At 30.1% G+C, this 144,179-nt stretch overlaps 3 protein-coding genes across 4 annotated transcripts; 1 reads left to right on the top strand and 2 right to left on the bottom strand.

The window, feature by feature from the left end:
* Positions 1–29,521: 29,521 nt before the first annotated feature.
* Positions 29,522–98,087, bottom strand: LOC111030962 (protein tipE). Of its 2 annotated transcripts, XR_002604151.1 has the most exons (3): positions 96,850–98,087; positions 30,191–30,347; positions 29,522–30,067 (listed from the first exon to the last, which is right to left on the bottom strand). XR_002604151.1 is itself a non-coding variant. In XM_022310714.1 (2 exons), exons 1-2 carry the CDS (start codon positions 97,650–97,652, stop codon positions 30,257–30,259), a joined length of 894 nt encoding a protein of 297 aa, XP_022166406.1. In that variant the 5' UTR covers positions 97,653–98,087; the 3' UTR covers positions 29,522–30,256. The 2 variants fall into 2 exon arrangements, 1 of the variants encoding a protein (XP_022166406.1); XM_022310714.1 differs by having other exon boundaries at positions 29,522–30,347.
* A 13,512-nt stretch (positions 98,088–111,599) lies between these two features.
* LOC111030961 lies at positions 111,600–118,224 on the bottom strand. The gene is made up of 7 exons (XM_022310713.1): positions 118,180–118,224; positions 117,341–117,505; positions 117,160–117,267; positions 114,874–115,129; positions 113,496–113,690; positions 113,177–113,386; positions 111,600–111,781 (listed from the first exon to the last, which is right to left on the bottom strand). Exons 1-7 carry the CDS (start codon positions 118,222–118,224, stop codon positions 111,600–111,602), a joined length of 1,161 nt encoding a protein of 386 aa, XP_022166405.1.
* Positions 118,225–127,332: 9,108 nt separating this feature from the next.
* Positions 127,333–135,394, top strand: LOC111030959 (retinaldehyde-binding protein 1-like). Its single transcript, XM_022310712.1, has 6 exons — positions 127,333–127,838; positions 131,752–131,911; positions 132,134–132,386; positions 133,144–133,254; positions 134,004–134,106; positions 134,929–135,394. Exons 1-6 carry the CDS (start codon positions 127,688–127,690, stop codon positions 135,087–135,089), a joined length of 939 nt encoding a protein of 312 aa, XP_022166404.1. The 5' UTR covers positions 127,333–127,687; the 3' UTR covers positions 135,090–135,394.
* The last annotated feature ends 8,785 nt before the right edge of the window (positions 135,395–144,179 follow it).

Genomic DNA, 144,179 nt, shown 5'->3' with positions numbered 1-144,179 from the left:
AGCTGAAGCATTTTTTCTTTATTATACTATTAGGTGTTAAAATCTAACCGGAAATAGAACCGGATGGCGAAGACAGTGGCGGCAACCACCACGACGATGATTTAAATTATTGAGATACCGTGGATACTATAACGGTATTTATAGCATCATTATTATTATTATTATTCAAACGGTAAATATTATGTACCTATATATATATATACACATATATATTATGCACATTTTTCGACGAAATTAGACGATTGACCACTTCGTGTAATGCATCCTCTCTCGACGATCGCACGCTCCGCCCCCCACGCCTGACAGACGCCTCGGGGTCGTCTGGTCTAAAATGAATGCCTGGCTGGAAAAGGGGGTCACACCAGCCACAAACGTCCTTGAGTCAATTGATCGAATCCCTTTTTTCCTCACCTTAGCGACAGTGCTTTTTTTCTACCCTCACTGCACCCTCTCCACCACTCCACTCGGTAAGACTGTTGTAACGCTCTTTCGCTCTTGCTCTTTTTCACCTCGTGGTGCTTCCACACTCGTAGAAGACAATGTACAAAAATAGCGGATCGCCAATCATATTTTCAACTGTACCTAATTAATTTATGATACAGGCATTAGTGCATTACCATCAGCTGGGTACGTTTTGAAGAGCTACGATTATGGTAATACAGGAATAAGCATGGGATGAAATCTAATAAATTATGCGGGTGGTGATGGAGAGGGGCTAATTTTTTAAAATACCTAAATATAAAGTACGATTTTTTCTCGCTTCATGGGAATAAATTTGTATTGCAATACATTATTTCTAATTCTAACCATATAATATTACAAAAATACATAGTTTTTTTAATGTCTGTGTCTTATAGTTTAGTTTTAGTATCCTTGATGGATTATTCTGCTTTTAAAAAAATGACGGCAGGCAGTGACTATTCATGGAAATTGAGGAATTTTTGTTAAGAAAATATCTTGGCTAATATTTTATGGACTATTTATATTTTATTATTATAAATATTATAATATTATCATGTGTCATGTGTGAATCACTGGTAAGTAGTAAGTGCCTACCTATAATATTTGGAATAATTATATAAAACTACAGTTTATAATATTATGTAAACACTTGTATAGTCTATAATATACGTGATCGAACCACAGTCTCGATTATTATTATTTATTGGTTTACTGTATTATTATTAATTATACGGTTACGTAAAATGTGGATTATTTATGATCGCAATTATACTGTCATAAAATTAGTTACCTGTACTAATTACTAATTAATTCAATCTTCTGTGTAAAAAGTACATGATATCGTATGACTACATACCGTATAAAAACATAAATTAAATTTAACTTAAGGTAGTCACTGTATCGTGGAACAACATGTTATGAAATAATATATTATTGGAAAATGTTGATTTTTTATTATTAGATGCCTCAACTTCACCGCGATAGGAGGATATCGTCTGCAGTCGTGGGCTGGGCCATTATAATATTGTATAATATTTCGCTAATGCGATTATCTGAAAGGACAATTAATTATTATTATTATTATTACTTATTATTACTAAATTTTCAGAGTTCGCCTCGTCTAACTGACTGTTCTCGGATACAATTTTTCCGATATTTTCTCTGATAGCTTCCAACGGGGGGTTCTCATAACGTAACATTATTTTATGTATAGGTAGGCTATCAGGCTACAGTTAACGTTTGGCAACAGTTTCGTGACTACAGTAGAATTACTATATTCTGATAAGCCGTACATTTATATTTTTTATTTTTGTGCTGAAACAAATAATATTTTTAAAAACTAATACTTACCTATCTATATACAGATGGTTGATGGATGTTATAATAATACTACCTATTTCATATTTGACACGATATAATATAGAAATCGTAAATTAAATTAGGTACCTATTGTCTAACATATTAAACACAATTGCCGTTTAGAAAACATATTCATGTATTAATATTTAATAATAATACCCAGACCAGTGCGCGATACAATATGAATATTGTTTGCCAGTAAGTTGCCTGCATAATAATTATTACTAATTATTATCGTCTGTCGATCTTCTACGTACCCAAATATTTTATTATACTATATTATATCTGTTGATTGTGTGCACCTTACACGCGTTGCATTGTATTATAATAATGTTGTTTGAACGATAATTAATATAATTATTGTGTAAATGTGTATAAACGGATCATTACATCATATTATCTTCTCTTCAAGTGTCGCCCGGCGTATAATAATACAGAGTGCGGCATTGTAATGGACTCCCATATTTCAAATAATCATTAGCGCGTAATCAAACTGATTAGACTAATGAGGTTTATTTCTCATGATTATGTTATTAATAAGGTTTTTAGTCGTCACCATGCCATGGTTCGGTGAACAACGTGGTTTCGTTATCTAGGCATTTTTTTAAAACGCCGAATATGTGACTGCAACAGACAGCATTTCGATATTTCGCACTCAGTTTGGTTTGAATCCAAACGAAAGTGTTCCTGATCGGAAAACGATTTTTAATTTGGTATGAAACTTAAAATATACCCAGAACAATTGAAGAACTAAATGAGGATATTCGTCAAGAAATTTAGTAAATTCCATTCGATCGATATACTGACAAGAGTGATAGAAAATTTTCGAGAACGGCTCCATATGTGCGTCGGTTGTCAAGGCGATCATTTAGGTGATAAAATTTTTAAAAAATAATTTGAAAAAAACCTAATATAATATAGTTTTTAAAAATAAAATGTTTTTTTTCTATATCTTGTATAGTTTTTTTTTAATTCACCTCAGAAATGTGGGAGTCCATTATGCCACACCCTGTACAATACGTAGTATATTGTGTGGCAAAGGCAGGAAGTGAGCAATTTCAGTCGTGGCTGAGGTTTGCGTCACCAGTGCTGTAGTCGTAATATGTATCTACTATCTAGATACATGTGTACCATGTCGGTATGTCACAATTATAATTTTCATTAGACTTTTTTAAACACAGAGAATTCAACTAAAGAAAACATCTGCAAGTATATATACATTATACATACTAATAATAACTAATAATACGTTCTATGAAAGGGGGGGTTTACTTTAGAATTATGACACTGTAGTATCTAGATAATTTTTCGTATCTTGTATTTATTTATATAATTTTATTTATTCTTCAAGAAGATAATGGTATCCACTGAACATGTTCGTGTGGAGACCAATAAATTCACAATTTAAAATATAAATATAATTACTTTATATAAAATAATTTAAATAAATAATAACTACAATTTACAATACTCATTTTTCACAAAACTAAAATATCTGTAGATAGGTTCTTAAAAAAAAGAAAACTGTATTAGACGCAAGATAAAAGTATTTGAAATAATTTTTAAGATATAATTATTACTGTATTTCTTACCACTTTTCCGCCCCATTACATATTTTGGGATTTCAATTTGACCACCCATCGCGTAGGTAACGAGATTCCCACTTTGTACGAAAAGAGGTAATTTTGAACCCTACAACCAGCATCAAAAATTAGACTTTCATGTAGGTATGATATCACCAACTTCCCACATTCATTAGGTAATGATTTACAATCAATACTTTCATCTCACTGCTCACCAACTCAATGGTACCTGTATATGATTTCCGAGTTGGGTACAATAATGAAGTATAGGAACGTATACTTACCTAAACAAGTATAAGTGTGTGTATACTTAAGTGTTATCTCTAACAAAACAAAAATAATGGCTCAGCCCAAAGGGCTGATTTAAGGGCTATTTCAAGTGCCCCAATAGTATGTATAATACACTTAAGATGGCGATATCTTATAAATAGAAAAATTAATGTACATATAATTATGTACATTAAAAATAACTAAATATAAATTACAAGTTTATTGATATTATAGTGGTGGATTTATATACATTTGAAGCCGCTATTAGGAACACTTTTGGACCAAGGCGAAGGGTGTCAATTAACAAATTCATTCTAATAAGTGATTGGTTTTATTTGTTATGAAGAAAGTACTTATGAAAAAAAAAATTATGTCATGTAAAGTAATATGTATCTGTTGATATCATTTTTCCCCGCCCATACTGGCATAACATGAAATTGTGATAAGGTAGCTCTCTGCTTGTCTTTGTCACTTTAGCATAGCATTTAAACACGTCAAGACTTCTTGTGTCTGTATAACTGTATCATTCGAGCCTCGTCTACAGTTATACCTGTAGCCTGTAAACTGTAGTACATTTTTTTAAATGCATGGATAAAATAATATTTTAATCACGATACATTAAATTTCTAAACACTTGATTTTAAGGCCATTGTACAACTTAATGTCTGATATCCTGATGTCCGTTCTAAGACGTTATACGAACATAATTTTATAATACACCTAATTGTGTTGTTGTTTTTTTTTTGCGGGTAATTGGGATGCACCGATCTAATTTGTTCCCACATATAAAAATATCATTTTAAATTAGTTTAAGATATTTTATGTAGCCACAGATTTCATTAGGTTAGTAAAATACATTTTAAGCTTCACATAGTTATAAAAGAAAAACACGATACGTTATAATTCGGCTACGAATCAGTTATCTAATGATAATAATATTTCCTGTAATTTATGGGTTATAAATAATACAAAAATAAAAATAATTATAATAAAAATGTATGAGTACTTACTTTTAACCCACACACTCAAAAAATACAATAAACTTACCTTGATTAGATCAAAATTATACTAATTTTTTACTAATTTAACATTATTTTTTCATAAATGAAATTATCATTTTTTCAGAGTACACTAACCATATAAGTCTTTATTATGGTTTATAAAAAATGTTAAAGAAAACTGAAATTGATTTTAAAATATAGGAACCATATCGGAATAATACATTTTATAACAACAATCCTTGTAAATACCTACTAGTATAGGGTACTATAGTTTAGGATATACTCTTTATAACAACCCGGCAGAAACCGGTTAGGAAAATATAATATACTTAGGCCCGGGGCTACACGAGACGTTTTCCGTTGAATTCAAAATGCATTGTTCTATATCGGATTAGCTATACACGACAGATGTAATACGCCGCGTTTCCATCCGCGGCGGAGAACGCTGGTCGGCTTGCGTTTTTCGAACGAACGCCGAAGTAATAAAAACGAAAACTCCTTATTTTACATTGTTTTAAATTAGGATGGGCTATACTGGTTGGAAAACGCCGTGTGTAGCCCCAGCCTTATTTACAACGTAGGAACTAATGATTCGGATATTCCACCGCAAATAGTTCTCATTATTATCGTCATAATTCATAATCACGCTATTATTATCGGTGGATCGAAAAAAATAAAAACGTTGCCCATACGACTGTACAATAATAATAATAATAATAATTTGCAATAGCCAATAATATACCGTGTCAACCTAACAATAATGATATGAATACATTATATTATAATATAGTGAAGGTCGTCGATTGACCGCAATATATACCTAGCTGCTATTCGCACATATTATTGAACTATACATAGGCGATGTACTTACTCGAGCATTAATATTATATTGACAATACTTCGGAGAAGTCGAACTAACGCAATCGTATAAATAATGAAGCACACATCGTGTACACACTCCACAAATACGAGTAGGTACCTATATTGTATATATTATCTATATAGGTACAATATATTATGTATATTATAACACGCACGCACCTACTCGTGCGTTTCAATCGACTGGTGGAGGGAGGATGGCCAATTACACATATTATATATTTTATATTACACATATATAGGTAGGTACCTATGTTGTATGTGTGCGCAGTCACCTCGCGTTGTTTAAATGAATTCAAAAATCGTTAAAAAAAACTTCAACGCTCGCGCTGCCGTATATTGCGTACATGCCTGTCGTCTAAATTATTACATACGACTTGTGTATAGCGCCATTGACGCTTCAGTATAGGACGTTCTGTGAAATATATTATGATTTATAATACTTTATTAGCGCGTATGTATATGTATATATACAGTGAAAATCAGTTATAACAAAAGTAGCTTTTAACAAAATGACTCTCAAATAGCAATTAAAATGTGAAGTCCAAGCCATATTTTTGATTTTTACACGTTATAATTTATTTTTCATGCCAAGATTGGTTAGGATTAAAATAGTATACATTACTTTGTATGATTTAGGTTCAAGGTCCCGCGATTAATAATAATATTCTTTCGGTTTAAACAATTTTGTATAAATAAATATTCTAAACAGTCAAGTGTTACTGATTAATTTTTTTTTTAAATGTAGTATCATAAATTATTTGTTTTTTATGTCATTTTGATCAAGCCTTTCAGCATTCTTTACATACATACATTACCATACAGTACATATCTATAGTATCGTTAAATGTTTGTTTTTAAAATTCCTTTACGATAACGAGTTTGTAATAATTATAAATTATAATAACCAATTTCCACTGTAGTATGTCAATGCACATATTTCATAGTCACCTTCAAATTGCTTCAATAATGATAAAATGCTAACCTCTTCAAACATAAGTAATACAATTATTAGTCATGAGCATATAAAATGGATATTTTATAATCAAACGACAAAAGAAGTTTTGATAATATTGTGTAGTTTAAGGTTGAACCAATTTGTAATTTAAATTTATTTAAATTATAAAATATTATTGTAACACGGCGTTTTGGTTAGGCATTTTAGGTACACCACTGTCGTGAGTTTAGATAACAAAGTTTGTCATAATATTTATAATAAACAATGCAAATTATTATTACATGAGTTCCTATGAGCCAGGTGAAGTATACATATTTTATATCCTTCTTTTGTAATATCAAGTATTAGATAACCAAGACTAGAACAATAACAAGCAATGTAGTTTTAATGTTCAAAGGCACAATCGTTTTATATATTTTACGTAAATGGTAAATCATTGCTATTTATACGATTATAAGTGTACAGCCAACAGGCTAATTTGTATATATATACAGAGTGATTTGCCAAGCATACGACGCCCCATTTTTCTTTAATAATGCAGTTATTCAAAATCTGATTTTGAATATACTCCCTAACCTCCATACTTCAAAATTCTGGAGGTATGATGTTGTACAGTAAAAAAGCGGGGTACCCATTTGAAAAATAAACATTTGTATCACCACAGGACACTCCTTAAGTGGTACAAAAAATCTCAAGAATATGAAATAATATGGTCTTTGAGTATATTTGAAGATTCAAAAAATCATATTTTGAAAAATTTCATTATTCAAGAAAAAAAGGGGGTGAGCATACTTGTTGGATCACTCTGTATATTATGTATCAGTGATAAATACTTTTGACATAATAGGATTTGTTATAAGTTAATATTAGACAACAGCCACGCCCACATCTACTGCCATCTTTATGATTTCGGCCGAATTGAACCAGTTGATATTATATATATATTGATATTCACTAAGTGGAAATATCCAGTTTTTAGTTTTTGTTCTATAAACGTCTCTTGCTGGACTGAATTTAGTAGTATCGTTCCAACTATATTATATCGTTTGGAGGTAGGTCTTTTTATGTAATATTAATAGGCCATAAAGTACCCAACACTAAATAGTTTTGTAGTAGAACGATATTCGATTTTAATCGAGTTTTCTACGTGATGTAAATTATTTATTATTTCGGTGCAAGGTTAGAAGTTAATCTTTAAACAAAATTAACAATTCATAACCTACCCTTACAAGTATGAAAATTAGGGTGAAAAGTAATAAAAATATTGTTATTAATTTTGTCACTTTACAGTGTTTCTGAATGCAAATTGAGATTGTATACAATTTACATGTATCTGTATAATGAGCTGTTATTATCAAGATTTTGCGTTTAAAATGTAACTGCAGTTATATTATACTATCTAAAGTCTTTGAATATTTAATACTGAAGTTAAAAATTTAAATACTTAAATTTTTGCAATTGGAAGACATAGAAGGCCAAGTGTGTTTCAAGTTTCAACAACTCGCCAACATGTTTGAGTTGTTTTTACAAGACATTTTTGGATTTTTAGGCAACCAAAATGTTGTTACAGTAGTAATATAGAAGTATAGTAGTAGAAGAAGTAATAGTTTACTATTTTGGTCATAGTAATATCATACTAGTATTGTATTGATGGTGATAGTTGTATTTATATATGTATATTATACAGTTAAACCTTGTAGACTGTATATACTATTTATAGTGGATCGCAATTACGTTCAGCTTCGTGTCCCCCCTCACCCAGACTACGGACCATCCGTAACAGCCCATCCGACCACCTGTCGTGAAAAATCATAAACTACGCCCGAGGGATGCTCTTAAAATTACTTTTTCGACTTCATCTCGAGTGCAATATATATATATACACGTAGGTAAACGTATATAGCGAACTGAATTGTATTACACTCACGCACACTTGTGTTCCTCAACATGAATGTTGTTTCTAATATACAGCTTCGTAAAAAAAACTCAGCTCAATCGTCGTACATGCCACCTGCCAGGGATATCGCGATACTAGTTACTTGGATTCCATTTTAAATATTTAGATACTCGATGCATTTGAAAAAATTAGTCATAGCCTACGACGCATAGGATTTCTTTTAAATTTCATTTATACACAATTAGGTAGGTTGTGAATCTAGGCAATTGCATTTAACTTTAAATTTCCAAATATTAGTTAAGTGTAAATTTATTATGATAAGTCAATTACTGTTAAATTACATGAATAAATAAAAATAAAAATAAAATATAGATAGGTATCATATCATATTCTTATTTCCTTTTAAAAATACTAATTTTTCAAAAGTATTGACGGATAATTTATTTTATTTATTCCTGGTAGGATTATGATAAAGTTAATTTTTTAAAGTATCAAGTATTTTTTGACCACATTATTTTGTGAAATACTAGATGCATTGTCTTAAAAATGTATCGCGATAATCGATACTCCATATAATTGCATCGAGATACAAGATACAAGATACAATTGTATCGAAGATCCTGCTCAACCCTGCTACCTGCACTTATAATACCATTATCAAATAGACATGGTAGTCGGGCAGTTGTTATCACGTGTTATTATTGGTAAAAGTTTATAATACGACTTATAAATATGAAAAAAACAAAACTCAGAACACACAAATGAACAATGCAAAAAAATAAAAAATAAAAATCTTTAAAATGTACAAAAAATAAGTAATCTGCGGAGTAACGCTACTAAGGTGATTACGTGTGAAGGAACGTTTAATATTAATATATACCTATCATGTGATATAATATTTCGTCGGCCTAAGCCGTAAAGGTCGTAAGTAAAAAATGGTAAATTTGACAAGAGAGTAAAAAAACGTTTCAAACATTTCGTCGGTCTATTCCCTGATCGCAAAGGTCCTAGCTTTATCATTTTTTAAAATGATAAAGTGGAGCTACGATTATTTATATCCCTTAAAATCATAACATCGGAAATATAATGATTTCTAATCATCAGTTTCATGGAAGATAAAATTATAAAATATATTTTATGACTTTATTATACGATGTTTTTTTTCTTCATTGTAATCACAAATAATCCCAAAATTTAAAAAAATGGACTTTTACGATTTAGGCCGACGATATCAAATTTGTGTACATACAAAAAGCACCGGGCATTCGCCGTGAGACCGTATCATTCAATTGCTGCTTTTCATTGGCCATGGGAGATTTCCAGACACTCAAATTCGACTTTAGACTCCACCGGAATCCACTCTCAGCGAATCTTACTACTCAACAAATTAAATATATGTTTTGGACTACTGCATGTGTAACGAATCATTTGTCGTTAGATCTTAAAATAGAGAAGAAAGTAAATAAGTAAGTATTCTATTCTAAACTACAAGTGCTAAGCCCCGGGTCATAATCGGTCATAATCGGTTTAGCTTATTCACATTGAACTTTACATTTTAAGTAAAATAAATACAAGATTGATCGACTATCTAATTAAAATAATCGAATAAAATCCGATTATTGTAGCTGGTATTATTGGTTAATTGCATTATAGTTGGTTTACTATAGCCTTATCACTTCTAGTTCGTTTATTGTTTAGGATGTCTGTTGACTTTAATAAATAAGAACCAATAGTTCAGAACTGGCTGACAAGTCGGTTATTGAGAAAATCAGTTATTGAAAATATTTTTCATTAATTTAAACAATCGAGTAAAACGTGAAAGTAATAAGTTGGTAAATAAAGTAATCCAACAGCCCTAGTGTATCGACGATGTGCAATTCAAGAACTTAATGATTTCAAAACTTACGCTTATTTTAGACAGAATGTAAGAAGTTTTTAAAAAGTTTCATTTATATCGCCTCTAAAGTCCGGATGTTTAGTGTAGGTTATTCCACGCTAGAGATTTAAAGAGGTTATCTTTGATTTTCTTAATAGTTTCTCCAAAGAGCAAGGAAAAAATACTGGCAAGACTGACGACAGCAATAGTGTTGAAATATTTCAACAAACCTTGTTCCAACAGAGTTTCTTCTCTTTGACGATTTTTCGAATCCGGCGTCTCATACTCTCTTATTACCATTTTTATAACACTATATCACAGGAATAAACTTATGCTGCATTGTTGTCTATCTCATTATCTGTCTGTTTTTAAAATTTAAAACGATGCAACTGAAAGTAGTCTTATCAACGTTTTCAAACTCGAACATACGAGTTGTGAAATTTTTTTGAGACGAGTTATACAGTAATATGATTTTATTTTCAATCAAATAGATTTTTAATGAATCATAAATTAGAGAGTGTTAGATTTTTTGTGAGTAGGTATAGATGCTTTTTACTTTTATTTTCTTAGTCAAATAAACAAAACCGTTAGACTGCCAAACGGAGTGCCACAGATTAACAAAAATTAACAATATTGTATTGGTAACGTTGAGCACAGTCTATCGTTTTTTTACATTTTTCAATAAAAATCCGAGGGAGTAGCTTCTAGTAGATCACATCATCAATAGAAGATCATAAACGTAAGGTCCTTTGTCACCTATGTTAGGAGATGAATTAAACGGAATCTTGCAGTTAGCGCAATCAGTATAATATTAGATTACTGCCCATTTATAGAAGACTTGTAATTTACAACCTTACAGGATTTGGGACTTGCAGGCTTACAGCAGACGATTTTCTTTTAGTTTGAAATAAAATCTTGCTGAGTAACATCTATGGATGCGTTTATGTCATATTCCGATTTCAATTTTCAAATATTAAATTTTAAAGTGATTATTTTTGTTCATAACGATGATTTTAGTGCTTTTTTACTAGTAATTTTTATCTTTCGCATTTTTTTCAATAGGTATCTCGATTAAGTTTTTGTTGTCACAGACGCTATTGCCTTGTATTTTATAATAAAAGGTTCAAAACCTAGAATTCTATTTTATTTGTTTGTGGTTGATTTAATCGCTTATTTTAATGTTATTTTGGTGCTTATAATACATTTTTAAAGCGCTTTTTCTGATGACTTTAGGTGTACCAAATTATCAATCATTTAGTATCTTATATTATTCTATAGGCCGTTGGTGGTTAATCGCTATTATCTAACAACGCTCATCCTTCCCTACATCTTATAATACGATTAATCACCATCGTATATATTTTCAATCTGTCTTCTTGGAGTTTTTTTTGCCTAAATCGTTGGTCTTGTCTCAACGATGTGAACTATGTGTATATAAGGAAAAAGATAAAATATTGTTATTAAACTTTTGTGGTTTAATCGCTACACAAAACAGTAAAATAAGTGACGTTTTATGTTGCGCGATGCACTTTTACGGAATTTTTGTGCGAAAAACAAAAACGCGTATATTATGCCGCTCCCCGCTGCAGATTGCATACCAAAACGACAAAGCGTACTCTATAATATTGTGTAGCGGATCTCAGAAGTACGGACATTTTTTTCTCTTGTCTCGCGTTTATTGTATTTTGTATATTATTATATGCGAAAATCGTTCGGGCTTGTCGAGCTTACAAAACCACCCGAGCTTTATATTATACTCTCGAAATCGTTTTTTCTGCCGTTTTTAATCCTGCAATTTCGCCCAACTGGATTTTTAATCGAACCGAGTGTATTCTATTATATACACCCGCAGCAACCCTAATAGCTTATTATAATAATAATATCATGTTATAAAGGTATGTTGATTTCCTTGATGAGTTACTCGTGTCATATAGCACCTGTATACGAGCTGCAGATGTCCGTCAAGTTGGCACCGGCGATATATACTAGGCGTATAATTCTAATATCAAAATGTTGCTAGATTATTTTTGAAATTTGTTATATTTTGGTTTTTTTTTTTAATTGAGAATGGAAAATAGCTCAGCACCGCCACATTGTCCGGCCTTAGAAGTGCAAAAAGGCTTCGGAAGTGGCGAAAGAACTGTTACACTTGTTTTTGCCACTTCACAGTTCTTTCGCCATTTCCCAAGTATTTTTGGGACTGGAAAAACTAAAATTCAGTCAAATGTTCTTTGTGATGAAGTAAACAGTGGGCAACGTTTCTCACAAAGCCAAAGACCTATAGAAAGAGGTAATTGTACACTAAATGATTTACTGGTGGCGTGGATGCCGGACAACAAAACTGCTTCCATAAGATGACTCTATATAAACCAGTCTTTGGTTAAAAATAAAAAAATAAAACAGGAAATCAGGAACGCTGGAAGATGATTATATGTTGAACATGCTTTTGGATCTATCTATTACATCTTCTCCTTACTCTTATCATTAATGCAAATTGGAACGATGAGGACATGAAAACTGAAATACTGAAGGAAGTGAAATTAAGAGTATAAGGGATTGCATATAAACACCGATGTTTATACAATTTACAATTTACTAATTTAAGTGACAATCACCAAGTTCATTAAAAACCCAGAGTATAATATTACAAATTTCAGGTTAAACTATGAGATTGTGTGTGGAGTGACTCATAACAATTTATCACAGATCTGGTGTTGATTGTTGAAACCAACCAATGTATTTCTTCTAATATTTCGTTAAATTATAAATTATAATTTTACCTTTTAAAATGTTAAAAATAAAAAGCACATCATTAAACTATTAGGTCTAAATACTATTTACCTGTTATAAAATATGTAATATTGTGCGTATCATGGTTGTTAGAACGCTGCCGCAGCCACGATGTGCAAAATGTCGATTAAGAATAATTAGTTTTTCGACGTTCACCTAATTTACCAGACACCTTTCCCACCGTCATCCTCTTCTCCACTCTTCCCTAAAATATCACACCATGACGATAAAATATATTAAGCGAATTATTCGAGTACGGCACAAGAGTGCGAAGTTTGTGTATGAGGCGCATAATATAATATGGAGGCTAATGAAGGCAACGGCAGCCATCACGGGTAAAAAACCTTTTAAATAGATTAACAATTATACGTAGTGCGTATGTATACATACAGTAAATACATTATAGCGTTAACAATATGTTTGTTCCCGTCTGTAACGAGGTTTGTATTCGTTTTTGCCGAAATATACGTATCTGATGGTTTTGGGGTGCTGCAGGGTCAAACGACGGGTGTTTACAATTTCGACACTTTTTCGAATGGTTTTGGTTTCGATAATGCATAAAACATATAATATGCTTAAGTAAGCCTATAATGTATTCATGTGGTATATATTATGTATAGTATTATATGTGATTAAAATGAACTAATTCGATGATAATTATTTTTCGATGGATACAAACTGAAACAGTGTTTATACTTTTTACTGTTTATGGAAATAAATAGATTGGTGCATGTAAGAATGGTTTTGATGTGTGTATATATAATATTATGTAAGTATGTAATAACTATGCGTGAATGATAAAATATTATGATCGAATTTGCCATGATTTTTGACCGTTTTTCTTTATCGCTTTTATATGGCTCATAATGGATATGGTCGTAGCTGCCCACCCTTCCAAAACTGTAGAAACGCCTATGCCTATGGCAACCTTACCCTAAGGGCTACGATTCTTGTGTTTATAGATAAAAATATGTTTTGACGTTGTTTTGAATCTATAATTCACAAAACAATTTTGGAAAAAAACCTTCTTCAATGAAAATTCAAAATTTTAATTTCATGATTTTGAACAGAATAATTTTCTAAAGACTTTGATTTATATAATTAATTTAATGTATTTTATATTAAACAAAAATGGTTTATATTAAGCATTTAAGATTTTGATGGATAATAATATAGCTCTCCACACTATTATTTGTCCATGCATTTCGAAACATTGATTTCACTGGTAAGTCATTATCTAAATTGTAATGCTTCTATAGGATGAAAGCTTTTGTTTAATATCAGGAATTTCTTTTTGGACATTTCAATAAAAATATTTTGTTGAACACGTAATAATTAATAGGTTTGAAGAAATCAAAATGTCATAATGATAAATAAATTGTAAAACTTCTGATTTTATCAACTATAATTCATCAATACAACGAATTTAGTACGATGGTTATTTAAATAAATTCACATGTTAATATTTTTTTACTCGAATAGAAGGTTTAAGTACTCGGGTTGGGCCACAAGGGGTTTCATTTTAACGAAGGCGAATGGAATCGAATTCTATTTAATATTTTATAATAAATTGACGTGCAACAAGGTGTAAATTATATATTAAGTTAAAAAGAAACGGCAACTACGTCATATAATATAATATGTTTTCGAATAGCACACGTAGGTGTAATATTATCGCATTATCGTACGACTTGTGTGTATTTTAATATGCACACGTGATAATGACAATTTCTGTACAAAAACTGTTCTATAACACATTCTTTTAAGTCAATAAATAATATGTTATTTTTTCCTGCAGGAAATGATTCACAAAACATGCTCACCCCTATTTTCTGCATTACTATTTGCAATAAATTTAATCAACAATAGATTCATATTACATATATTTTATATTTTTGAAAAACCATTTTTAAGGGCTATTATTCGATTAGTATAAACATATAAATTACTGAACATCTATCAACTAATTCAAAATCCTGGGCAATCCTTAAGTAGTACAATAACTCTCTAAACAGTTTTCAAACATACTTAAAAAATATAAAAATCGAATAAATTCATAATTAAAAAAGAAATGGACTTAAGTATGTTTGATGAATCATTCTGAATGCTTGTATACAATATGTATCTACTATTTACAAGTCAACTTGTTGACCTTGACGAATGTACAATATAATTTCACTCAAATCACTCTCTGTATTGTTAACTAAGAAAAAAAGTTAAATTCTAAAAATATGTTTACAACTCTAAGGGGCGTTACGAAATTATTCTTTTCACAACACGACTCTAATCGTATATAAACAAACAAGTAAAAGTTGTTTTTTTTAATCGCGCTACAGTAATTGTGCATAGTTCGAAAAAGTATGAAAAATAAAAATAAAATATTCAATTACCATAAAGAGCAAAAATTGATATCTGATTTGCAGAATATTATATTGTTATATTGTTATCGTTCGAACAAAACCCTGCAGTTGCTTTACGTGGGTATTATTTTCACTCGAGTATAACGTTTATCTTGGAAGGTACTCCTCTTAAACAAAAATATCAAAATAAATAATTATATGCGTACGAATATATTCCAAAGGCGATGTATGCGTATCAGGAATCCTGATTCAGGATAGAAGTTTATACTATTAAAGAAAACTCACAATCAATATTTAGTTGTACAAAATATTATGTATAATAGGTAATATTTTAAGACTGCGTTGGGCTACGACCCTTAAAAAAAATTAAATTAAAAATGCCTGTGGTAACCCACCGTAACAATATTGTTTTGGCACTGGTATTAAATAATTAATTAATAATTTCATATTTCAGTTACAGCAGGGTTGGGAATGTTACAGTATAATATAATGTAACTGGATCCAAGTTACCAGCTAGTTAGGTAGGTAATTTAATTGTTGGTTGTTGGTACCAATCTATAATAATATTATGTATGCCATTATTATATCATAGAATTGAATATTATTTATTGACTGTTCTTCACTGCATACATATATTTATATTTATTTGTTAGTAACATATAACTTATAATGTAACTTTATCACATAACTCAGTTACACTGAATAGATGTAATTAATAACTATAGTTACTTTTATTAGATAAGCACTAAAACTTAAAGTACCTACCTAACTATAGGTGCTGTAGCTTGGATTCAGTTCTATTTTATACGGTACCTATTATTACAATAACCTAAACAATAATTAGGTCATTCAAGACAAAATTGAATTTGTATTAAAATATTAAACTATAATTTATAAATTATAATAAATCAGTCATCATTCGTCGGGTTGATTCAATTTTCTATGTGCATATTTATACTAGCTGTGTTATAAAATGTTTAAGTAAAAATATTAACGTACATTAAATTGCATCTGATACTTTCTTAAATACTATTAATTTTACTTATGGTTTTTAAATAATTAAATGTGTGTAATGTATTTAATTTATTAAAACACAATATTATACAACACAACTCAAATATGTTCATTCTCTAAAAAAAAGATGGCTGAATGTTTGTACAATAATATATTGTATTATCTTTTGTCAAGTATACTAAACATTTTATACATTGTGGACAATTTAAATATCGTTATAAGACATAGGTAAATATTTTTAAATAACATCACAAATTGTTTGATTGTAACTTTTGTAACATTATATTATGAATATATTTTAAGGAAACTAAAAAATTGAGACACAAATTGTTGTGATTTGCATTTTGAAGTAATTTGAAAATTATGTAACTGATATATTGCTGAAAATAAACACATTTATCGAAGTACAGTAACTTTTATAATATGTTGTTACTGATTCCTGCTAAGTATACTTTATAATATTACTCGTGAGTCCAAAACAGACTTTCATAATGTATTAAATGTGACCGTAGTACCTACCTACTTTGAATATTATAATACAATCAATAAGTGTGATGAATGTAATCCGTTTGGATTTTTTCGGTAAAATGTCCTAGGTGTTTTATATAATATTATAATTGTATTATGTTATATGCTTGTTAGTCGTTTAGGACTTCATAATTTTAGGTACTGAGCTGAGCGATATGAATGTATTGATTTTAGAATGGTGTTTTTTTTCTGTCTGTCGTCACATTTTGGAGCAGTAAAAATGATTATAGATTTTCAACTTTAATTTTCTCACCGATATATGCAACTGATTCTTGTTGGTACTTTTTTGAGGGGTCAAAAGTAAAAATTCCAATTAATTTTCTTAATGTCTTAAATAAAAATGTGGAATTTTCTCATCATCGCTTGATGATTTTAGGTACTAAACTTGCAAAATGGTTAGCGGTAGTTTTTTTACCAATGTAATAACGCTAGTTGTAGTTATATCGTGTATACCTGACCTTACGCTCACGCAAACAAACGAATTTATGCGTATAATATAATATGATGTATCATGTATTTTGGCATCGATGTTCGGGCCTTTAATAAATGTTCGCATACCCATTCCCCGGCCGTAAACCCTAACGAACCCTCCACCCATCATCCCCCACCTCACCACCCGAGTGCCCGACTCTATAATCATCTTCTATTGTACATGGAATAAGCGTATACAACACGTCGTATACAGAGTGCTACTGACCCAACTGATAAACACGAAGTACCTAGACACAACCACAACCACGTGTTATAACTTACAGTACATTTTGTTTTTTTTTAGCATAATATAATATTATAAACAAAAACGAAACGTAAACGTAATGATAACAATGAAAATATACCAATTAGGTATTAAATATGTCAGTAATTTCTGTTGCTCCCCGATGATCCTGGTGTATACCACGTGTGGTTGTACAATAATTTTACTCGGTATACCAGCAGTGGTTAATCTGGTGGACGAGTCGTAGTTATATTATATTTTAAGCGGTCACTTGTATACACAACATTATAATATTATAATATATTATGTGTACGTGTTGTATAGTAATATAATAGTTTATATCGTATACACGCGAGCCGTTTTAAATTGCATTTCGGTGTTTTGGAGTCGAACGATAATCTCGGTACGATTTTGTGTGTTTTCGAAACATTAGTGTTTTAAGTTTATGTAGGTAAAAATCGTAATGAGTAATGAAGTCCAATTTTCCTGAGCTAAACATTTTCCGCTGTGGCTTTTATTGCGACTGTTGCCGCTTTCGGTCAACTGTAAGTAATTAAACTCAAAACATTTTTTTTTATAAATACATATGAATTTGACACAGCTATAAATCAAAACCTGGGAATATTCTCTGCTATGTTTTGGATTTAGAAAGCATACCTTATACATTGACGAGTTGTAGGCGGCTGTAATGGACGTGTTATATTATAATTCGTTGATTAATATTTTTGAATATAAATATGAAAACCATTTTAAACGTATACCATGGACGACACCCAGGTATTGTATTTTGAATTCATTATAACAAGTATATTAATACATATTTTGTATAAATCGATACTGGCATTTATATTGGCACCTTAGAATGTTGTGAATAGGTTCACTGTCAAAAAGGGGTTATAATGAATATAACAATAATATTTATTTATTGAATATCTTTCGACAAGTGTAAAAAAGAAAAAAAATAGAAGGAAAAACGCGATCAAGTTTATTATCAAACTTGATTAAGAACGTCTGGGGAAACGTCGAATTTCCTGCCCCCTTTAAAATCGCCGTCGGGCGGAACACGGTGGTACCACGCGTTGCCTCGCTTAAATAAATTCAGCCTGCGACACGACTTATAAACCTACAATATTGTATAATATATTATTATTATTATTATTATTTATATCGTATCGAACCGTCACCCGTTCGGATTTGACGTTGACACGGTGTTGGTAGGGGGGGGGGGGGAGCGTAAAACGAATTATCGCGCGTTTACTTCTATACGACCGACTTTGTTCGCTTTTGGCGCACGCCCCAACAACGGTTGGTACTATTAGTGCGGGAGAGGTGTAATTTATGTTATATATATAATATATATATAGTTTAAATAGGAAAACAATTGTGATGGGGCCGACTTTTTAGCGCGCGTCCTCGTCGTTATTATATTGTTTGTTCGAAAAGTAACTTGTTTAATGTTGGCGCTGTTTTTGTGCGTTCGGCGATTAAATTAAACTCGCTGCTCGTCTTTCGAAACTATGTATTATGTATATACACGTGTAGTTTAAGTTTTTATACCTATATACAATATGTACAGGGTGAAGATTCACCGTGCACGCTCACTCCCATTGTTCATTATTTAATAATAAATTTGTTAAAATTCTCGTTTTAAACAATTACTGATTAGGTAAAGACGATGTTTTCAAGTTCTTGAGATTTTTCATATTTACACGTTTTCAGGAAAATTATCGGCTAAATAGTTTACAATATAAAATATAAGGCGTGGATCTAATTTTTTAAAAACACAAGTTTGTATTATCACCATACATATGACACTCCTTAGGTTGTACAACAAATTTCAAGAATTTGAATAACTACTGCAATATTGAAGAAAAATGGAGTGAGCATGCTCAGTGGATCACCCTGTACAATGTACATGATATGTCGACGGGCATTAAATGGAAATCGAATCGTAAATATTCGTATACGAGCACTGCAAGACGTCCAGTCCGTTTATGCGTTTTCGGCGACGACGTTGTTTATTTACATAATAATTAATATGTTACCGGCAATAATAATAATTCAGAGAACTAATAAATTTCCTAGAAAATATCTAAAATGCTAAGAGCTGATATTATGTTATTTTAAAACCATTCAATTGAAATTGAACATATTTTGTTATATTTTATTTTTTGTTGTCCCGAACTGGCAACATATTGTTCCATTTTTAAATTATTTACTTTTTATAGTATTTTTATAAAATTTTATTTTTTTTTGTTTTTTTGTATTTTTTTGTTCTTGTTCTATCTTCATTTTAATTACCTCTTTGCTTCGTATTGTTATGTGTGTATCTATTAATATGCCTTTAAATATATTAATACATTTGTAAATGTTTGGGTGAGAACATTAAAATATTCCATTTAATTTTCAATGAAATGCTTTACAAATATTAATTGCAAATCGTCGCCTTGAAAATAACCCAAGCATTAGAATAACAAACTAGAAATATCAATAAATATTTCGAAAATGTAATCTAAAATCTCCCGCATTTTATCTCCTGCAGGTTGAATTGTCATGATATCTTCAGCTATAAACTGAACAACTAGATTTAGGCTTAGAAAAGGCAAATCAAAAACTACTCTTAAACATATTTTACTCTGTTCTGATTTCTGATCTTGATATATATTAGTTAATCCAAGTCTTAATTTTTTTTCCACCAACTTTGTCGAAAATGGAATCAATATCCTTTTTTTCACCCAAAAGATTTGGATTTTAACCACTATGGGCTAATAATTAAATTATATGAGTTGGGGGGAATTTAAGCCATGTCTATTGTCTAGCCCCTTAAATACGCCAATATAGGGGGTACTTAAATTTATGGACATCGTCACGTCCATATCGCCACTGCAGGTTTCGCTTGTGCACCAAATGTGTTTTCATTAATATTTTGTTATATATTTCTAATACTGTTTATCAAGGCAAAAAAATCGCACTCGCCATTTGCAAAATTTTGTCATCTAGAAAAAGCAGAAAATACTATGGGAAAAAACCCTCACGAACATTAAACGGGGAAGAAAAATAGAAAACGAACACATTATGATTTATAATTGTGAAACAATTACGTCAGCGGTTCCGTTTAAAGCCACGCGCGTGTCGTAAATGTTTACGCATAAAGTATAATTTCCGACTTTTGTCGTTTCTACTATGTAATATATTGCATAAAACTCGGTCGTCGGACGCCACCACTGTCGACGAATCCGGATTATGAATAATTAATAGATTTTCGGTTTCGACCCAGGTTTTTTTTTTTCATTTCCATTTAAAAAGAATCCGCGATAATGATTCGTAACAAAAGAACCATCGCGGTCGTTGTATACATTATTATACTATCCTCTCGGCTCTCTCTTTACCCGCGACTCTTTAATATTATAAAATACGACGTACACTGGATGGCGATTTTCTATTTTATTTTTACTGTTATTATTATTTATTTATTTTTTTATGAATAATAATAAGCGCGTGAGCCGAATTTCTGTATAAAATAATAGCGTACGGCACGGTGGTCGGCGGGAAGGCGGCGGTGGCAGCGCTCACATAAAAGGAGGTCATAGCGAAATTCGATTTCTACTTTATGAAAGCGGCGACGACGGCGGCGGCGGCGGCGGTAGCAGGGCTGTCGAGGATTTAGTGTGCACGAGAACTTTTTGGACCGGAGCCCGACACAGAGGAGACTATTTTTCCCCCCTACCGTCACTGTTCATCTATATATGTACACACACACACACACACATGTAAAATATGTATATATATTTGTATAGTATCATCCCGAGTCCCGACCAACCACCGCCATTGATGCCGCCACTTATGCCACCCCTCGGGTATCGCAGTCCACGCCACCGTCTGCAGCTGCACACATCCACACAAATCAAACAGGTTTATTTATTTCAGAAAAAAATATCTGCTGACACTCGGAGAGTTTGCGTGGTATATTATTACAAGAAGAATCGAAGAAGATATCGTATTATTTATATATTATTGAATATATAATGTTATGATATTATTAGTGTCTCGAAACTCACCTAATTACTGCAATATTAGTGTAGGTAGATCATATATTATATCATAATAAAAATAATAACTTCGTTTTGATATTTTCACTATAAAATTCTCGCCATTATTGTTTTTTTAACGAGATTTTACTATAGTTTTATATTCACTCATCGTTACAATCGTACCAGACGTTTTACACTAACAGAAAATTGTCAACCGACGACGAGTCTGTTCCTCATCTTGCATCAATTGGATATAATATTGTTAAGTAAGTGTTGTAGTAGGCAAGGCTAGAATTATAAGTCACTTTTGATTCTGACAGGAGAATGTTGGTTTAATACGAAGTGTGCATGTGTGTTTTTGTTTTGCCCAATACTCTTTAGGGTTGTATGAAAAAAATAAAAATTTCACAGCACTTTCTAATGAAAGAAAATCGGACATAAATGGTACTATTTCAGCTTTCGAAAATTCTCTGCACTCGATAATGTAGTAGACGAATGAAGAAGATATGGAACAAAGTAGTTACGAGGAGTAAGTTAACTAGAAATTTGATTCTTACAAATATTCTAAGATTCTCCTAATAATATTCTACTTAGAAATATGAAATAAAAGATTAATAGCTGGAAGTCAAAATAATGATAATTTTAAAAGTTAATAATTTCAATGATATAAATAGTATAAAATACTAGAACATGAAGAACTAATTATCTGCTTGTTTATACTGTAGGTAATACAGTTTTTCTGCGGTATTTGAGTTGTAATATTTTATGTATTTACCTATATTATGTACCTAACTTGCATAAAAATAATTGAAATGTCGTAAATACACACATTTACTGTAAAGTTATCAACTCAAAGTTAAATAAGGGGTAAATTTACTCTAAATATTTGCTGCAGGCAACACGAGATTGGTTCTTCACAATGCAAATTGTCATCGTTCGGTATTAGCTTATACGTATAGGCCTGAGTGTTGGGAGGGGGGGAGAAAACAAATAGTTTGCTGCTGCAGACATCCTCTCGAGTACCTACGAATGTTTAGTTCAAAATTTAATAGCTATTTCCTGGTCGTAATATATTATATATTACGTTCTAAAACAAAGCGTAATATAATACTGCACAGACGTTTGTACATACTTGTCACGTTTGCATGTCGTATGCGTTGTATTATTTTTGGATTAAATACCGTTTATCCAGTCGTTCGCAGTACTCGAGTTTGATAGCTCGCAGGATATTCGTATATATAGGTCCTTAGTCGTGGATCCTATCCTATTATGTTAGCTGACGTTGAGGGTTTTTTTTGTCTCAGTTTTTGTCCTCAGCAGCAGTTGTCTTGCGTTATTGCGTTGGGTATAGGATACGACGTGACGAAACGGCAGAGCCCGTCACGTCACCGCCTGAAACGTTTCGAAATAGGTCGACCAACGCACGTGCTGAATACTAAAATGCCCAAAAGATTTATCGTGTGCGACAGGATTCCCGCAGCTATATCTTCGTCACCGACAGATCGTCACGGACTCACGATAGTCGGTGACCAATAGTAGGCGCAACCCGGACGTTGTGTCACAAGAATTCCCCGTCCAAAAAATATTATTGGTAGGTTTTTTTTTTACATGTATTATATTTTTAAGAGTATAATGTATTAAAAACCTAGTTGGGATTTAGTTTGGCAGTTTCTAGCCTAATACTCGGAAACTGTTTTCTCTGGAATATCGAATATCTAATAAAGCTTTGAATAAAATCTCTCAATTTTCGGCAAACGCCAATCCAATTTTTATTTTCTCGTCTAGTCGTCCCGACTAGTCGTAGAATATCGATTGGTAATTCGAACACGTGTATGACATTAGTTTGGCATTTATCGTCCTTAGCAAGGAGTTAATTTTTGAACTTCTCTCTATTTATTTTTGAATCACTTTATAGAAAAACGAGGATTACATCACCGACTATACCGACTGTTTTCCTTTCAACGGTAACAGCAGATGATTAATCGCAAAAGTTTAGATTTATATAGGGTATTATTTCCAACCCCGTATAGTATAATGATAAATAATAAAAATAACTACAGACTGCAGTCGGATATACGCCACGTAATGCAATTTTTAAGTAACGTGGCGATATCATATTTTTATTAAATTATAAGCCAAGCAGATATCATATTATATATATTGTGACTGCTATACTGTCCTTTTACTGGAGGGAGTGGATATTTCAACCGGTAATACAATGCCATCGACCGCACGGCCGTTTTACGAGACAAATCGTGACATGTCTAGACATGTATAAGGGCGGATCAGAGATATTTAGCAGATGCTATCCTTACATTTAGAGGCCAGAGACTCTTTTAAAATCAAGTGACATTTATTTAAAAATGATTCATCCCGACCACATTCCAAAAACTTGATCCATAACTTTAAATATAATTTAAATGTTCAATGTCAAAAACATTATTATAACTAATAAAGTTTAGTTATATTTTCAATATTGAACAATCGTTGAATGATAATTATTGAAAATTTTTTAATCAATCATAAAATGTTTAAAAAAAATTAATAAAACATGAAATAAGTATCAACCGCTGATAAAACCCTTTAATTTTATACAATCTACCAGGCACACATTCTTATTAAGTATACAGCTAAAATATTTATTTTTATTTTTTAAAACATTTCAATTTTATTGTTATGACTTATAATCAATACACCTATTAAGTACCTTCAGTTATATTTCTTTTTATAATTATGTTATTAGGTATTGCCTTTCTTTTTTTAGTTAAAAACAAATATACATTGCTTGTTGATTAAGTTTCATTGTTTTAAGTATTAATTTTGTATTATAATTTAGCACTTGTCGGTGAGGTGGTGTGACCTATTCAGTTTTCCGGGTAGACTCAATTATGTTATTTTGACTAGGTACCTAGTAATTATCACAGTTTAACACTGCGTTAAATACCTCGCCAAATTTTGTCCACTACTCTCCACTAATCAAAACTTTATATAAGTACTTATGAAGTTATAATTAATGAACTACTTTTCTCTGATATTTAATTTTTAAAAAATAATATATTTTTTTAAATACTTCAAATACAATATTCTGCTTTGGAATGTGAAATAAAAAATGTATCGTGTGGTTCAAAAACATAAAAACTTAAAAGTTGATAACTATAAAATATAGTAAAAAATATTTATTTATTTTCAGAAATGTTGTTTTGAAATCATATCAAATCGTACAGAAATAATATCTTCGAAAAACTTAAAGCTTTTCAAAACAATGAGTTCAAACATAATTGAATAGATCGCCAGCTGCAGGTATATTGTATATTTTATATATGGGTACCATAATAAGATACATTATAAGGTACAATATTTGTAGTCGGCGTGTTCGTTTTATATAATATTTGGCGCTCAACCTATTGGCAATATTATTTTTAGAGAACGTCGTTATTGTCGTCGTCTACCCGTGCACCGGTGCCTACGATATATGACGAATCGCGTCGTGTCGAGAACGGCAAAACGCCGACGGAAATTTTACGTAAAGGTTGCTACGGAGCTGTATACCTACTATATGATGTATAGTTGCTATTCAAACTATTGTATATTACTATATATATATATCATATATGTATATATTATGTTTCATTCTATATTATGCTGCGGGTACGTAAAGGTTAACGGGTTTTTTTTCACTCAATCACCAGCTACTCCCTTTCTCCACCGTAAAATACGTAAACGCCGTCCGGTCGCAGTAAAGGTCAATTGTTTTGCGTAACAACCGTACCCGATCCCCCCCCCCCACCGAAAAAGGCTCTTACTGCTTTCGTTCCTAATATCGTCGACCGAGATGAATTCGAGGGTTTTCGGACAGTAATAATATTATGGCAGTACATGGTATATTCAAACTGTACGTCGGGGCTCCATGCACGGATGTCGAGAGGGTTGTCGAAAGGAGCCGTGTCGAAGAACGGGGGGAAACAATGAATGTAGATGATGCGTATACAGTTAATATAAATATTATTTATAATAATTATAGAAATTGTGGAAACGATAACGAAAACCACTTAAATAAGTTTTATTTCTTGTACTAAAGTTATTATTGATACACCCTTATTGTATCCACGTGTTGTTTGAATTTTTTCTTAACAATATTTGAGAATCGTCAAAATATTGTGAACACACAAAGGGATGAAAAATTTTGAATACCTCTGCTGTATACAGTACGTATACCTGTACCATACTACACCCAGTGCCAGTCCAAGTCTCGGGACTCAGATGGCCGGGGTGAAACTACTAAATATATTGGAGACCGTCTGAATAATAATTGCTACCTATAAGTCATTTGATAATAATTATATTTTTATGGTATTTCATTTAAATGAAAATATATTAAAAAAAGTAAACATTTCAACTTGGTAGATATTTCAAGGGTCATATTGTATTCCTCTTTTGAATATCGAGTCGCAAGGACGAAACTAAGTTTGAAATAAACGAATGCGGGGTAACTTCTTTAAATAATTATTTTATCGACCGTTATTCAATATTTTTAATAATTTTTTTTAAAATTAATATTCTGCCTTAAAATATCAATAAAAGAATATTCGTCAATAAAAAGTCGAAATATGAATATATATAATATTGTCTATCAAAAACGTAGTATGTATCACAAAAGTTTTTCAAACCGAGTACACATTTTTATTTCACTAGAACTCACAGAGTTAATGACGACTATAACAACTGAATGTTAGCTGATAAATATTAGTTTATTATATTACTAGCTAACCCGGCAATGTTTCGCTATTGCAAGATTTCTCAGATATTAATTTGCTATTTATTTTCTGGATGTTAAATAATTATTTTTATTTTAGATGTAATGTAGCCATATAAATTTAGAGTCGCCACTGAGGATTCTTCATAATGTTCAAAACAAATTATATCGCTTGTGTCAATAGAAAAATTGATGCTTATTGCAACTTTTTTTTTTATGTAATAGATTTAAAGTACGAAGCGCTAAAATTAGAGTTCGTGTATGTACATTTTGTAAGTATAACTATGGATTTAACCAAAGATAAAATTGGTAGGATATTATGTCCTATTATATAATATAATATTACAATTATATTATATTATATTATATTATATTATATTATATTAGACTATTATTATTGTACCTCACCCGCAAATACTCCATAAAAATAATATTTTTTATTTTGACTGTGGATACGGCGATGAGCGGCTATAAGTGCAACTCAACCATCTTAGCAAGCAATTCGTGAAAATTCGATTAGTTATTAGTTATTTTTTACCAATAACTAATGTAACACCATTCATTATAAATACTAATAAATAATAATAGATATTCAGATGAAATAAATTGTTTTTTTTTTTTTTTTAAATAAATTGTTTTTAAACTAAAAAATTATAGTAATTGTTTTTAAACTAAAAAACTATAGTAATTGTTTTTAAACTAAAAAATTATAGTAATTTTTTATTATTCCAAGTAGATACCGAACAGCTTAGAAGTATCTGTGGTTGGCGAGTTTGATTGTTATTTATTTTCAGCCAACGACTATTTCTCACTAAAAAGGTATAGGTAGTCAATTCACACGTTTATTTGAATTAATAATAACTAATTATTTATTAACTTTATCGGACTAAATTTATGCCTAAAACCTTCTCTGTGACGTCTTTTTTAATTCAAAAAAAATGCACAACGATTGAATAAGTAGTTTGGGAGTTTATCTCGAACCAAAGAAACCCATTTTATATAGTAGTATAGATATAGATATCGTAACATTTAAATATTAACACCTAACAAGCTCAAGCGATTGCAATCAGATATATTTTGATAACCTTAATAATTTATGAAGAACGTGATCCAGTAAAAAAATATATTTTAGTTAGTCTTTTTAAAAGCATATTACATATATAATAGTTAACGGTCACACCTACGTATGTAATATTTTTATCTGAAACACTTACATAAGACTTAAGTCAGATCGATTTTATAAGACCATAAATAAAATATAGGCATGAAAAAATAATACACACTAAAACACCTAAAAAATGATTTGATACGCCCTAAAAATTCGAAATAACACATTTATAAAATTATCTTAAATTGTATTATTTAAAAATAGTTTAAAGTCAAAAAATATTTTTATTAAAAGAAAAAAAAGTTAACAGGACTGCACAATTTAAAGTTATATACTTGAACTTTTAATCTAAAATAATTATTTTCATACAATTATCGTCACTCGTGATCTTGATTCTAAAGTCAAATAGATTCGTTCGAAAAATTAAATTTGAAAAATAGTATTATTCAATTAGGTAAAACCATTGTTGTCACGTTACAAAGTGACGGTCAAAAGCATTGAAATACAATTCTTAAAAATTAATATTTGTTTTGTCATTTATTGTAGATGCCTTAAAGACATTAAAAGGATCTAAAAATGAATAATATGCAAAATAAAATGTTCTTGTTCTGTTTGAAAAGTAGGTACACGAAACGGTATAATATGTTATAAAACGAGCATCGCGTAGAAAACAATGCCAAGTACTTCAAAATCCCAGCCCTAATAATATATTATATATTTATATCTAACGCTTGGTCCATATATCCGGTCATTATATAAAATGTTTTCTAAATTGCTACATGTATGAAATAATACATTATATAAAAAACCCCCCCCCCCCCGGAACGTTGCCAAGTCCGAGTCATTATTATATTGATATTTGCAGTCTGCCAGCCATTTTAACGCGAATTCGTGTAGTTATTGTAGTATTTAGATACGGGTTTGATTTCAGTATTGACAATTTTTATTTTTCATAAGCGATACGTATCACATAGGTATTTTATGTTTGATGAGATTTTAAACAAATTTATAATAAATAGGAATAGTTTCTACTTTCTAGTTTCTACATTAGAGCTTTCGTCGTTTTATTTGAGTAATCATACACTGAGGTTTATTCGATATTGTATTATTATTTTATAACTTATAATGTGCCTGTTAATACGCTTCACAGTGTAGTATTATTGTTCCTCACAAACGAATAACAAGTATTGTATTTTATATTGTGAACGGATTATCGAGAAAATCAAATGGTTCATTACAATATTATTATTATATCGATCTCATGGCAAGTGTGTTTTTCGAGAATTATTTCAGTTATATTCAACGAATGTGATGGTACCTATGACCTATGTACCAACAATAATATGTTGTATGTATTATAATATATATTAGAGGTACTATATTATTATTCGACCTTTTTAAACATTTGAGTAATTATTAGTGTACATATTTTTAGCATTTGAAGTATGATTAGTACTTAAAAAATAACTATAAACAAAAAATTATCATTGCTCGGTTAATAAAAACTATCTTGAGCCCTCATATGTCACTGGTTGCCCTAGAAAGTTGCATTTTAAAAATATTTTCTATTTTATTAATTCGATAATATATACCAAATAATATTCTGTTTTTAATTAAATGAGCATTAAATTTGAAGTAATTGGAAGGTTGAAGGGTAGTGTTAGTCACTGATCAAGGCCTAAGTCTGTAAAACCAAAATTATTTTAGTATACCCTGGCAGTGCTTATGATTATATTATCATTATGCGTTTATGTAATAATATTACGAAACATACGTCTTGTACACAGTGCTCACCACGTGGCATCATAATATACTTATTACTAGTTACTAGTTACTACGAAGCGTATAATAAAATGGAAAATATTATAGTGATGATGTAATAAAACAACAATAAAGTAAAACAAATCGTTTATTTTATTTTTTATTATCAACGGCATTTCTATACTTTCTTTTTATTCGTTAAAATGTGCGTTATATATTATATATATGTATATATATACATATATAATATATAATATATATATATATATATATTATTAATAATATTATTGTACAAAATATGCAAGCTCAAATGTATTGTTCACATGTACAATTTTATGTTATTATTATATTATAATAGTTATAATAATAATAAAAATAATTATAAATTATAATAATAATAGTATTGCATTTGCATATAAATCTAAATCAATACTCAATAATTCTTATTGTATAATATTTTATAATTTTACTGCGTTTCAAAAAATGAAAACTTAACAACTCGTAATATAACTGTACACATTTTTTGCTAACGTACACTTTAAAACACATAGTATAATATTTTATAAATATATGTGTACACGTGTATTATAATAATATGTAATGTATAATAATGACTACTGCAGTGTCTCGATCCGAACTGAAGTAACTCGAGCAGTTTGTACGTGACATGACGTGTTCGTCGACACGTGGAAGTCTGCTCATCTGGTGACAGAGCCTCATCGCTGGACGACAATAATATTATAACAACAACAACAATTTCAATAGTAATAAATAATAATAATAATAATAATAATAATAAGTATACAATATTATGACATTATATGTTGTATTATAATAATCATTACGCGTTGTATATTATTATGCAGTTGGCGCCGAATTACACGTGTTCAGCAGCTCGTCTCCGAGTATTGTCATAATCCGCTCGGTTCGCCCTGCAGTGCTCTGGACGCTTCCATTATTGCTTCGTCCAGCCGTTCTACCCGGGTGCTTATCGAGTGATCGCTGTAACAAAAACAACAATGACGGATTAATGATTTTCGCATTTTTTGGGCCGGATTTTTGGTCTCGGGAATGGGGCCGGGGCAGTCATCATCGAAGTAAGGCATGTCTTATATTTTATAATTTTTACTGTTTTCTGCCGTTATAATTTTTGGGCAAAAATCGAATTCATAAAAAGTACAGTATAGTGAGTTAGTTACAATCAGTGTGACCAGTTTAAATCAAGATTTTTTATTTTTATGTGTTGGGGGGGGGGGGGNGTAAAACTAATTGTCGACAGATTTTATTTAAAAATGATTTTTGAATGTAAATGTTCTTATTATTTAACAACTTTCCGGGAGATGGAGGTTACAACAAGGGGATTTACTCTTTGTTAAACACCTTTAAACGTAAACTGCGCAGTTTTTTAATACTATTAATTGGGTATACAGAGTGTACAATTATATCCAATTATTATAACTATTTTATTTTTATAACCAATTTATAAATAAAAAATTATGGTTTTCCGTGAGTCAACTAAATTGAACATTTATGTATTCAAAAGAAAGTAATACAAAGTAGGCCATGTCACTACGAATATTGTTGAATCTATAGACGGACATTTTATGAAAGTCGGTCAAAAACTGTGAATTTACATAAGGGTTACCCGTTTAAACCTTTGATTTTATACAGTAGATGTAATTATTAATTGTAGCTGATCCTACACGGCATTGTCCTTGACAAATTAAATGATGCCAGTGGCTTTACCCTGTCTTAAACTCCGTTAAATGTAACCATCACGTCATATTTTTGACACATTCATCAGGTGGTTTTGACCAAATATAAAATACAGATCAAAGTTTATTATAATATACAATTATAAATAACTAATAACAAAATATTGAAAGACCCCCTCAAAATTATTAAACATTTTCCGTTGCCACAACTTTTTATTTTGTAAGAAAAGATTTAAGCCTCCCCCCTGAAATTCAATAAAATCTTAACCTATGGCCCTAAGTACAGAATTTCAGACGTTATTAGTACCATATAGACTTTGCCGTGGATCACCTACACTCATTACCACACAAAAATAAACGATTGCTGCGAACGTTAAGTGATATATGGGTAACACAATTTACCTGTAAGGCTGAATTAATATATAAAATACTTTAATTTAAACCTTAATATATTGCATAATATGCACGAATGATATAATTGGTACATGTCTTTGTCCCGCAGCGAAACCGAGTTCGAGAATCGCGAGTTTCGCACAAAACTTTATAGCACCCGGTTTATTTCATAGGAACGTTTTTAAATTTATGTTTCGCTTGAACAATTTATATATTATTACACTCAGACACACACACACACACACTTATATATATATATATACGATTCGCGCGGGGTAACTAATATATTTGACTCGAGAAAATAAAAACGTCTCTGCTGCACAGAATTCCTCCGGAGATGAAATATTAACGCGATAAATTGTTGTCAAAACATGTTCAACGCTTATAAGGACAGCTACAGTAGAATAATATAAGTAATAGAGTCGCTTTGCTAAAAACCGGCGAACCGAGTTCTCGCACTAGATAACATATTATTATATATTATTATATTGTTTTATTTACACAGCACCTATATCATAATTATTGATATCTTCGTATAATATTATAATATACTATACAGTATACACCTATTTGAGTCATATGATACAATTTATAAAAATGTATTCATTAATTTATTTTCAAAAAAATTATTCATTGGACATGAGTTTATTACCAACGAATTCTATTTTTTTTTTATATTAGTATTCTTTTTCCCTGAATCGTGCTTGACCCCTCGGAGATAGGTACATTAATTTGTTTAGTCAATTTCTTGTATTTTTACAGGTATAGCTTGTTAAGCCAGCATCGTCAATAACAAATCAATTTTTTTACATGTTTTCTCACAATAGTGGTTTCATTTTATTTTTTTAATAAGAATAAAATGTTTTTAATTTTATAATATTTTTAAAACCAATGTTAAATTGACACTGGACAGTCCGCAAAAGTCGTGATCTACTATGACTCACTAACACTCATCTATATCTACTTAAAATCTTCATTTATTCACTATAATGCATACCCAATATATTAAAACAACAATATTTCTGGTTTTGTTCTGCTTTCGATATTTAAACTTAATATTGTATGATTAAAACTAGACAAAAAAAGAACACTGTATAAATACTTAACACTTATGTGCAAGTATTTTTTTTTCAAAAGTTGAATTGGAAAATATTAGTATAATCAGTTAAAAGGAGCAGCAGTTGTATTATTTTTTTAAAGAGGACGTTGGCATAAAAATAAATCGTTATCGGAATACGACGAATAATCCGACATCTTGTTATTGGAGCATACGCTATCACTAAGTCATCCGCAAAAGGATCCACATAAAATATAATACAATGTACCTAGTACCTACCACATATTATAAAATATATATAGTGCACAAAACAAAATAAATGAAATTAATTTCTACCCAAATATATATATGAAGTTAAATCCTATACAAGTATTATAAATCACAATTACTTCGTTGGAAAAATAATAACAGTTCCGAGATAAAAAAATAAAATAATAAAAATAAAAATACGTATTTTATTTATGCGTGCGAGCAGAGTGTCGTTTTATGTATGTTCAGTATACACCCAAACACACATTAAATGTATGAACACACACACACACACACACACACACACACACACACACACACACACACACACACACACACACACACGCACACACACAACACATACACATACGAGAGTGGTAAAGATAAGAAACGTTTTTATTTATATGATGCGTTCAACGGAGATCGTATAAAAAAAAACCATCTCTTCCGTTTTTAAACTCTACACGGAATTCTAGTCGTCTGTCTGCGCTTCGTTACAATAACGTCGTCGTCGTCTTCGTATCGTTTCGCGTACACTTTACGAACTCTGACCGCTGAGTAATCCGTTTTCCCACTATAATCCTCGAAACACAACACTCGAGTCTGGGTGGGTGAACTAGACGTTCGATAGCTGCCACACTATTAAGATTGAATTATTATGACCTTTTGCGATTTCATCTATTAGATCATATTAATATATTATAGAAAACAGATGGTCGCTCATTGCATGTCCTAATCGTAATATATATGGGAAAAAGTTAAAGCCAACAAGACTATATTATATAGAAGTAATGATATCTGCTCATGTGTAAGAACATTTTTTCACCTTTAATTTGCTGTAGGGATATTATAATATTTATATTAAGTTATCTTTATAGATTTTTCGAATGATTCTGTCCACTACTGTATAATATTATGATCTAATCACGCATCGTCAAGATACGATTTAGAGCTGCACAATCCGACGATCGGAACATATTAATGTTATATTTATGTTACATTGTTTTACGATTTTAGCGGTGTGCGTGTTGTGTTGTCCAATTCGTTCGGTGGCAATCGACGAGATACTGCGTACCATCGCTGTATTTGGAAACGAATCGATTTCAATATATATATTGTGTGTGTGTGTGTGTGTGTGTGTGTGTGTGTGTGTGTGTGTGTGTGTGTGTGTGTATCGAGAATACATGCTAAAGTTTGTTACCTAATTCAACTTGTGCTCCCGAGCAGAGATATCTTAAATTGAAAACACAATCTCGAAAATAATAAATAATATTATTAAACAGCGAAAGTTAGGCAACTGACTTGTTTCTACGCGTACGTGCATCGGATTTGCATACTTAGTGCCCCGGCTTAAACGTACAAAGGAAAAACAGCATGGCTTTCGATATCATGCGCATGTAATATTATAATACTGAACCCACTGCAGACCTGTGGTGGGGTTCAGGGGTCTATAAATTGAAAAGTAGACAATTTTATCAGTAAACATAATGCCTACAGTATCAAGAATAATATATCGTGTGGGTAGTTTCGTTAAAATATTAAAACACATTTTGCGATCCCGGGTATCTTCTACCTAAAATTCATTTTTTGGTGACAACTATTGACTACTATTTTTTTTTTTTTTTTGTGACTATTAAATTAATTTCAAATTTTTATTAACTTAAATTGTGCGTCTAAACAATTTTTTAGCTACCTATACATTTTTAGGCTGTACCTACTGTATTGTATATTTTATATCTATACCAAAATATGTGCGGAGTCAACATTAGCTACTTGGAGAAAATTATTTTAAGTAAGTTTGACTAAGTTTATTTTAAAAATGTTAAGTTATAAGTTAATTAAGTTCAATAAAACTACGTATTTTACTATAAAAGTTAAAGTTTAGTATGGATATGGATACTATATCAATTTAACTTAAGCCGTTACTCAGCTTATCTTACACACTTTTAAAATAACAACTGAACATTTTTTTTAAAAAGCATCCTAGTGATTATTGCACACTGTCTAGTCTAGCTAAAATGTCTTAGGAAATTATACGTTTAAGATATAAATAAATTATGAAATCAAAGAATATTAATTAAGAAATATAATGAGATTAGTATAATACATACATATTGTGTCGCCCGGGAAGTAATTTAAAAAAATGTATTAAAAGACATTTTTTATTTTTTATGATTGAAATGTGTTCATAACTCGGAGACGAAAAATATAAAACATCGTGTTATCACTGTTCTTTTTATTAGAAAGTTGACAGTGTATAGCTGCAGATGAATATGTTTAAAGTATTAAATTGATGACCAAAATCTAAAAATTGACTCGATAAGTTGCTTTTTGCAGTCGACCATAATTCATTCAATTCACCAGCTGCCCGTCTATGCCTCGCAATCAATAGAAAACGTGTATGTTATTAACATCATAATATGATTATAATATTTTATTTTATTTATATTGTAGGTGCAAGGTATTACGTTTAATGTGGGTTGATGCTATCCGTCGGATCATAAGTCCAATGCAGCTCAACAACCGTTGCAGACGTTCTAGGGGGTAGTATTATATTATTATGAACTCGGTGGTAGGTACATATTCTATTTCCTTCCACTCTCGTTGTATTCCACAATAGCGTCAGGGTGTCCGCCACATTATATTCGAACCGGAAGTATATATTACAACGACCTATAATACTATCGTAGGTACGTCGTGTGCCCGTAACCACGTCTGAAGAATAAATTATTATTCTTTGGATCTAGGTTACGGGATTACCACGTGAGAGACCCCATTTTTCCGTTGAAATGTATCAAAGAATCTTCTTGCGCCACGTAGGCCATTTACGAAATACAAACCTAAATAATATAGAAAATACATATAGGTACTATCATACATAGGCAGACCTTTCGCACTGGAATACGAACCATGGATGTGGCATACTCTCCTACTCTACAATCTATATTTTTCTTTTGCGCGCTCTCTATTTTCGTCAGCACTACGCTAGCTAACGAATTGAAATGCCAAATCGAATTTTCCGTCGGTATAGTACGCAGTACGTGATGTGTTTACCGCTATTGGCTTATAAATAAAAATAAAACTCGCTACGACCTCGGACGAAGGACATCTCTTCCATTTTGTATAATATTATCATATTAGGTATGTTTGTGTACATAATATATATATATATATGGGTATATTTAGAAAATATACGATTCCGTGCGATATCACTTGTCTGCTGACTCCTTGCAAGCTACGAAAATTGTTTTAACAAAAAATTAAATCACACATTTTACAACCCATTACTATAATATTATTAAGAAGAGCGTTGCCCTGTAAGTAATAAATATAAACAAACATATTATAATGGAAGATATATGTCCACCAGAAAAAGGCGGTGTTTTGGGTATTAATATACCCCGACTTCGTGCGTATAATCCAAAAATATATTGGATGTGTGAAGAGCCCCCTCTATGGTTTTATTTAAATATTAAATTAAAACACCATCTTTAAAAAATCCTTGCCGAGCTTATATCTTTATACAATATAATGATTCATAAGACTTGTTGTATATTAAAAAACAACAAGTTCAACAATAGTAATAATATTATTAATCGGTCAATATAAATTTTAAAAAATGTGTCTTTTGAAGCTCGGTTTACTCTAAACCAGTGAAGATTTCTCATTAAAAACTAATTATCACTCACCTCTCCTTCGTTATTTTTAACTTGTGTTTTTAGTGAGATTTTCTTATGAACTACTTCAGTACAACTATGAAGAAGTCTTAAAAACTTCGAATTACATTCACAATGCATTATTTGATTGCAAATCCAATAGTTTATTGTACATTTTTAAACACCTATGAAATATCATGATTCGCAGTAGATTATTTTATTTTTGAGTACAAGTATTATTCCACTGCATTTTTAAAAATATATATTATGGTAATCTATTATATAAATTAATCCTACAGTCTAAATAAACTTCTACATGCAGCTTATCTAACCTAACCTTTATAAATACAATTGCAATTACCGGTACTTATTTTTTCGATTCCTTTTTGTAATAAAATATTCTAATCCAGGATATAAAATAAAAAATGTTGGACAACGAAATTGAAAACCTAAAAAATCACAATATCTAGTAAACATGTTGTTTATTATACCATATTTAATTCCATATAAAAAGGTAAATAACCCACTGGAAGTTTGCACTATGCAGTAGGTATATATTATTATTTAGTAGGTATGTATAGTGTATACCTATGTATAATATAAAACTCGTATTACTATAAAGCTGTCTCGTTACGGTCGTGATCTAAATTTAATATTTATTTAAAACACGAAATAATAAGGTGGTTCTACGAGTACAGACATTTAAATGCTGCGAGTCATTTAAAATTGTAGAGACTGAAAGATATTTTGAAAGAATGCCATCATTACAATCGATATTATAGATAAATTATCGATTTTACCAAAGCATCAATCCAGTAAGTAGGTAATTATAATTCTATGTTAAAATGGCGAAAATTATGATTATAATAAACTATTACTGCGATCTGTGTTTGTAGGTATTTTGTAATACAACAATAAAACAATAAAGATGTAGCAATTTTTTTAGCAATTATTAACATTATTTGTGAAAACAAGCTGAAAAAAATATTAAGCATTATTATAAATAAGAATTATATATTATTATTATTAGTGGCACGGTTGGCCGGGGGTCATTTGCTGAATATTCGAACTTAGGTTTTTCGCGAGTAAAATTTTTAATGGCTGAAACATTAACATATTGTATATTATTATAATAGGAAACTTTTTTGTCGTTTGCGAAGAAAAAACGGGCTGCAAGACGGAATTGTACGTTTGTCATTCGGCGACGCGCGACGCCATGAATTTTTAAAACAACGTTTCACATTCTCGTTTCAGTTTTTTTTCTCTTCTAATTTATGTTCATAATACAAACAGAATATTATCTCTTTCGCGTTACACAGTATGGTTCTTTTAACAGTGAAAATTCATGATCTCTAAAAGTATTAATGTTTTTAAAAATAATATATTTTTTCACAATTTGGAGTCACTACACAAAAATTAATCATATTTGTAGCTATATTTTTGTTTTTAGAATTTTACTTTTTGGGTGTCAACATACATTTTAATTTCACATTCAAAAGCAATAAATATTATATATGTAATATATTTTTTGATACATAAACATTAAATTGCATGTATGTACCTACTACCCATATTTAAAATTGTTCAAGTAATAAAATAAAGCTAAAACGGTGGCTCTAGGCTGATAGTACTTCTCGAAATGTGGGTTCACTAATCCGATCACCTTGAATTTAAATACTTTTAAATTACATATAATTAATTAATTACTCATCCAAAATTCAATTTTTATATTCTGATGTTCTCAGAAACATATTTCGGAGTATAAAATGTAAAATGAATATTGTCGAACAAAAAAGAAAAAAAACTCACAACTAAAGTTATAAGTATAAAATCTATCAAAAAAGTTGGTTTGTAATACATATTTTAAACCATGTAAGGACATGTTTTCAGAAACTTTTCGGGATAGGTAATGAGAGTTTACTGTCAAAATAATCACCCAGTATAGCCATATAGGCAAAATGTATTATAAATACCTTATAAGCAACATGACTGCTGATCATTTTAATATGATTATACGTCGTTTCCAACGGTTAACATGTAAAGCATATTATAGGTAAATGTAATATAATCCATCAATCCATAACCACAAGAATATTTCCGACCTTTTTTTTCAAGGTATACTTTTTTTCAACTCATGGAAAGCCCGTGGGTCATGTATGATCGATCTCAGGTCCATATTTAGTCATTAAAAGTAAGCCATACGATAGATTATTTTTTATTTTATTTTATTTAAAGTGACCCCAGTGATTATTACGAGGGTCATTGGGATTTATTCAATGTTATAATAATTGAATTTTTAATAACGAATTAGTTAATATTAGTAATAGATAGATAGAATAGGGATAAAAATAATGACATTGCTTGACTTTTGTTGTCTGTATTGTACACGGGAGAAAATTAATTAAAAGTTTGATTTTGGTTTTATTGTGGAGATTGATGTTCTGGGTAATCTTCTGTGGGTGTGCAGCTTGAAAGATAAGATTAGCTAATTCTGTCATTTTCGTTTTGATGTTACTATTAGAAAGCCAAGAGTGGACCTTTTATATATATTTCGACTAGTTTTGACTTTTGGTACATACTTCGGTTTTACTTAATAATAATGTAAATATCGTGAATATATATATTTTCGCTTTTTGAATTAAATTTATTACAACAAACAACTAACAAGAAATACAATATGGAAAAATATATTAAATAAACAAGTAACTAGCTCATCAAATAAGCATATCCTTGAATAAACAGTTGAGCTGAGTTAATATTAAAAGTGAACTAAAAATAAAAACAAAATTTGTGTAATTCGTAATAATCAAACATAGTAAAGTTGAAAAAAGAAGAAAATAAATAACAGGTTTATAACACAATTAAAGACAGGAGAAATTGTTATTAATACATTGTTAGTATCCATTACATGTTAGGTAGTCATCTAATTGCTTAAGTTAAAAAACTGGCTAAATTAATAATACGTGATAAAAATACTTATCTAAATAGTGGACTAAAATCGATTTGAATAACTAATGGATATATCTGGGTTATGTTATTAAACAGATAATTGCAATGTACTAATTTTCGTACATCAGATATTCGACGCTTTGGTTCGTAGTGACGTAGTTATACGAATTACAAGGATATCAAATTATTTTATGATTTTATTTGTTTTTGAATTTCCTATCAGTGTGGTTGTATAAGTGAAGTTTGTAATGATGGAGGTAACGGTGGAGAAGGACAGGTCGATACAAGTGTTGGACGTCTGTACACTTCACACAGTTTGGGCTCAATATGTTGGTGGCCCTCGAGTTGGGCTAAAGTACTTCCCTTGTATTGTTTGATTTGGTATTGTGCCAGGTTCTATGTCTTTATTAATTAATAATGTGTTATCTCGTTGTCGCCTTTCATACTATTGGTTGACGGATTGTTTGATGTGTTCTTATGTATGGGAACAAAAGATATGTTATTGTCAATGTTTTTTTCACGATGAAGTTGGATTACCAAAGGAAACAAGTGATTGGGTGGTCGTCCGTAATAAATATTTGATATGTAGCAGGCATAGTTTCGTATGATACCAATATCGATCCGAGGGAAGTTTAAAGCAGTCGTCGATGCTCAAACTATAATATAGTTGTCTTTGAAAGCTTGTCATGTGTGCCAACTCATCTAATGGAAATCCATCTATTAACGTGGTAATGGGAGAGGTTATTTTTACTTCAAGATTTTCTAGTGCTTTGAGGATAACATAGTTAGGCACAGCTAGAATACAAGCATTTAATAGGATATTGCTTTTTTATGTGTTTATTAATTTGAGTACCTATTGCGGTTTTTTTATTGTCGACATAATAAATATATAGCCGAGTGCTCATTAATTAGATTGTTGACGACTGTTGGTTGATGTTGTAAGAATATAAACTAATCCGTTATTAGAAAAGCGTAAGGTGGTCATTTTGTGGATACATATTTGATTTTTTTGTAATTTATTAATCCTTCAACAACAATAGACAACGCATTATTACAATATCTGGTTTTTAGCCTGTACAACTATTGGCATTAGAGAAGGAAATATAAACGAATATACATGAAATTTAAATAAAGTATATACAAATATTGACATGTCTTAGAGTTAGAGAAGTGGGTATTTTATGTTGGATGCTTCAGTTATATTCCCGAGTGAGATAATATTTTGTCGAATTTGTTAAATACCGTCAGTTGAATTAATGTGGACTATGGCTTGATTCATTTTGGGAAATTTTGAGTTAGCAATTATTTCAACTTTTTGCTCTGACGTCGTCCATTGGAGTGGCTTTAATAACTATGGGTATGCAATTTTTGTTTGCAAGAGAAGCTAGAATTTAAGGCTGTATAGAACTGGTTTTGATAATTTGAGTAGATTAGATGCTAACAGGTTTTCAGAGAGAAATGTTCAAATGTTGAAGTTTTTTTTGCTTATATTAAAAAATGTTGCAATATTGACTTTGTCGAATGATAAATAATTGTTATTTTATTGATAAATTTAATTTAAATTGACCATTTAATTCCATCAATGGATGGCCACCTCGCACATGTCCCTTGTCAAAAATATTCTAAATTTAATTTATATTAATTTTTTCTAATATTTCATGTAAATCTAAAACATCACTTGTGCTTATTGTAAAAAAAATAACTTTACAGATTGTACAAATACTGTTAAAAAAAATTGAGATATGATGTCTTGTGTATATATCTACTTACTATATATATTAGTCATATTACTGGATAATCTTATATGCTTTGTATTTCTATTGGAAGTGAAAATACGAGTGCGATAAATACACACTTCTGTTTCTAGGCCAAAAAAGTCAAACACATTTATGTTGTATGCTAATTTATGCTGTTAAATAACAACTAATATTATTATTATTATTCTTTTCCAAAATAAAAATTACTTCACTTCTCCGAAATACCGCCGGCTTATCTCTAATCTAAATGTTAGTTGCTTGTATAATTTAATTCTAACTATTTAATATCTTTATCTAATTATCGATGTTTATAATTTAAGTGTTGAAGTATTAATTTATCCGTTTAAATCAAGTGTTCAGGTTTTTTGTCAGAAACTGACAGAGGATACATTAAATATTATCTCCTGTTTGTAAAGACATTTTATTTTTATTATTGATAATAAATTTTTCCGAAGTTTTGCAAATTCCCACATCATACTTAAGTATACAGACATATCGGCGCTCGTTAGGTATATATACACACATATATATATATATTATAATTTATAATAATGTGATATAATATATTACATGTTGTTTATTTCGTTCGATTCTAAGTTCGAAAACTAATCGCACGGAAAGAGATATTTTGTTTTAACTCATTCAATATACATGATAATTTAATGTTTGTACTACCATAATATTTTCCAGCCATAGTTATTGCGATTTCTGAAGACAAATTCAAGCATTGCAATTGTATCGCGTGGAGCGAAACGTTAGCGATGACCAAATATCGATCACAATATTAAACCAGCAATACATACCTAATATTATTATGTATATTCTCACGTTTTTAAGTGTGAAAGTAAATTTATTCTACCGATTTTGTAGAGGTTTAGTCGGTTATTGATTCCACCCAGACTTAAGTTTAACATATAATATCTATATACCGGGTAAATTGATACTATCATAATTTTTAAACATTTCAACTTTTCCTCACATGATTTTAAGTAGTTGAAAACAAAAATATTCTTTTAAAAAATATTTTTTAAAGTACTTTGTTGCTTACAAATCAAATTTTGAACGAAGTTATCAAGGTTATCAGTTATAGGTAATAGTATGTAAATTATGAATGCGCTAAGTGGAGTGATACACATCTACTGCCCACAAATTTGATCCATCTCTCTGCTTTTAAACATTAAATAGGTACTTTAACTAATAAGCTAGTAAAGTAGTAAGCTACTATCCCAAAATTGTTTAGAAACCAGTTTTTTCTGAAATAATGAGTATATTACTTTAGATTGATGACGATGATGAAAAAATACAGTTGAGGCCGTAACGACGTCTTGAGGATCAAAATAAGATTTGTTCTCTATTTAAAATTTGTTCCTTTTCAAAAACACTGGAATTTTAATGAGAAAATGAAAACACTATTCTAATAGATCTTTGCATAAATATAATAATAGATAATGTACAGTATTCGACTTGCGGTTATAACAGCTTATTAACTGAACGAAGCAAATATACTGTACCTAGGTACTAACTATACACATACATAAGGCGAAATCGATCGAAAGCTAAAATGTAATTACTCGCACGCGTTTTACTTCATTATCTATACATATATATAATAGGGTATTGCGTTTATAAATTATAATATGTAATATAAATATGTTTGCATATGTAATATTTTGAAGTTTATCAGTGAATTTTTTCTTGGATATTTTTAGTATTTTCAATTTATTTCAATTGATTTACAGTAAAAAAAAAAAACTGTAAATTTAATAATTAATTATCAACATAATATAGTTCCTATATTGTATTAATCATCAATTATTTACTTTATATGTAACTTTAAATACGATTGGAATAACATTTTTTTGTCATCATACCTACTGTTTAAACTCGATCATCATGAAAACAAAAAAAAAAAAAAATCACGGATTACCATAAATTAATATTTATTGTATAAATACAGGATAATTCACCAAGCAGGCTTACCTAATTTTTTTCCTTTTATGATGAATATAATATTAATTAGATTCTGATTTTTGTAATTTTTTTTGCACAGGTTAGGTTAGGTCTATACTTTGTATAGGTACCTACTAAAACATTTTTTCAAATTTTTAGGTTTGTATATCATTTAAGAAGTGTTTTATATTATGGTGATACAACCTTCAAATGAGAATCAAGTTTTTTTCTTGAAGGAAATTACATTAAAACTGTTAATCAGTTGACTTTTTTTTATGTTTATGTTCGATGTCTTATACATTTACTAAAGTTCAAACTACAAAAGTATTATAATTAATAGTTTATTTTTATCCAATATAACATGTATTTTTCAAAGCCGTATTTTGTAAGGACGATTTTTCCACAGATTATACAAAAATATATTTATATTATATTATTATATATTTTATACAATCTGTCATTATTCTTAGAATATATATTTTAATAAGTCAGAAACTACTCTTTCAAATATTGATTTAAATTCATTAATATTTTAAAACAAAAATTATATAATTATCAACCAACTTAACAATTTACAATAAAATGATAAGTCAAATTGAAAAAAAAAATGAGTTTTTATCGACCCTTCCTCTTTCAGTCCCTAATTATTTTTTTTCGAGTAAAGCATTATTCTTTGCTTTCTTCTTGAATATTACTACTTGAATAAAAATCAGTAGATTTTCATTAATTTCAGATAATGTGGTAGTGTGGTACAGAGATTTTTGAATATGCATTGCGATGTGCTCTGAGTATAAACCTAAACTTTTTAGTTACATTAGAATGTGCACTGGGAATGAATTTATTTAATAAATTAGTCTCTAAAATATAAATATTATTGGGACATTTTATTTTATTGTGTATGATGAAAATCATAACGAATGTGTTAAATCCGGAATAAATGTAAAATAAATACTTACAAAATTTTATAATTATATCAAAACATAGAAAACAAAACTTAACATTCAACTTGAAATATTATTACAAAATCGTGATCAGTAAAACATAACTAGTTACGTACAAACTATACAAATTAAAAAATAATTAAGAGTTCAAAAACATTTAAAAATATTGTTATTCCATGAGATAAAAATTCAGGGCACATTTCAATGTGCATACTTTTGGCGTCTTATAGACAAATGTCTTTGTATCATATTGACCATATTGTTGATATGCTTATTGCCAAACACTCGTTATCATAACCTAAATAACGTGAAAAACTTGTATATTTATCTAACTAATCATAGAAAGATAAATTCCAAAATCTTTAAAAAATATTATCATATTTTATCACATTTCATAATTTTCCAAAGAGTATTATAATAAATAGAGGTTTGAACCATTTATGATACCATAAGATAGAAATTGTACTATCAGAATCAATCATTATCACCGACATTCATTTGATACAAATAAAATAAATGACATCAATTTTATGTACATTGCAAGGTGCAAGGGGATCTAAAGGGCTACATTTTTAATGATATCAACATTTAAATAATTGAAAATATGTTTCATTAAACGCTTAAAAATTCTAAAAATCTGAATTGACACAAATTATTTAGGGAAAAAAATTGAGGTGAGCACTCATAGCGAATCATAGTGTTTACATATTTTAAGGTTGACTGAATAATATGATAAGCTACAATGTGTGATCGGCTCAAAATGATTTTTTCAAAAATGTAATATCGCTTATTGCGTATTTCATGATATTATATTAAATTTAAATAAACAATAACGTTAGGTCCATATGTAACCCTATCCCCTCCTTGTTTTAAATTTACATTTCATCTTATTTTTTTAAGTTCGTTTCAACAGGATTTTCAATAAATCGGCGGCGTCACGTGCCGTTTGTAATTAATATTTATTTTATTATTAATTTAAGGCATCAACTGAGTGGCTATTACACTTATTAGCCAGCTTTTCAATACCAAAATTTATTATTCAGTTTTTACAACGTTTGATTTTATATTAAATTAACTGTCCGTATTCGCCTTCGTTAAGGAATCTCATTTAATTTTCTGATTGTATCTACAACAAAGTCGGTGCTAGTATTTCCTGTACGGTTTCCGTAAGTTAAATTTTGTGGAGTGTTATGAGTTATGACAGTATTTTCATAAGATGTGTCTTATTGTTACATAAGCAGTTGTACAAGTTGGACACGTAGGGTCCACGCGTGTGAGTATTGTATTTTGAAGACGTCTGTTATGCGAATTTTCTTTTCTTTGGATTTCTAATAGTTTTGGCAACCGTGCAATAGGGTTTCTCTTTAAATTCATCCAAGTTTAACATTATCGCTGATACCTATCATTGCCAGCTCAGCTACCATTGCAGACATTTTCGTCGGGATCGTGTACTTTTGCGTCTGCGTGATTGCATAATATAATATGCCGTTTTATCCTCAAGAGTATATGGCTTTGCCTATGAAAACTTTAGAATTTCCCTAGGTGGAAACAGTTTTACAACGTCACTGGCCAATTTAAAAACACCGTACACGCTTAATATAGTGGATTCGTCAGAGAAAACGAACGAACGCGTTTGATGAATTTTATATGGTCACTAAAAGCTCGAAATGCCAAACCGATACATTCCACGTGCGATCCGATGCGGTCCAATCGTAAATAATTCTATGTATTATGTACTCGACCTGGTCGGATTAAAACGATACTAAACAATCTCCATTATTTCATTAAACATTAATTCGAGGCTCTTATAAATATTGGATTGGCCTCGAAAATTTCCGTTGGTTAAATAATTTAAGAACGTTTTCGTGGAAAGAGGGTGGGGGCGGCGACACATGGACGTCGACTCAAGTATATGCAGCATAAAGGGTGGAATCTTCTAACCACTTGTTAGTTAAAAAAGTATTGGGCAACGATTTTGATAAAAATTTTCTTACATCATTAGAATTCATTAGCAAACCAACATTTAAAAACAAATAATATTTTAAAAATTTATATCGATATCATTTTTTGCTTTTTTTTAACAAAAATAATACTATACTTAATATCATGTTCCAAATCAGAATAATTTTTTTGGTATTCTTGTGATATCAAAATCGAATATTCCAATGAGTATTCAATAAGTTTTAAGTATTCAAAGTTTCGATGAGTAGTACAGCTATATACACCTTACAACATTTATATGTATGTTTACTACTCCGTTCATGTATTTTTTAAAAAATTATTATCTAAAAAGGACTCCCTCGTGTGTTGGTTTACAATCGTAAGTCAGTATTCTAAAATGTTAATTTTTTTTTAAATAGTAATAAAGGAATGTATCTTCATTTATACTTGTCGAGGTAATGAGTGTTCACGGTCAAAAGAATTAGCCACTTTTAATATTATTATAGTTTTGACTAGGGTGGTATGGCTGACGGCTATACCAAATAATATATTATGTATAATATAGTAGAGCAAAAAATTAATAACGAGAAAGAAAAAAAATATTCACGGGTGTGTTTATAAACTTATAATAAACGCAGGACACGCGAAACGACGCACTATTATCACTCTACTTTAATATTATTATTATTTATTATACGCATACAAAAAAAAAAAAGAAAAGAAAAAAAACGTAGTGTCCTGGAAGTTTATCTATTTCGATAGATAACGTGAAGATAACGTGCGACATAATATAATAATATAATATAATGACTTTGGATGACAGACGTAATATTATAATAATGTGCTCATTATCGTCGTATTATACATACCTAATGCGTGACTATAGATGTTATAAACACACTTCGTCATACGTATTTTAAAAAATGTTATATTATAATAGCAATTTTCACAATGTCGTCGATGAAAAGTTTTTCAAATTATAAAATACAAAATATGAATTATTTAACACAATCATTGTTGTCATTTATACTTTGAAAATTTATTTCTATATTTTATTTACGTAGGTACCTCTAGTATAAAGCATTATAATGCAACGTATATATTATAAAAGCACGTTTTCTATTTTTCTTACATGCAGGTTACAACGCATATTACGCATTTGCGCAGGATTGTTTGAAGGTCACATAATATCCCCCGCACCAAAACTCGATTACAATGTGACCTTGGTCACGATTTCTGCCCATTATTCTTATTTGTTTTGTTTCCATCAAAGTTTTAGTGACAAATAAAATAAAATGATATTAAATTGTATCGGTATAGATACAACGCTATACCTACGGTAATAATATTATAATATCTAATACGTTTTCGGTCGTATCAGATAATCATATTTGGATTTTCGAACGAACGTTTTTGGGACGTCGAATCAAAGTAAAACGATTTAGTAAAAAAAAAGAAAAAACTGAGAAAAAATTCACTGTCCCTGTCGCGTTCGGCTACAATTTCTTTTGCTTTTTAATAAGGTCTCCGTAGAACTATATCAAAGTTTAGTGTGTCGTGTAATCTGATTACACACTATATATAAACCTCGGGCGTGATGTAGAAGTGTAGATTAGACGCGTATATAGTGTCTGCCGCTTTACCGACTTGATTATATATATATTTATATATATTATGCCCAGTGACGTATTAAAACTTGTTTCCTCTTTATTTTTAATTTCGTCGTGCAAACAGGTCACAGGGAGCCGTTCGCTAATCTCCTCATGCCCGTTAAATCGCATTCGAACGTTAAATTCCGCGGAGCCGTTTCTTTCGCCTCTCTTAACAGCTATAATACGTGTATCTACATATATATATATATATATATTTTGGCTGTATGATATTACAGTAATATTTTTTTTCCTCTTCCCAGTCCGTTTTCATTTCATGCCACGGTAATCGCGAGCAGCCTCTAAACCGGCCATTTACTGTTCACTCGTAATTATATTTATCGTGCCACGACTTTGGGTCCTGTGATTTTCAACTATTATTGCAATATAACCTTCGCGAAAAACAAAACATTTGTTTTATTTTTTGGGAGAGCAAAATCAAAAATTACTGATTACGTCATTTATTATTTGTTTTTATCTTTTAAGTTCATAAAACCTTCACAGAGGAAAAATAAAATCGCTGATAATATTTAAGTATATTATAATACGTCTTTATTTTACATGATTAAAACACATTTATAAAAAAAAAAATTATACTTAATTGCTGTACGTATTATTAATATTCTTAGAACAACTTATACTAGTATAACGTGTTTTATATTATATTTAAAATAAAATTTTGTTTTTTCTTGAACAGATAACATTTGTGATAGCAAATATAGGTATTAGGTAGGTACACACACGAATGTTGTGTTATTGAATCTAAATTTCTAGCTATCATATTATGATGATTTTTTTTTTAAATTTATAAAACGATAAAGTTAAAAAAAAACTTCATTAAAATAGTTTGTAGATGTAAGACTAATATTTAAAAATGTTGAAGTTGTATTACTTAACAAATTAATTTGCGTTCTGCGATTTTACATTATAATTGCAATTGTTTTTCATCAATTATTATTTATCTAAAAAGAAAACAACTCTCAACCATTGAATACCATTCAAACGCGGATTAGAAAAACGACAAGGGAAAATAAATCGTTAAAATATAACATTATCTTGTTTATGGTCATTCGATATTGATATTTAAGTGTATATGTATTATTATATATAGCGTGACTTGGTCATAAACTGAACATTTCTATATTATACTTTAAATGTATCTATGGTACTAATAATAAAAATAACATAATGGTATAGCCACCGAGTGGTCAGCTACTCACCAATTTTTCCGTTGAGGCGACAGTAATCATAGTTTATTGTTACATGTATTATTAGCTTAGTCTAACTTTTAAGTACATAGCAATTATTGGTTTACCAAAGGTCCTGAACAGAAATTCACGTTCTAGTGGTGTTACTCAATATCAAAGGTGGGCAATAAGTTAATGTAAACATATTAACACGATTTAGTTAGGTAAGTTGTTCGAAATGTCAAGTATCGGTTACCAATAACGTCACTAAATAAGAAATCCAACACACGTTTGAAACGTTAATATGTAAAGCCAAAAATACTAATTTAATTTGGTCAAAAAAAGATAATTAATTTTAAAACTTCCCTCCGTTCAATAATTGCTGGCCACCGCTTTATGCCTATAAGGTTGCAGTTTTGACTTACGAGGAGCATCGTATTTAAATTTAATCTTCGCACAAATGTACGGTTCTTAAAGTTAAAATAAACCTCGCGGTTGTATTACAGTTGTAGTAATGGTTTATGAAAAAATGATCGTCGTATACCTGCGAAATTGTTCGCAGGTCTGTTCTACATTTCGAACGAATCTAGGACACAGTAGTTATTTACACATAGTAATTAGGAATTAGTCCTGGAGCGGGAGTGGATTTTTTTACACGTGAAATTCGAAATGTTCAAGTAGTTTTGAGTGGCGCCTATTGATATAATATATATTATAAAGGCTCTGGTGGAGGAGAAATCTATCCCCCTCGTCACCCCTTAATTACGCCACTGCTTGGACAACCGTGTAAATACGTGTTTTTTTCTGGTTAAATGCTCGAACAATATCATATACTATTGTGGTTGTAGTTTTGATTTTTCAGCAGAGATGTTTTTAAATTTAATCCTTGCGCAAAATTTACAGCTCGCAAGGTTAAAATAAAGCTCGGGGCCGTATATAAAGTCGTAGAGATATTATGTTTACTGAAAAACTTCATTACCTACGAAAGAATCTGGTGTGTAATTTTTTTTAATGTCTTATAGCGGGTAGTTAAACAATATGGTTTGATGAGACAATGGTAGAAGTTTTCAGTTTCGGCGCTGAAAATTGCTTGATTAATAAGTTAGAGTACTCGGCATAAGTTTTACGACATTCTTAATTTTACATTTGAAAAGTTTACAACTTAACAACGTACCTGCAGCAGCTATTAAAACGTCATAATTTTCCGGTTGTGTAATAATAATAGGTACTTTAATAATTTAAAGGTACCTGTCTAGGCATGTATAACGAGTATTTGAGTACTATAATATACGTGCTCGAAAATAGTTGTGTTTGGAGGAAAAGTGTTTTGGTGAAATAAACTTAAAATAGAGGGTTGATTATATCAATTCGAAATTTCTTCATACTCGAACACGGAGGTCGGGTTTGATAAGATTCAAAAAAGTATAAGAAACGGCTGAGAAATCGTTTCAAAAAAATCACATTATCCTGGACTATATTATATAGTTCCAGGAACTGCAGCATCGTTTGCTACATGTTCCTATTCTATATTATATTTATATAGCATGTGATTATGGATTATAATGCTTTTTAATAAAATAGCTCCGGGCAGGTATTGGCTATGGGGAGGGGGTCCCTGGGGGGACTTGGCTTTCCCAACCATTAAATTTGTCCCTCAAAACTCGCACTGCGCTTATTATGACTACCGCCTATATTATAATACGATGGGCACTCGTCATATATTTATTATTTTTCACAAAATATACGAATGGAAAATATTATATTTTCAAGCCAGTTAATTATTATTAATTTTAATATAAAAAGGTTTGTTTTATCAATGTAAACAATAAGGGTTAACAATAAAAGCAGACTCGGGGCTTCAGTCCCTTGTAAATAAATAAGTTTGTAACAAGTTCCGCTATATTATGGAGGGCGAGTTGTTTATTATATAACGTGCACGAGTTTTGGACAAATAATATATATATACAATTACTGTATTACCCGTGGTATATATCATCATTTTGAAAATACCGTTTTCGGCGTCTCCCAAACAGCAGCAGCAACTGTAGCTCGGCCAGCTTGGGGTATGGTTTTTTTTTTTTTTTTTTTTCGGTAAACCGAAAAAAATACCGATTATATTTTGACTGCTAAAGCGGCCGTATATAAATTCATGCGCTCCGGACGCGGCCGTCACGGCTTCAGATGTTATATATTATATTATTTTCCCCGTTTAAATCGTATTATTATTATTATTATTATTATTATTATTCCTTTTCGTGTCCGGCCGTGCAGTATAATACTCGTTATTGTTAGAAAATATCGCGTTCCGCCAGCGACTTTTGAGTTTTAATTTTGCGACCGAGCGCGTGCAGCGTTTGTCGTTCGGCTTTTCGCGTGTTTCCGCGGCGGCGGAATTATTGTCGACCAACCGTAATAATAACTTTAAGCACTACGGTATATAGGTATAGCAAAGGTAGATAATACGCAGTAGGTAGTGTACTGCAATATACAAGGTGTGACGCAATGACCTGACAAATGAAACCTAACTTTTTTTCTAATTTATATTGACATTCTTTTTTTTTTAGAGGTATGTATACATAATTTACAGACGTTTGAGTTACAAGTCTAGGGTACAATTTTTTATTTTTATTTTTTCAATTGGAAGGTACTGTAAACAAAAACCAATTTGTATTGAAAATACTTTTTTTTTAATTTACATATTTTTGTTGCATTTAAAAATAAAATGAATAAATAAAGACAGTGATCTGGTAAATTTTATTCTTAGAAAAATGTCAAAGGTAAAAACATTTGTTTAAAACAAGTAAGTGGTTTATTTTTTTAAATGACAATATTTTTTATAAGACCGTTTTCAAAATATTCTTTTGGGAAATTTTTAGTCTCAAGTAAATCTTAAATTATCTATTATTTATATTACAATTTTCATAATACTTTTAACTATAGTATCAATTTCCTCTTGTCACGTATTCGTATTTCTATTACACCTTGTATTACAGCCATTCTCAGGGTGATTTATTCATCACAAATACCAGATAATACCTCAGTAAATACAAAACAGGAACATGCCACCATTTCGTTTCCGTCCCTATTCTATAGACGAGATTATCGGTATGTAGGTATAAGTATACACAAGGAATACTTAAAATTGAAATTGGGAAATTATCACCCCCTTCCCAATTTCCAAATCCACCAGTACTTCAAGCTCCAGGTAAAATATTTGAATCCTCTATCTTATGTTTTCCTTCAAAATCGATATCATCATTACACAATATTGTCTCGCAATATCGTCGTTAGATCGATTATTATGTCATTATTACAAAAATATTACGTTTTATGAAGTATAATATTATACATATTATAACTTCACGTTTTTAGTTTCAATTTTGTTGGCGTCGTCTCCACCGTGTACCGCTCGGAAAACTGATAGTATTAAAAGTATAAATGTTGCAACTGCATAAACAGTGTTTAATATGGCTCAAAAAAATCGGAGTCATGCCTTTCATAAGTTATATAGTGCTCATATATCAGTTAAATGGTCGTTGAAAATAAGTGGTGGGATGGAAAATGTGAAGTATAAAAAGTGGAAGGATGCCGTCCCACCGTACACCCCCTCACTTCGACCACTGTGCATAAGGTCACGTTTATACGTGTGTATATAATTTAATATTATAATATATATTATTAATTTGCAGAGAGGGCGCGAGATATGCAAATGAGTTACCAAATTAATTACCACCACGGTAGCGATGCGTCGTTGTGATCCGAATAGCAATCAGCGTCGACCGTCGCCGCCACAGCATCGTATCGTATATTGTGAGTATTAAAATTAAAATTTTCAAATATTATTTTACGGTTTTGTCATAATATATAAATGTATATATATATACCGCAAGAGACAGAGAAGCCGTGCGAATAATGATAAGAGGATGAAAATAATGGGCGCACATGGCAGTGTGTGCATTCGAGAGCTGACAGGGGTTTTTGAGGTTAAAATGTTAAATACCAGGCGGTGGGAGCAGGGGGATGGAGATAATGTTGCGAGGCCACGGGCCGCGGGTGTTTCGTGACAAAATAATATAAAACATTGTGAAGAAACATCAATAAAATGGTTCGAATACAAATGGTCATATATGGGCGTGGTTTTTCGAGACTGCCGTCAACTCGTATTATACTCGCGGCTGTCGGCCTCGGCTTGTTATATTATTATTGTGATTGTGTATGCTTTGTGTTTTATAATAATAATATATTGTACTTCCTTCACCGGTGGCACCCTGCACACTGCATCATTACCCGCCAACACGTACGTATCACCCGACACGAATAATATTAATATTACATATTATTATACTATATCCGAAACGGCGATGGAATCGATCCGCGAGCGTACCGTATAATAGTAATAAAATAAACTTACGTGTAATGGTGTCTCGGTGGGCCGAGGAAGAAGCAAAAAAAAAAAATACGCTGTATTTACGACGACGGTAGACAATAAGGTCTACTTATAGGAAAAAATAATAACAACGCCGAAAGATGATATATTATCTTAAAGTAAAATATTATGCAGCAGTGACAACACATTTGAGATTCTTTTAATAGTAATAATCCTCAAAATGACCTCGACAAATATTACACAACATATTTGAAAATATTTTTTTTTACAAATTGTGAAGTCATTAAAAAAAAACTTTTTTTGGAAAAATTAATTATTTCTTAATTATTTTCTAACGTTTTTGAACGACAGCATACATATTTTTTATTTCACGTTCTGATTCGTGAATTTTAAAAAGTTTTTCACAAATCGAATATTGTTTGGTATAGTAGTTTAGTTGTGTACTTTTGTATATGTGTTATAATGGTAATTAGTATTTAAAGTTTTGATGAGCCAAGTAGTGGAAAATCATTTTACGTAATACCTTTGTACCTTTCCACTCGACTTATAAAAACTTTAAATACCTAGCTAAAACTAATTAAAGACTTGTTAGACATGCTTTCAACGTTTTCGGACAATGACCTTAACTATTAGGAATACGAAATAAAAAATGAACGCCGATTGGCGGTTCAAAAATGGGAAAAATTAAATCAATAAAATTAATTTTGTTTTCTGGTCATACAATATCGCGTAAGAATGTCAATAAACTTTTCGAACTAATGAGTGAGTTTACTATTAAAATAATCACCCCATGTACTGTATTGAAATCGAACAGGATTATTATACATTTATACCTATTCGATAGATTCTGGTGGTTTTATTTTATATTTTCCTCGTCACTGGTTACGTACTTTTTTTCGTTTTCCGCTTTTTCACCGACGCTGCCGTCGTCGCCTCTGACAGCTGACGTGGTTTCGTGAGAGACAAATATTCTATTATACTTTCGTTGTTATTATTATTTTCAAAAAAAAAACAAGACTTTATAATTAATTGAACTTGCCGTGACGATAAAATGCACGTCGATAATAATAATTGTCTACATTATACCTACATTGTTGTTGTTATAATATTATAATATTAATAATATCGCGTTGTGTTCGTGGCGCAGTAGGTTATTGCATATAATGTGTACACATCGCCAAATGACGAATATAAATTGAAATGGAAATATCATTGAGCGTAGTGTTCATAAAAGTGTCATCGTTGATTCATCTGTTATGGTTATGATAAAATCGATCGTTTTCAACAAGACCGTAAAGGTAAGGTCGGCATTGTTTGGACACCAACTCCAGTACTGCTATTTACTTTTTAATCAAATTACACGAAAATTCAATGTAGGTATTGCATTTTAAGTGAGACAAATAATTATTCTGAATTCTTTTTCTAAATGAGCATTTATTTTTTATAATATACCTTAATATCATATTATTATTGTTAATATTTACACATCTATATCAATCCTATATACTACTATATGAAATGAAATCGCCCTCTTTTGTTCGGGATAAACTCCCAAACTACTAATTCAATCGTTGTGCAGTTTTTTTAAATTAAAGAAGACATCACAGAGAAGGTTTTAGGCATAAATTCAGTCTGATGAAATTAATAAACAATTTGTTATTAATAATTCAAATAAACGTGTGAATTGTATACCTATACCTTTTTAGTAAGAAATAGTCGTTGGCTGAAAATAAATAACAATCAAACTCGCCAACCACAGATACTTCTAGGCTGTTCGGTATCGACGCACAAAAAAAAAAACAATTAATTTTATCTGAGTATCTATTATTAGTATATATATAATCATTGGTGTTACATTAGTTATTGGTAAAAAATAACTGATAACTAATCGAATTTTCACAAATTGCTTGCTAAGATTTTTGAGTTGCACTTACAGCCGCTCATCGGCGTATCTACAGTCAAAATAAAAAATAAAATAAAAATAAAAAATACTATTTATATAGAGTATTTACCTAGCATGGGGTACGATAATAATAGTATAATATAATATCCTGCCTGATAATATATTGCTTGCATTATAACAAGCGAGTCTCATGTATAGATTTGGCATTTTCGACAGGCAACGAAGTGCACGGCAGCAGCTAGTAAACTATAATTTTAATATTTGAGTTTTAAAAATACGCATCTTATGTTTACAAAAGTAGGATAGGTATAATATATTATTATATTTACTCTGAGTACTCATTCAAATAAGTTTTTTTGAGTTTCAAAAAATTGCATACCTATAAAATAATATCTGAATGATGGGTCTGAGTTTTAAAATAGGACAAGAGTGTTGAGATAAAGACTCTTAAAATAAACAAGAAAACTCTAGAGTAAACCTAATATATTATTATTACAACTAATGCAAGTATCAATAAGGATTATGTTTTATCGTTGAAACTAAGGTCATATAGTTGTATTGGGCGCAGGCAGGTGTGAAAACAGATAATAAACAATCCAGTGGACGAGCTGAACTATTAGGTTTCAATAAACCGAAAGAAAAAAAATCAAATTGAATAATATAATAAACATAAAATACAAAAGCAATGTGGCCAACAAAAACAGCTTCACGAGCCAACAAAATAGAATAAGCCTATAATAACGATATCATTATTAAATCACTATAATACATACGAGTATACCTATATTATATTAGACAGTTGTGTATGTACAAAAATAAATCGTTGGGAAGGGTGTATAAAATATAAATCATAACCAATTTTTAAATTAAAAACTATAATATTTAAAATCGTAATTTTCATAAAATGTCCGAAATAAATTCAATCACCAAACCCCACTTTTTACGTCCCCGTAGATTTTTCAAATTAAGTTACAGTGTATAATTTTAGCAATACATTATATTTCCACCGTAAAAATACCGTTAACTTTATGAATTTAAAAAGGTAAATAACTATCTGTTCTTTGTTTTTTATACAATCACTTATACTATTATGTTATTTGATAATATTATAGTAGGTAATTAATTATACTATTATAATTTTTTATTGAACCGATTTGGAAACACCCCCGCTTCTTCATAATTTGAATTTATTAAATTATGTATAGATACGTGGACGCCTTTTGATGCTTAATACTTTGATATCATTATATTTACGACATATTATAGATTTATAACTATTCATTTTACAGAAGAGTTATTAATCTATATTGTCGTGAGTCCAGACGAAAAATGCATTTCCGGTATCCAAGTATGATTACATAGTGTAGGGACCAAAAAGAATTTACTACGATTGCGCATGCCCTGAACAAAGCTGCTATTGTAAACGCGCGTATAATATTATGGTGCAACCTTTCCTTGATTTATTTAAATCGCCATCGTTCTCTAAAAATTCTTTTCGCATTAACTCAGAATAACCTTCTCATGTATACAATCATAATGTCATTTTATATCATGTCCGGGTAGTTGTGTATATTATGCGGGACGTAGGTAAGCACTGACGATATTATGACCTTTGGATGTTTAAAAGTCGAATACGCTCGCACACATCCGGTAGACTATGAAATAAAAAAAAATGTTATCGATTTTTTACTTTTAAACTATATTGTAATATATTACTATAAAAAACATTCCTATTAAAGATTTAGATTTCCTTTTATGTTCCTCGATTGGACTCTATCAATCGTTGATATTATAATATAATATACATACGGACAAAAGTGATTCCAGTTCTATAATTGCAGTGATGTGTTTTCAGAAACGATCATAAATATCAATTTTCTTTATATTATTATTCTCACATGATTATTTAATATTATGACAACAATGATTTATGGTCTATAACTTTCATACTACATATATTTTTTTTTTTAAATAGTTGAATAAAACACTGGAAAATTCAAGAGTATTTCTTGAGTTTTTAAAGTTAACCCATATTCAGTACAACGCTGCAGGTGACTGTTATCAATCAATGTTCAATATACATTATAATAATAATATAATGGATTTTTCTGTTAAAAAAAAAACACAACTCGCTTACGGCAAAAAACTAAAGCATCAATTCCATTATACGACGGAGCATTCTATGGTCGTATATTTTATGTAAGTAATTTGTATCAAGAAAATGTACGAATATTTCAAATGATACATTATTTATCAAGTTAATCATAATCTTATTATTTAGTCTAATGCTACTTAAGAATATTTGAATACTTAAGGAAAAGAAAACTAAGAACGTTTAGGTACACATTGTTTTCCACTACGAGTTATATAGTAGATAAATATTATAATGAAATTGACTATTATTTCGAATTCAAAATGTTGTATGCGTTATTATATAATATTATAGTTTCTAAATATTGTTGCCAAAATATGAAATATTTTAATAAAATGGAATTCATAATATTATACAGAGTGGTTCACCTACCATGTTCAGCAACATGTTTTCCTTGAATTAGGTATGTATTTATTAAATTTATAAATCTTGGGAATTATTAAGTATCTATGTCCTACACCTATACTTAAATCTTTTATTTTCAATGATATATATTATTATTATCATTCATAGATTATTCTTGTTCTAGTTCAGAAGTGTAGAGGTATAAACTCCTTTTTTTTAAACTGAAATCCCCCCTTTTTTATTTTATTTTACTAAGCATATGATATTTTTAAAATTGTCCATATACAATACCTATTTCTCAATCTTTTTTAGTTACCATCCCCTTCAGTAGCAATCAATTTTTTAAGGCAACCTTGAGAAATAATTCTATAATATTAAGGGTGTGTGAAGAAAATTAGGAAGGGAGTTGATGATGTGTAAAATTTAAAAAAAAATTTAAATGATCTAATAACTCATGTTTTAATTTATTTTTATAATTCAAATTTTTTTATTTATAGTAAGCACTAGTAAATTAATCAAATTATACATCCGAAAAAAAAACTCTATAACGTTATCGGTTCATAGTTATCGATACCTTATATCAATAAGTTAATTTGCAAAAATATTGCTAGGCCTTTGTGTTTTTGTAGACATAATTTTTGATTATCGAACAAAAAAAAATAATAGTATTGACTATTCACCCAAGGTATTTGCTTTTCCTGACTTAATCGGATTTAACCTACTGATAATTATTTAATTATATTGGAAATAGTACCAACATTAACGAAAACCAATACAACGAGATAATCAAGTATACCTATAATAAAATATAATGTGCCAAAATCATAAAGATAAGAGATTTGAAAACAATCAAAGATAAGTTGTTGTTCATTGCTCAACATAGTACCTATTAGTGACTGATATTTATTATAATATGAATTATCGAGTTCGCATTATTTTTAGGTCACACCATTTACAACGTTTTTATGGGAACACGATCGCCGCCCAAAACATATTCACCACTCCCACGGGGCGTCATTGCTTCCGTTGAGAACCATTGATGTTTAGGTATGAATTGAAACTAGTATTTCTAGATTATAAAATATTGTAGGTACCCATAATATTACAATTGCAGCAGTCCATGATAATAGATTTAAATATATGGGTGCTATAATAATTTGAAAGTTATAATGATTTATATTTATACAATTAAAATTTATAAAACTAAAGTACTATAGGATCAATATTGCATACTTATATTTTATATAAGAAATGAAACCATTTTTAAAGGAATACTATCCTCATCACACAACGTCTCATAACTCAGAAATTGGTTAAATTTTATTTAGCTATTATATTTACATAATTTTTCAAACAATGCATGATCAATATGTATATATTATGCTTAACAATTTAAAGTAAAAAAAAAAAATTGGTTCTTATTTTAAAAAGTAACTTTATGCACAAATAGATGGTCCTCTATCCAAACGGTATAAAAAACCTAAGTGTATATATTATTATGGTATTAATGATACTACAACATTTAAAAAATAAGAATTTGAATAAAAAATGCTTATTAAAAGATAAAGATGTTGGTGAGCATAGTCGGTGAATCGCTCTACATAATCCACGGACCTGCGATACAGAGTAATAAGTTATATGCCACACAATATTATAGTACTTATATAGTTATATCAAACACACGTGTATTTTTGTTGGAAACATAAATTTATAGGTACATCGTATGATTGTAAATTAAAAAACTGTAATAAAGTAGAGTTTTAGTTTCTTGTAAGTCTTGGTGCGGAAATCAATCACCATAATTATATTTAAATCGTAACCAATCAGCTGATAATGGTAAGAATATTTATTTTTACAAATATATGTCATCATGATCATAAAATAAAAGCTCATTTAATATTCGTAAATTCGTTAAAAAATAACAGTTTTTTACCTACCTATATAATGCACATTATACGCAATGTCGTTAGGAAAATATTTATAAATTAATTTTATGATAATTTTACGTCTTTGCAGTTTGCACAATTATTATTCGAAGTGGTATATTATGCAGTTGAGTGATTTTTTAATAATAGTTTTCTTTTTAAAATTTTTTTTGATTTTGTTTTCGAAGCTTTTATCCAAGGAGAAGAACAAAACGTGCGCTACCTACACAAAACAATAATATTACATTCAAAACGTAAATAAGTCAAACAATCAAGTCAAAAATATCTGTCACTGTATTTAATCGTATACGGAAACATTTTTTTACACATTATGGACGGTCGGGTGATGAGTTGAAATTTATACTATTACGAGTGAAATCAAAACGTACAATTTACTACAAATGTGTCATATTGATTTATATACTTTCAAAATTGTTTGTAAGTTGAGGGTCAATCAAGAAAATTTGTGAGATTTATTACGTATTGGGTCACATTTGTAATTATATTACAATGTTTTCATTGTACCTATTTATTTATAATTGATAACCTTCCACAGAATGAATTTCTATCTATAGTTGTTGGTCAAAAGCCAACAGTGACTACTGACTACACACTAATGTAGTAATTAAATAATATAAAAATAAGTTCACCGTGCCAAGGTATTCATACCTAAGTTTTCTACTGTAAAATACATACAATACATATTATAGGTTATTAATATTTTCTTACTCTTAATAAACAATAAGTGACATATTTATTAGACACAGTGTACTCAAATACATTTATGTTTTCAAGTTATAACTATAAAACTCTGATGCATATAAATCTCTATAATAAAGTATAAATGCTTCTAAATGATTTTAGCATTTTACATCGTAATTTATTGTTTATAAATGTGTAGACTGTATTAGACCTATCGCAATGACAATATTATTATTTATTAAGTATAATCACGTATTCAAGTGCTATAACAGCGGTCCGCTGTTTTAAATAATTAAAATTTAAACTTATAATCGATTAACATCAGCTGATATATAATTTCTGTGGCCAACATCTTATTATTAATACTGTGCCTGATTCCATCTCTACAATCTCTTCTACCACAATTATGACACTACTGCAATATTGTTATTTTCGTCGCTATTCGCGATGCTACCTATAAGAATTTATTATTCTTCCAAAGTCTAAATAATAACTACAGTAGATATATTCATCATCATAGTATTATAATATCACTGGACCTCACAAAACCCATATTTAGATCTTAGAGTGTAATTTTCGATTTTCACCGCACTGCGTGAAACACTCGTTCATAATCGATAAGTTAATAGAAAATAATACATTACTTATGTAATAGGTATACTTATAGACAATGTGATGATACGAATGTGATAAAATTACATTTCATACAAAACTGCAAAGTCCAAAAAATGTTGACAAGTATGCTTCTACATTTCTTGCTCTTGTTCAAAACGTCACGATTTTATTCAAACATCATTGTCGCCATGAAGTGCTCCAGTTTTTCTTCTGGTTTGATATTTTTTTATAGCGTCGGACGTTTTTTTTATATGTTTGAAGTGCTATTTTATACAAAATATGGAGATTAAAATGTATATACGAGTATTGTATAGACTTATAGTTATGGGTCCGGATGTCCCATACGGTGTTATATCGGGTTATTTTTCGGTTCGATTACAGGATAACAACGTTTCCATTTTGGATAAAATATGACGATAATTATTTTGCCTCCACAAGAAGCGTATGTATTATAACAACAATGCTATCATTTCCGTTTCCGTACTTACACCCGTATAGGTACGTACCTATAGGCTATAACTATAGAAATACATTATATTTTGTGATCTACTCTACTTCCCATCAAATTCAATCAACCAATCGATAAAATATTATAGTATTCAGACATAAATAGTATAAAATAATACAGAGTCGAAGTATATATTATATTTTTTTAATGCTTTTACGGAACAACGAAATAGAATTTTGAAAAAGTTAAAATAAATATGTGTTACTATATTTTATGGAACTTTGTTTTTATTACAATTTACAATTTCTCAAGAAACTAGTTGTTTTTTACTGACGATAAAATTAGATCATTTTTTTTCAAATATTGACCATTTTTTAATAGATTTTGGTAATTCTTACTTTTTTAAAAATATTAATGTGGTCATAAATTTTTTCTTATTATATTCTTTACTATATACGTGACTATCTAAAGTGTAGTTTAATCAAATAATAACAGTTTTAGTTAAAATACTATTTAAATAGGTTAAACATTACATACTTATTTGTAATTTGTGTGTGCTACAAATACATAATATTAATTGAAAATAAACTAAATATTTTTTTATACTTCACCACAATTTAGATTTAATAGGTATAAAAAGATACAAAATTATATTATTTATAGCTTAAGTAGTTTAAAATTATTCCAATTATTTATATTGAGGACCTACATAGTAGGTATAGTGTAATAATACGTAGTATTCGAAATATGTGTTGATCACGCTATGATATATTAATTGATAAATATAATATTATGTTTTTATAAAATTATATAATGTCCATAATAATATACTATTATACAAGGAATAACATAATGACCTGACAAATTAAAAAAACTTTTGTTCTAATTACTATTAAAATTTTCTTTTATGAATAATTTATAAGCGCTTGTGCTTCAAGTACCTTACACAATTGATACATTTTAATTTTTAATAATTCAAAATGTTCAAATAAATCATTATAAAATGTATTGTTTTTTTAGAAAAATTAAAAATAGTAAATTTGTTAATCAAAGTTTTAGAAAAATGTTGAGGATTAAAACGTTCATTTAAGTCTAGAACCTTTAGTTTATTTTTACACATTTTCAAAGTGTCGATATTTTTGGAGTAAATCAATCCAAAACGTAATGTCTTTTTTAAAAATATTCTTTTGGGGAATTTTCAAAGAAACGGAAAGTCTCAAATTATTTATTGACCATATAATTTTCATAACTTTTCTTCATACATTTAACTAGTATCGATTACTATTTTTTATTTGCCATATATATATATATTATACCGTAGGTATACACTCAGCTCCCCAAACTTCAAAGATAACCAAATCTTATAATATGTATGTAATAATATTTTTAATATTTCTTACAAAGCTATAAAATGCTGATAATTCATTGATAAACTATTAATAGGTTAAACTAACCTAACCTGGTACGTAGTGTGTTGCTTAAATACACAGTGGATTCAGGGCATCGAGATACAACATGAGGAGGTGGGAAGGTTATTTTTAAGGGTTATGGGCCTTGAAAAATTTCACATTCATATAATACATTTATGAAATTCGCAAATAATGTATACAATAATCTATGACTTTTACTAATTTTATATTCTGAAATACTTTTTGAAAAACGTCATGTATAAAATAAATCTTAAATAGCAATTCGTTCAATATTTGATATCTATTTAGATATATTAACATTTTGAGAAAAGTATTTTGCTTTTGAATATGAAGTTTAAAATAAAATATAAATACTAAACAAGAAATTAACAGTTGGTTTCGAATAAGCTAAAAAAATTAAGTGCGATGTAAAATATATTATACCTATCGAGTACAAAGATTTATATAATATATGAACCACCTCGGATTTTATATTTTTGAATAAAATCCAATACTTAAAAACAGCGGGTGTTCGCAAAGGATTGTTTGTAATATTTCTATTGTAACACTAAGAACTATGTTGAAACAAATAATTCAATAATAATCAAAACAATTACTGTCTTCATGTCATATTAGAATGTTCACATATCAATTGTACGAATGTATTATACTATTATAACATAATATTATGATGATATCAAAACCTTTGGAAGTTCCAGTTTGTCCTTGACAATATTTTATTTAAAAAATAATCTTTTAGCCAAAAATCGTTGAAATATTAAACAGTAGGTAACGGACCGTGTATTGTACAAGCAATACGATATAATATAATAAGAACTCGCGTATTTGAACTTTGGCCACTTTGAACGGTAGTTGACAGGTCACTGAAAACTACCACGCCTATGTGATATTTATCATTGGATTTTCCCTCTTGTGTGCATACATACATACCTACACACTGTTTCGGGTTGTATAATAATAATTTATATGTTTGTATATATAAAAAGCTGTATAAGTAAGGTCTCGAGTTCACGGGAGGTCGTGTTTTTGTGTTACATTTTTTTTTCAAGCTTTTTTCCCTTTCAGTTTTTGACGATAATAATTTCGAACAAATACTATTGCTAACATTTTTTTGTATTGTTGTGTTCAACATAGGTCTCAAAAAATTATATATTTTTTCCGTAGTTCATCAAACATAAATAATAAATTAATAATCTATACAATATTATCAAAAGTCGATACCACCCTAATCTTAATGAATAATAAAATAAGCTAGGTTATGACTGTATTGTGCTAACCAGTGACCATAATATATTGAGTAGTAAACAGATTGGTTTTTCAAATCAACAAATCAACCAATGCTTCGGTAAAAACACGTCCAGTAGTCAGTGTAGATCTAAAAAACAATGGGTAACCGAATGGTTGCCTACTTGTAGGTAATGAATTAATAAAAATATAGTTAATCCGAACTAATTATGGAAATTAATTGTAATTTAAATACTGTTGTAGAACTACTTCACTAATAAATTTAACTTCTACAATATATATTGGTTACATTATTTGGCCATACTGTTTTATTAATACCAATTGGTAGGAACGTATTTACTGATTTATTGAATGTTTATTTGTTGAAATTTATTGACTTTTATAATATACATAATATTATGTAACCTTTGTACATTTTTTATATCTGCACATAAAATTTTTTTTGCATAAGATTATAGTCTGGAGTGCACATAAATAGCGATGATCGGGCATAACATATAAAATTTTCTTGTCGATAGACATATTTATTTTTATTTTCATAACAAAACCACTTGTGCCGACGTTCGTAAATATGTTGCTTGATTTTTTCCAACTAGAACACTCATTATTTCGAAAAGTACTTAGGATCATTTTTGAAAATATTTTTTTCAATATTTTAAGTCAATATAAAACTGCATAATATATACAAAAAAATATGTTATTTTTCTTTTTCGAGTGATAACATAATATATAAATTTTAGTTTAATATACAAAAACAAATTATTTTTTTTTATGAATTTTGATACACTTTAAACAAATATCAAACAAGTACCTAGTTAATTAGTTATGAGTATACGTATTAAAAGTTTTGATGAGTTGAGTTGAAGTGAAGCAGCACAGGGCCACAGGGGCAACCCGCAAAATGTTGGTCTACTATTCGGTAACACCTATACTTTAAATAATTATGAGCTACAAGTTCAAAATTCTACTTTGTAACAAAGTATTGAGAATTTCATAGTAAGAAATTTAAAAAAATTATGCTTTATTTTCAAAAATGTTATGTATTCCGCCCTTAATATTCAGCTTATTTCTACCGATTAGGTATTGTATAGGTGAGCAATTTTCTATTTTTTCAGTTATAATAAAATTAATTAACGCTAGGGGTTAGCGACCTTTTTGATGCCAAGGACCAACAAATAAATATAAAACTTTTCACAAGACACAATTTTAATACACCTTATTTTTTTTTTTTAAACAAAAATATATGGTCATATCAAATTTAGCTTACTTAAGTTTATAAGTGTCCGGTTTATTAATTTAACAATGTCTACCACGACTGTAAATAAAACGACGTTATAATCCTCAGTTTCCAGTCTATACTTTTTTAGTTGGCGATTTTTATTCACATTATAAATTTTATTCTAGGGCCGACTACATTTGAACGTTTTTATAATATTATATACCTATATTTGTGTAATATTATGGCATGCAATCTCTAGAGGGGAAAAAGGTGAATTAACAGAAGTCAATTGGCGTTTTTTTTACATGAGCGGCCAATATAGGTTCTATAATATTATGTGCAAAAATATTATATGTACATATAAAAGAGGTACTTGTAAACGTACAATATATAATTAAATGCCAACTACACATATGACCGTGTAAAACTATAGCCAACTGCTATTAAAATGTAATTATGTGCCCGTTATTGTTCACGTCATGATATATTATATATATGTGTAGGCTCTGCGTATTATCACGTGTCTCGTACGGGAGTAATAATGATAATCATTATTAAAGGTACACACTGAGCGGATTACACCGACCGTGCTAATTTGATTGATATCGCACACGACAACGTAAACAGGAATAATTGCCATTCGATAACATAATAGGTAATTAATAATTATATTGTGATATACTGATATAAGGGAGATTTTCAATCGTAATTGATGGAAAATTAAAAGTTCAAAGTTATAATATATAAAAACATTATGTGGGTATAACAATATTTGGAGAGCGGGTGAACTTCCACTTCGTTTATACTTGTGTATAACAATGTAATAATGAGGGCATGGATTTTTTTTAGGTATACACATAATTTATTTTTGAAAGCAGGATTTTTTAATTCTGATTAAAAATCATCTCATAAAATAAACTCCGAAAAAAATAAAACGTAAGCACTTATTCATTTTGACATATTTCCGCATATTTTGAAGTTAATGCATAGGTATTCTTAAATATTTCACCACTTTTTTTGTATCATGCATAATATAATATAAACATAAACGTTATTAATCTAAAAATTATTAACTACCTTTGTTAAGTAAACCTACACGTAATGTGTAACAAAAGTTTTAGTATTAAGTCTTAGTCAGTAGGTTTTAGTATATCCAAATGCAGCAACATAGAAACTAGGTCAAGAGATAATATATAAGTGATATGATGAGTAGAAAGATGTGGGCCCGTCAGGGGTGATAGATGGGAAAAACAATAATAAAGTGTTGCATTTTAATTATTGGTTTGTTTAATATTGTAGGTTGGAAGCGATAGGCGTATATGCGTAGGTAAATATTATTCCGTTCAATATTTCATATTTTTTTTTGTTTATCTATTCATAGACACAGTATTAACAATTATTATTTATTATTATTTTATTATGAAGAATTACAATCTATACATCGAGTACAATAAGTAATATAAATATTTTACAGATAGTTCACAGGTTATATTATACACATGAGGAGGAAATCACGCATTAATTGTGACACCCCTGAATATTATTAAATACTTAATCTTTAAGTTATCGAGTCGCGGCACCAGTTCTTTTTGAGACGTCTGGTTGGGTTGCCACATTGCCAGGGAGTGTGAGTGAATTAACAGTTATTATAATCATTATAGTGTGGGAGTTATGTCCAATCTGCAGTATATCGTAAATATTAAAAGAAACATCGCTTGTAGGTAATACAATATAAGATCAAACGTGTTTTGGATATTGCGATTTCGATTATACATTCTTGTACTTTAGTTTTTGGCAGTGACTACATAGTGACTATATTATTATACATTTTAATTGTGGCCGTTAGTTTGTTTTTTTTATTTAGTACATTTCATTTTTTTTTTTTTTTTTGATTTTAATTTTAAAAATCAATATTCAATAAAAACTTTTTTGCTAAATATTTAATGTTTTTAATACATATTTTGGCAAAAATAACAACGTAAATATTTACTTATTTTGACTTTTATACTACACGAAAATCCACACCCTAGTAATAATATATATTTTTTATTATATCGCCATTCGTGCGTTTCGAACGTAATCACAAAACGAAGTATGAACTTGACCTGTCGTCCAAATTGTGCTCTACTAAACTGATGTAATATTAATAATATAATGTAACTAGCGTCTAAGAGATCTCTAACTTGATCATTTACGTATACTTTATTATTACACTACTGTTTGTAATATTATAATATTATTATATTAATGATTGCAAACAATATTGCGTATTATGAGTACCTATATTATACGTTACACCCACTCGTGTTTTCACCGTCTTATGAACGAACCAAGACATACCACAAGTTCCCGCATACCACACATTATTTTGTGTTCAGCAGGATCCATCTCAAGTCACGTCATTTTCAACATGGTGTTTGAATTGAATGACTGCCAAAATATTTTATGGTAAGAATATAATATAGGTGCTATATGACTCTTTTAGGCTTCTGATGATTATGTTTCGATATGAGCATTTAAAAATAGAAATATTGTACATAAAATAGGTGCAACTGCAGGCTTCAAAATTAAATCACAAATTCAGTACGATACGTCGTTCTAGATAATATTCATAGAAACTCATACATTTCTTAATATTACTCCAATTCATCAAATTAATAATATTGAAACAAAAACAACATAAAATGTTTTCTTCTGTACCTACGCCAATTCGAATTATGTTGTACGTTTGTAAAATGTATACGACCTATATGAGGGTGTAGAGGGTCCTCTTAAGTCCGTCATAATATGATAGAAGTACATTTTACACTCCCCTTGCTAATACACATTTCAGTGAAGTGCGGTAAATTTAGTCGAATCATAATTACGAAGTACATATTATAAAGCCTTTTCACTTCAGGAACAGGCACTCTTATTACAGCAGTATTATTTGGAGTCCTTAAATATAGGGAGAGATTGTCCCGTGACTGCGATTGAGATGACGTGTACTAGTTCAGGATTTCGATAAGCTCAGGTACTCTTCATTTTTTCCAACATTCACACGCGTGGTTAAAACTCACTTGATTTATTGTAAACATCGGTATAAAGTATTTTTATTTTTATATGAAGCTTACAATCTATTCTTGACTAGATCAATAAGAAAATGTGTACAGAGTAATTTACATATGAATATTTTGAGAAAAGAATCCACTCATTAGTGACACTACCTATTTTGAGTTCTTAAAACTCGAAACAACAAAACAACGATCCGTTTTACATTTTTTACGACATATTTTTAGATTCGTGGGTGGGAATTTATTGCGGAACACGATTTTGTCAACATTCTAGGGGGTTGCACAATATAATATAATATAATATAATATGTAATACCTAAATGATACAACGCTTGGTCGCTCATGTTCGTCTACACGCTTTAATATAATAATATGAGCTCAACCGAGTGAGAATAACGAAACGATTGATTCCCGACCAAGGGCGCGTTAAAACTTATTAAAAAACGATTCAACGTCGTCCGATAAGCCCAGAGTTTGAATTCCTCACGTGCAATTTACTGAGTTCACCGTCCGCCCATGAGGCATAATGTATACGACTGACGACTGGAAAAATCAATAGCCGCCGTTCACTGCTCGCGGCGTGTGTTCAGCTCGCAATCCAAAATCGTATGAGCTGCGTAACATCTCTTAATATAATATATTATAGAGTTGAGTCTCGGTAACTCGAATCGCAAGGAAGATACAATACATTAATTCGACGTATTTATTTTTCGAGTTATATACCCCAAAGAAGACTTAAAAATACTTCAAAGGGCGAGGAAAAAATCTAGTTGTTACTTGTTGGGGTTCGAGGTATATACAGAAATGAGGATTTTTCTTTCTCTCTTTTCTCTCTTCTGTGTCATCAATTTGTCTACCATACCAATCTACTGTGCGCCATTTCCTCAAATATTTTTATCCAGTAAATTATTTAAATATCGTTGTAGATGTGTTTAATTGGAACCGCCGCCGTGGTAATCGTTTCTGTGTGTATACGAACAGTGATATGTACACTAGTATGAAACGAAATCAATTTGTTTATCAGGGCACGAGGTAATTATATAAAAAATTTAATACCTAACGATAGTTCTGAATGACTGAAACAGCCTGTTACACGTTTAATGGATTCATATTATGACGTATATCTGATATTAAATTACTCCGGAGTGACCACTGAAAAAAATGTCCTTTACGCTATTATATTATGCAAATGGGTTTTTCGATGATCGATCGAATTCGTATTTGATCAGTATTAAAGATTCTATATTATGTATAGGTTTACCTCGTTTATGTTATTATACATTTTAGTCGTTATATTTTATAAAAATGAAAATATATTAAAATGGTTTGCACGAGCGAGCTATTTCAAAAATGTGATTGTGTACATTTAATGAGTTTTTGTGCAAACTAACTTCATAGTATTTATTCTATATATTTTATTCGGCTGTAGAATATTTACCTAACTGCTAACCAGCAATAAATGCGGCATAGCCCTGAGTCACGGAAAAGAAACTATTTCAAAGTTTACCAACGATATTAATTATACAAAAATATAATAATATTCTTATGCGTGCGTATGGCTGACTGCATAGAATTAAATAATATAAATAATTTAAAACTGCAGTTATCAATCTTAAGACTGTCAAAAAATGTGGGGTAAAAACCGGTAATTTTATTTTCAGTAAAATTAGCCGAAATCAATGTCTAAATAAACTTGACAATAGTATAAAAATCGTCAAGTTTTGAAATCAAAAATGGGTTCTGCTCCATTTCTGCTATCATTGGATGTTCGTATAATCGTGTTGCTTTGCTTTGGTCCGAGTACTCTTCTTCAGGCGTGTATGCTTCAGAGAGTTGGCTGTGAAAATATTGAAAGTGAAGAGTTTTGGGTTTAGTTGACTATGATGCTTTCGTGTTAGAAGTTTTAAAAAAAAAAGTGTTCTTTAGGTGATATTTTGTTTTAATACGTTTAAGTTTATTTCGGGTACTCACGAAAATAAACTTGCAAAAAGGTGTAGATTAGATTACAACTAACGATGTTACGAACAATCTTGATTTCTGCAAGAACTATATCAATCGTGTCGGAAAAACAAATCATTATGTCACGGTCCAAAATTGACTCAACTCGATAAGTTTACGATACATTATTCACATAATTGTGTCCATTGTTAACGAATCCTCGCAGTTTTTTCCATTCAGTGTTCCTCACTTTCTGTATCTTTCTTTTTCTTCCCTTATAAAAATATAATATATTAAATACGGTAGACAAAGGAATATCGTCAATCACGAAAAGTTTGAAAAATAAAACATACGTAGTGAACATTTTTAACGCTGTTGCTACCGTCTGAATCCTCGGAGAGGGGTGGGCTGCATCGCGAGCCTCAAATGGGGGAGGGAGCGATATTATAATATATATTTTATGATTGAAAACATAACCAACTCATCTGATGGTTTTGGTATGAATCTATTAAGACTGCGTTGCGAGAAATCCGACATCAACCGCTGTATTACCTGCAGGTATATTATGGCAAAGTCGTTTAACCTATATACCTAACCTAACCTAATCTAATCTTTAAGGTTAATAAAAAATGTTATATGAAACTCAAAAAGAAGAAGATCAAACAAACATTAAGTCGACGATCGAAATAAAGAGATTTGTGCTCTTGTGCCTTATACGATGTGAAATTTCAAATCATGAATGCAAAGAAAATGTCTGCCGCCAGCAGACTTTTAACGATACTACATGCAGGTTCAATTATACACGTCAAAAGCATTATTTTTAACAGCGTCTTGTGGTGAAACGAGTACCTATATGGCTATATCACTACATATAGATGTATAAAAATGTCAATACAACTCCGGTTTCATCGTAAATATTTGTTGTAATGTGTACTGTCGCGGTTGGTTAATATTTTGTTTAATCGTCGATGATTCCAAACTATATACGGTACACAATATTATTGACTAGCGTGTTGAGGGCCACATCATGGTAATGAGCATTTTTTCTTTAAAAAAAACGAAAATAACTCCGAAAAAATCAGTGATGCATTGATAATATACCAACGACCGTATTTGGCGAAAGGTTTCACCCGTTCTCTCCCTCTGGACACAGACTTTAATCATTTTGCGACCGAGACGTGTGTCTCAAAACGTCAATATTTTGGTCAAAGCAATGCCGGCGGCGCGAATTTTTTCTCCACCCCGGGGTCTGTATATATGAATAGTGTACCTACACGAGAACCGCGACGTTCTCGTATATCATTATTTTAATATTAAGGGCTTTTCATTCCAGCCACCTTTTTTTTCACCGGCTCTTCCGCACATAAATGTTGAAGGATAAAAATGTATGTAACTCGTGCCCGGTGTGTCTCATATACAGAGGCGACGACCACCCCAGCCACTCGGTGTCGTTCTAAAGAGTATATAATAGTAATAATAATAAAAGAAGGATACGGGTGCAGCCCTACTGCTGTGTAAGTCATATTATTATTATACCGTATAACATTCCCAGACGGGTGTAAATCACCAAGTCCTGCCGGAAACATAAAAAGAAAAACAACCTCACCTCCACCCCTCCCACTAACGATAGCCGTCACGAGAAAAATAGATATCGTCGCGCGTCGAAACCACCCTATATTACCACTACTATGCAATATACATATATATATATTTATCCATATAATGTTTGCAGTACACGTATTTATCTATACTTAGTATATTATTTTGTTTTACTTGTCATACATTATTATTATTATGTTTTCTTCCTTAACGACCGAAACTCGTCCGGTGTGTGTTGCATGCACGACGGCGACGACGATGATAACGATAATGATGGTGTCGATATGTGGAGCCTTCTTCCTCCTTGTTTTCGGCGCCCGGATATAGTTTTATCGTTTATAATAATAATAATAATAATAATAATAATAATATAGATTATGTTATCGAACGCATATATCTGTGCACACATAATACAACGAGCACTTTAGAGCCGAGACGTCAATTTAGATAATGGAATGGCCGACTGAATTGTGCCTGCTACGCGCATAAACATATACATAATATTGTGTAGTAATATATTATACGCGGGCACGTGTGACGGTCGACGGAATAATAAAAAAAACGTCAAGGCCTTCAAAGGTTACGACGGCGGCGGTCATTCAGCCCCCCCTCCCCGTAGTGGGTATGTATGCCCACTGCAGCTGCCCACCCGTCTCCCTCGAGAAAACGTCAACGGCGGTGTACTTTTCTCGCTTCCCGTGCGATATACATATATACGCTGCAATAATATATCCGCCCCGGACGAAAAGAGAAAATATATGAGTGATATTGAACTCTTAAATGTTTTAGTCTCTGCCGTAATTGACTGACCTTTCTTGTTATCTAGAATAGGTTTTCACATTTCAGGAACCACCCGTTCACGATACACTTACTATACTTTGCTCCAGTGACAAGAAATTATTTAGATGATGCCCTTCTGAGGAGAGCTGTGTCTTAATAGTCAAACTCGTTAAAAGTTTTTCTATTTTACATTTGGTTTCTGTTACACTAAATATTCTGGAGCTTACGCTACATACAATGTTGTATAATTTAATTAATAGACACTCAATGTGTTATTATATATTATATTATAATATATAACTATGTTATAATTTGAACTTCATTGATATGTACTATATTGTAAAAGGCGTATGGCGTTCAAAATAAAATAAATAAATAAAATATATTTGGTATATACACCTCGAAGAAAGTTTTTCCGCCTCACAGGTTTCCGTAGATTTAATAGGATTTCCACGTCATCGGACAGCAAATAATCGCTTTATATAGGTATAATAATAATATATACACTTGCGGAGTTATATACTCGTCGTCGCGAATTCCTGTCAAACCGCGAAATCGGCTACCTGCAGTCTGCACCTTCCTATACTGCGGCTCTATTGTGGGTACATTATTATGTAAACTGCACTATGTGCGGCGATGGCTGAACCAACCCCTTGTCGACAGCGGGGCTTAAGGTAAATCTAACCCCTTACGTAACGTTTTCGAAAAATCGAAGTGTGCGACCCGTATGGACGGCCATACTTGAGAGCCAGATGTGGAAAATAAGAGGCGATGCGACAGCCGTGTGTATGTAGGTACACATATACGATGCATTTGTCGGGAGCGAGTTAAAAGCATTTGACATCTCGTCTGACAGTTAGAAGTGCGTGCACAAACGCTATAGCACACTCACTATTACCCGCGCCCACCCACACGCACCACACACACACATACACATACAAGGGAGACCCAAGGTATTTTTTTTATAAATTGTTTTAAATGTCAAACGCATATTGTAGTATAATACGGGACTTGTAAATATATGAACACTGTACTATTAATGTTAAACGTTATTATTGCTTGTATTATCTATATTTTTATCATTTCTTGCCGTACACTCGTATAATATATGTTCTGTTACATCGGTATAGTAGGTATGTTATTTAGATTACTGGATATTTAAACCGTCGTCGTTTTTTACCACTCTCAAACTACACAATATTATAAGGACCACAATCGGTTTCATCTCGAAAACACGTTAAACACTCGTATGACATTGTCTGTGACTTGCTGGGGGTGTTTAATTTTCAAGTGAATTATATGAGCAGTTTTAAATGTTTATATATTTTATTTATACGCGCTTATTTTATTTGATTCCAAATAAAACAACAAAAGACAAACAGAAGAACAAACAATATTACATACCCAACGTTTTAACCTTATTGGGTTATTTCTTAATAGGTCACTCTAATACATAAAAACAAAACTAAACTAGAACAACTCAACGTAAATTGTCTACAATATACCCGTTTTTAAAAAGAAAATAACACATGCGTGTGGAGCGTCCTCTTAAATGTTTTGACATTTAAAGAAAGTGTAATGATACATCACAAATCAAATCTTCCACGCATTCATTTAACTTGAGTTTATATATTTATTGTATGGTATTTGCGTACAACACTAACGACATGGAACATAATAAAATATATAGTAAAACATATGAAGTAAAATATATAAAAAGAAGGAGAAATGGTAGGTAGTAAAAAGAAATGTTATTTGTTTTACCTAGAAGCGTAGATCGATAGAATAGTAAAAACCAGGCTGTAAAAAAATAGTCACCAAATCGATCAGAAAAATTCTTCATAAATCGTAACCTATACGACTCGTGTATAGGTATATGCCAAAAGAATAGTCTGCAGAGAAGCTGCGATACAAATTGAAAAATGTCCAAGTAATGATTCAGATGCCAGTCGTGAATGAGGTCCGGGGGGTAAACAGCTGCTGCTGAAGTCTTCTCAGTACTCGTATATAGATCATCCGGCGTTATCCAATTGCGTCACATTTTGACCTTTTATACCATTCTAATATTTCGAATGCGTCCCTAAATCGGGTAGATATATTTAACCACGAGCCTGAATTAAATACGCATTTAAAAGGCGGGGGAAACTATTTAAAAGACTTGTATTAATTATTAAAAGAAAAACTGTTTAAAAAGCAGTTATATCCCCTTAAATATATTTCACTTAAAAACTATTAGATTTAAAATATATAATCGCCCTGGCCAATTATATTATTATTATAGTTAATTAGTATACTAATTGTAATGATTTTTATTATTATAATTATTATTTTTTTAATTACACAGACAAAGAAATTTATTTTTTAAATTGCTTAATGCTATATATGAATGATTTGTGTTTATACTTGATACGTGCAAATTCTTCTATTATTAAATGTACACAATTTAATAATTATTATAATAGGTAATAATATATAATGTAATTGTAGACTTAATTAATGTCATTAATAACGTATTATTATTATTTTAAACAGTGTCATTTAACACTTTAACTACTCTCCAATAGGATGCAAAATCAGAACATAAAAATAGAGGATTTAAATTTCGTTTAAACGACTTTCGGTCTTCGTCATCATCGGTTATCGTGAGAAAACACGATTGGGTATAATTTTGTTGAAAAGAGACAAAGAATTACGACTAATAAATTGGTAATAAATTGGTTTAAATATAAATCAATTGAGGAGCGAAAAAAAGAAAAACTTTTGAGATGAAGTTAGGTTATGATCATAAAACTGTATTATTTTTTTAACTCATACCATATTTTGTATTATTGAAATTGTTTAAATTAATAAACTTTTTTTATAATGTAGTTCAAAATTGTGGCAAATGTCCATATCACAGAATTTTTCATGCTCAACCGTGAAGGTCTTCTTTCGTATTATTCCCATATCGTTTGACACGCCAACAAAATATGTGCTCAATCGTGTCATAAAAAACAACATGTGGTTATGTCACCTATTGGTATACCCTAAAATTCGACCAGCAGTCGTCAGACAGCTGAGCAAGACTGCAGAGGTAGATCGACTTAACCTCACACTGGAAAAACTACAACAGGTGATCGTCTATAATTGCAATATAGTGACCATAATCTGACCCAAAATAAAGCACTACCACTGAGCCAATAATTATAATATACAGATTGATTGTTTGATTTTTGATTTTTTAAACCATAATTTTATTGTGGCGTAGATATCGCCGAAAATAAAAATTCGTGTCGGTATACACAAATCAGCGAGTGGTGGTCGGATAACAACATTTATATCGGTACCTGTAATGTTATTATTATTTTACATTTAATAATTTTACTTCAATATACGACACGTTGTTTTGTGCCCAGTGCGTGCACGTACAAGTTTGCGTGCTCGCGTGCTTTTCGGTCCGATATAAATATATAATATATGTAATAGGTACCTATCATATTGTATTGATGTTTATTGTGCACAGCCTTCGTTGTGTATCAATTTACATAATAAGTAATTATATATTATATGCATGTACGCACGACGTGTACAAATCGAAAAAGGAATTTTTTTTCGACTCACTGCGCATGCGTGTATGGGTGTGCCCATGCTATTTCGACGGTTTTCTCTAATTAACATAATAATAATAATAATAATAATAATAATAATAATAATAATAATAATAATACGAGAACCTATTACGAGGCATATTAAAAAATATTATACGGGCGGCTCACGGAAATTTGTCCCTGAAAACTTTCAAGATCCACAACTCGGCGACCGTTTCGCGTAAACGTGTTGTGTAGGTTCCTCCCACTTATTATTATTTCATCACGGGCGTGACACGAAAATGTGTGGGCAGAATGTTCAAAAATTACAATAATAATATTCCAATTGAATTTTTTGCGAGCCACTGCCATCGTGCATAATAAAGTATGCAAGGTGGGTATGTGTGGGCCGTTGCTACAATATTAAGAGAAATGAAAAGTTTATTGAAAAAAAATATATTATTATATGAAAACGCAATAAGTACTCACTTGATATTTTATTCACAGCGAGCGAAAACGAAATAATCAATTTACTTTCACACATAACGGCATTGAATGGGTATATGTTACACTTATTGTATCATAATATTATTATGTATTATAATATGTTTTGAAAAATGTAACGACGTGGCTTATGTGATGTACCTACTACCTATATAGGCACCGATAAGTGTGAAACGTTGCTTAACGATGTAAATCGTACATAACCTAACCTTGTAAATAAGCACAAACAATTAATTTATTATAGTATATATATATTATCGTATATTCGTATGTTACGAAATAAGTTTTAGGCTCAGGAATTTTGTTTCAGCAGCACTTATCCCGAATGTAGAAAAGTTATAATTTGAAGAAATGTGCTTAGTCGTTTTGTACAATTAACAAAAAAAAAAAATCATCCTCGGTGCAGTCGACCTCGAAAACTACGAAAACAGATAAATTTCTGATAGTACGTTTATTTAATATAATATTATTATATTAATGCTCTGACTATAATATTATACATATATTAAATGTATCATGTAATAATTGTACATACTCATATTATGGTCATTTGGCGTCATAAAACGTTTGAGACAGACAACAATTTAGTGCATTTCATGTCATTGGTATTTGTGTGTTTTGTATGTAAAACAATACATTTTGACCGCTCTTTTCGCAGAGATGACTTTATACAAAAAGTTCTAGCTGTTCAAACTTCGATAATTTAATATTATTCATGTTTTTATTTTTGTTTTTTCACAGCATTATGCGTTGGCAAGCAGTCATATTTTATAGTGGACTCGAATATCATCGCAAAAGAATGTACGAAAACACAAGACTCGAGCGGGATTCAAAGGAAAACAAAATTTTATCATCACAGTGAACGGACAATTACAACTTAACAATACTTAAGTGGCGCCTCGATTAGCAAAGTATTTTACACATCGTCTCCCCATTAATAAATGGTTAAAAAAATTGTTTTATTAGATATAATTATTTTATAAGAACATAATATTATATTGTTCCAGTAGGTACTGAAAATGTGCTATAAAATTCATATTTATCTACATTCTTTTATGTGCCTTTTTTTCCTTGTGCTATCGCCACATGAGGGTGAAACGTTTACACAATACTTACCCCTGTTTTATGCATGCCTGGATAAATATTTTGATGAAACAAAACCTAATGAAATTATTGTGGTACATATAATTTACGATCAATTTATTTTGGTGGAAACATCGGTAACGACGATGGTCATTGAATCAAAGTGCCTTAAATATCGTTCTTTTACACCTTTTAAATTTAAATACAAATAAATTGAAAGGCGAAATAACCCGTTTTGAATAGTTTATAATATTGTCTATATTTATTATTTACCAATGAGCCGCTATACTAACAATAATTATCAATAAAATAATTATATATATTTGATAACTATGTTTTTTTCAAATGTTTTTATTTTTTTGATAAATATTCATGATTATACAATATTTATACAATGTTGAAAATGTTACTTAAAGATTAACCATTCCGTCCCCACATTTGTTCATGTAATCAATGACGAGTAGAGATTTTATTTTTAAGGACTTTGAGTTTAGTGAGTGACAATTGGCCGCCAGAGATGTATCAACTTCGAAGATTGTATAAAAACTGATTCTGATTGAATGTACAAATGTACTAATAATGATAAATGACATTCTGGGTGAAGGAAAGGTTGAGATTTATTTTAGCAACCACTGAATCAATTTTTTTTTCCGGTTTATTTAAGTTTTAGACCGAACGATGGTGTACCGTTTTCACGACAACAGTATACAATTATTAATTTATTTGATCAGAGATTAATCATTAAAATAGCAAAAAAAAATGTTTATTGGATTTTATAATTTTGTAGCGAATATGCGTTTGGACGACGACAGAGCTCATATTAAAAATAAGCAATACGACTGTTATGATAATGGACGTGCTACACATATTGTGATTCACGAGGCATGCTCATTACTCGCTCCATTTGTATTAATTTATCCAAATTCTGATTATTTTTAGTATCATTAATTCTTATAATATTAGTCACTTGATTTTTTTTCAATACAATTTTCTGAGTATCATAGAAATATACCGTTTAAAATTTAAATTTTAAAATCTTTAGATAGGGAATGACCTACCTATTAAACATATTATTTTTTTCTATTATAAGATAACTAACCTACAGGCAAATATTTGAAACGTAATTTACTCAATAAGTTATTCATCAGATGTAAGTTGTATGGTTTTCAAAGAAAACAAATTCATCGGCTTATAATTACTATAATAAATTACAGGTGAGGTTTTCGTAGGGTTTGCAAGGTTCCTGCAATAATCCTGTATTACATTATGCCAGATTATCCACAATCCGTCGTGTAGACGTCTTCGAGTATTGTATACTCAGCTTATGATAATATTATGCTTATGCATATTGTGTATTTTTACTATAATTTTTTTGCTGATAGCGATGCCTATAGGATCTGTGGCAGTGAAAGTCACTAAGCTTTAGTTTAAAGAATTTATTGCAAAAAATACGTCCATTTCGCGTTTTTTTCTATGGTCCTGCGAATGAACTATAAACGCATGCTCGTTAAATTTACAATTTTGGTACAGTGATTTTACAGAGCACTGATAAAATTGTATTATTATCGTCATAAGAACACCGTGTGCGCATACTAAAACGTAGGAAGTAAATGAGACAAATCGACAACAATTATAAGTAATTTAGGTGAAAGGATAAGATAATGTAATATTATTATAACGTCATTGGTAAAAACAAAAATGCAATTACATGAAAATAATAATTGTTAGAAAATAATATCATTTAATGCCATTTTTAGATTAGATTAACAGGTTATGTTATATTAAATACGTGTATATTGTATATTATTGTTTATATTGGTTTTCCACTTATTTAAAGTCAAATGTGTTTGCTTAAAGTATTTATTGTACACCCTAACACTGAAATGTCTTATCATTAACTGTTTGTTAGAATAATGTTTATACTAATTTTACTTCTTAATCATCCAATAGAAAAAAGAAAAAAGTGGTGCTACGTATTTGCAAATATTGTAACACGGCGTCTTGAATAGGCAAAATAGGTACATCCATGTCATATTATAGTCATGCATCTCTGAAGTTTTGCTTAATCATAATAATATAATGCTTTTGAACTAATCAATCAAACAATATTAATATAATGATTACATGGCACTTTAAATAGATTTAGTGTGGCGCATTTGGTAAATTCTTTCAGAAATTTCAAGAGAAATAAATTGTTTACATTAGTCATATTATGTCTATTACAACAACTGAATACAATTTTAGACTTGGGCTTAGAATATAAAATATATTGTTAGCGCTGTAATATACCTACAGTCGACTTTAAAACCTTAATATATTCGTACTTTCGTAGGCCTAAAATAAAAAGAAACTCAGAGTTATATATTTCTAACTCCTATCAATTATTCGTATGGAGTTACGAATTTTAAAATTCAAAATGATGACATTTTAATATGAAATTCATAACTAAACACGAACGAACGGTTCGACTTTTCCGGGTTTGGTGGAAAAACTAGGGCAACGCGAATACCTACAGGCCGTTTTGACGTTTGAAATCACAAGAAATATAAAACGATAGGAAACAATTTTTCAGGACGAATGCGATATTATTGTATAAATAATATAATAACGGGGCGTACATTATTGTGACTTTAATATTATTATTTATTATATTGCAATAATAATAATTTATACATTAATGTTATCATACAATAATATACGAATTTTAAGTTCTAGATTAGGTCATATATTATTATTATATTTTCGCTCCGGAATTAGTTTTAACGCGAAGTATCCGACTTGTGTAATATAATACAAATGCATATTTGAACAGGGACGGAGTGCGTAACCGGAAGTTTAAATATTTACTACGTTTTATGTAGCTGCGATCATTTGCGGTCCGATATAATTTAATAGGAAATTACCTACGCTTGTTACTATTATATTATGTACAGTGCTCGCCTCGCCGCAACTTATCACCCTCGTCGTCTCGACGGGTGGTTGACTCGTGTCTTCATGAGACTAAACCGGTAATAATTTTATTTTTTTATCTCCCGAAATTGCAAAAACTTTATTTTATTTTTAATGTACGAAAAACGTATAATGTACTCACTACTCAACTATAGGCATCTATTATTGTAGACAAGAATGGCCGAGTTATTCGACTTGTGGTAACTGGTAACAAATTACTCTCAAATCATGTATCTAGGTACAAGGTACTTGTTAAATTTGTTATTAGTTACATCTTAAATCACGAGTTTCCTAATTATCGATGTATAATTTTTCGAGAAAATAATAACAGCTGTGTATGCCTCGTCTATTAGAAAAATATTATATTATGAGGTATGTGATAGTCTTGGTNATTAACATTATTATAAATTGTTATTCCATATTATTATTCTCTGGCGTAGAGGCGTACCTGATTTTATTTAAATAAAGGACGTCAAATGCGCAACCACTTGGTTCAAATTCAAAATCATTGACATTTATTAAAATATCGGTTGGAGGTTTTTTAAATATTACAAAATATCTTAACTATATGATAGTGTAAAGTCATAGCATATTATACATCGCATAAATAAAATAAATAAATGTGAGATAATATAACGATTCTACTAACCATTCTATAGACGATGATTTTGTTCGTGTAGATATTCTCACGATGCTGGATAGTATTTTTATAATGATATTTATGCAATGGCCGTAATACCTATAAATTATTATATTACAACTATCATGGCGGTCGTTAAAAAAAGCGGAATCCATTCTAAAATATATTACACATTATAACTTAAACATATTTTTCTGGATATTTATTATAGCTTTAAAATCCGTCTGGAATTAAAATTTTATTTTCGGTTTACATAAAATGGTACATTTAATTTTCGTGACTGATGGATTTTAGGCGTCTGGCATAAGAATAATGTGAACATTATACTATCTACTTTGTGGCGGTGTGCTTAACCCAATTATTGTCAGCTTCTCCCATAGAGTTGGAAGTGAGGCACACCACTCTAAGTCCTAATCCCGTTCGTAGCTAATGAATAATGATAATTAAATAGATTATATCATCACTATTTCAATCTATTTTACTAGTATCAAGTCCACCAACCACGAAGTTTCTTAGAGCAGCTGAATAAAAAATTGGTGAAACTGCTTATCGCAAACTTTAATGAAAGTGCAATATTATAAACGTATCGGAAAGTCAGTCGAACATTGTCCCCAAAGCACCTCAGTCTAGAACAATACGTGTAATCAATTAAAATGTCGTCCCTGGGCTCATAATCTCATTGTTATCTCGTTTTGATATGTTTATTATAATATTTTTTTTGTTATATTATACTTCTTGTTACTATTATTGTTAAAGCCAAACGGTATTAATTTATAAATAAGATAATATACATATGCATATTGGTAAATTAGGTTGAAAATCAATGAATGAACAAAGAGTTGTATATTTATTCTACAATATAAAATCTACGAATAATGTTGATTTTAAAAAGGGATTATTTACTATTATTTCATATTATATTTTATATAATACGACACGAACAATATTAAATACAGGACATAATTGATTAAATACACTTATAATAGTACAGGATAGAGGACTTGTATTCATTTTCGAAGGTAACAGTATCGAAATATTGGGTAAAAGAATAAAACGTTTTATCGCGTCAACGGGTGTGGCAGCTCTTACATAATATATTAATCAAACGTAATATTTTTATTATTATATATTGTCTTTGTACCCAAACTGTCGATGTACATTAGATATGATAATATTATAACCAGTGGAGGCGATATAAATATATATACCTATATGTATATAATATCATGAATTACGATAGTGCAAGAAATACGCACATTTTCTGATCGCGTTTTCACAATTAAACTCGACTGTTAAAAAGTTTGCTTATAATATTATATTGTGCACGTTTATAAAACTCCCTGAGTTCTAAAACCGAACACGCGTGACGTAGACGAGGCGGATATTGGTACCATATCATAATAATATTAAACTCAAAATATATTATACGATGTATCCGTGTACAACGATCACGCCTTCTCTACAACACGCGATATACTAAAAGCTAGTACGATTTTATAATAATAATAATATTATATTATAATGTCATTAAAAGAATTAATTTTCCAAACGGTTTAATGGGCAGGTAGGCATACAACACCGTCAGACAACTCCAGCGAAAGCACGCTAAGTGTAGTTTTCTTGTTTACCTGAATGCGATTATGCGAATTCCTCTCCACACGATATCGAAATCTCGTTGATTCATTGATATCGTGTTAACATTAATCGAGCACCATAGGTGATGACAAATGGTGCAGCAATCGCAGCTACAACACACCAACGTACCCAACCACACTTTCAGAAATCCCGTTATATGATCATTTTATGAGACGGGAAAGTAATAAAATTAACACAAGAATTTAAAAATATATTTTGCTTGCATCCCGTCTGCATTGCACTGTGTGGGTCGACTTATTAAAACCGTAATAATACTTCTTCGTATGCGATTATCAAAAACCTCGAACGGACTTATATGACTCCTGGAAAAAATATATGTGTTTTTTTTAACAATCTGAAGATCCACGTGTTCTATGATTTCCACATCACGCAAACGTATCAGCGCCCGCGATGACCTAAAAGTTAAAAGCCCAACTTGATGTATCGCAACTATATTTTTATTTTAGTGAATTTTGATTCATAGTTTTTGCGACCTTTTGTTTTTTTCAAATCAATTTTTATAAAAAGACTCGTCAGCACTCCATATTGTGATTTAAAACTTACCGAAAGATAATAACAAATTGTTTGAATTAGGCTTAAACTGTTTACATATTACCTACCCATTATTATCAAATTGCAGTTATATTATTATATGCACTGGTTTGGTCATATTCAATATAACTGCTTAAAGTTATTTCATTCCAGATATATCACAAATATCTGCCAATGTTTAAATCTCAGTTTAAAATAGTGGTATTTTTTTGGACTTTGATTTTTAGTGAATTTAGTTGGAAACATTTCGCGCTTTGAGTCATTACTAATGTGCTTGAAACAAATATTTGGTAGATTCGAGAAACCGGACCACCAACATCACCGAAGCTTACACCGGATCGGAGATTATAAACATTTTCAAAAAATTGGACCTAATCTAATATAAAAGTTTAGTTTTGAGTTCAGTCATGTTAATTTCTTACGGTCCGTATCTGGGTCGGTAGTATAATATGTGTATGCGCGTCGTCAGCAATCGTTATATGGCGCCGTTGTGTGAGAGATGCTGTGGTGGCCGCTGATTTAATCGGAAAGATTAAAATCGCAGGATGCCAGGGGGTGGATTCTGGTCCTGCAAGCGGGGGTTGCCCCGGGTAACGGTTGGGATTCGGACGGCACACGGTGGTGGGGCGATGGAAGTTGTTATTATTAATCTCGTTTTAGCGAGGTTTGTTGTAAATCGGCTGACGGCAACAATATGTTTGAGGTGTGTGCGAAAGGGGAAAACTCTGCTCTTTACAACAAGTATGCAAGTGTGTGTGTGTATGTGTGTGTGTGTGTGTGTGTGTGTGTGTGTGTGTGTGTGTGTGTATGTGTATGTTTATTTACGCTTAATACACGCCCCGTGTCTGAGGGTCGAAAGCTCGCACCGGGATTTCGTTAATGACGACATACATCGCAAGAGTACAATATAACACACATTATGTATATAAATATAGTACGGTATATTTCAGCTCGCGAAAACTGCTTTGTTGTTCCGGCCGACGCGGAAGAACAGATAATATCACAACGCGACCACCGGAAACCAACCGTTTAGACCAACGTTTTCCTGCAGAAATGATCCGGAACGATAAATCGCACGACGGTCAAAATTATATATATATATATGCACATATATGTGTGTTTATAGTTTCAAGTTACCGCACTTACCACTCTCGTCGCCACCCAACCACTATACCAGCACCACCCCCTCCACTGGCACACTATACAACCGCCGATGCTGCAGGAGTTTAATATCAATACATTTAACAGTAATAGTAATTATCACTATAACGCATTTGCTAAACGCGTATGCAAACTATTAAGTACATAAACCGTGTATTATATAGTGTGTATGGGAGTAAGATCCAAACTATAATATAATATAATTTATTCAACACGAAAACGTAACGACAGCAGTATTATATTATAATAGTGTGTCGTCGAGAGCGATAACCAAAAATAACGATATTCTATAATAAATAGCACCTATATCATCATATATTATACTCTGTAGTATTTATTATAATTTTTTTGTTGTTATATTTAATGCTTCAATCGCAAAGGTGTTTAGTCTACATGAACTTAATTATTACTATAGAAATAATAAATATTGATACCTTTAAGTCTACATAAATGTATAAATAATGATCACATGGTTGGAAAGATTAATAATTTACGTTTTAGATTTAGCGTACGAAAAGATATACATATTGGCCCTACAGTGAAGTTCCCTTTGTCAAGGGATCGGTGCAGTGAAAGAGAGTGGTTTAGGATTTTGGGCGTATTTGAGACAGTCGATCACTATAATACTGTACATTCTTTATATTGTAAATACAGTGGGTTCCGCTTAATGTGATCACTTTGGTGCAGATAGTTTTAATTCTATTAACCGGTTGATTCTATAAAACATATTTTACAACATTTTTTTCATGATTCAATGTTTTTATGCAATTACATATTTATTTATAATAACATAATATGATAAATGACATATGATAACATGATAAATAACACGAGTACACGACGCACACAGATAATTGAATAACATAATAACGTACAACGATATACTGTCATACTAATAAGTTCAAAAATAAAATGGGTTTTATAAATTAATCATTTTGAAATACCATAAAAACGTTAAGATTGTTCATAAAAGTGATTCAATTATCCGGTACTTAGTGATACGAATAAAATATCAATTTAACATTAGTAACATACAATTTGGTTTCATTTTTGATTCTATAAACCAGTGATCACATTAAGCGGAACTCACTGTATTTCGTCCCGAGTACCAAATATAAACTATACACAATAGGAGTATGTACCTATTATTATACACACATCATAAGGCGTAGTTTAGATTCTGAGCGGAGTGTGAAGAATGCTTTGATTTTCTACTCCATTATGTTTTCTTCAAAAATCACTAAAAGTTACGAATTATTTTGAGTCCGAAATTCATAAACAATTTTTTATTTATATCTAAGATTTGAAAAATAAATATAAGATAGTACGTTTGCTCGGGAGTGGGGTGCAGGGGGTGGCGTAAGTTGGATTACTTTTCAACCTCTGCAGATATAGGCATTTTGTCTATACAACATTTAACAACGAACAGTGCACACACACACACATTTATTTGCAATATATTATATTATTATTATAATATTATATCATTAAACCATTCAAATAACACAGCCCATTTTATCGATTGGGGAGTGTCACATGTCCCACGTTATATACGCCTCCTCCCACTCCTCCTGCCACTCCCGTTTGAAGGTTCGTTTGTTATTTATTATAAAGTCTACGGATACAAAAAAAAAAAAAACAATATACATATATATAAATATATCGAAATAATAAATGTCTGTAAATTATTACCGAAATAGAATGTAAACGATTTGCCATTCGTGAGCGTATATAGGTATGTATACAGCACGATATTTAAATTTATGGACTAACGCCGAATAAAATATGTATACAAATAATAATATATTCATGTGTGTGTGTTTCACATAACGGAAAATGGACAAAAATTGTATCACGTAGCCGAGACAGTTGTCAAAGAACATTAAATTCAATAAACGTATATCCACGGAGTGTAATAATAAAAGCTGATGGATGTGTAATAATACTTTTATTCTTATAGTTAATTTAAATTCTGAATATTAAAACACGATAAAATGTTAATCAAAACAAAAAAATTATTATTAAAAATAATATTGATGGGGAAAAAAAAAGTTATTACATAGGTAAACATATAGTGAGTCGAGTTGTTCGAAACCGCCGTCAGCAATTTCTGTTGCACTCCACAGTAAATACCTAAAATATAAAATTTGAGAAGTTCCGTGACGAAACGTTAAACATTTTTTCCTCGCCAAACTACTTTCCCTTATTGTTCCACCTGTGGATCTCGTGTTATTTAAATTTCCTCGCGCTTTGTTTTTTTCTATTTATATATATATATATATTTTTTTTTTATCCCTCCCACGATGTTAATTTTTTGGCACTAGATTTTCTCATAAATCCTACGACGTCCGCCCAAAACACATGTTTCAATATACATAGATTTGTGTGTGTGTGTGTTCGTGTGTTCAGAAAACGGCACGCCTCGCCGCTGGTGCTTTATATCGATTACGCGGGCGGGCGCGTTACTATCGTATATATACGCACATTACGACATTACGCGCGATACACTTTAGATAATATGGTTTTCGTTTTGAATGCACAATTTATTTCATCCTCACGAACCGCTCGTGGAAAACCGGAGAGTGTTTTTCCGGGAACGCCGACAGTCGCGAGGTCGAAACGAAATTTGGGAAACCTTTTTTATTTTTATCTACTGTTCGTTACTCTGTCGACCAGCACAGTCGTCTGTAGGATAGATACCGTAACCAAACCGATAACCTTTGAACTGGTGTAGGTATTGAGGACCAACATTTGTTGATAGTAATTTGTCTTTTGACTAGGAATCTCGATTTGAAATTCGTGGGAAAAAACTTCCTGTTTTACTTTTGTTACATATTTTGACATAATTATAAGTCCACATTATAATATAGTAAATAGTTAAGCTTTTGGGTAGATACTATCATAAACACATAAATATTAAATCACGTCAAACGAAAATATTTTTTTTAATTTCTTGCAATTCATTAAAATGGCATATATTTTATGGACATGATAGGAAAGGAAGTTTTGTTTTTCATTTTCATCGATCATCTATTCATCTCTTTCGTCACGAAATTAACGAATTCATTGACATGATTTACATTTTAGTAACTGTAATTTAATATTTTTTTTGAAATAAATTATATAAAGTATTCTAAAAATGATATATGTATATTCGTGTTTTACTCTTAAGACCAAAATAAATGCGCATTCATTTAATAGAATATATAATATTAATTAGAACTAAACACTGAACTTAATAGTAAGGGATGCATAATATAGTCATGTATCAAATACATTGAGCAGCATTCGTTTTTAATGACATAAAACAATTTAAGTTGGAAGTATTCTGTTAAGACGACCGTTATATTAATGCAACATTAATTTGTATTTTAAAGAATACGAGCTGAAATTATATTATGTTTTAAAATATAATTGGCATCCCCTTTATAAATAAATAAATACCAGCTATGTGTATTACTTAGTTTCAAAACAAAATCCTTAAGAACCTATGGGAAAGAAAACTGTTCTTTTAAACATTCACTAATTAATTTTTGTTGCTACTTTTTTAAAAATATTTTAATTAAAATAACCATGTTACAATTATTGTATCCATATCAATACGGTACATTATACGTAGCTATAATATGAATGGAAAATGTATATGTTTTAAATGCTTCTGTAATTATATGCTAGTATTATTGTTGTATTATTTGTTCAGGAAAACGTTAAGTGTTCGTGGTATTCTCTCGCGTGTAAATATATTTAAAACGTACTGAGTGTACCACACCCATTATAATGGTATATTAGTATAGCTGGTGAAAACTTCAAATATGTTTTCATTCCTCGAAGAATTTAATGTTTTCTTAAAAAAAAAAAAAAATTGAAATAACGAAAGTATAAAACTTTATTATTTTTCTTTTTGTTATGAAATTCTACAAGATAATATATATATTATATTTATATATATTTATAATATACATAATTAATATGATAGCTGTATAAATAATTACAATATTTAATATACTGTAAGTTTATCTTCCAAGTGGTTTGTTTATTTAATTAGTCGAATAATAATTAGTCAGGTAAGACAACAAAAAAACAACAATAATGATGAAAGTGAAACTATTTCATAATTCTAAGTTCAAACTTTTATAAAGTCTGTATTTCAAAAGTTCAATATATTTAAAAAAAAAAAAAAACAAAAAAAGCGATTATTCAGACCATTCAAAGATAATAATACTTTTGCTATTCAGATTTCAGATATAGTATTGTTGTTTAAAAAACTGTAAAAATGAAAGTAGTTATAATCTATGTTCTTTTATTGCGTTTGTTAAATTTCAGAAAAATCATTTTTGATAAAATTCCAAGAGTATACTCGTAACACGTATATAATATATTAAAATTAATTTCATGAGTGAAAAGGTTTAAACTAAACAAACTAAACCTGCTGCAATATATGAAACAATGTCATTCGACTCTAAAATCATATTTTCGAACATCGATCGTTCAGCTATCTATATTTTTTTGACTACCATTTTTGTTATTATTATATCTTCTAATTAGTGTAATATCGCGATAAAAAAAAGTGAAACTAATAGTTATATGAAACGCGATTGGTAATTTCAATAATATTACATTATACTCCGGCATTTGGCACGATATTATACTGTAATGTATAACAGTCGGGCTGGGTCATATTATAATATTTGCTCCCAATTCATTTTGAATAAATGTAAAAAAAAACCCCATCACAAAACGTTGACTAACTCTGCATTTTTTAAACGGGAATATGAAATTTTGTCAATACTCGCTGCATGGTATTATAATTTATATAATGTGCGTGTGTGTGTGTGTAATGTATATATTATTGTAATAATGGAATTACAAAGACGAAATGTGCTCAAAAATAAAATGTGTGTATGCGAAAAATAAGCAATTTTAAATGGCACGTATGTATACATATCGGCACCAATTGCGTATTATACTCGTTTCGCAGTGTAACGTGAAATGTGGTTTTCATTAAATTAACCATTGTTCGGAATAACTTTTTTTTCGTCCGTAAAAAGTTTAAACTCGGCGTAGGTATATAATACATATTGATATTGATTCGGTTTTATAGTTTACCGGGCCAATATAATATCATATAGTAATATAATAATATATATGCCGACCTTATTTGTGCCATACATACAATACGTTTCTTTTGCTCTTCTACAGACATTTTGCTCACAACAAGCATAATACATTATTATATTAGTTTAATAATAATATTGTGTAACATTATTAATACAAATACATTAATTAAATCGTATTATTGTTTCGACGTCGAAATCGTCATGACCGATAAATTCACGAAGGTATAATATAGTCGGTGACATTACTTATGTTACTAATACAGGGTGATTCATTAAGCATGCTCATTCCCGTTTTTTCATCGAAATATACAAAATGTATTCAAATTCTGATTTTTTGAATTTTCAAATATATTTAAAGATCAATTTTTTTAAATTCTTGAATTGTTTTGTACTACTTAAGGAGTGTACTGTAGGGATACAAAGTCTGTTTTTCAAATGAGAAGCTCAAAAAAATATTCACTAATTAATTTACAGTAGAAGAGGGGTCTTTTACTGTAAATTAATTAGTGGATACTTTTTTTTTGAACATGTTGATATACAAATCACATTAAAAATTCGAGTGAGTAGTTTATTGGTTATTAAAATGTTTGTATTAAGGATAATAGTCCTTAAAACTGGTTTAACTTGAGTATAAAATAGAGGTCAAATTGGATCTAGTATTTACTATACTTGTGTCATTTTTACACTTTATATAAATATCTTTAGATTTATATTAATGACTACAATATTTTCAAGTCACCATCATAGCCTCCATTTCTTATAAACTCATTACTATGGACCTTTTATCCTTAGAACTCAAAGTTCAAAAACTCAAAAACTACTAGCATGAATTTTGATTTTGTTAGTTAAAAAAATTTCAGAAAAGAAGATCTACCATATGATTTATTGTTGAATAGGGGCGTTCTCATTTGAAAAACAGAAGTGTGTATCTTCATAGGACATTCTATAAGTAGGTAGTACAAAAGCTTCAAGAATATGAAAATATTGTCTTAAAGCATATTTAAAAATTAAGAAATTGTATTTTGAATAACTGCATTATTGAAGAAAAAAGTTGGTGAGCATGTTTGGTGAATCACTCTGTATACCAATATAATATATTAGGTATAATACTAGTATATCTAACGTATTAACGAATTTTAACACCAAACGTGTAAACCCGTTCATTGACCCCCTTATATAATGATCATATGTTTAGATATTATCAAATGTAACGTACGTACACGGGGGTGTCAAAAAATATTTTGAACCATCGACGTTTTTTTTTTTTTTAACAAGCTTTCGGCCGCCGTTTGTACGCTGGAAATTTATTTATTTCAATATTATGTGTATAATACGTTAAGTATATCAAGTCAGAGTAACATAATAATAATATATCCAACTTGACGTCGAATAAATACAACACTTCACACTGTAAATATACTTCATACATATTTTATAATATTATAGTCGGCGCAAAAGAAAATTATTTTAGATACCTATATAATATAATAATAATCGCTATGTTAACAGTTTAATGAAAAAAAAAAAAAACGTAAACACGTAATTTCACGTTTAACCCTGTCACGTCGTGACAGGTTATAAATAGTTTAACCTCTTTTTTTGTGTAATATTATATATTATGGAAAACAATTTTATAAACGTTCTTTGCGCAGAATAATAACAGGATAAATACATCTGTAGTATATAACACCTATAACTACTCTAAGTTTTTCCGCGCATACCTACAAGCATAATAATATTATAATAGTTATATTAACTAAACACTGCCGAGGACCGAGGTATATACATTTCAAATGAAAACCTATAAACTTACTACTTATATATTGTATAATATAGTTACGACTAACTTTTAATGGTAAAGTGTACTGGATTTTTTACCATTTAAGTTAAAAACAACAAAATGTAATTAATTTTAAAAAAAGTGAAAGTCTGCTGCACCGTTCGGTTTTTCTGAAACACTCACTAGAAACCACGTTTTCTCGGAACGAATGGATATGGTATTTTCTGTTTTGTTTCAAAATTGATTAATTAAAACACGTCACCCCCGGGGGTATTAGGCCCTGAAAAATAATTACAGCACTAAGTTGGAATTAAGTTGGAGCGTGTTCGTCACTTTAATTATTAGATAATCAGGCGCATATACATCTAAATCCTTACCACTGGAGTGGGGTGGTTTTTTATCTTTTAATAACAACAGTTATTTTGAGTACATATAGTTTCAACGAAAGTCAGAATATTATAATGGCGCGCATGGTTTTGGAAATAATTGAACCATTATTCATATAGGTATTATTATTTTATTTTATAATATTACGCATACGAAGTTCGTCTGTGACGGCCGCTATGTTGCATGTGACAGATGACACAACCCATACATATTTTTTTAAAACGCAGTTTTCAGACTCAGAAAACTTATAAATTGCGTCGTTATTATTAAACGGATTTGAAAATTCCAACAATCTCCGAATCGCATATTATATTAAAATTTATAATATAACGATGAAATATGACCACGTATAATATAATAAGAAATGTATTTGATTACGTTATTAGGTTTTTTTTCTAAATTTATAGGGACGATTGAGTGTAAAACCACTTGCAGAAGATTCTTCATTCCATATTATTATAATATGATGTAATACAATTTTATAGCTCGGAAAGCAACGTAATAATAATATGATGTCAAGTCTTTATCATATCGCGTGTCTTATTGTTTCTCTGGTGGAAAATTCATCGATAGATGTATCTCATAATATCTTACCTTTCTTTTCGTTAATCATGTTTGACGCGTGAGAGCAAAGTATAGAACGACGAACGCCATTTATGTAGATTGTAGACACGTGTCATTCGTGATGGTTGTAAAAACTTTTTCCAGAACCGAAAAGTTTGAGATTTCGGCGAGGAAAAAAAAAGACCGTGAGATGTGCTAATACTGGTGCGACCATCAATATTGTTCATATTTTTAGTCCCACAACAGTATTATTTGCGTCCAGGTGCATAGCCTAAATTTTTTAGAGGGGGGGGGGAATTGAATTTGAAATTTATTATACAAATATAACTTGCGGTGAATTTACACCACTCTCCATAATTTAAAGTCATCGATCTTCATATTATTAATAATTTCAAATAAGAAATAAAACGAACTAGCATATCTTTAAATGACAACATATTTTATAGACATCTGAAGCATATGTATAATATAGTAAGTATGTGATTTACATACATATACAGCCAAAGGGAGATAATTCAACGGTCCAAAACACCATCCTGGTTTCACTAAACTGATTTCTTTCTTTTACTCATCTTGAGCTGGTGTTGAAGGAGTGGACGAAAAGACAGTCTTTCAACTCGGTCCGATTAAATTAAATTCAAACGATAGTGTGGTTCGTAAAATGTAATACCTGAATTATTGTGTGTTAAATATTGTTCATTATAATATATAATATTGTATTATATAAACAGTGTAAAAAAAAAAAACTTTGATGAATTTAAAATCCGAAAGGCATCAATTAAATATTATGTGTGTGAATGAACGTTGTGTAATACTAATATGTATACACACTGACATACAATTTTGTCACGATATTATGAAATTTAATTTCAAAATCTATGATAATACAATAAATAGGTCATTAAAATTATGTGTTGACATATTAGAGGAAGTAAATTTATAAATAGTCTGTGTAACTACATTTGTCTGCGCTTATTTACACTTTGATTTCGCTGTTTGGGTATGCCTACACATAATTTTATGTCGATTATTACGACCAAATTACTTTGTTCACGAACAGTTAGAGTATTAATATTTATTGATTTTATTATTTAGAAAGGTAAAACCATGTTGGCGATTATAAAATCATATAATATTAAACATGCAGCGATAATCAGGTTTCAAATATTTTTTTCGATGTCATCGATGTGTTGAACAAACACAAAGTGAATAGTGAGAAAAAATAATAATATTCTGTTCACTGTCCGGAAGATGTGAAAAATGAAAATAATAATAGTGGGTATTCTGCTTTGATTCGTTTTTATTAATCCGGAGTTTAAGGTTGTTATATTTGTTTGTTTACGACGGTACTTAAATTCTAGGGGTGTAAGCTTTCAAAAGTTACGAACACACGATTTCAAAACACGTACGTGCACCGAAATCGGGAAAAATCGGAAAATTCTATGTGCACATAATAATGTATTTCGACTTCCTAGAAAATAGGAGTGTAGTATAATGTGTACTCGTATACGATTGTCGTTATGATATAATAAAAAAAAAAATAAATAAACACGTCATAGCTAGACTTCAAATTGTTTCACAAAAAAACATTTTCATCCCAAATAAAATGAGTGAATACTGTATAATATATTATCATGCTTGTGGGTCAATTTGTACCTATTTACCACTTCAGAGTTAATAAACGTGCGTACATTTACGAGGAAAATGCAGTTTTTTTAGAGGCCATGATTTTACTGGTTGGCAGTGCACTACATTTGCTTCGTAAACACAAGAGAATTTTAATTTCAGTGTATTATGCATAATTTCGTTTTTTTTCGTTGGCACAATATTAATACATTTGTCTGTTTACGAATTTTTTGATATTATTATGGTGTTTCGGGGTTATTTAAAAAATAAAAACGCTTCATCATCATCATCACCATCAGCTCAGGCGAAGCTTTATTTATGACATAAGTTCGGTCATTATATTATTATTATGAGTATGTGCCTTGATGTTGCGTTGTCGCAGGTTCCCGAAAAAGTTTTTTAATTTATAAATTCGTAACCATTACGCAACAAACTAATTTATAGTGCGGTATTGACACGAGAACAGTTTCGAACTATTCTTTTTAAATTAATAATATATTAACGGGTTTTGATCGTTCAATTTTCGTCTTACTTATAAATAATTCTGTAAAAATGTCCTAATTAAAGCCTGCTAGCATATGTGAGGTTCTCTATTATAATACGATTGATATTTGAGTAAGGTACAATAATGAGAGAACAAGGCCTTTTATGATGAAACGAGTGTTATTTTTAATATTATAAAAATTATCTACGATATTATATTACGACTGTGTTTTAAATATCAATAATACCAGAAGGTTAATTATTTCAATAGCCAAGGTCTTTTAGTTCGTATTGTAGTTTTATTTCCGTATAGTGACGGACGAAGCAGACCTCAAATATATATATCAAACGATATTGGGGTATTTGAATACGTCTTGTAAACACACCAAGTTTCATAATTACAAGAGGACATGGAATACGGAAGTCACGAAGCATACAGTCGATAAAATTAAGTGCAACTGTACGCGTGAGTTCAAGAGCCAAAAATCTTAAGACGACGACATATTTTACTCGTTGGACACGATAAATCGTATACCACCGTCGACATTTTCGAATGGAAATGTAAGTCTATTCTTATCGTTAAAACAGTTTTGCGTCAAATTTTATAATTGTATATTAATATACAGTTTGTGGGGAGCTACGAGAGGGCATGACTAAACGTATTTGTCGAGTAGGTAATCAACGAATTTATTTTCGATAGGTTTTTTCGATTAAAGCAATCGATGTAAGCAAATTTAACATCTGTTCGTAACAATTGATGCGTATGTTTGTTCATATATTATACATGACAATTCACCAATGTAATTCAATATACAATTGGTTTTTTTTATCTTTAACACATTTTATTTAACTCAAATTCTGATTTTTTATATTTTTGAAAGTATATATTGAAATATTTTTAATATTTTTAAATAGTTAGATTTATTTTGCCATTTAAGAAATCATGTCTATATATACTTTTTTTTCAAATTAGATATTAAAACCCTTAAACATAGTATTACAATTGTATTTTTTGTATTAGTTATTTCTACTTTTTTACTCTTTTAAGGCATGATTCGAATAATGATTACATTTTTTTGAGCATAATATATCTTCATAACCTCAGATCGTATCTTTTATTTTCTAGTACTACAATGGTCCCGACCCTATAAATTTCGCCGGCCGAACCGGGATTTTCTAGGTTATCGTCTTAAAGACTCTATGATCCTGTGCGATGAACCTACCAGTTCGCATTTTGTGCACTTTACCGTCACAGATCGTTAATTTTAGGGCCCCTTTTCGCTGGACTAGACACTATATCTTCATCTATATACGGTCTACTGCAGTCTCTTCAACGTCCTCGTCAAAACTCAAAACTACATTCGAGTTTATTCAACTCGCTTTTGTCTGTACCGCCAACGGATGTCCCTCTTTCTAGAGTTGGCACGCCACACACACATAATCTCGAACTTCGAATAGAGTATATCATCCTGTTCGAGATTGAAAGCTTTAATTTTGGTGTAGCGTTTTGCCGTTTCTGCCGTCAATGACTGTTATAGTATTGAAGTATGGAAAAATTTTAAGTTTTAACCAATTTATAATCAACAATTAAATTCCATCAAGGATTGCCTACCTTCAAATTGACATTAAATTGTTCTTCTTTTAATTAATTTGGTCATGTTAAGTTACTACTTCTTAGTTAAAAAAATAATTACGTTATACCTAAAGTTACTTTTAATTTTTTTTTGTTTAAACATTTTACTGGAGTTTTAATAATGATGTTCGCTATACATCAACTATGTCATGACAATATCAATTAATATTAACAGATTCTAATAATATTATTATTTCGCAATAGAAATGAGATTTTTTTATCCTGAATTTCATTCCAAAAATAACACTTTTTTCGTTACGAAAATGTTATACCGTCAGAAAATCGTACTTGATGAAATATTTACATATAATATTAACAACTGGAGTTCAAAACATATTAGAAAGAAAAAACGAATAATTTAGTTATGGTATTATAAAAAACTAATTTAAATTTCGTATAAGTTACTTACAATAAAATGTAATGAATAATTCCTATCAAATAATTTAAAAAGTAATATCGTTACAGTGACATGTAACCTAATAGTTAATTCAATAACTCTGTATAAAGGTGCAACATTTTTAATCGTTATTTCATAACATTTGAGGGTAGGTTTGTGTTACTATTATCGCTAATCAAGAAACTATTGAAATAATTTCAAAGATATATTTTCTCATTTTAACACAAAGAAGACAATAATACCTGTAGCCCTCGGTGTGCGAGTGTCCAGCGGAACTCCTGGACGGTTCCGGCAGTGCTTGTTGTCCAGCCGCTGCGGCCGCGGCTTGCTGACAGTCGCAGTGCATGACGCACAGCACGATGGACGTGACCACACACACGGCGAACGGGACGGCAAAATAGTGGACGATGTCGGCGTACTGCTGCCGCTTGTCGTAGCCGACTACGGCCAGCGTGTGGTTCTGCCGGGAATAGTGGCACGGGAATGTGGCGCCCGGCACGCCGTAGGCCTTGGTGAAATTGGAACAGGCAACGGCCGGCGGATAACCGCAGCCCTTGATGTTGACCAGCAGCACGGCCTCGGGCACGATCACGTCGCCGCCGCCACGGCCGGACGCCACTTGTACGCCGCCACCGCCACCGGCGCCACTGACTCCACCGGCGGACGTCCTGTACGCCACGTAAATGTGACTGCAGTTGTATACGTCGCTGGTGCAGCCCTCCCGACATGAGCTCCACGTGCAGTTGTATAGGCCGGCCAGCTGTTCGCGGCGCACTGTGGTGCACTGCACCGGTTCCGGCACGAAGTCGGCCAGCAGCGTTGACACGGCCGGGTCCACGTACAGTGGCACCAGGAACAGCAGCGCCGAGCCTGATCCGACGGCGATCATGGCGAACGACAGCGTGGAGTAGAACCACACCTTCTCGCGGAGGGTCCGGGGCGCGCCGCGCTTCTGCTTCTTGGCCGCCGCTAATTCCAGCAGCTTCTTCTTGCGGAGCTGCTGCTGCTTGGTGTCCAGCAACAGTTCGGAGCTGGCGGACCGCATCGCGTCGCATGGTGCGCCGCCCTGCAGCCGGCCGGGGGGCGCCGCGTCACGCGCGATTCGCCCGCCTCAACACCGACGCCGGCACCACCACCACCACCGCAGCGGCCGCCTCCACTTTTACGACGACAACCGGCCCGGCGGCCGTCGACACCACCCGCCGTGGCCGCCGGTGGCCGGTTCTCGGTGAGGCCGAAAAGCGCGTCGCTCGTTCGGGGTGTTTGGGTGTTGGAAATGACCGCGGGCGGACGAGCGTGCGACCTGTCTAGCCGTGTGGACGAACGTACAGACGGCGACGATCGACAAACGGGAGGGACGGACGGGAGCGACAAGCCGACGGACGAACACGATTTTTCGCTCCAGCGTCGGCGTGGTGAGTGGTGTGTTCCCGTACCGCCGTTAGCCGACACACTGACTGACGAGTCGCGCGCGGCGAGTTACGTGCTTTTGACGGCGCGCCGCGCGTCGCCCGGCGTAAAGCGCTGCGTCTGCTGCTAGCCGGGGCGTTCGCAACACGCACGCCCCATCGACGGGCCGCTCCGGCCGACCGCCCGCCTGCCCACCCGCCAGTCACACCGCCGCTGGCACCTCCACTAAGCACCGTCCACCCGCTCGCTAGCACGTCTCCCAAATTTCGAACACAATAGCGGCGGACACACGTGCGTGACCAAATAACGTGTATATACCGCATATACCGAACTTTATATTATTATATTGTATTGCGTACCACCACACCAACCGCGCAAGTAACCCTTTGAACGGCGTGTTATTACTAGGGCCCGGATTTAAATGCCCTAAAAATTATATCCAAAAATTCTCTGAAATATAGTAAAAAGATTGTTTTAAAATGCATTTTCAACGCAACTTTCCCTTGAAAAATTACCAACATTTTTTTTTTTTATACAACGCAACCGCCTGAAAGGTGTAATTTTCGACGTTTTTTAACACGTCTTAATCTTAACTAATAATAATACAAAAACTAACAACTCACTTAGAAAAGCACAAAAAATAAACATTAAGTGTATACATTGGAAATTAAAGTAATCACGATGTATCTCGAACTGACTAATTAGTATTTTTGATTATTACTATTGAACTATATTATTTTAATAACTGGAACGATCATACCTACCATAGTATAACTCGTGCAAATAAAATCGAGCGAGCGCATTAAAAAAAACATAGTCAATACTCAATACTTAATATTTTGGATATTTCTATTTCAGTCTTCATAGATTATCGTATTCACAATTTACATGCATAGAGGCATAAATTATTGTACATTTCTATCAAGTTAATTTTATTGAAAAGTTTTCTATATTTACCAAACTAATTAAGTTATATTGTCAAAAAAATGGTCTCAGTGTACAACTATTATCGATCCATAGTAGTGATGTATAGGTACCTAACCTATTAGATACCTACTTATACAATATAGTATGTATTGATATTGAATATACATGCAGAATTAATATTTTACAAGTTAGCATTATTGTGAACTATTGATTAATTCTTAATTTGATTTGTTGTACTTTTAAATTAGGTTATAGATTTAGAAATACTTTTATTAATGTTACTTTGTATGTGTATTGTGTATCTACGACAATGAAAGAGTAAACATGTGGATACATGATGATTGATGGACCTATTTTAAACCTATAGAGTAGCAGTTCATTTTTATTTAGTTTAGGTACACTTCCCTGAAAATAACAACATCAATTAAATCAGTTGTAAGTGGACAATTATATATTAATAAGTACATACAAGGCATTTTTAGTTTGTAGATGTGTTGAATACTTACTTCCTATAACTTTCTGTAATTTTATTTAGATAGAGCGACTAGAGAATGACAGGAAGACTGAATAAAATATGTATCAGAAAGTGGCGTATGAAAATAACAGGTGCTGAAAAAAGGGGGATTTATAATAGTGGAGTAATACAAGTGTGACTGATCCCACATACTTGGTAAACATTGGAGAACAAGAACAAATATAGAGTTAATTTGTTTCAATCAAATTTAAATTGTTTTCTATGTTACAGGTAAAATATCAGGATCAAGATACAATTCATTCCAGGTGGTGATGAACAAAGAAATATTATTATGGAAAGTTTTTCTATCATGTATAATATTATAGATGATTATTAATTATTATATATATTATATAACTGGGGGTGCTAAATATCTATTTTTTCTGTTATCTAATTTTGATAAAAGCACAGATTTCAATTTAAAACATGTTTTTGAGGGAATTATTCACAATACTACTAGAGTAAAATACGTGGATGATTCGTAGTACTAACTACTACTAAGCAACAAAATAATAGAAAAAAAAATGTTATATAATATATTATGCACATTGTACATACTACGGTTGGTCTTAAGAGGATACATTTTTATAAAGCGTCTTTTTGCATATTTTACTAATATTTTAAGAGAATATTACAAACTTAAATTTTAATTTTTAAGAAAATACAAGTATCATAGTTTATCTATTTTAAGATAATATTAATCCTTCCTCTACTTATGATTATGAACTAAATTATGATTAGATAAAAAACAAAACTATACATAATCGCTGTATGTGTCGAACAAAACTGGATACACCTATGTGTTCGCCATTTCTTTTTAATACTCTGGGCAACACTGAATGGTGAGCGTTCCAGTTATTACATAATTCAATGGTTGTAATTTATAATGTCCAATGATCAATAGATAAAGATTTAATCGTTTTGAATGTTTCATAAATATAGAACTATGGACATTTGGTACCGATAAAAAATACCATTAATGCAAAATGCAAACAATATATTAATTTCTTGATATAATATTTTTGATTTCCTAATTTCTACTTAAATCTCGTATAATACATTTATTTATACATAAAAAATTAATACAATTACCTGGAAATGTAAAAAAAATGTTTTTTTCAAATATGGGAAATCTACTTATACTTACCAATTATTGTTGTAATTATATTATTTTTACGGACGGTTTCAACGTTATTTGGTTGAATTGATTATGGTTTAATAATAATTATTAATCGACATGTTTAACTAAGTATATGAAATAGTGCTATGTCAACGTGCGTATTGAGGATATTTAGAATACATTAAACCACTAGACATACGTCGTTATCAGTGTTCGAAATTTATTTTGAAGTAATCGAGTCCAGACCAAATTTCGTCCTGTAGTCATATTTCCCCAAATTTTATTTTAGCCGTATGTTAATTGTTTTCTAATATTGACTTTTGTCCTATCAATATTCTATTTTTTTTTTATATTCTATATTCTATATTTATTTATATTTTTTCTTTTTATTAATATTCTAAGTTTTAAGTCTATTAAACATATATTATTTTATACATTATGCTGAATATGCTCATTAAATATATGATAGGTTAGTTGACATGAATCATAGTGTACTCATAGGCTACTTAAAAATAGGGGCATAGATTGGTTTTAACCCCCTCCAGAATTTCTTAACTGTGAGAAGCCAATTTTATTCCCTGTTCCCATAGGTAAATTATATTGTTATAAAATATTTTTGGGACTCCTGCAGCTTCCCGTAACTTTTAAAGGACTAATTACTCATATCACGAGTGTACCTTTATTACTTGGACTACATTTTTTGGTCCTAATGAGGTTTGGACAATAGTTGTTGCCTCTTGGAAAAACCATGTTTGAGGACCTTACATTCTAAAACCTTAACTGGTACATTATTGAGCTTATATAATAGTACAAGAAAAACACCACAATGAAGTAAGAATCCTCCTCTTCACATAAAATGTATAGTTATGCAAATTTAAATGTTTTGCATTTTTAACAAGTTAGCATGTCATGTTTATTAGAATAGTTGGTGGTTCTTGAATAGTTAGTTCATCGAGATATTCAAATAAAAAATAATAGTGTGGGAATGTGTCGTATTTAGAGATCTACAGGATTTTTAGTATGCAACTACACGCTGCCTAACAGGCATTTGAATATTTGAAAATGCTTTTACACGGTCACTCAAGTTAAAATAAACTCAGCTTGTGCCTTATAGGTAATATGTGGTGCCCATAGAAAATCCCCAGGTACACTCTTCACGGATGCGGTGCAATAGGATTTTATCCCATTCTTCCCATTTCGACATTCCACGTAGTCAATGTAGAGAAAACGAAAACCGTGGGCAGTGAGTACAATTTTTGATACATAGGTAATATAATAATAAATATATTTTATATAATTATTATTCAAAAAAATTTTCAAATAACTAAGTATTAGATTTTAAAATTGTTCTCATAATATATTACGAGTATACACTTTACACTACAGATTTCAAAGAATTAAAAAAATGTAAACTAAATGTGCTTTTTCAATCGTTATTTTTTTTTCTAAAAAAATATTTGGTTTTGAATTTAAGAGGTGTTTTTTGGTATCGAATTGGATATATTCGGTTATTAGTACATGATGGTTCTGTATTATACATTATTCCAAATATCTTTTTTTTCTAGTCATTTTTAGTTCAAATTTTTGAAAATTAGATATAAATAAATGAAGAATAGTTATTTTGCGGTAATTTAATAGTGTCATATTTTATTACTGGCTTAAATAAAAACATACGCATTAAAAATCTCAATGTAACGGGGGTTTTTTTAAGTGTTTTTCAGCAAAATATTCTGCCATTCAAAGTTTAGAAAACTTGATATAATATATCGCGTATTTCATAAACAATTCAGAAAATAAACCAAAACAGATAGTATTGGTGTAATTACAATGTCGAGTGTTTTCTTTTGGAGAAATCTGATGGAATTTCATCATTTCTACAAAGAATTTATTCCTTAAAATTGTTTTATATGATTAGATCATATCATATGTGTATGTTTAATTGCAAAATAATATGCCTTCGTCATTCGGTTTAAACATATTATAATTTAGAATATAATGCTTTATGTGAAACAGAACAAAATTTGGCCATAGCTGCTCTTCTCCAGCGAACACCGCAAATATTTCAACAATTTGACCAGTGGTCTCAATTTGTTGCAACTTATTGTTTTGTATAGTATTACATTTTTTCGGCATAATTAATTCTAAATTTTAAATCACTTGCATAGAGTTTAAAACACTCGCATATGTTATTTAAACATACATTGTTAAATTATGCAATACAACAACATATTTTGTTCCACAGTAAAATATAATTATTTATTGTTCGTACTAAACAGTACGGTTTTATTTTTTTCAACAGAATAATGGCTAAACTGAACATGGTCGTGTTCAAGTGGGACTCATAAAGAGTATAAGCCAAATATTTTTTTTGTTACGTACCAAATCTTAATAAACATATATTGAAGGTTTTGGAAACGTGAAAATATAAGTTTTCCTGTTTGTTGACATTAATTGTTCTGCCCCAAAACGTGATAACAGATAGAAAATATTATTTAAAAAAAAATCACAGATCATTCTGAAATCTATACATGAATCGCTCTGCTCAGAATCTAAACTAATAATATTAACAATTATTGTTTTTATTGTTGTTTTATGAACACCACATTGTGTTCACACCGACTCGTCCATCGATTCACAATAGTCAATATATCTATATCCAAATTCAATTTACAAATGACGTACAAATGACGTAGAAATGCGCAACAGAGAAACACATAATACTATCAAAATGAAAACAGGAAAAGCGGCAACTCATTACGTTAAAACACGAAAATTCCCAAAAAGGTGACGTAGAGAATAACGCATACAAGAAGTATCTCATAATTCGTTTATGATAGTAGTACACTCGTATATATTATATACATTATATATATATACCAATATTTTCGAGCTGTTCATCACTCCTCATACTGAACTTAATCAGGCACCAGCTCAGTGACGTATCCAAGAACCACTGACCCCCATTGGGCCTATTTTGGTTTAAATCTTATATAATAAAAGGCAAAGTACAAACCATTATATTTCCGAAAATGGTTTCAAAAAAAAAATGTTAGGTGTTATCAATTATTTGAAGAGGTTATTACGGTTACGACATATGGTCGAAGCACGTTTGAACCAGGAACGTTTGGGTGACTAATAAAAATGCAACCCGTTTGGACCAGGATTTTGTGATCCTGTTTGGGCCAATTTTTTACTAACAAAATTATTTATAATTGAAAACTGGCCAAAAAATCAGTTACATTATACATAATACATTATATATAAGTATATAATAGATATCTGTTATGACACAGCCCTATTGGAAATACTTATTGAGGTTATATATTATTCACAAACACTATATTATTCTAATTATTCTATTTCTAATTAATAATTCAACAAATTGTATATTAATATAATTTAAAATTATATATTTATATTTATATTTTTATAAAAATAAGAATTAGCATTATTAACTATATCAACGACAGTCCTAAGCCTGTTAAAAATAAATTGGGAAGGAAAATACTGGTCCAAACGAGTTGTATAAAACTAATATTTTTTAGTCCAAACATGTCTTCAAAATTGGTCCACACGAGTTGTGTGTTGGGAAAATTGGTCCAAACGGATCCTGCCCCGAAATATACAGTAACAAGTAACAACGACCTAGTATAAGGTAACGGATAATAAATTATGATTTAATTTGTTTAGCCTCGTCCCCCATTGGAAAATCTGGGGTACGCCACTACACCAGCCCATTTTATGACTACAACCAGAAAGGTTCAACGGTCACATAATATTATGTACAGTTAAACCTCGAAATTTCGAAATAGAATGAACGACCTAGACCTAGCGAATGGTGGCAAACCACAATAACACGAATGTCTGATAGTATCCGGTGACTTAAACGCCAAACACTCTAGTAGGTAGCCTATAGTGGCAACGCCGCACACCAAACACAGCAAGCTTGAAAGCAATTTTTTCAGTTATCCAAACTATTGTAGTAGGTTGTAGCCTATAGGTAGGTTTTGTTAACTATTGTTGAGCCATACGTGTGAGTTGATTAACGTGTAATAATTATTTTATCTTTTGATTAATGTGTTTGTATTAACTATAAGTACATATCGTTGGCTTAATCTTTAATAACATTTCAATATTGTTTGCAAAAGGCATTTATTGTGTAGAATTATAGTACGTATAGTATACGGCCATACAGGTAATAGAAATTTAGAAATGCTCAAACAAATTACTTATCTAAAGGTTCGTCTTTGCTCAGGACGAACGCCGATCGTTATTTTAATCGAACGAACGTATAGAAATATCAGAATAATTCGTTTATTTTTTTTACTTAATAAATTAGACAAAAAAATTTAGTATTGACTTCAATGATCTATTTTTTACTTAGTGAATTACTTATTTTTAATTTGGTCACGTTTGTGACAATTTTAGGCTTGGAGATTAACATTTGCCTGTATTTTAATATTTATGTAAATAATCCCTGCTCTGCAGTTGTACCAAAAAGTATTACATATTAAATACAAACCAATTTTAATAAATTCGTAATTGGAATACAATTTTTAAAACCAGTCATAGTATATTATTACTTAAGTAAATAATTTCATCCATAACGAGTTTATAAAATATACCATTTTGCCTCTTTATAAAGTTCTAAAGTGGCTAAATATTATATTTCGTAGAGTATAGCCGTATAGGTACCAGTTTTCTAGACCTTCTGACATGGACTCGTTTTAATATTACAGTAATTAACCTATCCCCTCTCTCAACACGATAAAAAATCAACTTAGAAAAAAAAGAAAACGATTTTCGACCCCTCGCTCACTAAAAATCTTACTCGTGAAGAACAAAATCGCCACTTTGAAAACTTAACTACTAATCTTTTATTAAGATGCAATGTAAAATGATCCTAAAGCGAATATAGACGTATGGTATTCCAATTATATTGAAAATTGGAATCGGTATAAACTATAAATGGCCAAAAAATTAAAATTAATGAATTGAAAATATTATTTTGTGTAAAAAATATAATAATATACGTAACGGTATGAAGTAACTACGAATGTATATTTTTTTAATTATTACAACAAAATAACTAAAATTAATATTCTATTATAATTGTATAAATATTTGATTTCATCTAAATTGAACTTCAAATTCTGCAAAAAAAAAAATTGTCCTTATATCATATTCAGATTATTTTATTTCGGAATAAACTACTATGAGTTATGAAGAGTTTTGTATTGAATTTTTAAGCTAATTGATCCATCAAAAAACATTTTTATTTTCAATTACCTGTTGAAAAAAGATTTACTTATGGAAACCTTAATGCTTAAATATTAAATTCGAAAACGTAATTTATATTATATGCATTAGTTTTTATAGTTTATAAGACACTAGGCTTTATACATATATATGAGTACAATATTTAAAACTAAAAAGCATATGCATGGTATAAAATATTAGTTTATCATATCATTATTTTTTTATATTTGTATGTATGCCGCGAGGTTCAACAGGAATCGTTACTGCTCTATCTCCGTTCATCGTGACACACCAGCTGTGGCCATGTCGTTTAAACTTTTAAAGTTGTGAGTCTCGGGTCGGCAATAAGGTATATGAAATATTATTAGCGTCAGCGGTATATGATTCCGAAAAAAAAAAAAACACTTCTGTTTTCATATACGACTCACTCAGGTAGGCATATATATATATATACATATTTTTTAATAATTATAGTATAAAACAAGATAAATATCTTAAAAACCACCCAGCAATATATTATACGAAAATTATGTTGGGAAAAGTTTAAAGTGCACCGATTAAAAATTTAAAAAAAAAACACATGAGAAAATTAATGATCATTTAAGGTGCTCTGTTACAAATTTACTTTTCTTATTTTTTATGTATTTCTAAAGAAATTATAGCAAAAATTAGAAAAAACGACTGCTATAAAAGCATAATATAGCAAATACCTTCTGCGGTATTTTCAGACTTCTTCGATATACACAATAAACAACAAACAGTATTATAAGCACATGTAATATATAAACACTGGTGTCAGATGGAAATCGAGTTACACGATCACCATCACTAACCCCACATATTTTGTTTTGTACTATGACTTATATATTATCCCTTAACCTAGTTGTTGTATTGGTTAAACTGGTAAAACTAAGACTCAATGCTAAATATTGTTACATACATGCTTGCTTAACCTACTTAATATTTTTAATATTTATAATTTTTATATTTATGCATGATACATCATTACTTAGTAACTTCTTCAAGGCTGACTTAGGCTATTGAAAAATGTTTTATCTAAATGAATTAAATGCAATGGTGTCCGGCAGTTTACGATCTCCGGTCATTCACGGTGTGACAGGATCGCTGTTATTGGCTTCAGAATGCTTCTTAATAATTGAAAGTCCAATTAACCTTAGACTACACGCATTAAAAATATTCACGAGATTCCGCGCACACGGTGTTTTTTTGACCCTGTATTGAAATATTTCAATTAAAACTCGATAAATTGAAATAATAATTATTTTATTGATTTTATTTTTTAAATTAATAAATATTGTCTTCATCACTAACACCGATTTCGTCAAACTCAGTATTTCCATCATCAATATTTTCGATAAGTAATCAAATTTGATCGTCGTCCATTCTAATGAAAAAAATAATATAATGTAAAACAAATATATTGAAAATATAGTGCGACTAAAACAAAAAAATGCCTGGTAAAAATAAAATGTAATGCTACTTACATTTATAAATGTTTTATCTGTATGTGTTTTACTGTATTATACTTGTAGTTTGTTTGATTCATGTTCGTTATACATGATAAATGTTTTGTTTGTCTTCAAAAACCAAATATCGTTTCTCGTGTTTTCGTATTAACAAGCTTATTTTTTTAATTTTTTTTTAACATGGCACTGCTGGAATTACACACTGATCTCGTACGCATTATTATCGACACGATCGAATACATCCTACAATACGACGATCCTTACCACGAATCTATCTCGAATGCATACATAATAATAAAACGCCACAGCAACTTATTGTATATTCCATTATTATGAATAATGAGGGGCGATAAGATGGCCTACGGGAGGGGGGCACGTTTCGAGGGTATCTAAACATATATTTACTCGACAAATTTATATTTTCGCAAATTAATGTTAGTAGGTAGATAGTACCTTAATACACACTATTCCTAATAATATAACGAAACTCATAAATGGAGCTTTTATCATGGACGATCATCGTGGTCGTTTGAAAAACCCATACTAATATACTATTTCGTAGTGCAATTTATATGCACACACATATATATATATATAATATAGTAATCATTTAATATAAACAGTGGCCAGTTAGAACCAAAATATATACATAAAATATGAAACGAAATGAAGGATACAGCTATTTCGTAGGTGTACATGATTATTATATGTCTTATACCCCACAGTCACAATAGGTCATAACATTAAAGAATATATTATGGCTGAGAGAAGTTAACTATGTGCCAGCTATATATAAGGTTGTGTAAGCCCACAAGCCAAAAGGCAAAAGCATTAAGTTTATAGTTTTGGCCAAAAAGTACACTTTAGCTATAAATTAGCGATTATCTTATAACTTAAAATAGGTAGGTAGTTTATAGAATCGATTTAATATTTTAATTAGAACTAAATGTTTACTTTTATTTGGAATAATTACATTTTTTTTTTTTTAAATTACATTATATCCTATAACTTATTTAATAATCTGTTGATAAGTCTTTGTGTTCTCACTTCACATCTTTCCGAAGTAAGTATTCATAAGTATATAAATAAATAATTTACAAAATCAAATTTTATCTATAAGCATAAAGTGAATTAATGTTCTAAAAGTTATTAACATTAAATTTCTTGAATTGAACTTTTTTTTTTGAAAATCAAATGAAAAATGCAAAACCTCAAGATTAAAATTTTTCCATGTTCACAATAAACTAATAAAGAACAATAGTAGTCACAGTAAATAAAAAATATACTAATTATGTTGAAACAAATTATTTTTGCATTCAGTCACTATTTGATATTAAAAAATATGTATAAAATATATTACTTTATAGGAACAATTATGTAAACATTTCAATGTTACTAACTCTGATACCTAGCCTACAGCCTGCATAATATTACACGACTCAGTTATCGGGAAAACAGTTCAAAGAAAAAAGTACAAGGTAAAAATAACATGTATGTAAATAAGTGAAAGGAGAAACAAATACAAAATAAGAACTGTACAGTTGACAAATAGTTAACAATATTGTAATGCTGTAAGAAGTTCGTATTCGGACTATATAGGTACACCCGAGATTAACTATGCCAGTAGAAAAAATCTTGAAATTCCGATTTACAATAGCTACAAAATTTGTTTATTAAACTAATTGTTCACATTGTCAACGAATTTTATTTCTTTGGTAAAAAAAAAAAAGGTTCACATGAACAATTAGAATTACATCCAATATACAGATGTGTTCCATTCAATATTCATATTGAGGTTTCCCTCGGTGATCTAAAACTAATCCACAAAAAAAAAAAACATCGAACGAAGGAAAATCGTTAGAATATTTTAACATATATAATCTTTATATATAAATATATTAGATAAGAATCTAACTTGATTTTCTAGACGAAGGAAACTGGTTTTGAACCCTTATTATAATAATAATAATAATTAACTAATTACCAATTATTTTCATATATTCACCAATAACGATATCTGTTTCTTTTCTTTTTTTTTTTTATAATCGTTGTATTATTTGTATAGCCAAAAAATAGTCTTATGTTTTTAAATTAAATTATAAAAAAATTATTTCTTCCGGAGGAAGGTTGGGCAGCTAGTATAATATAATAATATTATAAAATAGAACCATACTGTATTTAAAATTTGTTTAGTTATTATTAAACCTCAATAGTAAATTGAATACATAATGCCATCTAGTGGAATGAAACTTTGTGCAAAGTAATAATAAAAAAACCATTTCACACACAATACGATGTTTGCACACAGCAATAGTTGGACGTTTAAGAATGTCCGCATGAAATATTTTCCTCTCCCTAAAATAGACTCAGAGTCCTCCAATACACTATAATTATCAAATTAAATATTCTAGTCGGAGGTGTTCAAATTCAAAATTATATAAATGTGTAACTACAAAATAATTAATACATTTTCTAGATATTCGGGATTTTGACGAAAAACGACTCAAACATTTTTTTTTTTTTACTTTAAACGATTATAAGAAAAATTATGACCATGCATTTTCGATATTTTTTACTATGGTATAAACAATATAAATACATCTTATCATGTATCAATTGAAAAAAAATACTTATAAAAAGTTGACTAATTCAACTGTCTATAAATATCACAAAACGTGCAAAAGTGTATTGAATTTATTGATTGTGTTATATAGAGAAAATGCTAATATTACTGTCTTTGCAAAATTATGATAGTATATCTCTATTTTGTTCCACAATTGTTTTAAAAAGTATTGGGAATTTTATTTTTGATCCTACTATAGTACCGCAACTAGATTCATTTTTCTGTTAGATACCACCCACCCAATATTCATATTCAAAGCTTTTTTTTTACCATAATAATATTATTTTCCACCACAAAAAATACACATCATTTTAAGACCAATGCATTCTTTGCTCTGCTCAGAATCTAAAAATTATAAAAGCGTCGAATTCTTGCTCGTTGTAGATTTCATTTGATTCTTTCGAGTTAGAGAACGACTCTTGAAAATTAAAATTCCAAACGGAGACGGGAATATATATTGATTTTAGAAAGTTTTTCGGTTTTGTATGTACATTACACACTATTAACGCTAGAGTGTTGCTATGAAAGTTTTGTGTAGTAGCAACTTTTGAAATCAGTAGTTTAATCTTATAGCTGATACTTCGAACAGGCTTATTTTGGTTGCTCAAAAAGGGAAGACTAACGGAATATTAAAAGAAAAAATTTCTATGGGCATTAAGAATATAAGCACAAAATATTTTATGATCGCATAGGCTTGAATAAAAAAACAATTTTACAGACGATTTGTTTTAAAATAATTAACACCAGATAAATTAATATCATCGTATATTGTTCAGCCCAAATCTTACACGAATGCAGAATGACGCTTGACGTATTAAATATACCTACTCAATAAAGAAAAAAATTACTCATAATGATAATATTATGTGACTTTATTTACTATTTGTGTACCAAAATATATGAGTCCAAATAATGACATTTTTGTTCACTTTTAGATTCTGAGCGGAAGCGAATACATACGTATTATAATGTTGTGTGTTTAGTTTTTAATTAATTTTTTTTTGCCTGTAGACACTTTTTATAGAAGACAAAATTTAGGTTTTCTATTTCTATGAAGGTTCTTGACAGAGAATTGGATCTGTACTCTAAGAAGTTAAAAGTAAGAATGGCTGAGTATTTTTCATAATAGTCAGGAAAAATAAAATAAACTACCCTTAAACAAAATTAATTTTGTTTGTTGCTATACTTAATTCAAAAACGAAAAACAATAAATACTTAAAATATTTAACAAATATTTGGATAACAATTATTTAAATTAATGTTTTCTAGCTATTATTCAATTTTAAAAATATGTTGGCTCTTTTTAAACATTTAAAAAATAATTATTTAAAAATTTTGACTTGCAAAGATATTACAATTTTAAACTTTAAAGCAAAATAATGTACTTTTTTACAATATATATATATATATATATAAGATATATTCTATAGAATATAGATGCATTTCTACATGCTACAACAACATATTTAAATATATTAAATAACCTATTAAAAATCACAGACGTATTATTTTTTTACATTTTTTATTTATAAACATAAACTCGATTTGTCTTTTTTTTCATTACAATATAGTTATTTATACTCATTGGCCATTGTTATCTATTCATAATATAATTTTTTCATGGTCTATTCATTCGTTTAATACTTTTATCTTTACGATCGATAGAGTTTTGAAAATACTTGGTCCTTGGATGGAATAATATGATTGAGATCCAGCTTTACGAATTCCCAACATTTAAGTTTTTCAGTTTCTGCCATGAACCAATGAGGAACACACAAGCATTTTGTTTCTTTAATATCGGTAGTTATAAATTCTTTATCCGCCATATTTTCACCTTTTAATAAAAAGTAATTAAATATCAATAATTCAATACGTGTTGAAATGTATAGATCCAATGATTAAAAATAATACTATAATTATTACGAAATATAATAGGTAGTGATGTGAAGTAACACATATATGACCTCTCTTAAATCCAAAACTTTGCAATTACAATTAATCATTTATAATATCTTAATGAACATTCAGAAACATGCGAACAATAATATAAACGTATTTGACGCATTTATAAATATTATATTTATCTAAACAAGTCATCTAGTGACGAGTAACCTAATTTTATTTCTAGACCGGTTATTTTAAGAATATTTATTTTTTTAATAACAACAAAATAAGCAACGTTTCAAACGACTCAAACGTTTATTACTAAATTCATAGGACATATCAATTTTTAGAAAATATTGCGGTGTATTTGAAGTATATAAAAATAGTTTTGATATATCTTAATAATTATAGTCAATATTGTAGATTCTAGTCGTTTGAATAAAAAAAACTAATCATTATTATTGTACTCGGATATTTTACTGATATAAAAGTGAAGACAAGTTGTACTCATATTTTAATATTACTGTGGGAGAGTTATTAAATGATTCTATAAATGGGTGTTTATGGGTGACCAGACTTCATAAAATGTTGAAAAAAAACATCGAGATCGAACCAACATAACTTGGCCTGGATATATTTTGTTTAATTGTTGTGTTCTCTAAATCAGTAAATATTGGTGAACTAAATGATTCAATATTAATTATATTTTTTTTTTTTTTTTTAATATGAAAATATACAACTATACAATTAAGCACAACAAGTAATAGTGATGAAGAGGATTACATAACATGAAATGGCACGATGTAGGAGGGCTCCCAATGGAGCTACCTACTTGGGTATTTTATTAATTAATGGAGGAGGTCTCTAACTCATTTACGTTTGAGCCTTCGAGGGGGATTGTCAGGGATGTGTAGTGAAGCAAGAAAACTAATGTTGGGGCAGAGTAGGAGAGAGAGGGGTGAATTGTTTGAGTAAGAGTTTGTCATTTAACTAGTAGAGTATCGATGAGTTTAGTGAGTAGTGCAATAAGGGGGCTTATTAGGGATTGGAATTGGACTAGGAAATTTGTTAATTGGGTTGTAACGGAATCGGTATTTGGATTTATACAGGGATCGGTGAGATTTTGATTTTTTTTGGGGTGGGAGTGGGTATTGGGGAGGTTTTGATTTATGGTAGACTGGGAGGTGCTCCATTGGGGTTGACAAAGTGGGGGAAAGTTATTTTCCTGAATGATGTTGGTTTTGATTGAAGTTGAGGAGGCGTCTTGGGTTTCGGTTGGCCTGTTGGTTTTGATGTTAATTATATTATAACTATATTATATTATTAATATTTTTAATATTGTTACCAATGTTAAAACACGAGTCTGATAAAAATGTACAAGTATCAACATGTATGTCAGTATATTTTGTTTTATTCAATTTTTCCGAATTCTTTTTTAATTTGAACCTTACATTACCATAACGGTTAACAATCCTTTTAATTTTCAAACATTGTATTAAAGATATTTCTCCTTCTAATACGAAGTGAGCACAATCAATATCTCCTAGTCCTTTTCCTATGACAAAAATATAATATTAGGTAGGTAACTACTGTCCATTTTTTGTATTAAATTAAATTATTGTATACAATTTAATATTTAAAAATTAAGTTGTTACTTTATTTACCGAGAACATAATCATTTTCTTTAAATGTTTTAATAAATGAAATAGTGCTGCATTTATTTAATTCCATTAAACTTAGATGTTTAAAGTATGACGAATTTTTAATAGCTATAGCATTTGCATTCCACTGAAGTTGCAAATTATCTTTGATAATGTCCGTGAAATCATTTTTTGATATGCTAATCAATTCCACTGTACCTTTGTATGTATGAATATATTTTGAATTATCTTAACTTATAAATTATGCTTCAGGTGTAACATAAATAATGGTAAACCCTGGTGTAAAATGTGGAATAGTACTTGAATATGGGTTAGTTTTAAGTTTTAACAAACAATTGATGATCAATTTATATAGTAGAACGTGTCCAACGAAAATGTCATTTTTTGCAAAGTTTTAATTAAATATCTCCTATCTACCTCACGATTACATAGTCTAGTTTTTCTAAAACTCGATTAGTATATCTTCGATATGCTCTCAACATTTCATTCCTTTAAAAACCCATCTCTGTTACCATTGATTCACACTCTTTTCTTTTTCCCATTAATTTAAAAGAACCAATCAGGAATACTAGTAATAATATCCCATTTGTTATACATCTAAATTGAGCTAATTTTTTAATATGTAAGTATGTAACCATATTGTACTTGATTTAACCCTAACTGGCTTCAATATTTTATTTGATATTTAATATCTTACTATGTTATGTTTTGTTTTTATTTTTTATAAGTTTGCTTGATACAAACCACTGTATGATGGTACATTATTAATCATTAGGTCCTCTATCCCCCTGGTAAATAAATAAATAGGTATGGGGAAATTGGTAAGTTCTATTATACAGACCAAATAATCCATTTAAAGTTTAAACATAAACTTAAATAGTTAATCTCCCCAAATATTAAATAAGCATGCATTGAAATATTATAAGAAAGATTAAATTCATAAAAAAACAAAGAATTTGCATTGTTATTTGTTATATATAATTTAATTTATCTCAAGTTAATTCATAATTCAGTATCTAAAATATATTTGTGTATACTAGTAGGTAAGCATCATATTGAGTGGTATTAATAGTCCATTCAATTTACAAGGATATAAAATTTGTTTTAAAAATAAATTATTTATGCCCTACCTATTCAAAAATAATAATTATAATACAAGTTGTAGAGTTACATTTACAACCCAACAAACTTTGCAGTTTATTGTTATATATGCAAACTAAATATATTATGTGACATAAATATATTTATACCAATATTAAAACTATATTGATGCAACATATTTCTAGAGGTAATTTTTTAGGTACAGAGTTACATAGTAAACCTTGAGGAATGTTCAGAATCAATATAATTGTCAAGTGTCTAATTAAAAAAAAATATTTACTTAATGATTGTACAGAATTTGTTCTACATGTGTTAAACATAACGGCACTCTCGCCAAACGATTTTTTTTCCTTCAATTTGCAAAGTTCAGTGTTATCCATAAGCTTAGTAACAGAATTTAGTACATCTTCAGTAATTACCACATGTCCTTTGACAATTAAATACATATTTGTCGATAAATGTCCCTGTTTCAGTATCCATCTACCAGGGCCATAACATTTATAAGTCGCCCTCCTGATTAGAGCCATCTTAATTTCCTAAAAATAAATTATTATTGTACTTAAATATTATTATACATTTTAAGATTAATCAACAATTTCATATTGACGTGATTATGACATTGATCAGATATTAGATAATGATATAGAACTCAAGTTATTTATTGCACTTTATTAGGTACCCATGCTTCGTTAGTAAATATAGAACAGATTTTTGATGAATACATTTGTTGAAAGAGATTTTTAAAGCTATCAAATTTGTTAATAAATTTTCAATGAAAATAAAGAAGGTACCTATAATTAAAAATAAATTTCAAAAAAATATTAATTCAGTTAATTAGGTTAAATTGTCATGTTTACTTTGGTACCAAACTTTTTTTTTCAACAAGTTGGTTATGTACTGGAAAGCGTATTTTTTTGATAATATTTTTGTTAGTGTGACGGATATTTATACTGATATAATATGTAATGATGGTAGGTATTACTGATAATATAACGATGATTTATGATCAATAGAATGTCATACACATTTATTGGTCTAATTACTAAATGATAAATATTCCAATAATCAATAAACCATGACTTAATAAATATTGACTACTCCTATTAACAATGAGCTGTAAAGAATACTTTTTAAATACCTAAGGTTTTTAAGGAGGTTTCTAATGAACTCAATATAAACACAAAGTAGGTTTATAATCTTTTTTTGACACCGTAAAAACTTAAAAGTACACATTCAACAGACAGGGAGACAGACACATTGTACATAAACACCCAAGTCTTAAATTTAAAAAATAAAAACGTTGCATTCTTGCAGCTAGTGATTGGTGGGACAATCAATATTATTCCCATAAACCCATAAACCATTAAGACAGTTATTGTAACTGATATTATCAACATTTATCGAATTGTACAAAAAGAAATATTGTCATTGAATATCTATTTTTAAAAACCTGGTTTTACAAACCTTTGGGATTCGACTAGACAGAAATAGAGAATACTAAATAAAACAACTATTCAATTATTTTAGTTGGCAATAATATTTTCCAACCAAACATTTCGAATAAAAATAAAATGTTTGAAAAAAACCAAGGTATTCAAAGAAAATAAATATTTAATACAAAAAAAAAATGTTGAAAATAGTATTGAAAATATCCCATGCTGAAAGTATTTAAAATATTGTTCAATACTTAAAAAGTATTTGAATATTTTTACTCAAATACTTCACAGCATTGAAAATTAATCACATAACAATGAAAATTAAAAAATTAATGTAAGGAATTGACCACTGAAAAGATAGTTTATGTATTTTAATATGTATTATAATATGTTAAATCTACAAACTAATAAACTATGGTCGTGCACTGACTGACACTCGTAGAACAACTGCTCACTATGTGGATAAAAACGATTGATGCAATTTAATTGTATAATACATTTTTTTAATCATTTTGAATTATCTTTCTAATAGAACGAGGCTATTTACACACTAGTATTTTTGCCTTCCGAGTTCAGTTGTTAAAGATGGATCAATTCTAATTATTATTACCAAACTACCAAAAATGCCTAAAAATGTATATTCAATTTTTAATATCTAAGACATACGTCATAGTTAGTTGTATAACAATAACAGATACGTGTAATGGGGTTATCGAGTATAGATATATAGTATAGGTTTATATACACTCAGATGTGCGATGAAGTTGTCTCACATCAAAACCACAATTTACTTGAGAAATATGTTGTTATTTTGCAAATTCGTTTTCAGAATCATAGAAATATTCAATCAGACACTATCTTAGTGATTTACTTATATTTAACAACCGTTAATTATCCCTCACCAAAGTCACATTCAAGTTCGTCATGGTTATTTACTTATATTTAACAACTTCAAAATGATACCAACATTTAACAAATAATTTGCTAGCTAGTTTTTGTATTTGAAAGTTCTAATTTTAGCTTTCTCGTGAATAGACGATTTCATGCAGCCACAATAGTTGGTATGTTGTCTGCTAAGAACTTTTGACATTATTTTGAAAATAATCAAGTTAATTAATTTAGAAACTTACAATTGGACACAGATGAAAAAATTTAAATCCAATTGCGAACATCCATTCGATTGTTTCTAATTCAAACACTGTTCTCTCTTCAGGTGGTTTGAACAAAATTAACTTTTGCTAAAAAAATTTAAATAGATTATCACTGTATTATATTACGATAAGTGCCTATTAAAAAGCGTTACATACTCACAAAAACAGATATTTCAGATAATTCATAAGCTGAAATAAGATGTTTCATACATATCGAGTCAAACAAATTTACAGGAGCAAGCACATAATCATCGTGTTGCAACCAAGGCAGATTAGCAATCACCGTATACACAACAGCTCTAAATCTTGATATCGGTTGTAAACCCTAACATTTTAGAATTTTAAATTTTTAGTATAATGCTATAACCTAACCTAACCTGAATTTATTCTTCACTTTATACGTTACATAGACAATATATTATATTGGAACATTTTTACCTCATTGTTTTGTATTTCTTTATATGTAAAATCGCCAACCAAACGTAAACATTTATAATAGCAGGTCCATAATATACGGCTGTATAGGTTTAAGTTAAGTGCCTCGTAATCATATATTATAATGATGTGCATTAAAATTAAAACTCATTATAACTTAATTATAATAATGGCTATTTCACTATTCCTACTCTTATTGCATCTCGTCCTGATGTTGCAGATACTTATTTAATGTGTTCCCTTCTTAGCGGCGCAGTTAACTCTTCTGACCTCCTCCGCTTAATCTTATTTTGTGACCTCCTGCTTACCATATAAGGAACCACTGACTTTTTAAGTTTCATTGTAGCACAGTCGTCTCACTATAAATAAAATGCTCCTCCAGCTTAACAATTTATTTCAGCTATGTACCTATTCTGTTTTATGATTTTGAGATTCAATACTTTTATTTTCCTCTTATACCCTGCAGTTTCACTGATTCCTAATACTATTTTTTACAATTCGTACACCTCATCGAATGCCGTTTGCTGTTAAAAAAAAAATAATAATAATAAAGTAGGTACTTGCCTTTTTTTTAAAAACATCATGATGTGATAAACTCGTAAGACTCATATTAGTACTTACTTCTACAATATAATTCAATTTTATACTATGTAAATAAAATAAAATATTGATACTAACAAGCAATGATAACTTATAGTAGCCATGCAACTACAAAGTGAACATTCTATTTAATTAAATTAGTCAAAATATTATTGAGTCATGATAATAATTAAGAAACCGAAAACGTTGCTCTGCTGTATAGCGTATACACAGATAGGGTTATTTATATTATTTTATTATCACCAATTAAAACGTTATTAACTGTCTTTAAAGTCTTAAGTAATTATGTAATCTATATACCTTAATCATATGTAGAAATGTAAAACAATTCAATTTACAAATATTTAACACAATATTAAATGATAATATATTACAAAATCATTTTTTTTAATTTCTGCATAACAAAATAATTTGCTTGTGCAAGTGCAGCAATGGCAAACCTGTAAATCTGTTTTGAACTATTTCCGATCTTAATCAGATTCACAATCTATAAATAATGCTACATTTTGCATTACAAATAGTATTTGTGCAACAAGAAAATTATACCTTAGTCCACCATGCACAATAGTCATATTTATATAGTTCGTACAGTGTTTTATTTTCTATTTTATTTTAAACCATGGAGAACCCGAGTGCAAATTTATTCAATTACACTTATTATATCGATTAATAACCGATATTGTTAATACAACGATGGCACAGCCGCGTCACCATGTTTGGTACATACAGTAATAAACATAAAGGTATAACTATATATAAAATAATTGCTATTGGTAGTTAGTACTAACCATGGTATCGCTTAGCAATTAATTACACATTTAGACTATTATATGAGTAGTTACTAACCACTGACTGCAATTTTAAAATTGATTTATGAATAATTTCTAACAAAAATACGATTGATGAGCCCTCTTCTTGGACATCAAAAATCTTTTTGCTCTCATTGTCGTATGAGCAACATAAAATATATTTCGTGTATATTAAATATATTAATTTTATACATGATATTTACACGAGTCATCATTTTATAAGTCCATCCAATATTGCAATAATTGATTGTTTTCATGTAGGTAATCATTTAACTGTAATTTATTTCTTTCTTTATACAATTTCAATATTTATGTCACTAGAAAACATATATAATTGTAAAATTTCAACACATTCATTAACATGTTCAAAATCTAAAAGAATTCACCAGTTAACCTTCAAAAGTATAAAACCAGCACAACTACAGTATAATACAAATCGATATAAGCAACCTCGTTAATATAGTATATTATTTATAATACCGTAAGACTTCCATATTATATAAATACAAAAAAGAACCTATTTAAAATGATAAATCGCTTTAAATGTCAGCTTTAACAACTCGTCCATTAAACATAAGTGAAAAAACCGCGTGGTCAGGTCTATCGAATACCACGAATGCGACGAAACATAGGTAAGTATTTTTAAACTTAGCGTCAACTCACAACTGAGCTACGAAATACTACTAGTCAAGTGATACTAAACGGTTTGACTTGGAAAGCTTAAATATATACAAAGAGATTTTAATATTGATCTGGTTAATATCAAAAGTAGGTAATTGATGAAATGGCAAAAACTTCAAAACGAAGAATTCATATTTTAGCCTTTAGGTGGTTGTACTGTTTTTTTTTTGTTTTTTATAATATGACATTTATTTATTTTTATTTTTTACTGTCATGGCTTATAGTTATTAAAAATAGGAATTATTGATTTCTTGCTACTCATTTTATTACTTATGTGATTGAAAACAAATATCAAGGGAGTAAGTTTAATGTGGTCGATGGTTGTGTTTTTGATTCGCATTATTTGAAATAAAATTTTTTCTGTGCATTAGTTGTAACCTGTAACGAGATAACTGTCTACTCGCACAGATGTATTATAATATTTTATTTATTTAAACGAGCAAGGCAATTTGTAAAGAGATTCAAAAGTACAAACAAGTCAAAAATAGATATCTATAACCAATAAAATATTCGGCATGTTTTTATATATTCAAATTTAAAACTATATTAAACGTATTTTTTTTCCATTTCAGTTCTAAATGAACATTTTAGTAAATATTATAGTAATAAACAATTGTATATTAATTAGACTAGAGATTTTCCCCGTGGACCTCGGTGCACTAAATTCAGAATATACGCCTTGGCGCCATTGAAAGATAATCTCTTATAATAAAATAGTGTGATACGAATTATTATTATACGATGTTAAAAAATTAATTATATAATATGAGTAGGTACTTGTAGACTATAACAAATACTATGAAATACAACCGGTGAAGACGCTTTGCTGTATAGTACTATAGTCAGCTCCATTGTTGGGTTTTGCGAAGCAATAACAAAACAGACCATGGACACATTTAACTAAGATTTATCTTTATAAATTCAAATTGATTTTTTTTTTTTTGACAATTAGTACTTACATATATATTACATAGATGTTTAACAATTATATTTTCTGAAAATCATTAAATATTCTTAACTTGGACACTTCGCTCCATGTATGCTTAAGAGTTGTAGTGCTAGATTAAAATCAGATTCTTGATATCCCTTAACCATTGTTAAACTCAGTAATGAAAATAATGGATGCTGTTCAAAAACGATAACCTCTAAGGCTATATCTGATCTTTGATAGATTAATCTAAATAGGTAAGAAAATGTTTCAGACCTGATTTCAGGTCAGTCCGGCTCCAATGTCCAGTCGGGCTCTCCGGTCATTTCAGCTCTCATGTTTCACTAGGACTCTCAGGTCAGTAAATCTCTCATGTTTCAGTCCGAATCTCAGGTCACTTCAGCTCTCATGTTTCACTAGGACTCTCAGGTCAGTAAAGCTCTCATATTTCAGTCCGATCCTCAGGTCAGTAAAGCTCTGATTTTTCAGCCCTGCTTTCAGATCAGTTCTGTTCTCAGGTCAGTCCGGCTCTCAAGTTTCAGTCTTGCTTAGAGGTCAGTCCTGCCTCAGGTCAGTCGGGCTTCAATGTCCGGTCTGGCTCCCAAGTCAGTTCAGCTCTTATGTTTCAGTCCGACTCTCAGGTCAGTTAAGCTATCGTATTTCAGTCCTGCTTTCAGATCAGTCCAGCCCCAGGTTAGTCCAGCTCCAATGTCCAATCTGGATCTCAGGTCAGATCTCTTATGTTTAAGTCCAGCTCTCAGGTCAGTAATCGCCAATGTCCAGTCTGACACTCGGGTTAGTACGGCTCACATGTTTCAGTCCAGCTCAAAGGTCAGTCCAGCTCTCATGTTTCAGTTCTACTTTCAGGTCAGTTCGGCTCTCATGTTTCAGTCCCGCTTTCAGGTCAGTCCTGCCTCAGGTCAGTACATCTCTCGTGTTTCAGTCCTACTTTCAGTTCAGTCCGGCTCTCATGTGCCAGTCCCGCTTTCAGGTCAGTCCAGCCCCAGGTTAGTCCAGCTCAAATGTTCAGTCTGGCTCAGCTCAGTTCAGCTCTCAGGTCAGTCCGGCTCCAATGTCCACTCTGGATCTCAGGTCAGATCTCTCATGTTTAAGTCCAGCTCTCAGGTCAGTAAAGCTCCAATGTCCAGTCTGACACTCTGGTCAGTACGGCTCACATGTTTCAGTCCAGCTCAAAGGTCAGTCCAGCTCTCATGTTTCAGTCCTACTTTCAGGTCAGTTCGGCTCTCATATTTCAGTTCCGCTTTCAGGTCAGGTCCGTTCTCAGGTCGGTTCAGCTCTCATGTTTCAATCTTACTTTTAGGTCAGTCCGGCTCTCGTGTGCCAGTCCCGTCTTCAGGTCAGTCAATTTTTATTTTTCAGTCCTGCTTTCAGGTCAGTCCACCTCCAATGTTCAGTCTGGTTCTCAGGACAGTCCGACTCTCATGTTTCGATCCAGCTCAAAGGTCAGTCCGACTCTCATGTTGCAGTCCACCATTCAGTTCAATCCAGCTCTTATGTTTCAGTCCTGCTTTCAGGTCAGTCCTACCTCAGGTCAGTTCGGCTCCAATGTCCAGTCTGGCTCTCGGGTCGGCCCGGCTTTCATGTTTCAATCCAACTCTCAATATGCTTTTTATACTTGGAGACAATATTATAAACTATAGTGCACTTGCATTGACCAAGACATTTTTTTATAAAACTATAAATTATACAGATTGTTATGCATAAAGAATTTTAATTATAAAAATAATAACATGATAATTAGTCCCTTCATCAAGCCCCTTGATGTACAATATGACATTCAGTGTTGAGACTTATCTAAATACATTTATCTTGATAAACTCGTCTCTATACAAAAAAATGAAGTACCGATTTTTATTGTCAAATTATTTTTTTGATAATTAACATTTTAAATTTCAACTGACAAGTGATCTCTGTAAAAAAATTGACTGTTCATAATAATATTATTTATTAGGTATTATTTATTATTGATATTATGGTGCTCAAATATGCCTACATTTCATTGTTATGTTTTTTTGTTGACTCGTTAACAGTAAATTAGGTAATGGAAAAATGATTATAAGTTACTGCGTATTTTTAGGAAGGGTAAGCTACTTATTCAGAGCTGTATACCGCCTATTTAAATGTGGTTTCTTAGTTCCGACGCGTATTGAACCAATGTAAATGCACTGATATAAATAATTCATATCACCTGTGTATAAATTATATTATCATTATGACATGATCATAATTCATAACATAGAATGAAATGTTTTTTTATTTATTTAATAATAATTATTAAATAAATAAAAAAACATTGTTATTCTAATAAATTGTGTTATATAATATTTCCTCATGTAATGTACATAATATAAATTATATTAAATGTATTTTACCTAATAACAATAAAAAAATGTTGAAGGAACGATGTGATTCACTGAAGACGGTTTTTTGAATTTTTCACCTTCAGTATACAGTAGTGATTCCACATATTTCACATTATTTTAAACCACATCATTTTAAATTTAATATTAGAAAGCACTCAATCAATTAAAGATACATTGTTAACTAACTTTCATTACAATATCACAGTGTAGTCTTATACTTTTATCTCAATTATTCTTACTGTAGACTGTACCATTCTAGATTTCCACATAACATTTTTTTTTTCTATTTTGATTATATTTTATTTTTTTCATTTTTACCAGAGACCTATTTTTGCATCGGAAAAACTAGTAGTGTGCTAATTGGGACCTGAACCGTTGGATCGACACAATATTATATTATGATAAAATAACATAGACCTATAGGCTATAACAACTTTGAAAAACTTTCTTCCGTGACGAATAGAAATATTTTGGACGATTGTGAATATTTTATTGTGTAACTACGTCTTACAATCGATTTTCTGCTGTTTGTTAACAACAACGCCATCTATATGATCCGATAATGAAGAATGCTGAAGGGTGGATAAAAGAGGTACAAATCACGACTTTTTGTTGTAATATTAGTTTTACGGAAAGATGTCGTTGTTAGTATTAAAATATAATGACAAAATAATATTAATTATAGAAAATTAATGAAAGATATTAAGGTACATATCATATGAATAAATAAGTAGGTTTAACAATCTAAGTGTAATTTTCATAAAACCTTGAATTCCCCTCGTACACTCATCATTTCAAAAGTATTTATACACTATGCTGAATACGTCTGAAAAACAATTGATACACTCACCTAAACCACTTTTTTCTTATCAACAATGACTCTCATCTAAAAACCTGCTTGAACATATTACAATCAAACTTCAGAGTTTTGAAGAATGATCAAGGTATGAATCGAATCGTAGAACTCTAGACATTCCGAAAACCGTTAAAACTTAAATAAATGCCTTCGATGAAGATCACATTTTTAAAATAATTTATTTCAATATCTATATCCAAATGAAACTCACTAAATAAACTTTAAAGTTGTAAACAATAATTATAGTCACTGCCACTCTTAAATTGTGAATAATCAATATTTATTTATTTATTTTCCTAATATTAGTATTTACCTACTCATGAATCACGTTGATTAAATTGTATACATTAAACACTGTATGTTAATATTCTTATCAGTTAAAGCCTTAAAACTTAAAAATAGAAAAATATTTTTAAAAAATTGACACCGTCGACCGGCTTTGTACATGTAGGTCAAGTGTAAGTCCAACAGTCAAAAATATTTTAACATGCACTTGAATTATGAAAAAAGTGCGTGTTGCGATTGAGTTTGGATAAAGTGAAACTTCTTTACAGAGGGTACGAAAAAAATCCATCATCGACGACCAACACAATACACACGTTCCTGTGGGTTGTTGTATGTAGAAAAAAAATGTTTAATTAATATTTTTTTAAAAAATGCAAAAAATATCAATTGACTTCTTTTGATTCTAGTCATGACAAATTTAAGTCTAATGTCATTCTGATATTAAGATGTGTTATTGATGTTTAGAATATTTAAATTATTATTCTTGATTTAAATTGTTTTTTATTATTCTGTTAAACTTAATTATATACTTACATATTAAATAATACTTGTATAAAGTTAATTTTTATTGTGTCGTCAAATTATTGAAGTCATGTTTATCCGTTCTTGTATTCATTTTCAATTGTGTGTCATATAATATCTAAAGGGCTCTTGCCCGTTAAAATTTCCATTACAATTATGTCTATAATATTACTTTACCATCGTAGCAACCTCATTGATACATTTTCTTTAATCATAATTTATTTCAAAAGCATAATCTATGGACTATGATTCAATGTTTTTCAGTGTAACTGGAAAATATCAGACAGGGCTACGTATTTTTTTATAACTTGAATTTAGCTTTGAAATATCTGTAACCCAAAAGCTATGTAAAATAAAAAGTCAGTACAGTTACAATATTAATATTATATTAACAAGAACTCTGCGATAGGTACAAAGTACCTATACCTATTACCTACCTAATATTTTTTTATGATTAGCCAAGTACTTTCTTTAACGAGTGGCTCGGATAAATTAACCTATAGTAACAGATATAAAAGTGTCAAACATTTAACGCCAGTCGTAAAACAATTAAAGAATTCATCGTACACACAAATAAAATTTATAATTACAATTTGAATGCCATATATAAATTTGAAAAAAAAAAAAACATTAAAAGTAATTTTATAATTATTATGACTTATATGACCTTTAATAATAAATATATTCTTCAAGGTTTCATACTTAAATCAAACAAGATTACATTTTAAAAAATATTTTCAGAAATACCGTTTCTATATATCATATATTCATGTGTTTAATGTCAATTAAATATATTATTGTTTGTTGGACTATTTATTTATAACTTCCAGTTCTTAACTTGAGACTTGATTTTGTTTAACACAAACTCAAGTGACTGTTGTTCCAAAAAATATATATACCTGTAGGAATCATAATCATCATAATATATTATAGGTAGGTGTAAAAAATGAAAGTAACCCTATAAGTAAAGGAAAACGTTTTTTATTTCGTTATTTCAATAATACGATATTATAATAAATATTGTTAAACACAAAATAATACTAATGGGAACTATACAGAGCAAATACCTACTCTACAGTTATTATGAAACCATATAATAATTTATATTATTGAATTTTGAACGTCTTCAAAACTCAAAATGACAAAAAATAAAAATAAACGACTATAGTAAATTATTCAAATGCAAACACTAAAATGAACTAATAAATATTTATTGTGATACGTTGTCGTCGAAAATGGGCATTCACGAATACAACACTGTCATCATTTATATTATTACATAATATGTAGTGGGCGATACGAAGCAAATAAAAAAAATAAAATGTTTTATTGACAATAATAAAGTTCAAATGCCTTAGTTAAGTATATTAAAAAAATAAACGTCAAACAAATCGTTTCATAATATTTTTCAGTGATATTCGCCTATCGTATAAATGACTACAATCTTCAATATCTGGCAATTTTTCCGAAATTAGGGGTAAATGTTTCTATACAAGATAAAATCCACATGGTTTTAATTTTATATATATTTACACATTAATAAATATTTGTGCAATTTTTTTTTTGGGGGAGGGGGGATGGGTTAGTCAATCCCAATCACTCTCCTCCATACGCATCTATGAGCACGACGTATTATTGAATTATAATAATTGTTTTAATGACAAATACATCCAATAAAGACGTATTGTTTTGTTCGTGCATCATTGAGTCTTATATACAGACAGACATCGTTTCTGCCAGTAAAAAAAGCCATTATTTTCCTCCGCCCATCGTTTAGCCAAAACGTTCGATTTTCGTTTCCACCCAAAATCAATATACTTAATATTGTTTTTAGAACTTTGTAGAATATAATGATATAATGTATTTAAAATTATTCGACTCGAGAATAATCTCATTCTGTACCTACGTCATATGTATTTAGGATTTATGGGATTTGGATAATGTTACCATTATATTGTGAGTAATGATAATATTTTGAGTTCCTGTATATAGATGTATCATTATTATAATTTTTTTTTAAAACTCATTTGTACTTTTTTGTGTCGGTCTCGCTCAAATCTAAAGTGAAAACCAACGTATTGTATATTATTGTGGTTTACGTATACTAAATTATACCTAATATTATATAAGTTGTGATTTAAAAAAAAAACAGAAATCGGATGTACCATGTACGACATTCCCCTCGCAACCGTTCTTGTCTCTCGTTCAATAGTCATTGCCGGTACGTATATTATAATACTCAATCGACTGCGCAGTCATATCGAATTCAAAGTAATTGTGACTGGACTACTTGGATTTTTCGGGAATTTGGTGAGATTCAGTTTAACGTCTGCAATATTCTCGAATTTTGGTCGCTTTGAATTTAACGACGATAAAAATCGAGTACCGAAATGAACGTCACGAAATCACCAGTGTTATACAAGGGACGGAATACAAACATGACTTGCGAAATATGCAGAAAACATGTTCGTAACAAAACTTAATTAAATTCGAAAAACCACACGATGCGCGGTGATGAGTCGACGGTAATGATGTTCGTAAGTTGTTATATTATTGTATTAATGATATAATATTATGGCGGACCCGTACATAATTGTGTTAGTAACGCGTTAAACGGCGATATGGCATTGTTATTAACGACCGCGGTGATGGTTTCAGTGGATTGCAATATATTTTATGGTATAAGTACACGTTCTACTGGCATAGACACATATATTTATATAATACATATACATATATATATATATGGTGACACGAAAACATTGGAAGGTATACCGAAACCGTGTGTGTCGCCGATCGGTCTACAACCAAATACCCGTCAGCGGTTGTCTACTAGAGTTACACCTTACCCACACGCCTTGTCAACACACCTGTTGCAGTGTCGCGCGTCGATGACAACGGCGTCGTAAGCGGACGACCATCGTTTATATAATATAAACACAACATTAATATCGTATCTCCGTTCATTATATTTCGTATCTAAATCTCGCGATAAAAACATCACGAAATGCAACAAGACGACGGTAAGAACTATAATGCCACGGCCACTGACGATCTTCAGACGACCGGTCAAGATCACAAACTGCAACCGTACGACGAAGAGGTGGACAAACTGATCGAGTGGTTGAGGGACATGCCTCATTTGCCAAACATTACCGGTGAGCACGACGACCATGAGCGAAAATTTTGTGAAATCTCTGAAGGGGAGACTTATAATTACGCAAAACTCATTACACCTGAGAGTGTACCACTATAGCTTACCTCGCAATTATTGATTCCAACAAGACAACTTACTAACTGAACCAGTGGTTCTCAAACATTTTTCTTTACGTATCCCTATGTATATTATTAATCTATCGGTACCACTTATGTCTGTTTCAATGTGTTCAAACACAAATATATTTAATATTCATTTATTTACTATCCTTTCTATCACTTGGTGGCATTTTGAGTACCATCATTTACGTACCGCTAGTGGTAGGCGTACCAAAGTATGATAAACACTGAACTGAACAATTTAACCGTAGTAAAAAAACCATATTATTACTTATTAGGTACCTAATGGCTAATTTTAAACACTTTTAAAGTATTTTAAACAGAAATATTATTGAGTCGTTAATTTATTAATTTAATCAGAAGAACTAATTACTATAGTGTACTACTTAGTCTTCGCTCCCCTAATCATCACTGATTTCTGCCTATGAGTCGACGCTGAATAGTCGAATCCGATATAAATGGTTTTTGTTCGATTACACTTATGACACTATTATGCATTTTACACTTAACATTTAACTTGACCCAATCGGTCAACTGAATTTTAAAGAAAAAGTTTGGCCTTCTGTATGTCATAAGTTGCACATTCATATTCGTAGATAATCAATAATATGGTTGAGTGCCTAGTTGTTTAAGACCTAAAACTTTCTAAAAAGTGCAAAGTATGTGTCCGTACAAAAATCAAGTATAACATTCCAAATTTGTTAAAAAAAAAATAATTATTCATGATATCTATACAAAATATACTTTTTAATCAGTCATTAATATAAACATCAATTTTCATTTCACGTGTTCTAGTGAGTTTGACTTGTGACACAAACAATATTTACTTACCTATAGGTATAGCCTACTGTCATTTGTGAATCAAATATAAAAATAAATATATTTTTAAAAATGTTCTTTGATGTCTGAAATTTAAGAAAAATTACTATATATGTATAATGTAAGAACTAAAAAGGGTAGTTAAAAAAATATAAAAATAGTATAAATAGACATTTGGCCAAAATCGCCAAATGCAAGCTACCGACAATAAAATAGCTGAAAGTTTTTTTAGCTGACACGGTAAAATACCAATGACATGACCTAAGGTCAAAAATAAATATATCCCCAATATTACACTGCAATTAAACCTGTTAATAAAATATCATTATAGTTACCTTAATTTCGTTTCATTAACCGGTGTTAATGTACAATTTTAGACGACCGACTGTAAATGCATTTGTTGAGTCGATGTAGCAAAACAGGGCTTATAACATCGAGTGTTGTTAAAAATTACAAATATCGAATCAAACAATATATTTTTATTATTAAATACAATCTGAAAATTATGAAGTGTGTTTGAAACTTTTTGTGATCTCGTAAAATTACTTGAATACATTTTGCAAGTTGTAGCAAACTGAATTTTTGTCTCACCATGAATCATTGCAATGCCATTATTTAACAAACGTTCATAAGTCACACTTTTATAAAGTGTCACTTAAAAATGCATTTGGCAAAATGTGTCTCAGTTTAATACACTATTTTCATTTTTATAAATATATTATAAAACATGTTCTATTCATTTCTTGCGATTTAAAAAAATACATTATGTAAGATTTAGACACCTATACTTATCTCAATATAAAATCAATTTTTTTACGTCTGTCAATGTTGTTTTTCATCCTTTTAGTTTGTCAGCTATTTGACCTATTTATTTAAGTACTGGACATTAGTACCACACCCGCTAAAAATGTTAAAGTCATAAACATAGTAACTCTATTAATCAATATAGGCAGTGTTTAATTTCTGGTGCCCACAAGTATTATTTTATTGAATGCGTTTTATATGCATTTTATTGTAATAAGGTAAAGGATTAAGAAGATATGACTTTTTTATTCTTGGTTGGTAGAAATACTTAAAAGATACATCACCGATCTTCTACCAAAATAATTTAAAAAATACATCATAGATTTATTGTAGAAATAATATTATGTAACCTTATTTTGTCTAATTATATAATTGTATTAAGTATATAAGTAATAAGTATGTATAGAAATTATTGACGGTGACAATTAGTATAACTTAATATTATTTACAATAAATATGTAGTCATTAATATAATTATATTTCTATTATTGTCAAATCAACATACATACTGACAATGTAGATAATATTACCTACATCGTGTACATACTATAAAAACGTTTCTAATATTTTCAATGAATATTGTAATATTATCCTATAGGTACTCCATAAATAATAACTCATAACAAATAAATATTTCATGACATTGTATTTATTATTTTTGAAATTGCATTAAAAATAACCATAATATTTGGTATCGATAAACGAGAAAAGGACCACAGTTGATGGTGTATCTATATTATCTATCCAGAGCGCCGTGTTATCCTTATGTTTTGTTTAAAAATGTTTAAATATTAATATCATGGAGATAAGCACGTCGAAACACTGAATTATATTGTTGTTCCATAATCAAACCAAAAATATGAGGAAACCTAACACAAAACAAAAATACTACAACAAAAAATGGTAACAAATTTGATTATCACACTTCTTATACTCAAATTGGATTATAATTTATAATTTATTATATTAAAAAAATTACCTTTTCAACAAACACACATACAAGCATTTTCGAGAAAACGTACAGAATATAGGTTATCACTGATCAATTATAACTGTAGTATAGTGTACATACAATGTGAATTGTGATATCTTTTAAAGTTCAACAGGAAACATTCATTTTATTAAAAAGTGTCATATTATTATCCGACATTTTTGGAAATATTTTGTTTTACACAGTTTAAAGTAATTGCAAAATAGCATTATGGGAACAAAACAAATTTTCACAAACTAATTATTCGTTCTAATTTTAAGTAATGACTTTTTCAGAAAAAATATTGTGTTTTAGAAAAAGAAATTAAACATAATAATGTTTACTGTCATTCAAAAAAGTGAAAACTTTTTTTTAATAACGAAACAAAATTAAAAAAAGGTTTTGTCATGACAAATTATTTATTGAAAGTATCACTTGATTACTTTTCGATACGATGTGAATTAACTTTTAAAATAAATATGCATACGAACAGTTTTGATTTTTTTATAATAGTATTAACCTCTTAAAACATTATCCATGTATTATCATTGCATTTGTAACTAAAAATGTACTCTCTGCTCCTTAGGCGACGGAAATAAAATAAAATATTTAATTCGTTCATTAAAAGAAACACCTGACTGTAAATATATAAATAGGTTCCTAAAACTTCAAAATATCATTTATTGATATTGTACTTTTCTAAGAGAGATTCAATTGAAATGTGTACAACTAAACAATCTTGAAAATGAGAATATTTTTGAACCTTTGAAATACAAAGTACCGATCAACTAAACAAAATAATATGACCTTCACAACCACTAATATAATGTTGACCTAAATATAACGATACAAATATAACATTGTTTGTAGACATTTCGTTATGGCTGTACAAAATAAATACTTCTAAAATAAGAGACACGTATTTCAACGGATCATTATTTTCTGAGAGTTCCGAGTAGTGATCTAAATAATTTCCATTGTATCATTTACACGACCCACCAGTTTAACCATTAAAAGAAAAGTGTAAATAATATAATATAAAATGTAAGGACATATTTAAGGAATCATTTAAGTGGTAAGTAACTCTCATTATTTATAGTGATTTATTTATCTAGTTAATAATATTTGGAATATAACAATGTAATATCGACTGCATTTTCGATTTATAATTTAAAAAAAACCGTTGTATAATTATCACACAGATAGAGCTTGGTTGAGGAATTGTTTTATCGGACGAAAACTCCGGATAGAGAGGACAAAAGAATCTTTGGACGGATATTTTTGCTGCCGGGCACTGATCGACGAATTTTTCGGCGTCCGCGATCCGCTCGGAGATGACGTCCAGACGGCAATGCGAAAAACGTTAGTATAATATACACTATAGAATATTATTTTTTGACATCGTAAACAATAATTAATGATCTATTCTCAAATATATTATGATAACTCAGGGGAGAGTTTTATTTTCTTCTAAGAAAGAGGGGAGGGGGGGGCAATGGGATGTTTGAAAAAAACTTACGAATCGTTTGTCATCGATCTTAATAATATGGTTATTTCGTGTCATGCGTGCGTACCGCAATATAGATGGTTCGGGTTTTCGAGCAATTTGACGAACGAGGGTTACCGGGTCATAGTGACGAAAAACCTCACCGATGAAGACGTTCCTGGCAGGTATTTGGATCAGTGGACGAAATACTTTTACATGTGCATTGACTGGAATTTGAAGCGGGAGTCGGTAAATGGCGTGATCATCATTTACGACATGGCCACGACGAACAAAAACGAAGTACTCACTCAAGTGACTCCGAATTTTCTCAGGAAATCTTTACAGTGTTCGGTAAGAATCGTTTAAAGAATTTAAATAGTATTTAAGTACAGGTATCACTGTATCAGGTATGGCCGATGCGAGGATATCCTAGTTTATATTTCCATGGCTCGTTAAAAATAACGTAGAAGTTTGCAAATCATTATGCAAACAATTCAACAAATTTTAATTTCGTATTCTTTAAAAACACAACTATAATAAACTTCAAAATACCTGTTCAATAAATATCACAATATATTTCGATTGTTCTATGACAGCCGATGAAGAGTGAAATAAAATGTATATAGATAATCAAAATTTATCACCAACGTTGTGAATGAACGAAAGTATCGGAATTCGGCCACCCTTGGTTTATTCTTCGATAGTCGATACTACATATTATACTCATTGACTGCGTACAATTAACTGTATTACCATACAAGTTATTAATGCGCGTACCTTTGCAGGTACAATACAGCGGAGCCTCTATATAACGCACTTGACGGACCCAGAATTCGTTTTTATTGTATGACATTTTTGTAAATAATAATAATAAATAGATAGATATGTTTATTATTAGTATTATGATAACAGTCTACAAATGAAAATTGATGGTTCCCTAAAAAAAATGTAGAGTTTATCGTTGGATAGAAGTGATATCATGAAATAGAGGTTCCGCTGTAAACGCTAATAAGTGCGGTAAATTGTTGCAATATTCGTCAGTCGTATTGTTTCTATAATTATTAATTACACAGACACGTATCGTTAACGAATTATATTTTCTTTTCAGACGTTTTTCCCGTACAAACTGATACAGGTACACTTCATAAACGTACCATCGTATGCAGCCGTAGTGTTCAATATTTTAAAATCTCTGGTTCCCAAAAAAATTCAATCTCGTGTAAGTATTTTCAGTGAATTATTTCAGCTATTTGTGTCAACTTTATTGCCACAGTAAAACAGTATACTTATATAATGTAAAAACGCATAAATATTTACTTTGAAATTCTGTAGGTACTCCAGGTTAGATATTATAAGTACCTACCTACATTTCAAATGAATAATGGTCTTAAACTTTCTAGAACTCGGCAGCGTGTTTGTTTTCAATGTTTTTATGTACATTATGCCGTTAAGTGACAATAATATTATAACTCAAAGTTATTCATATGTAATATAATAAATTGTAACTACCTCTCCAGTAAGCGTTTAACGGTAGTCGGAGCGACAGAGCCCGAATGACGATGATGAAGAGTTAAGTAAAGTTGAGAAATTTTAGAAGAAATGTTCAAAATCTCACAATTTAATAACAATTTTGAAAGAAAAGTAACTCCTCTAATATTAATTATTTTATACAATATATTAATATGACTTATACAGTTATACCTATGAGTTAAGATTGCGTATACTTAAGTGATCATTAATAATTTGAATAGTTAAATAAATCATATAGTTTCATTTTTCCCATGGACAGTAGAATATTAAGTTTTAATATGATTGGAACCTACCACGCGAATGTTATTGTTCGTGTTAAACACAATTATGTGGTCTGAAATTTCTACAAAAAAGTAATCATTTATGCGATTTGAAATTCATTTACGATAATAATATATTATATTGTTACATCCAAAGACGATTCATGTTTGATTTTAGCTATTTATGCACAATAACCCATCGGACGTACTGCAACATATCCAAAAAGAATGCGTTCCGTCAGATATAGGTGGTAGCGATAAAACTATCAGAGAACTGGGTGGTGAGTACATTATATTTAATTTTTATAATGCAATTTAATATTATAAAATATTATTGGTAACGGTGTAGTGAAAACCACCTTAAGTTCACTGGTGCTGAAAGCGATCTACCTGTTTTTTTAACAATTATTTTGTGGATTACAAAAAACAACAAATATTTTATAAAATTGTATTAACTAAATTAACACTATTGAATATCAATTTATCAAAAACAGTTGTTACATTAAAAAGACTTTTAAGGAAAAAATGTTCCAACAAAAAAATAATAACAACACAGAACTTATAAAAGGTTACTTTGACGTCCGAAAATCTTCGAATATGGAGTAAAATTGTATGGATGCATATCCACCATTTTGTATGAAACTGCCTGTCAAGCAAAGTGGAAACGCTATTGAATCATATATCACATTTTTATTTTAAAATACACTATTAACACTCAAAGTCTTGAATGAGCTCCGGTTTGTGGGTCAGTAAAGTGTTCACTGTAATTAACAGTTTTATAGGTAAATCAAAGTTACTTAAAGATGTGAGTAGGTAAACTTTCCAATCATCATTACTGTGGGCGGCGGTAAATAGATCTCTCATAATCATGGGCAAAATGGTTCACTTTTTTTTGTCAATCTTAAGCACGATAAACTTTAATCGTATGTCCTAATTAGCGCTTGGCAGGATATCGTCAAAAAAAAAGTCGCTGATAACAACAACAGAAATTAGTATGGTAGGTCGCTCTCGACACCGCGGTACTGAATTTTTTACAATTTTTATTGAAACCTAGTCCGACATTAAATATTTTAATCGATATGGTTTGAATGATTTATCCTCAGAATTCTGCAAGGAGAACATCATAGCGGAAAGAGATATGTTCATGAACGGAATACTTTCGTTGAAAGCGGACATGGACAAAAAGCCAAAAGACGCGAACAGCAATGAACAATCGGAGCTCTTCGGGTTCGACGGAAACTTCAAGCAATTGAATATCGATTGAAAAATATATTTTCTCACAGAAATTTTTTTCGATTTATCATAATTATATTATACCGGTGGACACTGATTAAAAAATGCATACAAAATACAATTACAATTCTAAATATTACGATAACAACTATAGTTAGTGTGTTTACCAAATACAATTAATATTGATCACGATTATATTATAATGTACCTAATACATACTTGATATACTTCTATGATAATGTGAGTATTATGTTTCTTTCACAGTCTACATTTAATTTGTGTACTCTTCTTCAGATGTTGTCATGATTATTTTCATTATTATTATTAAAAAAACAAACAAACGTACATTATTGATTTAAATAATATGCACCCAACGCAATTCCTTAACACTACAATTTATGAAGGCGCAAAATAAAATAATTGCATTGTTTCTCATGAACAAATATTTCAAACAATTTACACTTAAGTTAACTATAGGTAGGCTTTTTTGATTACATATTAAAATATTATAATTTTTTTCATCATAAACAAATATTTGTTACAAAAAGAGTATACGTCAATAGTAAAAAAAGATGAAATTGCTATAGCATGAAAAAATATTTCTGATCACATATTATACCTGTGTATATAGTTGCGATGACCGAGATAATTGGATAAGGAAAACTTATTCATGGCAGAATCATTTAACGCAGTGCCCGTTGGCCGTTAGAGTGAAAATAATAATTATTTTATTCAATTTGCACCATGCTTATATATGTCTACCATATTATATTTTTAAAAAAAGGTATTAAAGCGGCAGTTTGTATAAACAAATTATACGCAGAAAACTCATAGATGGATACTTTTGAAAAATTTTAAATTATCATTACCTGATTACATTGTATGATTTAGTAATTTATAAAACTAAAAAATAATAGAAAATTTGATTTATTTTGCTATTCTAAAAACGCTTATCATGATATTTATAAAGTTTTCGTAATTATTTAGCGACAGTTCCTTCGGTAACGTGGTATTCGGAATCGGTTCATAAAAAATGCGGTGATTGACGGGGTAAAAAACAATCTTCTTTATCTTCGATTGTCACGGCAAATTTTGATCATTTTGTCGAGGCAAAAAGTAAATATCAATTAATTTCTCATTAAATCAGTATAAGTACTAAAGCGTTAGACGTGTGCGATGAAGATAAATGTATAAAACAATACTTGAACGAGTGACGAAAAGCACATCCATCCGCCGCGCCCTTCGGCGGTGAGCACTGAGCATGCCAATTTGCCCTTATTGTACTTGTCTTCAGGGTACTACACAATGTCACGAGCGTTCAATTTAAAAAAAAATAAATCTTAATGTAAAAATCGAAAAATATTACTATACATTTATAAGAGGCTGATAAAACGACTTCACAGAATGGAATTTGGTTTGAGATTAAACCGTTTTAGTAGGTAGGTACAGTACAATTTCGGAAATGTTTTAACTTTTGACAGACGATACGTCGTACTAAATGCATGTTGTATTCAGGTATTATAATATATTACGCACATTTAACTACCAAATAAAAACTTAAGTCAGCGGTTTTATACCGTATCATCACCATAATAAAAATAATTATTTTCGACAAAAGTAATAAACATAATAATAAATACGATTATAATAATTTTTATAAGTTATGGTAATTTTAACATTGAGGGCTTTTTTTGAAATTAAATTTTAGGTCTATTAAGATAATATTGGTAAATTAGGTAGTAGGATGATAAAAACAAAGTAATAACTTACTAAATTAATATAAACAATTGTTTCCGTGATATGACGGTGTAAAAAGCAACAACCGAGACAAAAGTTGGAAAAAAAAATTAAAATCCAGAGCCATGTAATATGACATAGGGCTATTTAAATTGATTATAATGTCAAAGACAAGACATTTAAAAGTTAGTTATTACTTAATGTATTAATTTTTGTAAAGGAAGACCACCCAAGAGACAAATTTGCTGGGTAAGTTTATTAATTTCTTTTTTACATATAAGTATAAAAAAAAATTTAACGAGTTCATATAAAGGTAGTTTGAAATAAAGTCATTCACATTTTAAGTATAAGAACTTAAAAGTTTTAGTATTAATTTTCCAAAATCATTATTAAAATATTAATTATAAACATGTTATAGGCGCAGACTAGAAATGTTGAAATACTTTGTATAGTTATTTATGAAATCGATTAAACAACTATAGTTACGGGCCTACATTAATAATTTGTCAAAGTTTGTAGTGATATTGAACAAAAAGAAAAACATTTTTTAACTTGAAGCAATAAAAATAATAAATTAGTATTAATAAAGGATAATTTTATATGATTCAACAATTAATAATATAGAGCTGATCTTAACTCTTAACAATAATTTAGGGTCTTCTAAATAATTCAGTACAATACAAATTATGGGAATTACATTGTTAGTTCTTATAATATGACTTTCACAGTTTTTGTCTCACAAGATTTGGAAGACCATGTATTTTTTATTTTAATTTTCTAAATCAGATAATCAGAAATGACTAATTTTCAAAAATGGCGTTGAACAAAAAATCTCAAGATCAAAAGCTACAGTTAAAAGAACAAACATATAATTTTTTTCAAATGGTGACAGAGAACGTTTTAGAATCCTGACATGTGGGACTTGCAGTGGATGGACATCAATGGTCTCGTGCAGGTATTGTGACGTCAGCAAGGTGAGTATCATAGTTAGTATTTGGCCTCGGAAGTGGTGAATTGGTGATCATTCCGCTGCAGCCTGCAGGTGTGTATCGACAACCTGTTCTATGTTTTAAGTTGTTGTGCAAAAGATTTGATGAGGAAGCGGTTGGGTTTTTGTCTCTGCTTAATTATAACTTTTGGGTACAATATCAAATGTACACAATATATACCTATCATCTTATATTGTCACCATTGTCTAAAAACACGTTTCCAAACGTTTTTTTTTTCAATTCATGTATACCTGTAAAATAAAATAAATCGAAAATGAAATGGTTTGAAAAAAACACTTCAATTGAATATAGGATTAATATGTTACATTATCATCGGAACCATACATAATTTATACATAATTTAACTCCAAATGCCAGCATATGTTAGGATATATATGTATTATCTATTTATTATTTGTTAGTTTTTTGACGATATCAGATCGATAGATTTGCAATTGCTTTTTAATTTGGTGTAGTAAAAATATTCGTAAACAGTAAATTTTTCACACACATAATCAGGATGATAACTAGGTAATAAAATTAAATGAGAAACCATTAACTCAAAAATAAATATACCATTTTGTTTATAGATTGGAAGGTATTATCAAATAATAGAGTACACAATTAAAAACGTATTTAAAAATAAGATTATGAAAAAGAAGCTGTATAAAAAAAATTGTTTGAAAAAATGTATGTAAAACATACATTTTATATTTATATTTTATATTTTATATATTGGTACTTTAAATCCATAATTTTTCCCGCATATACAATAAAAACATTAGAAAAAACAATAGTTATAAATACGACATAATATATGCATTCATGTGCATTAACGTCTGTGCAATGTAAAATTTTGAATTAAAAATGGTAATGTCTTGAATTAAAATTGTATTTCACAGAATATATTGAATTTAGATTGATATGCGTAATATTTAATGTGTGTGTGTGTGTGTGTGTGTGAGCGTCAGAAGACGATATCCTGCACTGCCAATAGGGACATCGGATTTTTGGACATCTAGTTATATTATTATGTCAGTTATCCGGATTATCCGAATCATCCAGTTTAGAGTTTATTCGATACGATATAATTTACAACGGTCTGCAGACTCTCTTGACTCTAGAGTAAGTCCCAAAAGGAAAAGGTGCTGTAAATTATTGCAGAGAAATTGCACAGATGAAAGTGTTTCTCCTGATGATTGACTTCTTTGTCTAGACTATATATTACATGTGTAAATTAACAAGAACTAAAATATTATGTTTATGGTACAACAAAATTTACTAATGTAATTAAATATTAAAATTTGAAAGAAAAAAAGAAAATATACTCATATTTCCATAATAATACATAATCGTACCTTTTATACTACATTTTTTTTTAATTTAAAACCACCGATTTTATCGGATCACTAAATTACCTAGTTAAATGAAATATTACGATAATTCTGAACTGAGTACGATTTCCCTGTACTGATCAAAATATTTAACACTATAATATGTAACCTTAATAATATTACGTTGCTCAGAGTCATTGCAAAGTTGAAAACGGTAATGGAAAAAGCCAGGTGACCTATAATTTAATAAAGGGTAGAATTTCGCGAGCTGCAATCTCTTATACTAATAACAATATCGAAACCTTACCTCAAGTCGAGATGGAGTTAATGTTATTACATTTGATTTTACATTTTATTCTCAAGTTATTTAGCTTTCCAAACCTATATATTCTATAGAAAGGTCCACCTTATAGTATGTCTGCGTGTCTAAAATACAAAATAATAAAATAATTTACTCCGCAAAGTGTGTGGTATTTTAAGGTTTCTATACTATATATATATATATATATATATATATATATGAGACCAATAATAATTAATAAGTATCGCTACTCTAAAATTACTGTCGTTTGATTTTGCCTCATATATAGTAGTTCCAAAAAGGCGAGACAAGTTTATAACAATGTCGAGCTAGTATTATTTTAGCCGTTCAATTATCGTAGGCAAATTAAATTAAATCTCATCTTACGTAATCATACACCTAATGGCTATAATTACTTTCGGCTCAGTAAATTCGAATACCATATTATAATATACGACTTCAAGACACCACCCTATTTTTACACCCTGTACAATCATACATACACACACTTGCACACACGTCATAATAATGTATGCGCAGTGTGTGCCTCTACTTATATTATATATATGTACACGTCGATGTGGTTTAAACGTTCAATACCTCATCGAACCCATTACACTCATCTGGATTCTGCTGTTTGGCGTGCGCGATAGGGACGACACTCGAATATATACATAATACTACCTTTATTATATTGTCAGGTAATTTATACGGTTTTAGAATTCCAATTTTCTTATGGCGCGTGCGCAGTACGGTCTTTTGTTTTTTTTCGTCGTCGCCGGTGAGCAAGTTTCACGAGTGCGTATCGGAGAAATAAATTTGAGGAAAATAACGATCAGGATTCTGTAACGAAAAAGGCGTTAGAAAATACCTACCTTAAAAACTACTCCACAATAATAGGCATTTAAAAGTAAATAACACGACAAACCACGCATGTCACATACTTTCATGTACGGATTTAGAGCCCGAGGAGATATTATTATACATACTGCAGCTATATTATCGATTGTTTCCTGTTTAGGTACGTCTCACGGTACAGGAATTGGACTGGAAACACTACGGGTTTATTATATTTCCGCATCGAATGCCAGCTGCATTTTCCTTACAAAAGTCATCACTTCAAACCGGCGACGACGGCCGTATGATGCGAACGACTTATGACATCAATAAAATATTATAATAATAATAATAATATGATATGACGTGTCGACACCCCAACACGTTTGTAATATATAGGTGCACGCGATACCATAGAGAATATTACTGAACGACTTACGAATATAACGACAACACGTGAAATATTTTGCATTATTTTTGGTTGCGAATATAATAAATTGGAACCCTTTTTTCCGTACACATGACTTCGATTGATATAATATATCTATACAACATAATATTATATTCTACGATTTTTGCCGTCCCCGTTTTAATTATACGAATATAATGGGCGTTTTTAATGTCGACAGTGATCGACACGCTGCACTGTGAGTACTTATCAGTTTATATATAACTTATTTATAGCACTGTGTGTACCTAGGTATAAATATTAAAAAGGTATAACAACAAAAAAAAAAACATCAATTATTTAAAAATAATGTTGAAAAAACCACAATAACGCGTGCGCAGGACTGCGAACTGTTTTCTATCGCAGATCTAAACGATACCTGTCGATTTCCATGACACGATTACTGGTGTTTGTGACTTATAAAATATGAATATATTGACTCGAAGTACCATAAAATAGAACAATAATACCATGATTTGGCCATTATCTTAGTCTCTTATCGATCGATTAAATTCCAATGACAACGATTTCAATCTAAAACTGTGTACAGGGTGATCCAATTTCCATCCATTTTCACATTTAAACATAGTTTTCCAAACACTTAGATTTTTAAGCCATTTGAGGGTTGTTCAACTTTGCAAAAAATTACTTTCTTCCAAATGAAAAACACCCTTTTTTAATTTAAATTATTAAACAGACGATTGTCTGTCACTGTTGATGCTTTTAAATCAAAAGTTTAAAGAGTGGTTTTAGAGTTCAGCACTTTATATAATATGTTTAATCATCATAGCCCCCTCCCCTCTCCCCACATATTTCAACCTATTTTAAAGTACTTACGGCCTACAAACGTCTTAATAATTCAAAAACACTCGTATGAATTCTGATATTTAGGATACCTAACTATCCGGCTATGCAAAGAATAATAATAACAATAGTAATAATCGAATTAATAATTTACATTAAAAAATAATAGTATATATTGACGTCCAAAAATCCTTAAATGGCACCAAAATCTTAGTATTTGCAAAAACAGTGTAATTTAAACATTTGAATACGTAAAAATTAAAAACATCATCATTTTAACTAATGCATTGTTAAAAGAAATAAACGGTGATCATGCGTTTCCATTGCCAAGCACATTTACAATAAATTTACACGACTGTACACTGTTAGACTAAGTACATTTTTTTCTTAATTTTTTCTATTTATTCAATTAATTGAATAGTTAATAAATATTTATTATAAAAAAAAAAATCTTAATTTGCTAATTAATTCATAACATTTTTTAATTTCTCGGCCAAGGTTTCTATTTAACAATAACCGAATGTAATAAATTCAATAAATAACATAATATTATGTACTATAAATTGCTAAAACAACCACTCTGATAACGAAATTTTGGTGTACCTGGACATTAAAATGAAAGTAACTTCTTTGAAAGACATCATATGCCTTGCTTTTTGAGTTTCAAATAATATTATTCATTAACTGTGATCATTTTTTTTCTTCAGGTTATTAGACTTATACGAGTGAACGCATAAATATTATGCATCAATGGCCTCTTGATGTAATTTTATCATTAACGCATATAAATGTGCAAATTATGGCAATAAAAGGTCAAAGGGCTAGGTTTTGAATCACCCTGTATACTTACGAGATGGTGTACATTTCAGTTTGTTCGTTTTGTGCTTATTATTGTTTTTTTCTTTTTTTTTGAAAGTGGAATTTTAATTGTTTGAATTTTATAACACCATTTCACTCGAATAAGACGTAGCCCGCGGAACACGGTTTGTGGCCCACCGACGCGTAAAACAATAGCAAACGCGAATAACAATAATAATGATAAACTTAGCTCCGAAAGTTTGAAACCAATATAATAATACAAACACAGACGTACATATTTTATAGAATTGCTTTAATTTTAATATATTTTCAAAAGATTGTAACTTCGACTGAAAACTTTGGGCGATCGATTGACGAATTCACGCCAAACACCACTCCCTCGAACAAGAACAATACAATTAAATACATTTCTAAAAATTAATGGTCTTGTTGAAAAGTTATACCGAAAGGGGTAATTTTTTGAAAACTTCTCGAGCGAATAAATCATAATCATATTTAACATGCGTAATGGTTATTACTTCGAAAAGAATTATCGGTGGCAGACATCAAAGTCTGAATCATTAAGTATACGATATATACATAATTATATTATAATGTATTTTGTTTTTGGACTAATATTAATCAAAATAAAATTGCAAATCGTATCTCTATATATTTTTTTTGATGAATGAAAACAATATAATGACAACAGATACAGTATCTTTAAGACTTCATAAATAATTACCAATAAAAGCGATAATCGCTTACAGTGTTTTACTATATTATAATATTGAACATTAAATACCTTTCGTTTTTATTATAATATTCGTACAAAAACGACTTTCGTTGATTTCTTTTCTTTTCATAATAGTTGCCTTGTTTTAGTTTTACTTTGTGTGTGTGTGTGTATGTGTGTGTGTGTAGGGTTTATTTTAAATCCAATCGCAATAAATTCACCTACACATTTATCCGCTCGACATTTCATAATATATCTATAGCATACTATATACAGAGTGATATCAATTTAACCATCGACTTTTCTCAATCAAAATGTTCGATTTCGATGAAAAACTTGGTTTTATAAATTGATATGCATTATAAATAGTTGGTTAAGCGTGTAGGTGATTAAAATAATAATAATGGTTCGAAAGAAGCTAAACAATCTAAGAATCAACTACGATAGAAAGCTTGAATGATGTTTTTCGCAAATACTTCAAAGTGTATAGGTATATAATATTATATCTATATCATAGGACAGTGCTTTTATTTTATGTAATATCACAAAATTGACTCTTAAAATTAGCGTTTACCAAAGGTTAAACATCGATCACACTGTATATGTGTGTTTGAACTGGCACCAAAACGTCATGCATACCTAACACGCATTATTGATTTATTTATATTTACGTACACATATATATACATGTTAACTATTGAACAAAAAAAAACCGTTTATTTGTTTAAACATTTACACACAAAATACCCAATCTGTTCCTCAGTGGTTCACCAATCGAATTTTTTCCCGTTCTAACGTACTTATGAATACATAAAATATTTTCAAATGAAAAAATAAAATGATCATATGTGTTAATCGGTGCAGTATATTCATGTGGATATTTGTATGTTTTTAAAGAGTTAAAAAAGCGTAATTCACAGGTTTTTTTTTGTATATTCGAGGTAATCTGTACTTTTGAGCCCTTACTATATACAGGAAATAAAACGATGGTATGATTGTTTTATAATTTAATCAAACTTTTATGCGAATATTATTTTTATTTTTTATTCTCATCCAACCTAATCCAACCAATTACAAAGAAAAATACTGATCCGCCAAGTAATTATTTTTCTGAACCGTGTAAAAGAGTATAGGTAC

The sequence above is a fragment of the Myzus persicae genome, unplaced genomic scaffold, assembly GCF_001856785.1.
Source record: "Myzus persicae strain clone G006 unplaced genomic scaffold, MPER_G0061.0, whole genome shotgun sequence".
Taxonomy (NCBI): Eukaryota; Metazoa; Arthropoda; class Insecta; order Hemiptera; family Aphididae; genus Myzus; species Myzus persicae.
This window is presented reverse-complemented; position numbering and strand designations above follow the sequence as displayed.

Bases quoted from the DNA above. Each gene is read 5' to 3' on its own strand.
- LOC111030962 (XM_022310714.1), bottom strand. From the start codon at position 97,652: ATGCGGTCCGCCAGCTCCGAACTGTTGCTGGACACCAAGCAGCAGCAG. The intron at 30,348-96,849 runs GTATTATTGTCT...TTTTTGTTACAG, and splicing joins TCGCACACCGAGGGCTACAG to CGATCACTCGATAAGCACCC.
- LOC111030959 (XM_022310712.1), top strand. From the start codon at position 127,688: ATGCAACAAGACGACGGTAAGAACTATAATGCCACGGCCACTGACGAT. The intron at 127,839-131,751 runs GTGAGCACGACG...ATTATCACACAG, and splicing joins TCATTTGCCAAACATTACCG to ATAGAGCTTGGTTGAGGAAT. The intron at 132,387-133,143 runs GTAAGAATCGTT...TTTTCTTTTCAG, and splicing joins GGAAATCTTTACAGTGTTCG to ACGTTTTTCCCGTACAAACT.
- LOC111030961 (XM_022310713.1), bottom strand. From the start codon at position 118,224: ATGAGTCTTACGAGTTTATCACATCATGATGTTTTTAAAAAAAAG. The intron at 117,268-117,340 runs GTGAGTATGTAA...AAATTTTTTTAG, and splicing joins TATCTGAAATATCTGTTTTT to CAAAAGTTAATTTTGTTCAA. The intron at 113,387-113,495 runs GTAAATAAAGTA...TTTTTGTCATAG, and splicing joins AGAAAATGATTATGTTCTCG to GAAAAGGACTAGGAGATATT.